Below are 143,455 nucleotides of genomic sequence, written 5' to 3' on the forward strand. Positions count from 1 at the left end.
TCTAGAGAAACGGAGGGAATGCTTCCAGGAGGGAGAGCAGTTATGCTTCATGAACAAGGGTGAGGAGTGCGAGAGGGGTCTCTCTGGGTTGGCGGACAGAGATTTCCATCAGCTTTCAGCATTTCCTGGGGATGGGTCAAGGCAAGAGAGTAGTTTGAAAAGGTATATTCAAGAGTATAACATATTTTGTTCTTAAACACAAAAACAAGTTTATGTCATTTTCATAAGGCAAACTGTGGAAATTAAAATCCAACAACATGCTTCTGGTGGCTGGACACAGGCATGAAACCGCATGGTGGTTCTGTGCCAGGTGGGATGACAGCCCCGTGTGGGAGCAGCACAGGAGACCAGGGGAAACAGTGGGATTTTCAGGCTCATCGTTGGACCTGGGTTTTCAGGACCTGGGTTCTGACCCTGTAACAGGACCTTCACAGGGACAGTCTCATCTGATCAGGTCCTTTTAGACAAGAATGGGCTCAAGCACTTTCTCGAACTTCCCCTCACAGGTTAACTTAAAGACACACACTCCCGGGGTCTAGTACATACACAGACCTGAGATCTGGGTTAATTTCAACACGTAGCCCAAGTGTGATTCTTATGATGAGGCTGGATCAGGGCCTGCAAGTCAGTAAATACTTCTGTATGCTTCCATGTTCTGCACCTAGCTTTCTCCACTGAACAGAATATCGTGGAGATCTCTCCATATTTGTAGGTGGAGAGCTTCCTCTTTCTGCCTTACCATTGCACTTTCCTCTAGGTTGATATACCTGATTTATTCATCCAGCCCCTATTCCAGACACTGGGCTCTGTCCACAAACAACTCCGTAATGACTGACTGTGTGTGCACGACCACACCTGTGCAGGTGTGCCTATAGGACGGGTTTCCAGAGGTGGGCTCACCGATGGAAGGTAAACACCCTTTTTGTTGGCAGACATCACCAGTGTTTCTTCCATGGAATTGTGCCACCTCACAGTCCACCAGCAACGGCGGAGACTGTGTGCTTCCCCACAACTGCGCCAACACTGTGTTTTATCAATATTTTGGATTTCTGCCAAATCTGAGCGGCGAGAACTGATGTCTCTCCGTGTTGTTTTAATTTGCATCTCTCACTAGGAATGGGTTGTGCATCTATTCAAAGGGTCTGGGCCATTTGCATTTTGTGTGTGTGTGTGTGAACCCATGTTCATGTCCCTTGCTCACTTTTCTGTTGTGTTATGGCTCTTCTTGATTTCAGTTTTTTATATTAGAGGAATCGGTTTTGTGATATACATTGTACTTTTTCCCCCAGTTTGTCATTTCCTTTTTGGCTCTGCTTTACGATGGATTGGACATATATGAGCTTTTTTTATTTTACATAGTCAAAGTTATCCATCTTTTCTTTGGCTTCTAGATTTTGAGTTATAGTTAGGAAGGCTGTCCCCAGCCAAGAGGCCCTCATGTTTCCTTACAGCACTTCTATATTTGTGTTTAACATTCAAGTCTTTGCTCCACTAGAGATTTTCACAACACATGGTTTTGTCAACAACCAAAGCTTGTTGGTACCAGTTGAAATGCCAAGAGGGATCACCATTTTGGGGTGTGGTGTAAAAGAAAATGACTTAGTATATACAATTTGATGATGTAGAATGGCTAAAAACAGCACATGCGTGAAGCATCCCCGGGGTAGCCCCCTCTTCAGCTAGGCATCTCAGCTCTGCCCCACTCTGCACCAGCCTACACCAGCCAGCTCCACAGTTCTGCCTACACGGGCCAGCTCCGTGATTCTGCTCCAGTGAGAGAGAAGTCATTGGTGCTTCCGGTCCAGCCCAGAAACAAATGTGTCTTCACTTTTCCCCAGGAAGTACACTCTTGGAACCAGAGGGGAGCTGACTTTTATAGATTGAAGTTCCCCACCTGGGTCCCTGAACAGAATATCCTGGAGATCTCTACCTATTTGTAGGTCAGAAGAGAGCCACTCTGGTTGGTCAGAACTGGGCAGTTCCAAATGGATGCGGAAAGCCTCAGTCCTATCGGCTGAAACAGGACTCCAGAACCTCCTTTGTAAGGGTCGGCTCAAAGGCAGACACACAGGCAGGCCGGCAGCCTAGTGCAGAGCCTTCTCCATGAAGTGCAGTTTCTGTGAGAGGCCCCCATGCAAAAATGGCTGCTGGACTCTGTTTTTTGTTTCTTTGTTTTAGTTTGAGCCCAGTTAGCCACCAGGAGCCCTTCTCAGTGGGTGTCTTTTCTTCTCAGGGTTCACACTCTCCAGAGACCCTCCTCTTTTCCTCTCCTCCCTCCACCCTCTGTTGTCCGGCCAGGGCTGTGGCCTTGGACATCTTCCTCATTGCTGAACCAGCCCAGAGCCTATTTGGGCGACAGGTTTGGGCTCTGGGTGTGGCTCTGGCTGTGCACACAGATGAGCTGTGACCCGGTGAGACCGTGTTCTGTTAGAAACTTAGCTTGGCCCGGATTAGGGATCACATCATTCTCTTCCGGGAACTCCCTCTTTCCTCCTCCCCCTTTCGAACCTTCTCTGGCTGGCTTTCTCCACTGTCACCTTCTGGCACGGGCATTTTGTTCACCGTTTGTGGGCCCTGGAGGAGTAAGATCTTCTTCCTCCAAGTCCCCTGCTTCAGGCCCTGCTCTGCTTCCTCTCAGTGGGGGGGCCTAACTGAGCAGCATCCTGGGTACCTGTAAACCCAAAGTCCCTAAACCAGCTGCCCTCAGGTTCCATTGTTATCATTCCATGTCCACCCTCCCCACAGTCTGGCCTACCCCTTCCAGGGGCCCTGCCCCCGCTACAGGGAGCAGAACTGATAGCAGAAGCCTAGGAGGGGCACATCAGCATGTTAGACAGGCTCGTCCCAATCACGTGGTTGCTCAGGTGTGTGACTCCCCCACAGTATTAGCCTCTTCAGATTTCACTGAGCATTTTCTTGCATCTCTCCATCAATCTAAGGCAAAACTCCTCATTTGAATTAACTAGGAAATCAAGGGAGACTCAGTTAAGTGAATAAAAATGTGAACTGTAGAATCTTCCTTTAAAAGTGTAGTGTAATCTCTTTAAAGTAGGCAGACACCCTTATAATAGCCTGTAAGGCCTTACGGAATCTGGACTGGCTGCCCTTCCCATCTCCTTGCCACTTGCTCTCCAGACCCTGCCCACTCTGCTCTAGCCACACTGGCCAACTTGAGAGGGCCCCCACCTGGTTCCTACCTCAGGGTCTTTTGTAGTGGGTGTTCCACATGTCTAGGAGACTCTTCTAGCCATTATAGCTAAGTCCTTCCCTTCCTTCCAGTCCCTGCTCACATATCAGCTAATTAAAGGGGCCTCTGTCCAGGAACCCCGCCCTGACTTCAGGACTTCCATTCCGTAACACTTTTCCAAAACATTTATTATATTCAGACAGACTATATATATATACATATATGTTCATGGGGAATGGGGTTGTGTTGGGTATTTGTTTATGATCTACCTCCTTTCATCAGAATGTGACTTCCAAGAAAGTAAGAGCATCTCTCCTTGTTTTCACTACTGCATCCTTTGCACCTAGAACAGTGCCTGGCAAAGGGAAGGACTGTTTGTTGATTGACTGAAAGAAAGTAGGTATGGGGTTTCACTGAGTCCCAGGAGAGGGTGCAGGTGGCACACTAAGGGAACACGGAGTAGGGGGAGGAACAGAGAAAATAAAGCAGAAGCCCTGAGAGTCTGACGTGGGACACATTTTCCTTGTTGCTGAGGAAGTCCAGAACCCACCCCTCACCCCAGCCACACGCCCGTCCTCAATGTTATGGAGACACTAGCACCCTAATCCAGTCCTCCTCCTTTCCACCCTGGAAGACATCTCTCTTAGGTAGTTACATACACACCCTGCAGTCTCATTTAAAAGAATTAATTTGCTTAGCGAACTCTGGAGGATAGAACAAGGAAACTTCCAGTGGATTTAGACCTAGTTGGACTGGATGGGGGTGTTTGAAGAGAACCCTGTGTGGAGAATGTCTGGGTGTGAATGGAGACTCGAACATCTGTTCATGCGAGTTCTGTCAGGTTCCTCTGAAGGGAGCATATCTTATAATCAAGCTGACAGTCGTCTGGATTTCTCCATCCTGTTCCTCCAGGTAATGGCTGCCTTGGTTTGCCCAGGCTCACCTCACTAGTTAAAAAAGAAAGTGACGACCCAGCACAAAAAGCCAGGCATCCACAAGTCTTTCTGAATTTGCACCAAGAGCATGTGCTTGCTCCACTGTGCTGAATGTCTGGCAAATAAAACAGGAAGTTAGTGAGAAATATCTACCCAGTGCGTAAACCTGAGCTTGGAGGGGTTGCCCAGGGGCCTGGACAGAGAGGGAGAAGAAGAAGGAGGGGCTTATTTACAAAGCCAGTCGCTGATAGTAATAGGGGACAATCAAGTCTTGCTTGTTCAGGTATGTGATTGAGATAGGCCATTCAGGAGGGACAAAGAGTTTGTTAGAAATCACCAGACCATTATAACCAAGATCAACAGCTGCCTCTCAAAATGGAGAGGAAATAGATACACACTCAGGAGCATGGTAAAATCGAAAGATCCCATTGTGCCCCAGTGCACAGACACAGCTTCGTGGAAAGTCTGTTCAGGTGAGCAGTTTCTTTATGATAATTGTCCCCTACCATCAGTGATGGACAGTGGGGGGCACTGGTTGGGTCAAGGTTGGGGGAAGAGGCAAAGACCCTCCCCCTCTAGTCAAGGGCCCTAAAGCTGCTGTTAGAGCCAAGGGAGAAGGGAGGGACCAGGAACGGCAAGCCCTGGATCTTACACGTCCTAAGTTCACTGACAATCTTCTCCTTTAAAAAATGTTACAGAACCCCTGGGTTGCTCCAATTGAAAACAGACCCACGGGCTCTTTAGTTAGCGGTCCGATTGCCCGCCGCCAAAAATTACAACTCTGAATATTATATTTGAGTGGAAAGAAAAATTGTTTATTTAACAGTTACACATATCCTTGCCTCCCCTCTACCAAACCTAACCAGTTTTAGGGGGGTCAGAAACACTGTTTCCCTACTTCCTAGGCACAGTTCAGCTTTACCAGCAGCTGCCAATTACTCAATCTGATTGGTGAGGTCCTTTCTGTGCTGTGGTGCCCTCCAGCTCTCAATATGCAGGACCGCCTGGATTCTCAGCCTCCTTGCGAACTGTCTTCTTTCTGTAAACCGCGTGGATCTCCTCTCCTTCTCCAGAGCACCTCTGTGAACACTCACCAGCGAGAGAGACAGCCCCAGAGCATGCCCCACCCCCCAAGTGTTCGCAGCTGCCTATATATCCCTGACTGCGTCCTCTGACGCAGTGGGTGTTGCCAATAGTTCTGACCATTGCCAGAACCCCATGTAGGCTCTGTGTGCTTTCCATACCATCACCTGGTTCAAGACTCCTCCCATCCACCTGAGGCTTTGGATGCATTAAAACAATTTACATAATGAAAGACATCAGCCATCAGCCTCAGTCATGTGGAGGCATTCTGAAAGCCGCTTCCTTCTCCCCATCCCCCAGCCACAAACTCCGGGGATTTTTGGACTCCCCTGTTTCTATAACAAAAATGCCAGTTGGTTGGAGCATCATCCCATGTACCAAAATGTTGTGGGTTTGATCCCCAGTCAGGATACATACCTAGGCTGCGGATTCCATCCCTGGTCATGGCGTGTACAGGAGGCAACCAATTTATGCCTCTCTCTCTCTGTCTGTCTCTCTGTCTCTCTGTCTCTCTTTCTCACTCTCCCTCCCTCTCTCTCAATCAATCAATCAATAAACATCCTCGGATGAAGATTTTATTTTAAGTGTTTAGTGTGCACGGGACACTGCTCTCCTCTCTGGGGAGGACACATCTAAGAGGCCTGCACGTGGCACTGTCTGCTGGAGTGCTACAGATCAGGCCAGCTGGTGTCAGGACTGAGGGCCACATGTATTTCCCCTCCCTGCCCCCCCACCCCCATTGAGGGGTGATGGGGTGCGAGCGTACTGGTGGGTCTATATACATGAGCACGTGCAGAAGTTTCTGGTTCGCAGAGGGGATGGAATTGTTTCCTCTTTCACAGTTCTCTCAACCAAACCCTGGGTTCCTTTGTGGGAAACTGACTGAATAACAAATCAAAGGGAAGCAGACTGAGAAATGACCACAGAAACGGCCTTCTTGGCCCTGCCCTGCATCCACCCAGCTCTTGTGGTCTCAGGTGACCACGGGACCACAGTTGGGTCTGGCAGTGGGTGGGGGGGCCCTCTTTGCAGGTGGGTCCTGCTGCCTGTCTGTCTGCCTGTCCCAGAGTCTGTCTGAGAGTCTGTCAGTCCAGGGCCATGTCCTTCCATGGTCCCAGGATGGCTCTCTCTTTGTGATCATTTGTAACTAGTGAAGATTTTTATTTGCCTTCATTTATCTTTTAAAAATGTCATTAACTGTTTGCACACAAGCTCCAAGAAATCAAAGGCAGAGTGAGTGGACAGAAAGAGAAGTATCCACAGAGGAGTGTGGAGGAAGGATTTCCCCGCTCACTTTCTTGGGCTTCCCTGTGCACAGTGGAGGAGGCCGTATAATGAAAGGGGGATGGGATTCAGACACTGCATCCCTGTGGATGAGGCCCAGGATGTGTGCCCCTTTGGGGAATTCTGTGTGTGGCCCTCAGGGCGGTATGTAGTGGCCTGTCCTTAAGGAGGTCTAACAAGCTCCCCAGCACTGAGAAGTGGTCAGTCGAGGGGCTCTAAGCTGGCTGCTCCCCCAGGATGCACAAGGCCTTCCGCTGGGCCTGGAGAAATGCATGCGAGGGAGAAGGTGCCCATCTGCCTGGGAGGCAGGAAAGCAAGGCTGTGGTCCCTGTCCTGGTCTTGGTCGCTTGCCTCATGCCTGCCTCAGTTTCTTCTTTCATCAAATGAGTGGTTGGGCCAGGCAATCAGGCAATCTGGAACGAGTGGAATGGGTGAGAGCTGTAGGTGACCAGCTTGAACAGATGGACTGCCTCAGTGTGGACCAGCTCAGTTTCTAGAACTTTTGACAATAAGCTCCAGCTGTGTGACCTTGGGAAGCCACTTAACCTGTGTTGGTCTCAATTTGTTACCTGTAAAGGGGATTAAGGGATGCTTTGAAGAGATGGGGGTACGGAATGAACTAATGTGTATGGAGTGCCTAGTGCAGAGCCTGGGACATGGTAGGCTCATAATAAAATAGGTTTCCTTCTCATGTCCTTATTTCCTCATTGCCCACACCCACATTCTTCTTGCTCAATGGCTGCGCCAGGTCTGAGAATTGGAAAGCCACACAGGGGGCTGCATTACTGTGATCTCCTGTGTAAGTGTGTGCACGGGAAACATCCTAGCAGCTACCCTCGGCTCTCTCAGGGGATTGCTAGGAGTCACAGGCACGTGGTGAAGGTTTGTCATCTGCACACCCATTCTGACAGACATTGCCTGTTATAGACAACGCCCTTGAGCCATGGGTGTATCTGATATGAGGTTTTAGGGTGGGAAACACGAAGCCTTCTGGTTGGTAGACCACCAAGGAAGAAATCATAGTCCCCTATTTGCCTGGCTTGCCAGGAGCTATAACATCTAAAATATGGCATTACTCCACCTTTCCCTCACATCCTTCAAGGGGACCTCTGACTCTCCAAGTCTGGAAAATGGGCCTACGTCAATGTTCCTGGCATTCATGCTCTCCTCCCACAGAGCACTGTCTCATTTCCCTCTCTCAACAAACACACACTATCACACACATGTACACGCACACACATGCACACACACAACTGTGAGTTCCTTGAGCCCAGGGAGTGTGATCGGCTCAGTAGATCCCACACAGCATACCCAGTGTCTGAAACTTATGAGATACTCAATAAATGCTCATGAATGGAGAAATTAATGAATGAACAAATGGTTAATAAAGCACTTCGTTCAGGCATCAGATATAATTATCTTCCCCTTCTACTCTATGGGTTTTAATCTTTCACATTTTGATCTTTTACAGTTTTGCATACCTTTTATTATAAACACAATCTTAACACTTTCTGAAATTATGTGGGTGGGGGCATAAAATAGATAAATAACTAAACATCTCTTCCCCAAAGCTTTCTTTGCCAGCTCCAGACAGTGAGCACCTTGTACGCAGGAACATAGACTTGGGAATAAAGCCAGACACATGTTTTCCTGGCTCTGCCACTTGACAGCTCTGTGAACTTGGGCACATTGCTGACCTTCTGCTGCCTTATTTATAAAAACGGAGGTACTGCCAAAGAATATGTCTGAATGACCCATGGACATGGACAACAGAGAGGGGGCTAACTATGGGAGAGAGAGGTGGGCTGGGTGGAAGGAGATAAAAGGGGAAAAAATTGGGACAACTGAAATAGAATAAACAATAAAAAACATCAAAAAAAAAACAGAGGTAATACAATTTCCCTCATAGGACAGTGGAAAATTAAACAAGACCTTGGCCCATAGAAGTACTCAGTGAACATTTATGACTCGAGAAAGTCCCCGACAGAGTGATGTGTCCGATGCATTCTACTATCCTAACTTCATGTGAAGCCCCTTGAGGCTGGCACCTTGCCTGATGCTCCTCTTGTTTAAAACTGGCCACCTGGCTCATTGCTGGGCCCAGTGGCTCTGCAATCTCTAAATAAACTTCCAAACCTCAGTGGAGGCACATATCAGTCTGGTTCATGAACCAGACATGGAAGGGGCCTTTGAGGTGAGGTGGTCTGACCCCTGTTTTCCAGTGGGAGATATCAGGGTGGCCAGGCTGGCCAGGACACCGGACTCCTGACATCAGGCAGGCACACCATCCCCCTGGTCATGTTGCTCTTCCTGCCTGTTGGTGGAGGTGCTCACAGGGACAGGCAGCCTGGCCCAAGATGTCAGCCCTCTGAACACCTCCCTTTGGGTGCTGTCTTGAAGATGCAGTAATTTGCTGTGGTTTCTAAGTGCTCTTCACAGCCATGATCTTATTGCATCCTCATAGGGCCTATGTGAAGCAGATGGCAGGTGTTTTCATCTGGACACTCTGTGAGAAGCCTGAGGGCCAGACAGATTAAGAACTGGGTGGAGCTCCCTGTTCCCTTCCTTGCCTTTTAAACTTAGAAGCTTTGGGACTCCTGACTGGAAGCGTGGAACTTTTGCCTTTGCCCCTGGCCTTGGCCAACCAGTGCCCCTCACTCTCCATCATGATGGCCCAGCTGTAATCCGAACAGCGTTGCTTGCCCTGATAGGAATGTCGTCTAGGCCGTGTCTAGCAGTTGGCACCGTCTCTCAAGTTTGCTCTGGAGAAGGTCAGAGCCTGAATTCCACTGAACCCAGTCCACGGGAGCTGAGAGGGCCTGGCCTTTGGGTGAGGCCACCTTTACCTGTGGCTTCCATGGGCTGATGGAATTGGGGAAGACTGGGGGCTAACTTTGAAGGCCTTGAATTGTCTCCTGGGCTGCACTCAAAGTTAAAAGCTCAGACAGGCAGGGGTGGGGGAGGGCCACGTGTGGAGAGCCAAGGTTGTGGCATTTGCCTCTGGACCTGTGTCATGTACATACACATGCCTCCATTCGGAGTGGCCACTGTACACACAGATGATTGACATTTAGCAACTTTGCGAATACAAATCACAATATAAAATTAATTTCACATTTAAGGGCTTTTCATGCATAGCCTATTTATTTCGTAGCTCTTTATGCAGCCCTCATTGATTTATCATCTATGTGGCAACTTGGCAACTCGCTCCACATTGCTGAGAGTTGGTATTAACCCTTAGCTGGAAGAAGCCCATCTCTCCCCAGACAGAGCCGGGCTCAGCTCCCAGGGCCCGTAGGACAAAGGAAGCCCAAGGGTGCTGCTGACTCAAGGACACAGGTGGACACCTGGGAGGGAGAGAGGATCTGCCTGCCACCCTCACCTCCACCCTGATAACCTACTTCTTCTGATCCTCTGGGAATCCCTGCGGATTCACAGCCTGAGATACAGGACAGATGAATCCATTCAACACCATTTATCCAGAGCCTGCTATGTGCTGACCACAGGAGAGCCCAGCCAGCAGTGTGGGCTTTCCCTCACCATGTGCAGGAGACTGGTGCCCATAAACTGTTTTTCTCCCTGGCCTCCTCCCCACCCCTTCCTAGGAAATGAAGAAAGACTTGGCAGCCCCCCAGGAAGATCCCCAGACAGGCTTGTTTGAAGGTTTTCAGTGAAGTCTGGTCTCGGGAGGAAAAGCCTTTCCCTGTACTTGGGCTGCAGCCCGCAGCGCTCTCTGCGGTCTCCTCCTGGATAATGATTCAGGCCTTACAAGGTGTCCCCTCCATTGCTGTTGGGGAGCATGTATGCTAATTATTCGCTGTCTCATTTACATAACCAGGCCTTTGCCGTGCTTTTCTGATGGGACCTTACATAAAGTTGGAGTTTGGTGTTCACTAAGCATGTCTAATGAATTCTCTGGAAAGCCCATGGGGCTATAACTGTGCTCCTGCCCTGCTAACCCTGACTGCCGAGCCTTTGTAGTGTGCTTATAATGTCTGTCACTGAGGCAGCAGCTCCAAAGACACTCAGTTGGGACATTCTGTGAGTCCATGGGCAGGCCCAGCACACTGCGCGCTGACTTCAGCCGGAGCAGGACCACCTATTGCAGTGGTTCTCAACCTGTGGGTCGCGACCCCTTTGGGGATCAAACGACCCTTTCACAGGGGTTGCCTAAGACCATCAGAAAACACATATATAATTACATATTGTTTTTGTGATTAATCACTAAGCTTTAATTATGTTCCATTTGTAACAATGAAAATATATCCTGCATATCAGATATTTACATTATGATTCATAACAGTAGCAAAATTACAGTTATGAAGTAGCAACAAAAATAATTTTATGGTTGGGGGTCACCACAACATGAGGAACTGTATTAAAGGCTGTATTAAAGGGTCGCAGCATTAGGAGGGTTGAGAACCACTAATCTATTGGAATGGGCAGAGTGTGGTAGAAATAGCTCTCCTATTAAAAAAAAAAAAAAAAAAAACATGTGAACCCCAGCCCAACCCTCGATCCTCTTGTTAAATGTATAGCTCAAGTTTCAAACCTCGTTAACTAAAATCTCATTAGTGGCCATGAGAGTAACTAACGTTAATTGAGTGCCTTGTAGGCATTTTATCTGTGGTGTTTTATTTAATCCTATTAACAGTCCTGTGAGGAGGTGTTACTACTCTCTCCATTTTACAAGGATGGACACAGAGGCTAACAGAGGTGTAATACCTTGCCTAAGTTCACTTAGTTGTGCTAAGTGGCGGTGCTGGGGGACTGGGATTTGAACCTGGGCCTCCTGCTTATTGCTTTGTTAAACTGTCCATTTTTACAGACACAGATTGGATGTTTTCTATGCATGAAGCACTGAACCTCAAATCAAGTCCTTGCCCAGGAAAAGCTCAGAGTCTAACGGGGAAGCCTTTGACGCTCGCCCTACGAGAGTGGCCCGGGGAAGGAAGTACCTGGGGAGAGGACCCAAAGCCCACAGCACTGGAGCATCCCCAGGAGGGTCCGGAAAGTTCAAGATGAGCTTCATGGTGATGATGTGTGCTGGAGCTGAGTCTCAAAGAATGAGCAAGAGGTGCCAGGCAGCCAGCTTTGAAAAGGGCATCCCAGCTGAAGGAAGAGCATGTGCCAGAGCACAGACAGCAGAGAGCCATTGCCACCCCTGATTATTGTGAGTTGTTTGGTGTGGCTGGACTATGCCAGGTCCAGTGCCAATAGGAGGCTGATCTGGATGAGGGAAGGGCCTACATGGAAAGACAAGGAGAAATGTCGTGGATCTCAGTGTCTTACCAAGGCCCATCTCTGCTATCCGCAGGTGACTCTCTCTCTAACCTTGAAGACTGAGAGCCCCTTTTGCATGCGCTCTTTGGGTCAGTATCAAAGGATTCCACCTCTGCATTAAGCGGTGGCAAGCTGCTGAACCCAGCAACATGCTCTGGGGCATCTGGAAATCTGTACCTCCTTGTAAAACCCCTCCCCAGTCTTAGCACATAGCAAGCACCCAAAAACGTGTAACTTGTCTCCCTTTGTTTCTCCCTTCACAGTGTCATTGAGCAATCCTAATCCTAAAAGGATGTTCAAGATATTATGAAATGAGGTCACATGTTTAGTGCATCTTGCTAAATAAACTTCCTCAGTGCCCCTATGTCCTTTCATAAAATCTGAAATAACAGGAGTGAACTAGAACAACTGGGGAATGGCTGGGGAAGATGGTGACTTCAGACTCAATACTGAGACTCGCCATGCTGTCACCCATTAAGCATCTGCCTCAGGAACCTGAAGCTGGAGCACCTTCTCTCTCTCCGCACCCCCAGTCCCACCTGTGTTCTTGGATGAGGAGATTCAGTATCATAAAAAGGTCAACACTCCTTAGGTTACTTTATACATCGAATACAATCCCAATCATATACCAATGGGTTTTGTTTTTCACCCGGTCCTTGAAAATGTATATGAAAAAATAAACAAGCAAATAAAACATAAGAAATTTTTTGTTTCAAAAGAAGAGCAATGAGGGGAGACAAGCCCTAACAGACTATTGGAAAACAGTATAAAGCCTCAGCAGTTAAAACCGTGTGTCACTGGAACAGATTAGTGGACCGATGGAACAGGGCAGTCCCAAGAACATATGTAAGAAACTAGCAAATGAAACAGGTGGCACCTCAAATATCAATGTGGTAAAGATGACTTTTAAAGGAAGGATTTTGGAACAACAGAATAGTCATTTTGGAAAAAGATGAATTTGGCTCTATACTTCATACTGTGAACCCTGAAGAAAAAGAAGACACCTACTAAGAAGAGCTCCTAGTGGCTCACTGGACTCAAATTTAAAAAAAAAAAAAAAAAAAAAAAAAAACAGAGCCTAGCAGCCATTTCTGCACAGGAGCCTCTCACACAAACTACACTTTAGAGAACAGCCTCTGTGAAGCTAAACTGCTGGCCTGCACTGTGTGTCTGCCATTGAGCCGGCTCTTATAAAGGAGGTCCTAGAGTCCTGTTTCAGCCAATAAGACTGAAGCTTTCCCCATCCAATCGGAGCTGCACAGCTGTGACCAATCAGAGCAGCTCTATTCTGACTGATCAGGAGAGTGCCTTTGGACCAATCAAACTGTGAGGATTTGGCATCCTCATTTGCATGAGGATGGGCCAATCAGGGACTTTGGATGGGGACTTCTGTGTATATAGGCCAGTTCCCCTCAGGCTTGGGCATCATGCTTTCCATAAAGACCAAAGTAGTGTGGGGTGAGCAAACCTTAGGGGTGCACAAAGGAGACCAGTACAGAGGGGTCCATCGCAGAGCAAACCACTGCAGAGCTATCCATTTAACAGGGGACTGGGCTGGGGGCCATCTCACGGCTGTGCCGTTCTCACAGCCTCGCTCTGCACAGCTGAGGTGCTCCAAGGCTGCACTGCGGCACTGTTAAGCTGTTGACACTACATTTTCTTCACAGCACCCTGAAGTGGGGACATCTGTTGGTGTTTGAGTTGGCACTGACAATTACCAGTTGACAAAAGGAATCTCCAGGGATGAACATCAGAGTTCCTGCAGAGGATAGACAGGATCCAAGGGGATCCTACTCTCGATCAACATGGAGATGCTTGGGTTGAACTGTACCCACCCCCCCCCACCCCCCATGCACAGGGAAGGCAGCCCCAGCTGGGCCTGCTCTCTGAGTGGGTCCTTTACCCAGGCAGGCTGAGGTCAGGTGTTGGGTGGTTGTGAGCAAGTCCTGCCAAAGAGTAATGTAGCCCTCAATCCCGTTCCCAAGCAAGGACCCAGTCGTGTGGCTGCTTATGCAAACATTCCTCACACTGCCCAGGGCCTGTCCTCTGTACAGCTGCCCTGGTCCAGAGAGTGAGACACATGGTGTGGGCAAGTGTGTGGGTCTGGCAAGGGACCATCCCTACCACCCAGAATTTACAGCATTTCTGGACCATTTCCAACCATCAATACGGTAAGTCTTCTCCTTTCAAAAGGAAAGGTTTATGTCCACAGGCCCCAGGTAGAAATCTATAAACACCCTTCCTGGAATATTAGTATCAATCCTTTGGTTCACTGTGGCCTCACACTCACCCAGCTTTACAACACAGAAGAGTGATTTCAGGTTGCTGGGGCCCCTGGGAAAAAGGCCTTTCATCTTCTACCAAGGATAAAAGTGAAGAACAGCCTGGGCCAGCAGTGTCACCCCACCAGGATTTGTTTGGCTAGGTTGGACTCTGGTTCTTAAATGGAGTAGGGTGAGAGCTGTGGCCTTTACTTAAAATTGTCAACCTCGTGTGTGGGGTGTAGGGGATGGAGGGGAGGAGCAGTCTACTGTGCAGGCCAAGGTAAAGTCAAGAGAGCGGTTTTCCCGGAAGCCTGGCTCATGATGGCTATGGCAGTTGTACAAACTTCTGCACAAAAGTTACTGTACATGAGAATTAGTCACTCCTGGTCTGGGTGGTCCAAGTTTTGGAGGTACTATAAGCAGCTACCAGGTAGAGGGTGTAACTGGAGAGAGGCCTACTCAGGGAGGGAGGTCGGGACTCAGTCAGTCATTGTTCTATGTGGCCCGGCAGGTGCTGACTTTCCAAGGAAACACTGTCTTGCCAGGAATGGGCATGGGCAGAGAATGAGGGGTACCACCACCAACCATACGCAGAATGAACCCACAGCTGCAGTCTACAGCTCTGCACAAGACACTTGCTAAAAAACTGGAACAACCAAGTGGGGTAGCAGTGTTTATTGAGAGAAATGAATTCCATCTCCTTCCAAGTTATTCTGTGCCGAGCTGGTGAGTTCAGAAATAGCTGGCAGTCATAGCATCACAGAATTCCACTGTGCGGAGACACCTGGGAGAGCAGCACCTCTGCCCCTCCCCTCTGTAGATGAGGGAAGTGAGGCCCAGCCAGGTTAAATGACCTGCCGACAGCAGTTCAGGGGCTCTCAGCAGCTGTAGTGCCACACCTCAGCCTTCTCTGCACATAGTGGTCCTTCTCCCCTCCCACCCCATGCTCTCAGCAGCAGGTCCTGCTCCAACACGTGCAGACGCCTTCGTGCAGACCAGGGAACCATGGCCCCTCCTCAGGGTGGAGGCCCTGAGTGAGTGCAGTTGAATTTCAGCCCCATTTGCCCTCCTAGCCTGAAGTCCCTGCCTATGTAGAACACAACTTCACAATATACATGCAGCCCCCTCACTCCAGGCCATATTATGTGTGTGTGGCCCACGGGCTGCCTGGTTTTCTCCGGATATAAGGCCTTTCCTCCCAGCTCTCTCTCCCATCAACTCATCTGCAAGGTCACCTCACCCATAAGAGTGGCAACCTGCTCTCTCTTCCTCCAGCCTAAGGATAACTTCAGCCCCATCATCCATTGTCACCACCAAAGCTCTGTGGTCAGACTCCCTAAGGTTGAGAGCTTGGTCTCAGAGATCACTTAGAGCAGGGATGGCAAACTGATCTAAAGCAACCTTTCTGAGGCTCAGAGAAGTTAGATGACCTAGCCAGTGTCATTTGCTGATGGACGGCCAAGCCAGAGTTTGAACCTGAGTGCCGACATTCTCTCCAGTATACCCCAGACTTCTTGCAAAAGAAAATGGACTTGGACATATCATCAGATGCTCAGCTTATTGCACACCTTTTTCTGTAAGGAAATCACAGGAGAGAGATGGTTCTGTTCAGAAAGTATCAAGATGACTCTGAACTCATTCCCAAAACCTGGTTTTAGGGGCCTGAGACTCCCTCCCTGGAGAAAGTTCCTGAGGCCCTGCAGGTGTTAAGCCGTTCTGGTCTGGCCTCGGCCCCACAGGGACCTACACCAGCCTGCCTCCCGACAGTGCTAACCTTGCTCTCACCCCGAGGGCCAACTGATGCTTCCTGTTCTGGGTTTTGAACTGGTGCACATACTGTTTTCATGAGTGGAGAGAGGGTGGCCAATCAAAGGGACTTCAGAAAACATGACATCTGGAGTTCCGTAGCCACTGTCCCCAGGAACTGGCAGATCAAATGAACTGTGATTTACAAATATGAGGAGGTCCCCTTTTTCTTTCTCCTCGCCTCTCCTGCCCTCTCAGCTCTACTTGGCAATGCTTCCAAGAGCGCAGTCCTGGACCTGGTGACAGTCACTTTCTTGTGTCTGCCACGGGGAACCCATGAAAGCTTCTCAGGCACAGAAGGAGGAGGAAGAGAGAAGCTCCGAGTATGGAACCCTGTACAGCTCCTCCCCCTGCCAAGAGTGGGCACCCTGGCCAGCCAGGCAGGTGCCGGGAATCCATGGAGGCCCAGGATAGCACGCCAGAGGGCTAAGGGAAGGGCATGGCAGGCTGGACACTTCAGGTGTCCCATGTCATCTCAACAGCAGTCCTAGGAGACAGCAACTGCTATCCTCATTTACAGATGAGAAACCCAAAGCCCAGGCTGCAGGTGGTCACCCAGGTGGTCAATGGAAGATTTGGAATTCAAACCCAGGTCTGCCTGGGGCCCCCAAGCGTATCCTCTTTCCTCATCACCGTGGTGTCCCCACAGCAAGAGCAATCCAGAGTCCAGTGAGCAGGTTCCCAGGAGGTCAGCCTCCTTCCTGGAGACGCCGTCTTCCAGGCAGTCATTTCCCGTGTGGTCATTATCTATCCCAGGAAAATCAGGACAGCAAACACCAAGGTGGAATGCTCACTCCCATCCCCCACTGTCCCAGCAGCACAGCCTGGGGCAGGGGCTGTGTCTGGGGCAGCATCTTCCTGACACTTCTCCCCCTTCTTGAGCCCACACCACACTTCATTTAATGAACTAGTTTACCGAACTCCCTCACCATTTGCCCCATAGGCTGGGGAGGGAAAGGAGAGCAAAGTAATGAAGCCCAGATGAACTGGAGCCCCCTCCCCCACACCCAGGGGGCAGCCACAGGGCAGGGCACCATGTGGTGGCTTAGTTATGGTGGGCAGCCTGGCATGTGGTGAAAGCACAGGCCTGCAGGCCAGGCCACCTGGGCTTGCATCTGAGCGCTGCCACCTTGGACAACATGGGGACTTCTCTGTGCCTCAGTCTGCTCTTGTACAGAGCCAACCTGACCACAACCCAGTGGGAAGAAAGCAGTTAACGTGCGTACAATTCGGAACAGTGCCTGAGACAGGGTGAGGGCTAGGGAGGCGTTAGTTAAATCTTAAATCTACCTATTTGAAAATATCTACATCTGGTTTTGGTTTCCCGTAATGCTATGAAAACTCTTCTAACATGTTCACTCCCCTTTTTCTGCTCTGGAAAGTACAGCACAAAAAATAAATAAGTAATTTATTCTGGAAGTGGAGCGTGGCAAGTAACGTTCTGGTTAATGGACAAGTATGTGCAGCCATGATTTTATAAACAACATTGTGGTAAAGATTCCAACGCCCTTTCTATTTAGTCGTTTTAACGTAGGTGTGTAACAAAGCGACGCAGCTAGGTTTTTAGGCAACACATCAGAACTTAGAAACTCCAAGTGGTCAGCTGGGCAGGCCAGGGCCCATTATTCAGACAGGAGGCGGCATTGGGCAGGAAACCACTCAGCGTCGCCTCTGCCGTCTGTCTCTTCCCTTCCCTCCCTTCTCCTTCCTTCTGCAGCTTGTTTAGAGTTTAGAAGGACCTTAATTATCATCTAATATAACTTTGTAGGCAAGCTAACCAAGGTGGGACGGGTGACTAGAAACCAGCCCCTGCACCACTTAAACCAACCACTAAGAATGTTACCAAACCTATTTTCCACTTTTGTCTCCAAATAACTGGCTTTTACTAAAAATTAAAAAAATAAATTAAAAAATAAAAATTAGTCCACTTTTAAAAGAAAAATATCTACCCCCAGTGAGACTTAAAAGAATGGGCAACAGGCTCTGAACACGTTTACGTGTATTATCACAGGTTGGCATCCGAGGGAGAAAGGCCCAATTTAAATTCACATCACAGGTTAGAAAAGGCTGGCAAAGAATTTCTCTAGCCAGCACTGGAATTTCTCAATCCAGGGGCTTTGCCCTTCGTGAGTAAAGGAAAGTCTCTCTTACATAGGCATTTGGCGGTCAGTGGGACCAGGCTGGGAACTAAGGACAGGAGTGTGGGCGTGTGCACACATGCAGCCTGTTGGCACGAAGTTAAACCATTGCAGGTGGACCATCTGACCCTGGGAGCCTAAGGATCAGCAGTTAAGCAGCACTGGGGCTCCGGGGTAGGCATCTCAGTGAGCAGGTGAGCCATGAGCAGGAGCTGGATAGCAGGCAAAAGGCAGCCACTGGACAGGCCTGAAACCTGGTGGAGAGAGCAGGGCCTAGCTAGGGCCTGAGGATCAAATCAGGGAGGGGCGGGGCTGTCTTGAGAAACCTGTGTTGCCAAGCAGATGATAAAGGCAGAGGCAGGGGTACAGGAAACTGAGAACATGACCCTGTGTCTGGTTTGGAACAAGGCCATTTGTACAGCCTTCCACCAGTCAGCACAGAACCAGGGCATGGCTCGCCCAATGCCAAATACCCTGAGCTCCTTGGATCCACAGCCACTGGGGAGCTCAGCGCATTAAAGGGCAGGTGGCAGGGGCGAAAGCGAGGTGGCAAGCTCATGTTCTTGGCTAAGCAGACTCATTCTAGGCTGGAAGCTGTCCCAGCGAGGGGAGAAACATTCCTACATGGTTCTGAGTTGACAGGGTCTGGGAGCCCAGAAAACGCAGGGTGGCACAGCCTTACAGACAATGCATGTCCCAGATCACGGGTCCCAGGGGTGTGGCAGCAAAGTTCACTTCACGGACGGCTGATTCTGGGGTAAAGGCATGCAGTGACTCTTCCAGAAGAACTCCAAAGATAATTTAAGCACTATCTCTGGTAGACCCCACCAATTTCCTGGTTTCCCTCCTGTTTCTCTCCCCTTACCTGTCCCCCAAGCCCAATCCCAATGTCTAGGCCCAAATGTCTTCGTGTTACTAAGACTTATTAAAACTATTTAAGCTAATTAACATTAAAATAGTAACATTTAATTCTTCCCAGTTTTATTGACACATTTTGAGAGGATCACAAACAGGAGTCATCTCAACCAAAGGAATGAATATTTAATGGTAAAATTTCAGCTACATGATGCCTTGGAAATGCTTTAAGGTGGAGCAAACCTGCGCAGAATCCATTCCTCCCTTCATCATGGCACCTCCATTTCTTCTTGGGAAATTTCCTCTTTCCCATTACACAATCCAAGGGCTTATTTCCCATTAGGGATGCCAGCCATGATCTATCACCCCACCCAAAAATGGCGGGAGGTAGGCACAGGGTCCCAAAGTAGCCAGCTGGGTAACAGTTGGTGGCAGTTCATCACAGAGGAGGCAGCATGCTGACCTTATAGATCCTGCCATCGAGCCCTTCAGATGTTCCGTGGCACATGTCCTAGCCTCCCTGGTCTCTCACCTCCCACTAACGCTGTGAGCCACCTCCCCCTAAGCCTTTAAGTTAACCCGACTTTGCTGTTGGCAAAAAAACATGGATCCCAAGTGGCTCCTATGGCTGCCTCAACACATAGGCCAGTGATGATGGCAAAGAGGGCTGGCTGGCTCACTGGCCCTCTATGCAGGGGCCAACACAATACATCACAGTGAACACCACGTGGACATAGTGCTTGTGACCAGAAACAAGAGTCATTTGCAAGGACCCAGGGCTAGGAGAGTGGAAAACGGTATCCCATCTCCTGATGGTGCCAGCAGCACTGTCCCCTCACCTGGCTACCTTGCCCCTCCCTCCTGCATGTGCACTGGCACACACATGCACATGTGTGCACACATTCAGCTAACAGCATTCTCCTGGTCCTCTCCTGGGAGGCTCCAGGAGAACACGGAAGGCCTGTGTCTGGTGGAGGCAGGTGGTAAGTGGAGAAACCAACAAGAAGGAGTGGACCACAGTTGTCTTCCTCCCCTGGTGGGAACCAAGAGGCCAGATCCCCACCTTCACAATCAGGAATCCCAGTGGGGAGACACCAGCCCTCTCTACATAAGACTAACAATCACCTGCAGGGCCGCCCAGGCATCCTTGAGACAAAAACATACCCAAAGTGTAACACCGAGTTGTGCCTCCACCTCCATCCTCACAGCCACTTCTGTTCCCTTCCAGATTGGGACCAACCACCAAAGGGCACCGGCACTGATCGGGAAGGGGACAGACAGGTGAGTGGCCCAGCAGACTCAGCACCCTCAGACCCACCCAGTACATCACCATCTCTGGACGGGAGCTTCATCACCCACACCGAGCACACAGGATGGACGGCCCACCAGGAGTCGCAGGCAAGCAGCCGCGGTGCGACACAGGGCCAGGAACCGAGCAGGGGAGAAGGCACACAGGAGCGAGGCCGAGAACAAGCTGCTTCCGAGGACATTTATTGGAACCTGGGCCAGCGCGAGTAGGATCAGGAGCCCCCTTCCACGGCCCAGCAGCCGACAGGCCAGGACACAGGGAGCCCATCTCCTTTGATCCCATTATAGACAATGTTATAAAAAAAATAAATTTTACAATAATACATTTTGCTCATCTGCTGGGGTATTATTTTGATAGGTTTGTTTCTTTAAAAAAGGAAAGAAAGGGAAAACCACACAACATATGTATATGATGTGTATATACATATATGTTGAGAAGGGAAACATGTGTACATACAGTTGGTGTACATCTCAGAAATGAGTGAAGACAAGGTAGAGGAGGGGCAGAGAGGACTGCAGAGACCAGAGCGCAGGGTGGTGGAAGTCCCACCATGGCCTTTTCTGCCCCTCTAAGCAGCCCCTCTCTCCAAAGAGACCACCAAAAGAATCATTCCTCTTTGATTTCAAACTTCCTGCCACCAAGGAGAAAGAAGCAGCCTTGAAATGGTGCCCAAGTTTTGCTCCCTCCACCCCGGGGGGTCTCCTGAGCCCCTGGAGCTGCCCAGCTGCCCAAGCTACCACTGGGGGAGGGGGACCTCCATGTCACAGCCCTCCACAAGTCAGAAGCGGACCTGCCCAGTCCACAGAGGGAAGGCAAAATAAACTCTACCCTTGTAACCAAGTGGAGGTGTTACAGGTGCCCAGCTGGACCCCAGGGACCAGCCTCGATGCTCTGCCACCTGACACCCCCTACCAGCCCCTGGCAAGTCCCCAGAGTGTGCAACTTGAGAAGAGCAGTGGCCCCTGCCCTGCCCCAGAGCACAACAGGCAGGGCCACAAGTCCCTTGGGCCGCAGGGTCCCGTCTTCATTTTTTCCAGCAACAGCGTCCAGAAAGGAAAACACTGGGAGAAAGTGCAGGGCATGGCTAGACCCTCATGCCCTCCCCGGTGCTGGAGTGCCCCTGCCAGGGCACCTCTGGGCGGCTCTCAGGCTGCCCGCCTGCTGTCCGTTTGGTTTAGAAAAACTTCTCCAGAGAGGAGACCTGGGAGTAGACAGGTTCAGAGATAAGGTGGGAAAAAAATTTTTTTTGCAAGGTGTGTGTATATGCGTGTGTGTATGTGTGTGTTTCCATGTCATCAGGCGGGTGCTCTCATCCACAAAGCTTCAGAAGTTCCCAGATGCGGTGCCTGAAGCCTACAAGGCCAGCTTCAACATCAGGAAGGAGGCAGCAGTCAAGGCGGCCGATGGGCTGGCTCTGCAGGGGCCTGAGTTAAGTCTGATCACCTTGTTACTCCCTGGGACAATGTCGGTGGTGAGCTGAAGCTGGGGCAGAAAGGGAAACAGAAAGAAGCAGAGAACAGGAGAGACAAACCAACCAAATGAGACAGCAGGGCTGGGAGCACACAAAGGAAAGGACTCCCCACGCCCCTGCCCTCCCGGCCTGCCCACAGGGACCCACCTTGGCGCTCTTGCTTGGAGGCAGAGCCAGGCTTCCAGGGAGCTGGGCTGAGCCCCCACGCTGGGGAAGGCAGGGCCATAGTCCCCAGAACAACCTCACTGACACAACCCAGTGAGGAAAAGGCCTGCAGATGCAGGCCAGGGAGGAAGGAGTGCTATAAAGATCTCAAGAAGACGCTCCCAGGACCTACAAGGACCTTCTTGAGAGGAGAGGAGCCAGAAGCTGTTTTTCCTGTTTCTAAATGTGGTCGACTCCCTCCTCCTCCAGGAAGCATCCCCTGCCTATCTTTGACTGCGCTCTCCTCTTCCTGGAGAAGTTTACGTGGCCTTTCTTCTCATCTAACTTTCAGAGAGACTACGTATGTCTGTCTTCAAGAGCCAGGAAGGCTTGGAGGGCCCCTGCTCAGAGGAGCCCCTCGTGCCTCTCCCAGAGAGACAGCCGCGGACCCTGGCTGCAGCCTCTGCGCCAGCCCCCCAGCTGAGTGCACATACACTGAGGTCCAGGGCAGACCAGGAGCTCAGCTGGCCCCGCCCGCAATGGGATCTGAGGACTCTGGGTCTGAGGCTCAGCCAGAAACAGCCTCCTGTGGCCAGTGCCCTGCGCCACCGCACTCTGCCCCACTCACCTCTGGGAGACACAGGTTTAGCTCCTTGGAGCTGTTGGCCTTCAGCCCCTGCTCCTGTGGGAGAGAAGGCGCTAGTAAGGGCAGGCTGCGTCTCCAGCCGAGCTCTGTCCTGTCGCTCCGATGAGGCCCCACATTCCACAGCCCTGCCACCCACTGTTGGGGTCATGAAGCACAGGGCACATGTGCAGAGCACTGACTCTCCCACAGCACAAGACCCTGCCCCACTGATACCCTCGGCAAATAGGTCCTGTCTTCTCTGCACTCCTGAAGGAGAGAGTTCTGACTCTGCTCTCCAACCTACAGCATCTTAGAGTGATAAGCCACTCACAGGTCTCTCTGCCATACCCAGCGCTCCTCTCAACAAGGCAAAGACCAGGTCTTCCTCTCCTCACACTGAGCAGTGTCTGGCCCATAACAGCAGCTGAGTAAATGTCTTTCTAGATGCACGGAAGAATGAATGCATGAGTGCATGCATACATGCCACAGATCAGAACTGGCATCTGATGCCAGCTCCAGGAAGACCACAAGTCCTCATTTGGGTTCATTGGGAAGAGATCTGTGATTGATTAGTGATGTCGGCTACTGGTACATGTTAGGTGGACATCTGGCCACAGGGCTGAGTGTTAGCCTTTCCATCTAAACAGACATGTGGCACCTGGAGCTCTGTGATCAAGATGAGGAGTGAGAAAGGAAAGCTGGCGTGGTGACCACTCAGGGTTCTGTACCCCTGGCATGTGCACTTGGATGCAGGACCGGAGGGTGTGCATGAAGGACAGGCCTTTGTTACCATTATCGTAAGTAATCCATGGGAACCAGCTGGAGGATGTGCTGTTTCTATCCTGGCTTCAAATGGCTTGGTTCTCAAGGCACCTGTGGGGAATCTCTGGCCACCAGAAGCAACCAGGAAGCCCAAGAAATGATGCTTCAATCACTGCTCTTGGCCAGAAGTATCACTAACCCCTCGGACAGCACAGGCAATCTACCACCCGGGGCATCTGGTCAGCTCCACAAGCCCCAGCTGTCACACTGAGGTCCAGCCAAGAGCAGAGTCACTGCCGATGGCAACATGACCACGGTGACGAGGAGCACAGAGGGAGTGGAACTAGGGACCAGACCCAGAGGACCCTGCTCAAGACCACATCACCAGCGATCCCAGGTGCCAAGACTCAGCCCATCCAAACCACCACCCCATATCCCTGGGAAAGGGTATGTGCTCCAAGGCCCTCTGGCCCCAAGGACTAGATTCTACTGCCCAGGACCAAGTGCAGCTCCAGCCAGAGCTGTGGGAGGCCGCTGCCAGAAGCACCCACACGCCCCGACCCAGAGACTGTGCTGTCACCACTGTCTTCTATGTGGCTGCCCCCAACCTTCACCTTCACTTGGCTGCTTCCCTGAGCAGCTCCCAGCCCTGCTTTTCCTGGCCTCCTTTCCCGCTCTGCTGGTCCAGGTGTGGCAGCTACGTCTCCCCCTGCGGGCCCTCCCCACTGCACTCACTAAATCAGAACCTTGTGCCATCAGCCACCGGATCAACGTCCTTACCCCCTGTTCACCGACACAGCTCCATTTTGTTTTATATATTGAAGTGATGCACAAAATTGTTTTTAACAAAGTCTACTGCATAAAAATAAACAAGGTCTGAGAAAACAACTCAATTAGATGGTCTCCAGGTCTGGCCATACCACCTTCTATGACACGGTCACAGAGGAAGGATGGTGGCAAAGGCAAGGTTTATCCTTCTAGAAATCTCTCTCAGAGAAAGTTGGAAGGAAATTAACATCTTCTTCTGCTTCCTTGCCCACATCTGTCTGCACTCCCAAGCCGGGTGTGGCATCCCAGAGGCTTGCTGGTCTGGCCCAGGTGCTGGGACCAAGTCCACAGTGGGTCATTATCTATGGGAAAACTGGCTGGAGCTGGCCAGCTCTGTCCTGCGTCCCAGCCGCTATTCCTGGCCCCATCCCCAAATCTCCGTGCTCTTAGTCACCTCCCTCCTACACATACCCATCCCCAATAATGCACAACTCCTCCCCTCTTCACTCCCCTACTTCAACCCCTCCTTTCTCATCCACTACCCTGATCTAACAGGCCGCCCAGTCTCTCCCCTGCCAACCAATCTCCAGCAGCTGTCAGATACCTTCCCGAATCCCAGTTCCCATCCTCTCATCATGATACTCCCTGTTCAGAGGCTTTCAGCGGCCTCTCAGCACTCACCACTTGAAGCTGCTCATCAGGCTTCACTCCCACCCCACACCCACCTTCCATATCAGTACTCTGCGCTGGCCCCAACCCACCCCTGCTGTCCCTCAGACCTGGAGCAGCAGCGAGTTCTGCTCGGCAGAGGGCCAGGCGCTCTATGCCACTCTGCCTGTGCACACAGACAATGTGTAAACAACTGGGTGTGGTGTTATTCCAATAAAACACCATTTATCCAAAAGGCAGCCACCCCGATTAGGCCAGCCCGCCCCCTACTCAACCTGCTCTTGCTGTCCTGACTCCCTGCCTTTGCTCCACTTGCCCCTCTGCCTGGGGCGCTCCCACATCTCCACGTGGCCAACTATCCCCTCTGCCAGGCCTAGCAGTAGGGTGTACCTTTGCTCCCACAGCCAGCCCAGAGCAGCCCTCCCTCCTCTGCATCTCACAGCACGTGACCAGTTCTCTTTGTGCACCATTCACTTCCTCCCCATGATTAGCTGAGGATGTCCACCCCACCGGTATGGAACCAAGGTATGGGCCTAGTGAGTTTGTCAGCCTCAGTGCTAGAATACAGTGACACACAGAAGGAATTTATGTTGAGTAAATGCATGAGTGCACAGCTGTAGGAATAAATGAATGACTATGAGGGAGAGCTGGAGGGAGGGAAGGAAAGAAGGAACGCACAGTCTTTCGAAGCTTTGAAACAAGCCTTTTATAAATCAGAAACATGTGCCTAATAGACATACAGACACAGGACAGAGGTCCCATCCTGACATCCACAGGCCTGTGCAGTAGGTAAGAGGCCCATCAGGGAACAATCAGGGTGAGGAGGAAATGGGGTGGGTGGCTGCTGAGTCCATGCAGTGTGTGGTGAGGGGGCAGTCAACAACCCCTCCAAACACATTTTAACTTCCCCAGATGTGTGGGCAGTATTAAGGGCAAAAGCACAAACTGACTGATGGAGACATGCAAAACAAAGATTATGTTGCTGCTGCCCTTTAGCACAGGGAAGGGTGAGACTCTTGTTGATCTGATGGGCCTGTAACTGGGCCAGAGCAATCCACAGGGAGTGCCAGGGCCACTGGGAACAAACCAGGGCCAGGGAAGGCGCTTAGCATTGCCAGTCTTCCCCCACCCACAATGCACCACCCTGGACCAGGCCCACCAGATGACTAGAGGGCCATCTAACCAACCTTCCTGCATTCTCAGTAGAAAGACTTCACCTATTGTACACTCACGACACACAGAGGGCATCAGTGAGGGAGGAAAGCAGAATAAAGAGCTGCTTGCAAGCAATAGAACAGACCGTTTTCTAGACTGGAAAGCAGGAAGTTCCAGTAGAGCAAATGAAATGGGGACTCTGGGTTCTTTCCCTCCTTGTACGGAGCACTGCTCCATGCCAAGCATCATGCACTTGGCTATCCAGGGCTACACAGGGGGTGAGATGCCACCAGCCTTCCAGGAATGCTCGCCTGGGAGCCACAAGCAGAGTGCACGGTGACGGGGCCCAGATGACACAAAGCAGGAGGCAGCTTTCCCTGAGCAGATCGAGGAGACCACCCCATGAGGTGACATCCAGGCAAAGAGATGTGGAAGAGAAGGGAAGGAGAGGCACTTGGCTCAGAGGGACTGACCAGTGCACACTTGGCCAGGCTTTGGGCATTGGGATGGCCTCTCAGGGCTTCAGAAACCAAGGACCTTGGATGAGGGTACAAGACTGGCCGTCTCCTACAGATTCCCTGCTGTAGGGGAAATTCACATGGTGGGTGGGTGGGTGGATGGGGGTGGTGGTGGTGGTGTGTGTGTGTGTGTGTGTGTGTGCATGTGTAGAGAAGAGAAAGAGGCCATTCTGCAGATTCTGTCATGATGTCCCCCAAGTTCCAGAGAGTCCTGTTTGAGCAGGGTTACACAGTTACTCCGCCAGGAGTGGAGGCACCAGTGAGCAGGACTGGAGTCAGCACCAGGATGCCCCAGGACAGGGCCAACTCAGGGGCCCAGCTCCTGGCTCTTCTATGGAGACCCACCCAGTCTGCTCAGCAGCTCCCTCAGGAGGATCAGAATTCTTTCAGCCCCAGAAAACTCCCACTGCGGGGAGTACCTAGAGAGGGGGGCAGGCGTAGGGAAGCAGGCAGCATAGTGCTGCCAGAAGGAAACTGTCCCACAAGTGGGGACTGGGGACAAGTTACTGTCTTCACCGGGCTCCTGTCCTTTGGGGTTTAAGAAGGAGATCTCAGAGCACTGTGTGGTCCTGACACCCACTCACTTAAGTGGGGTCCCCAGCCGGCTGCCATCTCTGGGTCAGTAAAGGGTCCCTAAGGCTTCTCCAAGGGTCCAGGTCTATGGATGGGAAGGAGGACTGGGGTGTCTGCAGGGCACATCCTCCCCAACTCCCTGCCACTCTGAACTCAGCTTCCTGTCCCTACCTTCCCTCAGGGAGTCCCTCTGGAGCCATGGATGTCAGCCCTCCCAAGGGCCCCACAATGGCCACCATGGAGCCCTTCCAAGCCAAGAAGCTGAAGGAGGGGGTGTGGGCTGGGGAAGGGCCAAACCACCCACACAGCCTCCCACCAAGGTGAGGGCACTATTCACTGGCACCCCCACACCTGACGGGCAGCAGGAGGTGCTCATTATAAAGGCTGTCACTGATGCCCTTGCCAGGTGGCTCAGTTGGTTGGAGCATCACCCCATGCACCAAAACGTTGCAGGTTCAATTCCAGGTCAGGGCACATACCTAGGTTGTGGGTTTGATCCCTGGTTGGGGTTCGAATGGGAGCAAATGATGGACGTTTCTCTCTCACATCCATGTTTCTCTCCTCCTCTCCCTCTAAAATCAGTCAATACTCATATATCATCAGGTAAGGATAAAAAATAAAAAAGATTGTCATTTAAACCTCTGACGATCTGCTTCTCTCCCTTTCCTCCTGGGATGCTGTCTCTAGTTGTCCTTCCCAGAGGCATGGGATCAAGAAACCCCACGTGGAGGCTCACAGGGCCAGGCCTTGGGGAGCCCCCAGAATTCATAGCACCAACAATCATGTTCCTCAGTTTACCAGGCACTGTCCTGTCCATCACCTTGCATATGGACCGGGCATTAACTCCACTGGAATCCAACCACAGGTGAGACAAGCCCCCAGACGGGGAGGCTGTGGAAATGCAGGCTGGGGTGAAAAGAAACCAGGCAACAACTTAGCAAACTTCTAAGGTAAAATGGGGGGAAAGGAGTTGCAGTCCTCAGGCACCGAGGGGGCTGCAGTGGGGCAGGAGGCCATGGCTCTGAACTCTCCACACCCTCGGTGGGTCACAGTGGGATCCACCTGCTGAGTCAGCATCTCCATGGGTGAGCTGTCCGCTGGGCTCGGGGGTAGGGCGACACAGAGAGGTTGATGGTGCCAGAGGGACAGGTGGACCACGCCAGTGCATGGTCTCCCGACAGGTGGCCCAGCCCCAACTGGCCAAGCTGCCCACCACTCTAGCATGAAACTGAGCTGACGACTGTCTGTGCGGTAGGCCCCTGAGTACCTGCCAGACCCCACTCAAGCACGCTCAATGTAATAAGGAGCTTCCCAAGGGGGACATGGGCACCTCAGCCCAAATCAGGAAGGACAACAACCTGATGGCGGATGGGCCCCCACTGAGCCAGACGTGCACGCACACGGAAGTCAGCCGTGACCACGCAGGGGAGCCCACCGGGCAGGAAGGGGTAGGCTCCACAACCAGGGCAGCGCCAGCACCAGCCCTGTGGTGCAGTGGGTGTCCGGGGAACCAAGTGCTTCCGTCGGGCCCTGTCCCTGCTCAGTCCTCATCCTGACACGGGTCTTTCCAGTTTGCCTGAGGTTATAATTGACCATCAAAAGTTGCCTAGGACTTCCGGCCAAGATAGAGGCATAGACAGACATGCTGCATCTCCCTCCACAACTAAGAAGGAATACAACTACCTCAAAACTAGAAACAACCAGAAGTTCCAGAAAATCAAACTGCATGGAAGTCCAACAAACAAAGATATAAAGAAGAAATACTCATCCAGACAGGTAGGAGGGGCGGAACCGGGGCAGAGAGGACACGGTGTGGTGGCGGCAGCAGCAGTGGCTGCAGCAGGCTGGCGGAAAGCGCAGCTACACGTTTTAAAAAGTCAGGAGGGACACCTGGGGAGTGTTCCCAACTCCTCACCAGAGCAGCTCACTGTCCCAGCTCCGGGGAAAATCAAGCCTCATTGCTTCTGATTGTGCAAACCAGCGGGGGTTGGGACGGAGGCAGAAACTACCAGTCTCTCATCAGAGTCTGCTTGTCTAAAGGGCCCCCACAGACCTAGAACATCCGCAGACCCACCCACTCTGGGAATGACAGCAGGACAGCAGCTAGAGGGGCACCAGTCCGGTGCAGAAGTGGAAGAAGTGCCTGGAAAAGGGGCGCGTGCTGGGCAAGCAGCATTGTTCCTTCTCAGACCCCTCCCCCACACACAGCGCCACAACATGGCAAAACAGGTCGCCTGTTACTGACGAATTCCTAAGGCTCCGCCCCTTACAACGTAGTAGGAGTGACAGCTCTCCCTGGGACACGGAAGCAAACAAACACAGGAGACTTCTGGCCAAGATGGAGGCCTAGACTGACACGCTCCATCTCCCTCCACAACTAAGAAGAAATACAACTACCGCAAAACCAGAAATAACCAGAAGTTCCAGAAAATAAATGGAAGTCCAACGTATGAAGTTATAAAGAAGTGGTGCTCATCTGGACAGGCAGGAGGGGCAAAGCCGGGGAGGAGAGGTCAAGCTGTGCTGTCCACGGCAGCAACAGCGATGGAGGAAGGACAGCGGCAAGCACAGACACCCGTGTTTAGGGGGAGGCGAGAAGCACCTGGGGAGCACCCTCAGCTGCAGACCACACCCATCAGCTTGGGATTCCAAAGCTGGGGAAGGCACAACCTCTACTGCTTTGGACTGTGAGGCCCGGAACGGGTGGGGACAGAGGAGGAGGCTCCCTGTCTCTCAGTGGAGAGTGAACGGCAGGAATCCATCTTGGACCCCCAGCCCCGCAGAAAACACCACAGTGTGGTGAGATGGGCCACCTGGTTGTGACGAGTGCATGGGGCTCCGCCCCCTATAGTGTGGGAGGTGTGACAGCCCTGCCCAGGAAGCAAGGTAAACACAAAATGGTTAGGATGGCACAGATCATGATAGAGATCCCAGTGACACAGCTGACCAGACAGCAAATATCTAATCTAACAAAGCAGCAGATAGAAAATCTTTCTGATGATCAGTTCAGAACTTTGGTTATAAAAATACTACAATAATTAATAAATGTTACAAGAGTGAATTGTTGTGCGTACTCACAACTATAAGCCTCCTTTTGCCCACCCCTGTGTATTTTAGTTTTACAGCTGTGAAATACCACAAGCCAATCAACATATCCAACACATCACACCTTTACCATCTTTACCGTGTGTGTGTGTGTGTGTGTGTGTGTGTGTGTGTGTGTGTGTGGTGAGAACACCTAAAGTCCAAGGTCTACTCTCTTAAGCAAATTCCAAGTACACAATAGAATACTGGCAACTACAGCCACATGCTGTACACCAGCTCTCCAGAACTCATTCCTCTTGCGTGACTGAAACTCCATAGAAAACGCTTGCCCAAAGCTGATCCCACAGGCCCATGTGCCATTCAGACTGGTATCATCACTGCCTGACACACAGCCAGGCCTTGCTCCCTTACCTCCCACACCTACGCTCAGGCTGTGCTCCCAACCCCCTGCACCTGTTTGGATATTCCCATCTCTAATGCTGCCTGAAACACCCCCCTAGGACACCCCACCGCCACCTCCTGTCCCTCCCTCCTCTGCTCTCCCTGGAAGTCTGCATTCAGTCCCATGTTAGACTCTGTTCCAGGTATGTGTGTGTGTGTGTGAGTGGGTGTGATGTATGTGAGTGTGTCACTGAGTGTGTGTCACTGAAGGTGAGTGTGTCTGACTAGCACCAGCCTCCTAAGCCAAGAATGCACGGCAGCTCCTGTGTGAGGCATGAGAGCATGTCGGCAGAGGGAGAGACTGAGTGGGGAGCCCTGCCATGTGCCCCCAGAGTGCCGCCTGTGTCCCCTGCCGTGGCACAGACCGCAGTCCATGCCTCCCACTTGTTAAGTCATCTGGCCTTGGATGACACTACAAGGACCACAGAACCCAGGCCCTAGCATCCCCCATAAGAACTGGCACACACTGGGCAAATAACACATGTCAGAGGGATGGACAGAGAAATGATCATCACAGTCTCAGAGTCAGATGAAGGTGAAATCTGATGCCACATCTAACTAGCCGGGACCTCTGGGGCATGTTGCCTGAGCCTTCTGGGTCAGTCCTCTGTGTAAAGTAAGAACGCCAGCACCTCACTGGAAGAGAATTCAATGGAGTAGGCAGAGTCCACTGGCACATACTTGGGAAGCAGCAGGTGGCTCACGCACAGTGGCCATGCCACTCCTCCTGTACCCCATGCCACCTAGTACCAGCCTGTCATAGAGCAGGACCCGGACACTTGCCCGCTGAAAGCCTCAGAATGAAGACGTGGGAAACCAGTCCCCATCAGCTGCCCCCTGCCTCTTGGGTCCTGACTAAGGGAGGACCCTGCGCACCCCCATTTGCTAACTTCCCAATCCCCGTCTGACATCACGGTGCTCCCCTGGGCCCTCAGCCTGCCGTAGCTCATTCCCCAGCTGCAGAGCCACATCCCCTCACCTGGACTGACGTGCAGGTGGTGATGATGCTGGTTCCCAGGCTGGTGCTATCGCTGAGATCTTCCGGCAAAGAAGGTGTTTTCTCCACCCTCAGGGCCGGCGTGGCTGGGAATGAGGGATTTTTAGGGGACAGGTTCACATCTGTGCCATTGCCGAAGGCCTGGATGGCGTTCCCTGTGGAGAGAGAGAGCAGGTAGATGCGGAGAAATCAGGGCCCACCTCCACCCCTCCTGCACCTTGCCATCTCAGCCCTGTGTTCCCTGTGAGGACAGAGTGTAGCGTGTCCAGACTTCTCTGTGCTGAGTCCCCTTCAGATACAGGGCCTCACATGTCAAGAAGAAAATGACAAGAGGGAGGCTGAAAGGACAAGACATGGGAATACAGGGAAATGTGGGTGATGAGGACGACAGGGTGCTGCCAGCATGGGAAGCCTGGCAGGAGGACTGGGCCGTGCCCAGGGCAGCAAGCATCCCCTTCTTAGTGGCCTTCAGGGCTGCAGACCACCCCCTTCAGAAGCTCCCCACCCCCAGCCCCTAGGCACAAGTTCTCCTAGTTCCTTCACCACCTCAGCTGCTTTGGGTCCCCATCACTGGCACCCCACAGGCCCCAGGCTCAGCACACCTCCCTGGTGGTCTCACCAGCACCTACACCATCAGTTGGCACTAGTTCACTGAGGACTAAGTTAATGGAGCCTCCTGGACAAAACTCGGGCTCTAAGACTTGACCCTGTCACCAAATGCCTAAAGAAATGTCTACCTCCGTGTTCTCAAATTCATCACGTCCGCTCCTGAACTGGGCATCACTCCCATCCATTTCCACACTGTCTTTTCCAGGTCTCCCGTCTGGAAGTGTCACCTCTTCTTGCCCAGGCACCCCCAGGATGCCTCCCTAAGTATCCTCCTGCCGTCATGTGAGCCCACCTCCTGAAGATCTCTCCACTTCATCTCTCCCTCCGCCCTCCCTGACACTGTCCTGGTTCATAGTTGTCATTGTCCTCTCCCATGACAGCCACTACTCTCTCCGAGTGGACCCGCTGTGGGTCACTGGTCATAATGGCATCCCTACCCCCACTCCCTCCACACCAGCCCAGAGAGAGGCCATCTGACATGCAGATCTGACCCCAGCACCTGGTGGTGACCCTCTGCAGTGGTCCACACCACCATCCCAACACCAGTGGGGACCATAGGACCCCCTTCAGGGGGAGGACTCTCCTCCTGTCCAGACACTTATAGGCATTCTCATGCTCTGAAGCAAGGATCAGTGGTCTGCACTTCTCCCAACTCCCTCTGCCCTCCTGCCCCTTCAGCTGACCAATGCCACCATCCCTCAAAGGGCCAGCCTCTGAGAAGCCTCCAGGGGCTTAGTTGGGCATCCCTCCCTGGGCTCCTGAAGAGCCCTGTGCAGAACCCTATGCCAGCAGGGTCACCCCAGACTGCGACCACAAAAACCCGGGTCAGGCTACAAGCTGTCCATGACAGACACTGTGACCTGTATCTCTGAATGCCCAGTGCCACAGAGAAAGGCAGCGCGGACCGGCGGCCAGGAGGAAGAATGGGGAGAAGGGAAGCGGGAGGAGACCTGTAGGTGGGTGGGTGTGGCAAAGGGTCAGCCTGAAGAGATGAAGGCAGACACAGCCTGTGGCTCACCTTGCTCTCTAGCATTTGGATCAGGAGTTTGGTGACTTAGAAAAACGAGTCACTGATTCCAACAGGGCCCTTAAAAGCAATCCCTACAGAGACAGACAGTAAGGCCTTCACCACAGAGCTGTACCCAAAGCAGCCTGCTGAAGTTGTCAGCATAACAAACCCAAAACCTTCAGTCTTGACATGACACAGGCGCGAAGCCTCCCACAGTAAACTGAGGACGGCCCACCAACAGCTCTGGAGTGACTCTCCAAGAGCCCAGCCAAGGCTTCCACAGGGAACACCCAGATCACTGGCTGTCCCCGGGAGGAAGAAGGAAACGGCCCAGGCAGCCCTCCAGGGCCCCTCTGGGGCAAAGGGCTGGGAGGGGGTTCTGGGGCGGGGCTGACACTGCAGGACTCACGAAGGCAGGGGTTCTCGGTGAAGTCCCTGAGGAACTTCTCACACTCCTCCTCCATGTTCCCACTCCCACGACAGCTGCACCAGGGGGACACCACGATGCCAGTGGGGCTGGAGTCCACATAGTTGGGCGTCATGTCGAACCCTGAGAGGGAGAAAGGGGGGCAAAGAAGAGGGGAGCAGTGAGATCTTCTCATTGGGCTCCCAGACCCCAGGCACCACAGACAAGAGCTTTGGGGACTCTCCCTCCCTCACATCTGCCCCAAACGCACATACATTCCAACTCGCAATCCAAACTCTGAGTGTTATTGTTCTAGGGAGTCATGGGGGTCAGCAGGAGGCAGAAGGCATCAGCACAGAGGAAAGACCTGAGTGGCGAGGAGACACCAGCAGCCCCACCCCCACCCCCCGGAGCACGGGCCTTGCTTTCTCCTGGGCCACCAAGCAGAGTGTGTTCTGGAGTGAATGTGACGAGGCTCACATCCTGGACTTGGATCCCAATGCCAACATTTATGAGCTGGGCAAATCTGTGCCAGTTACTTCCCTTCTCTAAGCCTCAGCTTCCCTGTCTATAAAATGGGCAATCCCAGCACCTCCCTAGCAAGTGCTGTTATAACAATTACATGGTTGTGTGAACCGCTTAGCATGGTACTTAGACAGTCCAACACGAAGTCAATGTTCCTTGTTCTTCTTATTTCGAAAGCCTTATGAGGTTCCTGGGACCCCTCTTACCTGCTGAAGAGCCACACTCGCCTCTGGTTTCCCATGGCAGCATTCTGAATCTGCCCCAGGGAAAGGCGAGCTCAGGCTGTCCACCCATGGGCCCGCAGCTGGGCACTGGGAGTCACTGTGCACCCAGTCACCCAGGGGTGGCTTACCAATCATGCCAGCATAGGCACCCAGACACGCCTGGTAATTGTCGGCTGGGCAGCTGGTGAGCATCTGGTAGGAGGCGCGACAGTTGGCATGGAAGTCCGCCAGCCGGGACCTAGGGTTGGGAGAAGACCCGTGGAGAAAAGAGATTACCGTGGCTCCCTTCCCACCTCCTCTGCAACAGGGGGATTCCTCCCCCAGCTTCCTGGGGTGGAGGAAGCAAGGGAGAAGGGAGAAGGAAGATGGGACGCCAAGCCGTGGGGCTCAGCTGGGCGCTCCTAGGGGACAGGACTCCAGAGAGCCAGGGACCCAGTTCAGCATGGTCTACTCTGCATTTTCAGTCAGGGGAACAGAGAACCCATGATGGGTTTGCCAGGAGCACCCAGGACCGAGGCAGGAAAGCTGGGTACCTCTTTCAGTGTGGCCGCACTCCTGCTGCCCTGCACAGGCCTCTCCAAATATCTCTCCTTCCATGCAGAACAGATGCATCTAAGGCCCAAGGAGCCTGCCCCTGGAGGTACGCGATTCCCACTGGGGTGAGACACCCTGAGAGTGCTCCTGACCGATCTGTTCTTCATCAAACCAGAGCAGTTACCGAATGGGGTGAGCCATGCCTGCCTCCCTCCTTCAACAGGTACACAAGAGGAGTAGGCACAGAGAAGTGGCATCCGTCACCCCTATCTTCCCTCTCTACCTACACATCTTGTCCCCAGCACTGTGCCTGCCATTGGCAAGTACAAATGAGACAGCTGTCCCTGTGTCTGAGAGAAGAAAAAAATACCTGCCCACCCTGCCAAGGTGGATCTGGGTCCCATTCAAGGCAGCGTGAACACATCAGGGACAGAACTCCCTCACTGCTCCCTCACCACCAGATTCCAGGGCCACCCTGCTGGACCCCAGGGCATCATGACCTTCCTGCCCCAACATCACTTTCCATGCCATGCTGAGGACACAGGAGGAGGGGCACAGGCCTCCTTCCCCAGACCCTGGGTGACCAACAGGGAAGGGCCGGCTTGCTCCTCCAAGGCTGTGACCTACTTCCTTGAGAGCATGCACATAGCTCTATTCAGAGCACCAACGGAGGGGGATGCAGGCCCAAGACCAGCAGACGGCCGAGGGGAAGCTGCTCGGCCTTCTGTTCCTCCATTCCTCCACTCTCAGTGTCAAGGCAGCCTTGGCAGGTGAGAGTGACAAATGGAGCCATTTAGGAGGATGTCCCATCCAAGTCACCAGGGGGCCTTTGATGCGCAGGTTCTCTCCAGCCCTCAAGGCACACTGACGTCCACTGCAGCCAGAGACCTCTGTCTACATCAAGCCCGTGACACGCTCAATTCCAACCATGACATCTACCAGCCGTGTGACTGCTCCCAGACCAGCCCTGGCAGGTGCAGTCCCCAAAGCCAATGTTAACCTTTACACAGCACACAGTGAGCCGGCTGGGGATTTTATGCCACCTCTCGGCCAGGTGCCACTCTTCCCTGCAGATTCCCTAAGGCCACCTGCTTCTTGGGTTCTGCTCTCACTGCCAAGACAGACTTTCCTGAATCAGACCCATCACTTTGCAGATTTCTTCCTTCAAAAGCCCCCAAATGAGAGATGGCATAGAAGAAAGCACAAGAAACGGAGAGATGAAAAGAGACCAAAAAAGAGAAAAACAGAGCCAGCAAGAGAACCAATATGAACACAAGCCAAGTCCATCTCGCTGGGATCAAGTGAAGATGGCCAATGAGCTCAGGGCAACAGGTGGATCTGTCCAAAAACACAAGCCCTCTTTGGGCTTCTTTCATCAGCAGTGTAGCCTATTCAACCACAGGAAAGCAGCAGGAGGGGCGGACCGAGACACACCTGACACCCATTTTGGCTAAATAGTTGCCAGATTAAATACAGGACATCCATTTAATTTAAATTTCAGATAAGCACTAATACACCTTTTTAGTATACGTGTGTCCTATGCCATATCTGGAACACATTCACATTAACCAGTTTTCCTTTGTTTACCTGTAACTCAAATTTAACTGTGTATCCTGTATTCTTACTTGTTAGATCCAGCGACCCTGTTTGAAGGGCAGATGGGCTCCTGCGAAGGCAAGTGCATGTGTGAAAACCAACCCCCACAAGCACAAATCATTCAGACTGGGTGGGGGATACATGGACTTCCTATAGGTCAGTGGTTCTCAAAGTGTGGCCCAAAGACTAAAGCCTCAGCTTCATTTGGAACCTTGGTAGAGATGCAAATTCTGGGGCCCCAGCCCATACCTAGTAGATCTGACATTCCAGAGCAGGGCCCAGCAATCTGTGCTTAACCAGCCCTCCAGGTGACTAGAGACAATGAGACGATGCTTCAGGCCATCGCTCATGGTTACATGGCAAAGAGTACTCATGTTTACACCCCCCCACAAACACACGCACACACACACCTATCCCACAAAGACACAGTACCACTTGGACACACGCCTCTCAGTTCCACACTTTGGTCTTAGTCAAGGGAGAGTACAGGTACCAGTTATCAATGAGGTGTTCCCTTGATCCTGATTATAAAACCTTCCCAAACATACATACTTTCTCACATCTGTCTGGCTTCATATAAAATTGGGGTGAACTGCTCCCACAGGACCCCAAACATTCCAGTGCTGGCTAGTGCATAGCTTTTCGGTCTGAAGTTATTGTCAACTTCCAAAAGTTCCCATTTTTTAGGAAACCAATAGGTTTCTACTGGTTGGAGAAGTGGAGAAAGAGGAGAGAGAGCTAATGTTTGCTGAGGACCCACTATGTGCCAGACACTGTTCTCTAATTTAATTCTCTGAACAACCCATAAACCAGACAGGTCCCATGGTATGGACAGGGTAGCTCCAAGAGGCAGGACACACCTGGAACAGGCACCTGCCAGTGAGAACAGGGTCCTGTCTCTGGCTCCGCTGCCATGAGCCACCATGGCTAACAATGCTTCCAGGTAGCCACCAGGACTGCTTCTCACAAACCAATATTTCATAGAGACAAAAAAGAAGAGCAAATTACTCAAAACAGGTTTCACAGACCATTTATGGGAACGCAGAGAAAATGGCTTCCAGAAGCCCATGTGCCTCTGGAATGGCTTTCTGGGGTCCCCTCCTGCAGCACAGGGCCTCGTGACGCGGATTCAATGTTATGTGACACTGAGGAAGGGAACAGTGGATTTCACCCACATGGCTGCTGTGGGACGCCTACTGAGCTCACCATGGGCAGTCTGCTCCTCCATCCTCTCCTGCCTCCTCCAGGACACTGCCACCACCTGCTTCCTCACATCAGGCACCCACTGGGCCTCCTTCCCTCCTGTGCAATCTGAAGTTGCACACTGGGCACTTACTTGTTCTGCCCAGAAAGGCTGCTCCCATGGGGGTGGGTTGGGGACATCCTGCTCCAGCCAGGCTGTCAACCACAGCACCCCACCCTCCTGGGCCACAGGAGGACACACAACCCAGGCACAGACAACCACGCAGTTCCTTTCCTGGCCACTGTGACTGGGCCAGGGACAAGAAAGTAACACAAGCTGGGCCAAACGGGGCCTTTCCCTGAGGTCTTGCTAACAGCAGGCGTGGAGAACATTCTTCTTCTCTCTGGTTATGAGACACCACCGACGTGAGCCCAGATGAACTGGGACCACAGTCCCAGCCTCACAGTACAATAAAAATAAGTAGCTACACTGAAGAGAGAAGCAGAAATAAGAGGCATGCATGACAGAGAGCTAGACAGACCTCTTTGGATTTCAGTCCTGGAATACTCTCCTGCTCCTTCCTATATTTTATGGGGAACCAATAAATTCCTTTTATTTGTATTTTTTTTATTTAATCTTTATTGTATTTTTTCCATTACCATTTAGTGCCCTTGTACCCCTGCCCCCCAGCAATCACCACACTGTTGTCCGTGTCCATGAGTCCTTTGTCCTTTTTGCTCAGTCCCTCCACCCCCTCCCCTCCCCCACCACCCCTAAGCTGTCATCCTGCTCTCCACCTTTGGGTCTGTCCTCATTTTCCTTGTTAGTTCAGTTTGTTCATTACTTTCCACAGAAGTGAAATCATATGGTATTTGTCTTTCTGACTGACTTACTTCACTTAGCAAAATGTTCTCCAGGTTCATCCACACTGGAATACTCTCCTGCCCCTTTCTATATTTTACTGCGAACCAATAAATTCCTTTTTAATTTTTATTAAGCTAAGTGGGTCTCTGTCACTTAAACCAGGAAAAAATGACTACTATTTAGCCTCATTCTCTGATCTGATATGATCTTCTCTGTCCAAGTTCAAAGCAATCAGGAAAGGTGTACACTGGAAAGGACACAGACAACCAAAGCCGAGGCCCACAAAGAGACTGATGAATGCATGCAAAGAGCCAAAAGGACGGGAGCACTTCAGTGGGGGCAACATGAAAAATGAATGATGGGAACTTCCGGCCAAGATGGAGGCCTAGACAGACACACTGCATCTCCCTCCACAACTAAGAAGGAATACAACTATCTCAAAACTAGAGATGACCAGAAGTTCCAGGATATCAAACTGCATGGAAGTCCAACAAACAAAGATATAAAGAAGAAATACTCATCCAAACAGGTAGAAGGGGCAGAGCTGGAGCGGAGAGGACATGGTGTGGTGGTGGCAGCAGCAGTGGCAGCGGCAGGCCAGTGGAAGTGCCGTTACACATTTTAAAAAGTCAGGAGGGACACCTGGGGAGCATTCCCAGCTCCTGACCAGACCCCTCAAATCACAGTCCCAGCACCAGGGAAAATCAAGCCTCATTGCTTCTGACTGTGCAAACCTGTGGGGGTTGGGGCAAAGGAAGAAACTGCCAATCTCTCAGCAGAGTCCGCTTGTTTAAAGGGCCCACACAGTCCTAGATCGTCCGCAGACGCACCCACTCTGGGAACGAGAGGCAGGGCAACAGCTTGAGTGGCATCAGTAAAGTGCGAGAAGTGCCTGGAAAAGGGGCAAGTGCTGAGCAAGCGGCATTGTTCCCGCTCTGACCCCTCCACCACACACAGCACCACAATGAGGTGAAACAGGTTGCCCTGTACTGACAAATACCTAAGGCTCCGCCCCCTATAACATAAGAGGTGCAACAGCCCTTGCCCAAATCACAGAGGCAAACACAGAAAGATGAGGAGACAGAGAAGTACGACCCAGAAGCAGGGGCAGATCAAGGTCCCAGTGGCACAACGAAGCAATGCGCAGAGAGCACACCTAATGGATCAGGTGATAGATAACTTAACAGATGCACAGTTTAAGGCATTGGTGATTAGGATGCTCACAACTCTAACAACAAAGATTAAACAGGACGGGGAAAGGATGAAGGCTATCATGGCTGAAATGAAGGAAAATCCATATGAAACAAGTGGTGAAGGAAAGGAAACCAGGGTTCAAATCAACAAACTGGAACATAATGAAGAAACAAACAGAGCCAGTACAGAAGAAGGGAATAAGAATTAGAAAAAATGAGGAGAGGATTAGGAACCTCTGGGACAGCTATAAACGTGCCAACATCAGAATCATAGGGTTGCCAGAAGGTGAAGAGGGAGAGCAAGAAATTGAAAAATTATGTGAAAATATAATGAAGGAAAACTTCCCTCATTTGGGGAAGGAAATGGACATACGGGTCCAGGAAGCACAGAGAGTCCCAAACAAACTAGACCCAGGGAGGGCTACATCAAGACATATCATGATCAAAATGCCAAAGGTTAAGGATAAAGAGAGAATCTTAAAAGCAGCAAGAGAGAAGAGGAGAATTACTTACAAAGGCGTACTCATAAGACTGTCAGCTTATTTCTCAAAAGAAACTTTGCAGGCAAGAAGGGACTGGCAGGAATATTCAAAGTGATGAAAAGCAAGGACCTACAACCATGATTACTCTATCCAGCAAAGCTATCATTCAGAATAGAAGAGCAGATAAAGTGCTTCCCAGACAAGGTAAAGCTGAAGGAGTTCATCATCACCAAGCCATTATTATATGAAATGTTAAAGGGACTTATTTAAGAAAAACGATATCAAAACTATGAACATTAAAATGAAAACAGTATCACAACTATCAACAACGGAAGCTAGGGAATGGAACAAAGGTAAACTAAGCAGACCATTAGAGTGGAAACAAAATCATAGGTAAGGGGAGCATGTGGGGGGAGGGCAGCTGGGAGAGGGAAGGCGGAAGAGGAAGAGGAGGAAGGGGGAGAGGGGGGGAAATGGTGCAGGAATTAAGAAACAAGGTAGGAGGGTGGGGAATAGACAGGGAGGTGTTGAAAAGAGCTTTATGCACAACCCATAGACATGAACTAAGGGTGGGGGACTACTGTAGGGAGGGGGGTTGCTGGGTGGAGGGGAGCAAAGGGAAGAGAAATTGGGACAACTATAACAGCATAATCAATAAAACATAAAGAAAAAAAAAGAACTCAAAAAGGAGTGTAATGTGGTACCTAGAACAGGCAAATTTAGAGACAGGAAGTATAATAGAAGTTACCAGAGATCGGAAGAAGGAAAATGAGGAGTTACTGTTTGATGAATACTGTTTCAGTTAGGGATGATTAAAAAGTTCTGGAAATAAAATTTTTTTAAAAAGAAAATGAATGATGGTAAAATTCGGGAAGGAAGACGCGCCCGGCCTTGGGTTCCTCCCCCAGCTCAACTAGAGAGAAATGGCTCAGATAATCCACAGAAACTTACGTCGCTATGAAAAAAAGACAAGTATGGACACTGCACCAAAATATAAAAATTCAAACGAGAAATCATGTTGAGAGATAAGAAGCAGGAGACAGTACCATTTCTGCACCCTGGCTACAAACAGGGGAGAATGGTGAGCACAGCAACTGACAAGATCCAGAAGTAAGTTTCAAAAGATGCTAATACAAAGCTGCTTCAAGACTGTAGTTTTTTTCCTTAAGTGAAATTGAACAGGGCCTATTATAAACAATGATGTTTCTAAGCCTTCAGTTAGAGAAAAATGTTACTGGTTCCGAAAGCATTAGCAAATTCAATGGCCCCTCTGTCCAAGACAAAGAGGCTGCGAGAGAAAAGCTACCAGCTCAGAGAATGGGTTGCTCATTCTGGGGCAGCTCCGCTTACTAGGATTTGGCAGGCTGGAGGCAGAGCTTGACACCACGCTGGGAAATGCAGACTGAACCATTCTGGACTTAACCAAGACCTACCTCAGGGCAGGCTGCTTGCTGCCTGTAGAAATGTTTGACCTCCACTCACAGAAGACCCTGAATTCTTCAAGAACCCTTCCCCTCCGCCCCTCCACAGAAGCACTCCCAGTCTTGAGGTGCAATCTCTGACATCATGTCACGCTGACTGGGTCAGTAAGCCTCCCCAGCCCTTGTTGCCTCATCTGCAAAATGAAGGCAGTAGCAGTACTGAGCTCAGGCAGTCGTGGCGAGGACTGAATGAGCCATCCAATAAGCAAGTGAGCATGAGCACCTGGGCTGTGGCGGTGCACGTCAACGCTCGCTGCCTCTGCTCCTGAGGTGAGGGGCACCGCTCAGCCCTCCCAAGCGTGGGACACTATGGAGAAGGCACAAGCGCTTGCTCTTCATGACAAGGGGACATGCTACGTCTGATCTACGGACAAGCACTTCCTGCATGTGTACAGCGTCACGCAAGTGCTTCCACTGACACCACCGCATTCTACTTCGACAGCGAGCCTCTGAGGTCGGCATCCCTGCCCTGTTCTACAGACAAGGAAAAGAGGCCCAGAGAGGTTAATAATCTCACTGACCACCACAGCAGCAAGGCCAGAACTTAGCTCCAGATCTCAGCTCCAGAGCCAGTGGTCTTCCCGGCCATTGTGCTGCGCCTGCCTGGCCCTTTCCCCACCACATCTTTCCAGGGGGGTGCCACCTTCCACTTTGTCCCCCTCTTTCCCATCCAGTCAAGAGCTCACCCAGTACCCGCTCTCTGCTATGGGGGCCACGACAGCACCCATAGGAAATGCCCTGCAGGAGTGTGGTTTGAGCCAGTGGACCCCAGCTGACCAGAGCAATCCATTAGACCCAGGCCCCCATCAAGTCTGACACACCAGCCACAGTGGCCAACCCAAGCCTGCTTTGGGGAAGGATCAGGAGGGTCTGGATGGCGCAGAAGTCAACCTAAACCCCCTGGATCACCCACCAAGGCCCATGGAAGGCAGCCAAGACCACTTTCTCCTCCTGGACACCACCACTGGGTACTCCTTCATGTCCTCTGAAAACCCAGACATGGGAGCAGGGACCCTTTTCTCCATTTCTCCCCCATCCCTTCATCTCTGTTCTGAACCTATTATTACCTGGCAAGAGGAGAAAAGAATTAAATGTATGCATCATTTGATTTTAATTGAAGGACTGTTCTATTTCATTGAACTGCTAAGTAAGCCGAACAAGAGATTGTGTTTACATAAGCAAACCCCAAGTCACTATAGACTTGCTGTCACATTAAGTCAATACTTATGAGGGCTCTCTATTTAATTATTCAGTAAGGATTGACTTATTATTGTGTTAAGAGTGTGGTTAGCCTTGAGCTAGGTAGCCAGCCAGCCGAAAGATTTCTTTCAACTTTCTCTGAATGCTGATACGGTTCTTGCTGGTGGTGTGGCATTAGGTTTCTCCCCTCCTTCCCTGCTGCTGCAGATCAAGAGCTCCAGGTCCACCACCTCAAGTCAGGTGGTCCTTTGGGGTCCCAGGGGTGGCAAGGTCCCAGCTGCCAGTGGTCGGCCTCTCCCGTGGTCTTCCTAACCCCGATAATTAGTCCCGAAACTCTGACACCTGGGCTCTCATTAGCTCAGTTTTCCCGTTCTTAGGTCTAGCTGTTCTGACCTCATGGTTCCTGTTCCGATCTCCCACTCAAAAACCCATCCCCTCTCCACCTTTGTTATTCCCAGCACTTCCCCTCCCTTCAGCCCCCAGGGAATAATGTTTCTCAGCCTTCCAAATCCTTCCAAACCCTATTATTCTAAGACAAATGGTTACAGATATTCAGATACAATCTTACATCAAATCACATTTCCTAAACATTGGGGGGCGGGACACAGAGGTGGGCGCTTAGCCTAAACGGCAGACCTACAAGAGGCCCAGTAATGACAGGCCAAGTCCCAGCTGCCAGACCACCCCATTCGAACCCCAGCCCAGCGATTACAGGGCTACAGTCCTGGGCCCGTTACTTGCCCTCTGGGAGCTTCCCATCCACAACAGTGGTCTGGTCGTCTCTGGCAAGGGCAACCAAGAGCCCGCACAGCACCTCGGACCGTGCCCACACGCTACTCTGGTGACTACAGCCCACTGACACCCCAGAGCAAGACCCCCTGGGCCTCAACGGCCCATCCTGTGCCACCCTGAGCCCACCTGCCAATGGCTCCCTGCTGATCTCTATCCAGCACTCGTCCTCACACTCCTCCCCCTCTCTCTCACCCCAAACCCTGCCGAAGTATCAAACCACACACGTTCCTTATCCCTCGGGGCTACTGCCAGGAATTTCTGCCCCCAACCATGTCCTCTTTAAAACCTCTTCCAGTTCTCCCTTCCAACCCCACTTCTGGTGCCAACCCTTCCAGAAAACCTTCTCTGAAGCCACGTCCCAACTCCGAACATACTTCACAAAGTCCAGTTATTGCACTTGCACCACTATCCATAGCATAACTTATATTTTTCATCTCTGTTTCTCGCAACTGGGAGAAGCCATTGTTCAGAACAAAAGCCATTTTATTTACGTTGAGTCTTCAGTGCCAAGAGTAGTGCTTTGACACCAAACAGAACTCAGTAGCCATTGGAAGGAAGGAGAAAGGAAGAGTTGGAAGAAAGAATGGATGGGTGGGTGAGTGGGTGGCTGGATGGACGGACAGACATATGGACAGTCAGATGAACAGATGAATGGATAAATGGGTGGATGGGTGAGGACCACATATGAAGGCACAGAAGAGTTTCCTCTAAGCAGGAGGAGAGTCAAGAACTGTCCTAACACAGCCCCTTGAAAAAGAAAATTACAATCAGGTTTCCAGCTGGAAGACAGCAAAATACATCAATGTTGCATTAACCTGGCACTAAGATCGCCCAGCCCCCACAAGGCCCTCTGCAGGTCTGTCTTCCTCCCCTCCTCAGATCTGCCTGGTGGTTGGGAACTTGGAAAAGTATCTCTGCTATCTCTGGTAATAGCCATTCACTAAAGGAGGCCCCAGGGGCCTGCAAGAATTAACACACATCCTTAAGCACCACACTTAGGATGAAGGCATGCCTTGAGGACTACAGAGGAGATTCAGTGGCCCCTGTGGAGCAGGCTGGGTAAACTGTCCATTCTCAAACAGGCCAAGAGCAGAGAGAACCAAGGGCAGGTGGTCAAAACTCCCACTGCTTGCCAGCCATGAACGCTGGAAATGTGCACTTTTCAGTGCCTGACTCTGGCTCTGACACCTGCACAGAGGAGTGTTTAGAAGGAACCCACATGTGCAGAATGACCAGTGAACCCCCATGCGCAAAGTGACAATTGAGCCCACATGCACAGGGTGACCGGTGAGCCCACGTGCATGTGCAGGTGTGGTAGAGCAGAGGAGGGAGGAGCCTGCTCACTCCACCCCAGACCCCCCAGGAAGCAGGAAGGACCAGGTGCGGCTGGGGTCTGCCCTCAGAGCACTGAGCAAACACACCCTCAGGCCCCTCTGCCTCTATTCCAGGCCTCCTGGAACGGAGAGGTCGAGTAGACAAATATTCCTCCTATCAAATATCTGGGCAGCTATGCCACCGCTAGGAGTCTTTCTCATTATATAGACTAATGAGAACACTGTGCTTCTCTGCAGCAATTCATCAAGGCAACATCCATTATAGATGACATTTTCCCTGAACTAACAAAGGCTGGGAGGCTGAGGAAAGTGGTTAAAAGGAAATATTTAGCTGATTCCAGAGACCGTTCCAAAATTAATGACCCACCCCTGCTGACCAGTGCTCCCTCTGTGCTTCCACCTCCCATGTGGACCCTGCCACTAGGGTGGCAGGCTGGGGAAGGGGAGCAGTGTTGGCTCCCAGGGACACGCTCCCTTAGCAGGAGAGCAAAGTTGTAAGCAGCAGCAGCATCGAAGCACATAAGACCAGATTATTTGTGGGCCCAACTTGCTGAGGCAAGATGAAAAATACAGCAAACTGCAGCTGCTGAACTCAGCTTTTTTTCTCTTTCTTCCTTCTTTCTCCTTCGCTGAGGTTAGTGTTTCACAAAAAGGGCTTTAAGAAAGTAAAATCTATAAACTGGGGGGTTTCAACCTGTCAGCATAGGTTAAGCGCACAGAAGCGGTGTCCAGGGAGCAAAGAACACAGCCTACTGTCTCACTTACGAGGAAGACGCCCGTTCACGCGAGTTCCCAGGTATATGCCCATGTGAGGGCCCTGCCACCCTGATAGGCACAGTGCCACACAGCTGCTGAGATAAAGGGTCCACAGTCCCTTCAAGCACAGGCCCATCCCCATGAATCTTGCATGGGTTCTTCCTGTTTCTACTCTCCAACTCCGAAGCAAACAACAACTTTAGGTATCCCTTTAAAATCAGAGGGCCGGGAGCCATGTCCGGTGGGTGCCGCACCAGCACTGAGCACAAGAAGGTACAATCCTGCCTAGGCCCAGCTTCCACCAGTGCTTTCCATGGGTAGTGAGCTGGATAGAACTCAGAGGGGACATGGCAACCCACTCAGGGACAGCAGCTGGTCACTGGGTCCTACTGGATCAGTTGTTAGCCCTCTGAAAACCTCTGCTATGAAGCAATGAAACATCAGAACCTGGAGCTTCTGAGGAGTTGAACTGGAGCCTCTGGCTTCAACTGAGAAGAAGATAACATGTGCAAGCAGACCATTCCCCTGAGGCAGGAACAGGACGGTGACTCTCATACAACATGCTGCCAGGAATGAGAAGACTCTTAGCTGATCAAGCATTTGAATGCATTTATCTTAGAACGAGCAGATTCTGAGGCTTGGTAAAGTTCCTTGCTGTTTCTATTGAGTCTCTCACACATGCCCTGCAGCGCTCTGCCAAGAAGTACAAGGTGCAGAGGGAAGGAATGCCTGGGTGGAAACTGAGACACAAGAGTGGGCAGACCCAGGGAGAGAGGGAAAACCATTGTGTCCGGCGGTGTGACAGAGAGCAGGAAGGGGATCCAGCCATGGGAAAGTATCAATGAGTGGGTTCCTGAGGCAGAATCCAGAGTCCGATGCAAAGGACAGAAGACTTTCCAGGGCCCCCGGGCTCCAGCTTGAGCAGAAGGAAGCCCCCGAGGGATCTGCTGTGTACTGTTTGTCCCCCAAAAATTCCTATGTCGAAACTTGATCCCCAACGTGTAGGTATTAAGAGGTAAGGCCTTCGGGAACTGACTAGGTCATGTGAGTGGAGCTCTCGTGATGGGATGAGGGCCCTTAGAAAAGAGACCCCCAAGTGTCGCTGGTTTGATTCCCAGTCAGGGTACATGACTAGGTTGCACGTCAGTTCCCCAGTTGGGGGCTCGTGAGAGGCAACCACACAGTGATGAAAAAAAAAAAAAAAAAAAAAAGAGACCCCTCAGAGCTCCCTTCCCCTTCCCACCATGAGACAGCCATCCATGAACCAGGAAGGTAACAAATGTGCTGGCGCCTTCATCTTGGACTTCCAGCCACCAAACTGTAAGAAATGCATTTCTGCTGTGTATAAGCCTCCCAGTCTATGGTCTTCCATCATGGCAGACCCAATGGACTGAGACACAGCCTCCCACCAGCCTCCATTGCCTCCAGTTGGGGTAAGGGCTCCCCAGGGCCACTGGGAAAGCTTTAAGCTCCCCAAGGGAATTTGAAGGTCCCCTTCCCAGTAGGCTAGAAAGCAAGTTGGCCATCACACCACTGGGTGCCCAGCACTTCCTGTACAACAAACTCCTGTTCCTTAGCCCTGCCCCTATGGTATTATTTCTGGGCACATGGCAGGAGGCAGCATGTCAGCCAAGGCGGAACCACTCAGTAGCTGACAAGGCCCAGTGGAGGAAGTCAGATGGGGCAGAAGAAAGGAAGGCTGGTAGGGCACCGCAGGTGGAAAGCCGGAAACCATGGCCCAGGCCCACCAGGAAACAAGAGGGCCCGTGGACATCAGGGCCTACTAGAAGAGATCCGCAAGAGGACTACAGCCCGATAGGCACTCAGCTGGAAGGGGGAAAGCTGATCAGACTGCTGACATCTGACCCCAGCACCCAAGGAGCAGTCCTACTGCCCAGGAAGATAACCCAGTGGACGGGAGGTCTTTCACAGGGGCCAGGTATTTCATGCATTCCTTCTTGCTGCCCCTTGGCCTACTGGATGTGTACTGGTGTCCTTATTGGCCACCTGAATTTCACCTGGATTCTGCTAGTGGTGGACATGTTGGTGTGCAAAGGAACGAGAGTATAATCTACCGTTGCACTGCAATGGGGTACACCAACGGAGCTTTGATATATGTGAACCTGTGGCAACGAGGAAGGTAGGCCAGTTGTATCGCTGATGGGAGAGCTGTCCTTTGAATACCCAGCTGTATAGTCCTCTGAAGTGGCAGCTCTGGAAATCATGCAGGTCAACATGCTGTCAGAAGGCCTTAAAACACAGCCCTCCCAACCAGGAAGCAAACTGGGAATGACAAGTGAAGATCTGGCGGCTGGTGCCCTGCAACAAAGGGCCCGCAAGGTGTGAGGGCTGACATCCTAATGAGGGTGTCCAGGACCCCAAGACAAGTCCATGCACACAGAACTGAGCATCAATGAAATAAAAAATTATTATATCCCAGAGGGCATTCAGGACTCAGCATAAGATGCAACAGTCTATTTGGCCCCCTGATGCACCCTGGGCTCAAATACAGGTAGCACATGGAATGTGATCTCATGGAGTGAGGCACAGTCGAGGCCCAGACTAGGCTGCAATGGCTCAAGTCACGGCCATGCACACTCTCTGAACAACACCAGCCTTCCGAGCTAAGACTCACTCCCGCTCAGCCCCATAGAGCAGGACTTCTCTAAACCCATCCCCTTTGACCGCTCTTGCTCTGAAAGGGAGCAGAGGGGACAGCAACAGGCACGAGAGAGAACAGAATGCCACCCCAGCTTCCACCTTCAGAGCAGAGCCAGCCAGCTTGGAGAGGGTGAGAAGTCAAGAACTGATCATCCCAAAGGATGATCAGTTTCTCCCAGAATGGAGACCTCAGAGCTGAGAGCTGTGCTCACACTATGAGGAAATGAGGGGCTACTGCCAGCAATGGGAGATAGGAAAGGCTAAGACTCGCAGGGCACAGACTAGGGTGGGATCCTTTCGCAGCAGCCCACAGCCCAGCCCAGGGTGAGGAAAGCTGCTTGGGGGCTGAGTTTTCCCAGACCCTCGGAATCTGAAAACTGTACTGTGGACACCTGTACTGTATGCTGTTCATGTTTCCATAATCATTTCCTTTCAGTCCTGACTTTGCATGTACTGAGCTACCAAACCAATACTAAGTAATAAGACCTAACGATAATGAGAGTTTACTGCGTGTCCGCCCAGCACGTCTGAAAGCTTGAATGCGTTTAATCCTCAGAAACACCCTGAGACAGGTACCACAAAGTCCCCCACTTTCTAGGAAAGGAAACCGGGGCATGGAGGGAAGATATGATTGTGGCCTGGCTGGCAGGGCTGGGGCTGGGACTTGAGCCCAGGCCTGTGTGTGGTGCAGGCTCAAGGCCACCAGTTCTCAAAGTGTGGACAGGTTTGGGTCACTGTTCCAATGTGAGGTGCACATCACCCTCTGAGGTCTGATGGTGGCTGTGGCATCCAAAAGAGGCCCAAGGTGCGGTGACAGTCACGAGGGCACAGCCAATGCTGTCTGACCTTGAACACGCTCTGTCCACTTTCCCCTTAGGAATGACAACCAGGCTCCACCCAGATCAGAGGACAATGGGCTTTCCTGACATGAGGAAGGCTGGCCCCTTTCAAGCCTACTGTCCAGCTTGATCTCTGCCCTTGGAATTGTGGTCTTTCTCCTGCTCTTCTCTCTGCCTGGGAAACCATAGCACTCCCTGACCAGACCCCAGCCCATCCTTTCCCAACCAAGCTGTGGCACTCACCTCTCTCTCTCTCCCTTTTCTCAGAAAGCCCCCCAGCCTCTCCCAGCCTTTCCTGGGCAGTACCTGCACACCTGAGCCCCCTCCTACCCGCCTCTCCTGGGATATTACCCGCCCTAAACTTTGTAGAGCCCGCCAGCCTTGGGGCAACAGTGACAGCAGCAAGACCACCTTTCTCTGGCTGCCCCCTGGGAAGTGTGGGGACCCTCCTCAGGGCTTAGTGCCCTAGTGCTGCTATAATAAGAAAACAACGGAAATTCATTCTCTCACATTCTGAAGGGTAAAAGGCTGAGCCCAAGGTGTCATCTGGGCCACGCTCCCTCTGAAGGTGCCAGTGGGAGACTTCCTGGCCTCTCCCCAGCCACTGGTTCCCAGAGTCCTTGGCAGCCCTGGGCTTGCAGCTACATCACGGCAATCTCTGCCTCTGTCTTCACACAGCCTTCTCCCGGTGTCTCTGTGTTTGTTCTCCCCTTGTTATAAGGACACTGGTCACTGGATTCAGGATCCACCCTACTCTAACATGACCTTGTCTCAACTAACTGTATCTGTAAAGACCCAATTCAAATAAGGCCACATTCTGAGGTTCCCGGTGGGACACACTGTTCTGCCCACTCACACTCATCCATAGCCTTCCCCTTGCAGCAGGCACATACTCCCACCCCACCCCCCACCCCAGCTGGGTTCAGATACAGGCTGAGACCCTCTGTGTGACCAGCTGGGGCAGCCACTCCACCAAAAACAGGCTCTCACTCTCCAAGGTCTCCATCTCTGCTGCCCACCTGGTGCTGGGGCTAGCTCCCCATGGGAGACAGGCAAGACCTCCTCTGAGTAGGTCCTCCAGGCTGCCCTGGCGGAGAGAATTAGTACCCCTCCAGCATCACGTCCCCAGGACCTACACAACACAGTGACAGACCTGGGAGAACAATTCCTACTGTTTTCTCCCCATCCCCATGACCAATCAGGCCAGGACAGCTATGGGGCCTTTTCCTCACTTCCTCAGGGCCCCAGACTCCTCCTTGGTCCACCAGGGACAGGTGTGCCCCCAGAAGGGAGTCAGAGAGGCCAGCCAGGATGCTGCATTTCACAGGGTGCTATCACGGGGCCAGCCAGGCCTGCACAGGAGTGCTGCCCCTCCCTGCCTAGCTGCAGCTGCTTTTAGCTCAGTCTTCAGGGGCCAGGCCCATTCGTCTGCTCTGCACATGCCACTGGGGTCTCTCCATGCTGACATCCCATTTCTGATGACTCTCTGGATTCACAGCAAATACTTTATTTCCAGAGGATAAATAAGGAAGGGTCATTTGCCAGCTGGATATTAAAACAAGTGTTCGGATGTTCCACACAAGTGAACGGCAGGTAAATCTGGGCCCTCTCCAGTTCTGCACGCTCCATCTCTGATTAGAAAGATATCAAAGAATATAGGGAAGGTGAAGACACAGCAAACAAAGTCTTCCTTGCACGTGGATCTCGGAAACAGCCTAGTTTGTCAGGCTGCATGTTCCAGGACCTCCTCCACGGGTCCCTGTTCCACACCGACTCCCAGCACAGGCACCAGTGCCAGGCGGGGTGCTGCCTGCCTCCGTTTTCAACCCTCACTGTGATCACCCAGGTGGCTGGGGGAAATGTCTACCTGGTGCTCACAGCGCCCCCGCTGAGGGCCGGCACCACTGTGCCGTCACCATCCAGTGCTCAGTGTCACATGGTGATGAGTGGCAGCTCCAGGACGAGATAACCCACCCCCAAGACCAAGACCACCCTCATCTCAATTCCTGGGCCCATAGTGAGTAAAACTGTGTTGTGACCCAAAGCCATCAGGGAAACTGAGGACCATGAAGATTTGATCATATTTTTTTTGCAGAGAAAATCAAGTTCCGCTGCCCTTATCCATCTCAACAGACAACTCTAATTTCAAAAGGCCTTATACACTCTCTTGTCCCTTTTCCAAAGTCATTTCAAAATATATTTTTTTAATCTAAAGGGGCTGCCACAGAAGAGCACTTCTGCAGGACACATACCTGGCAGCCTGCCAAGAGTGCGGAAGCCGCCTACACAGAGCATCAAGTTTGTACACTAAACCAGGTATTTCACTCCAAAGAAAATCCTTCATCTCCTCGCTGAACGTCTGGTCTCCAGGAGCATGCCTGGTCCTAACACGTGGGGCTCTGCTCCTCTTCATGGAAAACCAGCAACAGAGAAAGGGAGACGAGACAGGAGGCAGCTGCCAGGGCAGATGGAACCTTCCGCAAGAATCAACAGCAAACACAGTGAAGGAGCCGGAAACATTAAAAGAGCAAAACACAATGGCCCCGAATTCCTGGCCTCTGCTCAGGTATGTATTAGTTATAATTAGGGGCTGATCAGTGGGGCAAGCAGTTAGTTCTCTGTGAGCCGGTGACACCGGAAGCTTGGCCGGCGCCATCTGTGAGGCTTGAATGGCCCTGTGTCATCCAGGGAAGGTTATGGTACCTTCTACAAGCCCCATTTAGGAAGACAGAACACTCCAGAACCCCACAAGTATTGATCATTCCCCACACTGTGCCAGGCCTGGCCTTGGGGCAGGGTGCGTGAACAAAACGCAGCATAAGGGAAAAAATGCACAAGGCAGGCTGCGGGTGGGGTAAGCTGGTCGAGAAGGCCGCTGCAGCTCGCCTTCCTCAAGAAGGAATTACAATAGTGAGAGGGCCTTTCCCTTCCCCTCCCTTGCCCACCCACATGTCCTTTCCAGAACACTAGTATGACTTTAAGGCCAAGAGGCCTGGGTGGCCCTGCCGCTAAGAAAAGGCTTTATTTTCAGCCTTGGCCAGGTAGCTCAGTTGGTTAGAGCATCTTTGGTTAGAGCTCCTTTGGTTGGAGCAAGGTTGCAGATTCGATCCCCAGGGAACATACAAGAACCAACCAATGAAAGCATAAATAAGCGTAACAACAAATCATCTCTCTCAAAAAAAAAAAAAAAATCAATACATAAGTTTGGGGGGTTTTTTTAGGCCTTATTTTCAGAAGCCTTGTGAAGGCCAGACAGGAGCTGGGAATGCCTACGGCCTGGAGAAGAGGGCAGAGAAGGCCACCAGACAGTGAGAAAGCTGCTTCCCCACCCAGAGGAAACCTGGGCCCCAGAATCTGCTGAACAGGGAGCCCCACCGCCTGTGGGCTCTCACTGCGCAAGTCTGGGGTCAGTGGGGTTTACAACTGCAGGGGCACCAGTGTCCAGGTGATGCTGAAGACCTGGGCCCCAGGGTGAGTCCGTCAGAGGAGCGCCCCCGCTGGTCCCTCTGCTGACAGCCTGGACTACCCTGCAGGCCACACACAGGGGAGGCACTTCCTGCTGGCAAGGAAGAAGGAGCGAACCAGTAACTGGTTTAGAAAACTCAGGAAATGTGACCTGACCCCAGAGTGCAGTCATTCTAAGAACAGCTCTGACAGGGGCTGACACAGTGGCGCTGGGGAGCAGGGCACAGAGCACAGCTTCCCGGAAGACAGAGAGGCTTTGGAGAGGAGCTAGTCTCAAAGCGTCTTCTCTGATGAATGGGCCCTTTCCATTCCAGGCAGGGGACCTGTCCCTGATAATCCCATGAGCAGGAGAAGCAGAGGCAAGGGACATACCCAGAGGCTTGGGCTCAGGCACAAGGAAGGAGTGCCAGGCAGGGGGCTGCAGACAGAGATCCAGGCAGGGGACTCAGACCCCAGATCCCCCTGGAACCAGACGCAGGAGGGTCCTGGGTATGAGCACTTGGACACATTCATTCTGAAGACTTAATCTGACGGCTACTCACTGTAGGCTGATTGCAAAATCCATTTCTAAAAGGCCTGTTTGTCTGTGAGAAGCTACAGGGACTATATATTGGGAGCGGCCACCCTCCCTATGTTCCACACCCACCTCCCAGCTCTCAGGATGCAGCAGCAGAAGCCCTGACACCCCTCGAGTCTCCAGGCACCTGCCCCGGGCCCAGACCCTGGCCTGCCCGCAGCCTGAAACCAGGGAGGAGGGTCCTTTCCTATTAGAATGAGCAAATTACTAAGCTGGCACTTATCCATAGTATCTGGTTAGAATGAAGGGTCAAAGCCCACAGTCCCATTAGCAGCCTGCACGCAGTACCCCACTCTTGACGATGTGCCCTTCCAACGCTCTATAGGGAAAGGAGGCAAAGAGGGAGAAAGCCTGGCCCTCCTCCATTGTAACCACCTGGCAGGTGACCGCAGACCCAGCAGAGCCCACAGCTGAGCTGGGCCCCTGGAAACCCTGATCTAGTTAAAATACATCTATCTGCAGCATTCAGAAAATAGCTATCTACAGTATTGCTTTCAGCTATAATGGAAAACTGATGGCTTTTATCTCCCCAACTTTATGACTATTGATGGGATAGAGGCTGAGGTTTGATGACCATTTAATAGCCGACCCTGTGCAGTTAGCAGAGCCTCAGAAAGCAGTGAAAGCGCCGAGATGATTGTCTGGCAGAGAATTCTCCGCCGAGGTCCAGGAAGCAAAACAACCACCCTCCCCAGGCTCCGGCAGAAGAAAAAAATCAGTCATCATCATTTCTGTTTCTCCCCCTCCTTTCCACCATTGACCTTTGGGAGGTTGATCCAAAGGGAAGCAGGGAGGGAGGTGGGACCACACAGCAAGGCATGCATGAGCCCTTATGGAGAAAGGGGGTGAGGGAGGGGACCCTGGACTGGGGAGCCTGTGATGGACACCCCCTGCCCCCCACACTTTCCTGCCCATGGACCGGCAGGCTCCTGGCAGGACACAGGGAGCTTGGGACTGTCAGGCTGCAGGGGAAGAGCTGGAAGGAAAGAGAAGGAAGCAGAGACCTGGTCTAGCCTGTGATCCACCCGGGCTTAGACCTGTCCACGGCCAGAAGCTGGAAGCCAGAAGCCATCCCTGGGCTCTATGCACCACTCAAGCACTAAGCCTTCCCTGACCTTCTGCCCGCCCGCCTCCCACCTACCCACCTCAGATCCACAGGCCAGCACTTGGCAGGGGAGACATTACACTTTTAAATGCAGGAAGGAGGGGTGGAGGGGGCGAAGGTTTCGCAGCATTCACGGATCTTCTTGCATTTCCTACCACAGCACCATAAGGTAGACAGTGCAGCTTTGATTCTGCCATTTTCCTAAACTTAAAAAAATAAAAATAAAATAAAAAACTGAGGTTCAGAGATGTTCCATGTTCCAAGCCTGAGACCCTGGTTTTGACTCCCTGCCCATCACCTCCACCATGCCAAGCTGCCTCTCAGGAGAGGACTCAGCCCAGGGCGTCAAGGCCTGGCCTTCTGCTTGGTTCTGGCCACTCGCTAACTGCGTGGCTTTAGGCAGAGAACCTCAGCTCTCTGGGCCTCAGCTTCTTCATCTATAAAATGGAGTGGTGTTGGGATGAGCTTCCAGATCTGCTCCAGCTCTGTTTCGAAGTGAAACCATGGGTCCTTGGGGCTCTACTTGGCACATTCTCAGACATGGTGACACCCAGCGCTGCCCATAGCCACCCCCTCTCCAGACAGCATATCTTCCTCCACCCTCAGGCTGAGGCACCATAGAGACATAGGGTCGGGGCCCATCGCACCAGGGACTCTTCTTCAGGCAGCGCAGGGAAAGGGGGGTGTCCAGGCAAGTGGGCAGGGACCTCAAAGGCCATTCCTTCCCCACCTTCAGGCCTCAGGCAGATGCTCTGGTTGGTTCTTTCTTAGCCCCCTCTACTGGGTCCCCAGACCTGTTCACCTGCCTAGCTTTCTTCCTGCCCAGCCTACTTTCAGAGATAAGAGCCCACCTATCCTCCAAGCACAGCTCTGCACCCCACAAATGAGCAGCTGATTAACTCAGGGCACAGCTCCCAGGTCTTCTGAGCTCACTGGCTACCACTTGGTAGCTACTAGCTGATTTTGCGGGGATTTCCACCCACCCCTGCTGGAACTGGAGGGGGATCAGCAAGCAGCAGGCCATGATCCTTGTTTGATCTGCCTAAAACTCCTCCAGAGAAACAAAAACACTCAGGACAACCCAGTGGAGAGAACGTGCCACTGCCCCCGACCTTCCGGGCTCAGCCCCCACTCTCTGCAACATGCCCGCGGCCCGCTCCCAGCATCGGCACCAGCCTCCATTTCACTGACACCAACACACATTCCAATCCCTGGAACTTCCTCTCTGGGTGTCATCTTCCTTAGCCCAGCGGCTCCCAGGCAGTCCTGGCCCTGCACTGCTGCGGACATCGGAGGAGACAGACCACACTCTCCGAGTGACCCAGCCCAGCCAAGAACAGCCCAAAGCCACAAGTGGAGACCACCGAGAAACACTGTTGCCCACTGTGAAGACACTGGCTGCCGCCCAGCCCCCGCTTCACCTCCAGAAGTCAGAGGGAGGAGCCAAAGGCTCTCTGAGGGTCTTGCTGCCTGAGGGCCTAGAATGCGCTGTCCCCACCATGGTCAGGCTCCGGTCCGGATACGAGCTGCTCACGTGATAAAAGTGAGTGAACCTGTATGAGGACACGCTGTGCATGCCACCTACAGGGGCGCAAACCCACAGGAAAAACTGGACGGCCGTGAAATCCCAGGAAACCTGTACAGATGGAGATGCTAACAAAGACTGAAATAATAACAATGTATTTGGAGAAAAAAAAGTAGCTTGCAAAACAGCATGTACTGCACAACATCATTTTTGTTAAAATCTGTGCACATGTATTTTAAAAGTCTGGAAGTACACATACATTCTCCAAAATGTTAATCCTGGCTTGTTTCAGGGTGTTAGGATGGCAGGTGATTTCTATTTCCTTTAGTATACTGTCCGGCCTTGTCTGAGCTGTTTTACAGTGAGCACACACAGTTTTATAAGAGGTCGGGTGAATTTCATTTTGACAATTAGGATGAAAGGACAAAGAAAAAGGGAGAAGGGATTAGGAGGGTGTCAGGGAGGGGAGGGAGGAGGGGAGAGAAAAGGGGCATGGAGAGGAAGGAACGGAAGCACCCCTCCTAGATCACTAATCCATTCCCTTCACCATAAGACAGGAGGTCCACACTGCATCTGCTCAAAAGAGATCTAAAGATCCCTAACCTGACACTCACCTGAGGCCTGGCAAGGGGCCTTCAGGCCCTGCTCGGTACCTCTGAGGATGGAGAACTCACCACCTACCAAGGTAACTCATTCCAGTTTCCAACAAGATCAGAGGCAGTTACAGGTAGAGGCAGCAGAAGTGTGAGGAGTTAGTGTAACTTCTGATCCAAGACTCTCTCCACCTGACTCCACTTCTTCCTCTTACTAAGCAACAAGTTTAGAGACCCCGAGCCTGCTGGGGTTGGGGACCAACAGATGGGAGGCTGGCAGGGTGGGGGATGCCCTATCTGCTCAGTGTCTCCCCAGAGCATCTCAATCCCAATCCCTCCCTCCCTCTGTCTCTCTCCCCCTGCTCCCTCTGCTTCAAGCAGGACATCCCTCGCTGCCTGGGACAAGCTACTCCCAGTCCTGCTGCCCCTCCTGTCCCCTCTCCTGGAAAGCGCTGCCCATAGGGTGCTGACCCCGTCCCCCCAGCACCCTCTGTGGCGCCTCCAGCCACACACTCCCCTTCCCTGAATGCCCACAGCAAGCAGGTTAATCCTTACGACACTTAATTAAGGAGGGCCTCCTCTTCGTGTTTAATGCTCCCACACGGGTGAGCCTCATCTCCTCAAATGAGCTTAGAAGTACTTTGAAGGAAGCAATGTTTTCCCTGTGCCTGTGTGCCAGGCCCTATGCTCGCTGCTCTCCTACATTATTTTACTTAATCCTATAATCTCCACCTCAAGCCCAGGCCTCTCTCCTGAACTCCCACATATACAAATACCTCGCTGGCATTTCCCCTTACATGTTCCAAAGACTTTCAAACAACAGGTTCAAAACCCAAACATCTTCCCTCTGAGCTCAGACCTCCTTCTCCTCCTCCCACCTTTCAAGTCAAGACTTCACCAGCCAGACGACCAGGGGACCAGGCGACCAGGCCGGAGACCCCAGCGTCAGCCTGGACTCCTCTCCTCCCCCACAGAACCTACCCAGTAAGTCCCAGGAGCTTACCACTCTCTGCAGTGTGTCTCAGGCCAGGGCCCTCCCTACTCACCCCCTGCCTCAGCCAAGTCACAGCGGGTCCCCAGCAGGAGCCCCGACTCCAGCCTTGCTCTCCTCTGTCTTCCATGCACACAGCAGCCAAAGGGGACTTCCTAGAACACCCACTGGATCAAGTCATCCTCTTGCTTAAAATACTTCATGGGGGAGACTTCCAGCCAAGATAGAGGCCTAGACTGACACCCTCCATCTCCCTCCACAACTAAGAAGGAATACAACTACCACAAAACCAGAAATAACTAGAAGTTCCAGAAAATAAATGGAAGTCCAACGTATGAAGTTATAAAGAAGTGGTGCTCATCCAGACGGGTAGGAGGGGTGAAGCTGGGGCAGAGAGGTCAAGCTGTGCTGTCCGCAGCAGCAGCAGCAATGGAGGAAGGACAGCGGTAAGCACAGACACCCCTATTTAGGGGGAGGTGAGAAGTGCCTGGGAGCACCCTCAGCTGCAGACCAGATCCATCAGCTTGCAATTCCAAAGCCGGGGAAGGGACACCTCTATTGCCTTGGACTGTGAGGGCCGGAATGGGTGGAGATGGAGGAGGAGGCTCCCGGTCTCTCAGTGGAGAGTGAACGGCAGGAATCCATCTTGGACCCCCACCCCCACAGAAAACACCACAGTGTGGTGAGACGGGCCACCTGGTTGTGACAAGTGCATGGGGCTCCACCCCCTATGGCGTAGGAGGTGTGACAGCCCCGCCGAGGAAACAAAGGTAAACACAAAATGGTCAGGATGGCACAGATCATGATAGAGATCCCAGTGACACAGCTGACCAGACAGCAAATATCTAATCTAACAAAGCAGCAGATAGGAAATCTTTCTGATGATCAGTTCAGAGCTTTGGTTATAAAAATGCTTACAGACCTAACAGCAGATCTTAAACAAGACGCGGAAGGGATGAAGGCTAGTCCTACTAAAATGAACAAAAACATATATGAAACTAGTGGTGAGGGCAAAAAAACCAGGGATCAAATCAACAAATTAGAACATAGGGAAGGAACAAACAGTCAACCAGTGCGGAAAGAGGAAACTAGAAGTGAGGAAAATGAGGAAAGGCTCAGAAACTTATCGGACAGCTATAAGCGAGCCAACATCCAAATCATAGGGCTTCCAGAAGGTGAAGAAGAACTAGAAATTGAAAAATTATGTGAAAAAATAATGAAGCAGAACTTCCCTAACTTGGGGAAGGAAATAGACTTACAGGTCCAGGAAGCACAGAGAGTTCCAAAAAAACTGGACCCAGGGAGAACCACTCCAAGACACATTATAATCAAAATGTCAAAAATTAAGGATAAAGAGAGAATCTTAAAAGCAGCAAGAGAGAAGAAGAGAATTACATACAAAGGGGTCCCAATAAGACTATCAGCTGATTTCTCAAAAGAAACTCTGCAGGCAACAAGGGACTGGCAAGAAATATTCAAAATAATGAAAAGCAAAAACCTACAACCATGATTACTCTATCCAGTGAAGCTGTCATTCAAAATAGAAGGGCAGAGAAAGTGCTTCCAGGACAAAGTAAAATTGAAGGAGTTCATCAGATCCAAACCACTGTTATATGAGATGTTAAAGGGACTTGTTTAGGAGAAGGAGGATCAAAACTATGAACATTAAAATGAAAACTGTATCACAACAACCAACAACAGAAGCTAGGGAATTGAAACAAAGGCAGACTAAGTAGGCAACAAGAGTGGGAAAAGAATTATAGGTATAGGGAACATTATGGGGTGAGGTCAGCGGGGAGGAGGAAGGGGGGAAAGGGAGGGAATTCGTACAGGAATTAAGAAGCATAGTGGGAGGGAGTGGAGTAGACAGGAAGATGTTGAGAAGAACTACATGCACAACCAATGGACATGGACAAAGGGGGTGACAACTGGAGGGTGGGGGGTCACTGGGTGGAGGGGAACAAAGGGAAAAGAAATTGGGACAACTGTAATAGCATAAGCAATAAAGCATATTAAAAAAATAATAAGTACAAGGGGAAAAAAATACTTCATGGGTCCCCACTGTCTTTCTGAGATAGCCAAACCCTTCCACAATCTGCACAAGGGTTTTGTGAGCTCATCTCCCTGCCTCCCTCGAGCCTCCTCTTTCAACACACACACCCCCTCTGCAAGGGTGGGCTCCTAGTTCAAGTCCAGCCCTCCCCCAAGCTGAGCCCCCTGCCTCAGGGCTGGCCTCCAACTCCTGGCTGACACCAGCTGTGGGCCACTCAGGGCAGGCCTGTGCAAGCGGGGCTCCATGACACTCCTGGAACACAGGGTACCAGGCTTCTGTCCTTATTTTGACACGGTGGGCAGAGGCTCTGCCACGTAGCAGAACCTGCCCAAGTTCACGCAGCTGCAGCAGTGAGGACCTGAAGCTGGGACTGGGACACCAGCTTCTTCACACACCTTCTGGAGAAGATATCTGGGGTGTCTCTCCTTGGGCAGGTCACAGTGCTCTGAGAGCACCCCAGTGGGTCCAGGGAGGGAGGCACTGCACAGTCAGGGGGACACCTGCCACACTGAAGCAATGACCTTGGTCTAGGAAGGGTGTGGGCAGCCCTTCCAAAATTTCCCTCCTGCTGGGCATGAGGAGCAAATACCTCACTGCACCTCTGTGTGTAAGTCCACGTCCTGAACTCCCCTGGGGCGAGGGTGCCAGTGCTGGCCTGGTATGCTTGCCCACCTCAGACCTGGGAGAACAGAGCTACCTGCATGCCTCCTAGCCTCCCAGGCAGCCCCAAAAGGGCCCTGTGCGGGGCAGCCAGCTCTGGGACGCGAGGCTCGGCCACACAAGGGGAGGGGAGGGAGCAGGGCTGCCCCACCGCTGTGGGCACAGCAGGAAGGCAGAGAGCACTTGCTGACCGGCTGGCTGGCCCCCACATCCCACCCAGACGCCAGGGAGAGGAGGCTCAGTGCAGGTCTCAGGCCTCTCAAGCACTCCTCACTCAGCTTCCCAATGGAGAGGGTGGAACAGCAAGGCTGCTCTGGGCAGCCCACGCGGCCTCCTCTGGCAGGAGGCCTTCTAGGTTACTCAGAAGAGCATGGGGATTAGAGAAGGGTCCCTTCCCCCAGTTCAAGGCTTTTCCAGCTGTGCCTGGAGAAGCTCATCAGTGGCAACTATACAACAGCTCCCAGTACCCAGGGATGTGGGAGGTGGGGGTGTCTGGGACCTTACTCCCATGGAAGTGTATGGGTCACCATGGAGGACCATCAGGCGCATGTGGCCCACAGCAGGGACTGCTCCCAAGGCTGGGGCCACAGGGCTGCAGACTGACCCTGGCCAAGTATGATCAAGGAGCCACAGAGCGCCATGGTGGAGCACCTGGGGTCGTCCACAGGGCAGTGACCCCCACCCTACGTTTCCCAAAGCCAAGCCAGTGCTGGGTTCTCCTCGGCCTTTTTTCCACGGAAGGGACAGGAGAGCAACTTCACCACATGGGAAAGACCCCTCTCCATGAGAATTTTCCCAGGAGCTCTGACCAACTCACACACATTCCTCGAGCTCCGATAAGGTCTCTGTGAGCACCACGTCCCCATCTGAACTGCTGCAGAGGAGGCCCCGTGCTACCGCCCTCCCAAACCCAGTGGTCAGCCTCATCCCTCAGCTGGCTCGGCAGCTTCTGGCACAGCTGTCCCTTCCTTCTTCTGCAAAGATCTTCCGACTCCTGAGGCCCATAATAACAACAGCAAACACTTACCGGGCACTTCCAGGGGCCGGGCGCATCCTCGGACCGCCACTCCCTAGGAGGTCCTCCCATTCCCCAAGCCTCCAACACCAGGAGCCCACCAACAACCCCGAGAACATGCAACTCCAGTCAAGCCCAGACAGGAATCTCGCAAAGGCACCTCCACCCCAACATGCCGAGAGCGGAATTCCTAACTTACCTTCCCCCCACTCAGCTGCTCAAGCCAGAGCCTGTGAGTTATCCTTGAGCTCCCCCATCTCCCTCACTCCCTCATCAAGCTGGGTCATTTCCATCTCTAAAATACCTCAAATTTGCCCACTTCTCTCTCCATATGGCCATCCCCCAGCCCGAGCTGCCATCAGCTCTGATCAAGGGACACAAAAGTAGCCTTCTCCCCGTCTGTCTGAGGTCATGCTTGCCCCACCACTGTAGCCAGAGTAGTATTTTTATATCACAATTTTAATCATGTCACTACTTGGCTGCAGAGGCTTCCTTCTAACTGAACTTAGAATAAACCCAAACTCCTTGCTGTGGTCTGCAAGGCCCTGGGTGGCCTGGTCCTGCCTCCCCCGCAGCCGCCCTCTGCACCCCTGTCCCAAGTGCCCTCTGCTCTAGTCACTTCCCCGCAACACCAAGTCCCTTCCCCCCTCCAAATTTCTGCTCGTTCTGCTTCCTCCGTGTGAAATGTTCTTTGTCCTCTCTGTCTTTCTTCTGGCTCCTCATTCTTCAGGTCTGTGTAAATGTCATCTCCTCAGATTAAACTTTCCTGACCACCCTTTTCTAAGTGGGTCTCCCCTCCTTCCCCCCTTATTCTCTATTTCTACATCCTGCTCAATTTGAAAATGGTAATCATAGGCTTATCTCCCCACTTGATTATTGTCTATCTCCTCCATAAGACTCTAAGCTCTAAGGTGGCAGGGAGCAGCTCTCTTGAGTTCCCCAGTGAATCCCTGGTGTCTAGCACAGTGCCTGAAACATAATAAAATTAGTTAAATAAGTAAATTGACATGCCAGTAACATAACATAAAGATATTACAAGTCAGAGAGCTACCTGGGAAGATAAACAAAGAATTAGAGGAAAGTCCCGTGATCAATGCCACAAGGACACAGGCAAGTTGGAGAAAGTGTGAATGGAAGGTGTGGCAAACCCAACTTTGAATGAAGTGTAAGTCTAGGTTCTATCGACTCAGTGGCTATATCTCCCCATGTTCACATGTTGAAGTCCTAATCCCCAATGTGATCGATGATGTTTGGAGGTGGAGCCTCAGAGAGGCAAGGGTGGACCCCTGTGATGGAATCAGATCCCTTAGAAAAGCGGAAGAGATGCCCGATCTCCCTTCCTGCAGGTGTCCACCCAGAAAGGCCACATGAGGAGGGCCCTCACCAAGACCCCAACCATGCTGGCACCCAAATCTTGGGCTTCCAGCCTCCAGGACCATGAGAAGGGAACATCTGTTGTTTAAGCCCATAGTCTGGGGGATTTTGTTACAGCAGCTGAGCAGACTACAATACTTAAGAGAGGGCCTGTGGCAACAAGTGGAAGCAGAAATGGCCAAGGAGCCTGGGAACAGCAAGATCAGGGCAGCTTTAAGTGCGCCCCGCTCCCGTACAAGCAAACACCACACACAGCACCTGCAGGAGACGCACAACCTGCCTCAGGGCAGAACAGGCCTCTCGGACTTGGATTCTGATTGTTTCTGCATAAAGTTACGTCTCTCCGCACAACCCAGTCCTCCTCCTCCTCCTGCCACTCACCCCGTGGAGTGGGTTCTCACACAGAACTCCCAAAGTGGGTGCACCTCGTCTTTGTGGGGTGTGAGCTCTATGAAGCCGGGATGCCCAGAGAGCAGCCTGGATGGTCAAGGTTAAAGGCTTCCTCTGCCTGGCAATGCTGATATCCCACAGTGGCCAGAGCAGGAAGAGGCAGGAACCAGACCTTGTAAACTAGATTCCTAGGCTGCAGCTTCTCTGGGTTTATTTTCCAGGGCCTTTAGTGAAGAAATGTTCAACATTCCAGCCTTATCTCAACTTGCTGCCAGAAATTCTAAGAGTCCTTTGAGCACCCTTGGCCCAGAGTTCAAGGGTAAGTGGGGCCCCTACTGAGGGAGGCCGGCAGCAGGAGGCAGCACAGGATCCCCAAGGGGAAGACGGGTCTCAGGTTCTCTGGCAGGGTCGAGGATCCCACGCCCCCGACTCACACCCCACGCATACAGAGCATCCCTCCACTGGCAGCCTCGATGCTTAGGACCTCCTCAGGAAGCTGGTGGCTTCTCTACCCGGTGGCACTCCTGGACACAGCCCTGGCCTGAGGGTACATGGGGCTACTCTCCTACACCACCACCGTGACCCAGGGGAAGACCTAGTAGGTAGCAAAGCAGAACTGGGATTTCAAGAAAACCCGAGTGGAAATACTATCATCTAGTTCATTGTGGAGCTCTATTCCCACTGCAGAGGCAATAAACAGTGTCCTGTCAGCAGAATGCAAAGGCCCTATGGGCCAGGACCTCCACCTACTTCATTAACTCCCCAATCCCAAAAGAAGGTGTGGCCCAGGGTGGCTGATCAATAAATGCTTGACAAATGAGTAGAAGAATGGCCCCAACACCCTCATTCTTCCTGCAGCAGGTAACTGACCAGCACCAGGGACAACTGGCTGGATTCCAGCAGGGCAAGACACTCTTTTTCAAAGAAGTGAAGGCTTGGAAGTCCCATAGCCCACCTACCACTATGCAAATAATTCTTTGCTGCTATTTTGAGATAGCCTGCTGAAAACATCAGCCAACAAATTCTGTAGAGAGTTCAAAAGAAGCTGAGGGGCAGCCCCAAGGAGCCAGGAATCCAACCCAGACCTGTCCGCCACCGTGCTGCCTACAGACACCAGACACACCCCAAGCTTGGCTAGAGGGGCCTTGCTGAAGGGATTCAGTCCTGCTCCCTGTGGACAGCCCCAGGGGCCAGGACCCCCAGCCCTGCGCCTTCTCCACAATCCTCTGGGACAAGGACAGTGTCCACTGCAGGAAGGGGTCCAACAGCCAGGGGAGCCCCAGGCTAGAATCTATTAATACACATGCTCAGCACCCAGAGGTTAAATTGCAGCCCAGGATGTGGCACAAGGCCAAAGCTGAGTTATTTATATCCTCTTGGCAGACCACGAGGAACAGGGCTTTCAGAGGGCCTCTTCCAAGCGAGGCCTAGAAGGGACAGAGTTTACAAGACAACAGAATCCTCTTTCCCACAGCCCCACCACACCACACACACACACACACACACACAAATCTGGACCTCCACACTCATCCTTGCAATGAGTGTAAGCTGAGACAGTAGAAACCAAGGAAAAAATTAACAAAAAGTAGGTTCTAGCCCATTGCGGGGCTGGGAAGAGAGAATTCAGCCAAATCCCATGGATTCATTCCAAGAGATCCTCAGAGCTTTCCAGACTCCACATCAGAACTTTTTAAAGAAAGAGCCTCTCCCAGTCTCATGTCCACAGTCCTGCAAACCCATGGGCCAGGAAGCAGATGCATGAAAGGCAGAGCTCAGGCTCCCAGGCTGCACCTACAAGACCAGCTGGAACCACGGCTCGAGCAGGAAGCTTCCACTCTCACCCCAAACTGCCGCTGGTCCAAAGCAGGGGTTCGGAGTGCTTCCAATAACTCTGGAGCCCCTGCAAAGGGACACCCTTGCGTAGCGAAAGACTTCTTCAAACACCAACACTCTGTCGTCAGTGACATCTCCTGAGACAGCACAAAGGGGTCTGTCTGGGGGTGTCCAAGGCCACCCTGGGGGTGCTGAAAGCATCCCCACGAACTTGCTCTCATATAGTGCCAGCTGAGGGGGACTCTCGCCAAGCTGCTCTCTGGGAATCCAGGGCCAAGATTCACTCAGAAAGAAGCCTGGGCATAGCAGGCTCAACACCCCGAGCAGAAGGTGAGGGGCACTGAGCGGGGCTGGGCACTGCAGCACTGGAGCATGGGGTGCAGCCTGGGAGAGGCCAGAGGATGAGGGCCTCATCCCCAAAGAGTCGGCCCAGAGAGGCTCTCCCACCACCCCGGTCAGGGCCAGCTTTGTCCTTTCAAGCACACAGGAAAGGAAGGGTTGGGGGAGGGGTCCCTAATTCTTGCTCCAAACACCATGGTACTGGGCTCTCCCATTTCCACAGTAAAGGTTTCCACCTGTGGTGCTCACCTGGGATAGGAAGCCAGGAAGGAAAGGGAAAGCACTCCTTCCCAGGCATAGCAGACAACAGCCTGTTCTCCAGGTGCCCCTCTCCAGCCACCCATCACCTCCCGGACTTGTCCGTGGATCCCCCTGCATCCATGGGTCAATAAGCCAGGCCCGCAAGCGCATGGAAAGAAGTCAGCTCCTCTCCTCCAAACCCGTGCTCCCACGCCGTCTCATTTCCTATGCCAAGGACTCATCTCTCCGGGTACATGACCTCCGGTGGAGGCACAGGGGCAGAAGGTGGAGTAGAAAGCTGCTTCAGCAGACTCAGAGCCACAGGCCCGGAAGGGTCCTTACAGACGCATGAGCATCCTTGTGTGATCAGTGAAGAAACCGAGGCCACGAGGTCCATCCAGGACTACTTGAGAGATGGGCAGAGTGAGCACAGAAGACAGGTGTCCTGGCCCCAGGGCCACCATGGCAACTGCCTCCACCCAACCACTCACCAGCCTCTGCTTCTCCACAGAGCACCTCTCCCACTCCACCTCAGGCCTCCACTCCTCGTCACAGGCAGAGCTCCCTGAAGTACACTTAGCTGGGCTGTCACAACCCCCAGGTCCTATCAGCCTCGTCCTAAATGCAGGCTCTGCCCTCATCCCTGCCTCGCCATAGGACATAAGAGACGGGTGAGAGGAACACCCTGGTCCTAGAACCAGGGGCTCACATGGCCACAGCCGGAGCACCTGGAACTGCTGCCACAGGCCCAATTCAAAACTCGGGTCCTGCAGTGGCTGTTTAAACTTACATCCCAATGCACATGCCTGGTCCGCACGACTTGGCACCTCCCAAGACCGCCCACCCTTACTTAGCCCTCGTGAGGCCTCTGCCCTGCCTCTCCCAGTACTGAGTCCCATCTAAACACCTTTTCTCATGCTACAGTGTGAAGTTTATCCCCCAGTTCTCCTGTTTCTGGCTCCCCAACCTCCAGAAAAAAAAATAAACAAACAAAAACCCTCTGGCTCTTTAAACAGACACAGATGTTTTACAATCCACCCCATTCAGCCTGCTCTGAGCTCTCCCACTCCCACAGACACCTTAGGAGCCACACATACTGTCCCTCCTTGAAGCACCAGTCACAAAGGGGGTGTTGGTGTTCACTCCGTTCCTCCGCTCAGGCTGATGTCTGGTGGGCTTGGCTCCGGCCCAGCAGCCCACTGGCCCTGCAGGAGCACCGGGCCCACAGGTGCGCAATGGGTCCTGAAGGCACCACTTGTCATCGCAGGCTTAGCCTCCGGCTGGCCCTCCAGCTCCCTGTCATTCCACATACGCTGCGTGTGAGGCGGCCTCACAACACCGTGTCAGCACTGAAGCAAGGAGAGAATGTGCCTGATCCGAGAGTTGGCGTGCTCCCCCCATCAAGTGTGGGAGTCCAGCTGCCCCTCCAGTCCCTGCTCTCTCCCAGCCTCTAGGATGCTCAGAGCTCCTGCGGCCCATGCTCCCCCTGCCTTTGTAGGCTCTGGGTCTCTCCTAACTGCCCTATTGCTGATGCATGGTTTGATTTTAAATGGCCTCAATCCATTGGGGGGAAGGCGGCAGGGTTTGCAATAAGGTTTATTTTTTTAAGTAAGCTAAAGAAAAGACTCCCCCTTCTTCCCAGCTTTCCCGAGGCCTACAGCCAGCAATGGGGATCACCCTTCTCTCAACAACAGCAGCACCCGTTCCAAAACAAGGTAGTGCATCCCCTTCCGTGTGCACATGGCCCAGCGCTCCCCAGGGACAAAGAAGTTCTCCCCTTCCTCCTGCAGCCCCTGCCTCTGCCTGCCTGCCTGGTCCTTCTCAACAAGGTGGTTGGCACCCACTGCTTCCACTCTGCCTCCCTGCCAGGCCTCCCACTGCAGCAGGCTTCCACCCTCCACACTCTCACATGCTCACATCACTCACACTCACCCTCACAGTCGCACACACACACAGCCACATTCACACCCTCTCGCTCACACATGCATACAAAAACATACTGGCACATTCCACACAGTCACACACTCTGTCCCTCGGGATCCCCTTCCCTTCTGGGTTCTGGCTCACTCCCCTCAGGCTGTCCTCAAGCCCCCTGAGCCTCCCTGTTGCAGGCTCCTCTTCCTCTGCCCCTCCCCTAAGGCCTGGTGCTTCCCTCTTAGCACCTAAACACAGCAGGTGCCCTGGTGGGCAGGTGTCTCCTGCCTAGAATCCCTCGTGGGCTTGACCAGCCCTCCTACACCAGCTCATGCATCACCAGCGAGGGCCCCGCAAGTCCCAGCCCACTGCTCCCCTCTGGTCCCTTCCCAGGGCTTCAAGCCCACAAGTCCAGGTGCCCCAGACACTGCCATGGGACGAACGACATGGGCCCACAGCACCTCCAACACCCCCCCACACACACTGAACTGCTTCATCACCCTTGTTGAAGGAAAACGTGGTGGTCCCCAGCCTCTTATCCATTCAAGAGATGCTTGTGGCGTGCTCCCCACATGCCAGGCTCCATGTGCGGGACAAGGGGTGGAGAAACGAAACAGAAATGGCTTTGCCTCCAAGGACTTAGACCAGGCACCCTGTCCTGTCAGGTCTACTTACCAGTCATCTCTGAAACGACACACTTCTCTCCATCTTCACAGTGCTACCTAGCCCAGGACAGCAAGCTGCCCTGGGACAAGGCGGCATGGACCAGACCCCAGCTCTGAAGTGCAGGAGCCGTGGGACCTCAGGCAGCTCACTGTCTATGTCTCTGCTTCCTCACTTGGCACATAGAAATGGTAACAGTACCTACCTCACATGCAGTCTCATTGCGAGGATTAAATGAGGCACGCCCCCCAATAGACCAGTGTCTGGTGCATAGTAAGCACTCTCTCCACTCCACTGTGAGCCATTTCCCCAGCAGCCTCACCTCTGGTCTCCACAGCTCATGGCCCACACTCTCTCTGTGCCCACCACCTGTCCAGTTCCTGTCCACCCTCCGGCCTTTGCATGTGCTCTCCCAGCTGACTTATTCCCTGCCTTTCTCCCTCTCATTTTCTGAGATTCAGCTCAAGCCCTACGCTCTGGACCCCCAGGCTTGAGGCACATGCCCATCCCCATGCTCCTCCTTCAGCCCTTGTCCCTCGGCACTGGGATCAAGGCTTTTGTGTCTTCCTTTCTCGCCCAGATGCTCCTCCGAAAGCATCATGTTCATCAGCTCTGCATGTCCGGGCCTTAGACCCCAGCCCTGGATGTGAGAGGGGCTCCAGAAATGCTCAGCAACAAACAGGAAATGCAAGACAATTATAAAGAGGCAAACTTCAACTCACTGTAAAACACACACAAAAAAACCTTCCTAATAATCAGGCTCTAGTTTTAAAATATATGCTGTTTGCCAGGCTCTGTGCTAAGCTCTGGACACACATTATGTAATCACAGTAACTCTGGGATATGGGTCTTTTATTCTTGTTCCACAGGTAAAGGGATGGAACACTTAAAAAACTTGCTCCGAGTGACACAGACAGTGGTGGGAAAGTCTGGATTCAAGCCTAGGAGTGTCTGACTCCAGACCTGCGTCCCACCCCAGCACTTGATCTGGAACAACCTGCCTCTGTGCCTTATAAGAGCCCCTTCCCAGGCCACAGGACCTCATGGGGACACTGGGGGAAGGGGCTTCCTTTAGAGGTGGAGCTGAATTCACTGAAGACCACTTCCTCTTCCTGGCTCTAGTAGCCCATGATTTAAATTATAAGCTCCTGCCCTGGCCAGGTGGCTCAGTTGCTTGGAACATGGTCCCATGCACCAAACGTGCAGATTTGATTCCCAGTCAGGACACATACCTAGGTTGTGGGTTCGATTCCTGGTCTGGGCATGTACAGGAGGCAACCAACTGATGTCTCTCTCTCTCCCCCGCACCCCCTTCCTCCTTCTCTAAAATCAATAAACATATCCTCAGGTAAGGATTACAAATAAATAAATAGATAGCTCCTTAGGTTTTCATCTTGGTTTCCCCCTGGTGCTTAGTGTGAGGCTGGGCACAGAGAAGGCAAACAATTAACCTGCACTGAGGGAGGGAGGGCAGGCAGTTCACTCTGCACACGTCCAAGTCACCCTCTTCACTGTCACTGGGCCCAGGACCATCACTCAGCAGCCCCAGGGGATGCCAGGAAGGGAGGGCTTCCGCCCGTGACACCCTGCAGCACCCGGCAGCCGACACTCTTACCGGCACAAGTGGTCCGTCCGGCACAGGCTGCGCAGCTCCAGGCAGTTGGGCTTCTCCTTGTCCTCGTAGGAGCAGCTGGGCAGGATGGTCTGCCGGCGGCGCTCGGCACACGCCTGGTCCTGGCAGGAGCAGAAAAGCATGCGGTAGGTGTACTCGCTGGGCACCCGGTCGAAGAACTGGCGCAGGGCTTTGTGGCACTTGCGGCGGTTGCAGCGCTCCGTGGGCGAGATCTCGCGATTGCAGATGGAGATGTACGAGGAGCGCAGCTTCTTGCAATTCTCGTTCAGGTTGCAGGCCTTGGCAGCATCCAGGCAGTGGTTGCTCTTGGCACTGACCGCCGGGTCCACCCCGGTCCCTGCACGGGGAGGGCGAGAGAGGTCAGAGGTCCACACAGGCATGGGGACGGCATGCCACCCGCTCGCTGGGACACCTCCCAGCACTCACTCTGCTCTGCCTCAGCTTCCTTGTCTGAGCAATGGGGTCACTTCACAGGCCCTCCCTCCTCAGGTTGTGAAAAGGGTTAAATGAGTGTGTCCCCAGGCCCATGAAGCGTCAGGACAGCGCCTGGCGCAGAGTATGTATGTCCAGTGAGCTCTTACCATGACACCTGTTACTCCAAAGCCTCACTTAAGACTTAACACAAGCAGAAAACGCGAGCAACTGGGTGTTCACGGCTCTGTTCACACTTGTGGGAAAGGGGGAAATAATGACTGGCTCAAGACCACACAGCTGGGTGGCAGCTAAGCCCAGATGGGCCCAGGCAGCGCATGTGAGCTTCTGGCAGGGACACTGTGGGCATTCAGGGAGGGACAATTCTCATAGGGGAGCTTCGGCAGCCAAGGCACAAACAGCACCACCACTACCCTCCCCCACCCCCACCACGCCCCCAGAACTGTCCACACACAGCTCAAAATGCTCCATGGCGGGTCAGCTAACAGAAAGCTCTGGGAGGGCGGCCTGGCAGTGTGCGGTGCAGGCTGAAGGCAAGCCCTGGACTCCACAGGGTGAGGGAATGGGCAGACGTGCTGGATGCCGGAATCTGGAAGCAGAGCCACGGCTTTGAGTTTCATGCCTCTGCCCCTGGGCACACAGGAGGGTTCTCGGGATCGGCAGGTTCCCCCGGGCTGGCTGCCCCCCTACACACATGTCTTAGCTGTTCCAGGGGGAACACACAGCACAGGGACTGCCCAGCCCCCCACTGCCAGCCAGCTCCCACCTCCAGAGTGCCTCTTGTCCATCCAGATGACAGGTGGACGAGGGGGGCAGGAGCCCAGTCTGCACATGTCCCCTCTAGAAGTTAGGTGAGAGTGGATGGGCAATCATCTCACCCACAGGTGAGGACACTGAGGCACTGAGAGCATGGTCACCCAGCCCGCAGGCAGCAACCCAGAGGAGGAGCTCAATCCCGCCAGCGCCATGCATGCCTGAGAGAGCCATCGGCTCAGGTGGTAGGATGAGGCCTATCCTCATTCGCTCCTTATCCATCAGCAAATGCTTTTCAGTATTGACCAAGCACCCGCGAGGCCCCGCGGGGAGGTGGGAAGGACTCAGCTGTGGCACACTGACCCCATGCCTCCCTCCCGTGGCCAGCCCAGGCGCCTGAGACCTGCCAGCACAGGTCCCAGTGTTCTGATCTCTCTCTCGGTCATCGACAACAGCCGCGTCCCACCTCGGCACAGCCCTCTCCCGGCCCTGTGCTGTGCTGGATGCAGAATTGAAAGAGGAGCTCTCATTCTTGAGAACTCCTAAGTCCAGCCAGGGAACCAGGAGGCAGAACGGCAGAATGGTGCAAACCAGGAGTTCCAGAGCTGAGCCACCTCCGTTCCCTCCTGGCCCTGCTACTATCAGCCATGTGGCCTTGGGCAGGTGACTGAACCTTCCTTTGCCTCGGTTTCCCTGTGTTCAAAATAGTTACTGCCTCACAGCATTCTGTGAGCATGAATGAGATCTCCCATTGTCCCTCTCCTTGTCTGCTAGAACCTCCCCATCAGCTACAGCATCACCCGTCTTTAAGGAAAAAAACACGACCTCGTGGCTAAGCTGCCACCCTGTTTTTCTGCTCCTCTTTAAAACAAAGCCCCTGAAATGAGTCATTGACACCAATGGTCTCGTTCTCCCTCCCTGTTCTCTCCTAGACCCACTGCAGCCTGCCGTTTGCCCTCAACCATGTCAGTGGTCAGGGACCCGGCGGCACACGGGACACAGCCAGTCGCTCCCCCGCCCCCTCCTCGGGGCTGCTGATCCTTCTGCTGCCCCCCTGCTCCCCTCCCCGCCTGATGTGCCAGGGCCCAACCCCCTTCTCTGCATGCACCCACTCCCCAAGGCCCTCAGGTCACATCATGGCATTAACTGCCAGCAATGACACCCAAATTTACATCCCCAGCCAGACCTCCCCACTGAACCCCGACACATATGTCCACCCGCCTGCTTGCTAGCTGAACCTCAAAGCATGACTCCGCATCCCAAAGCCAACACGCCCCAAACCAAACCCCGCATGTACCCCCAGGGCTGCGCCCACTCTTGATCTCCCTCATCCCTCTCAAACAGCCGCACCCTTCCAGAGCTCAGGCTGAAAAGCTCGGTGCTTCCTTGACTCCTCTCTCATTCACACACCCATCAGAAAAATCTGGCAGCTCTGCCTTCAAAATACATCCAGAATCCAACCACTGTTACCATCTTGGTCGAAGCTACCATCCTCGTGTGCTGGTCGGGGCCCCCTGCCCAGGCTCACTTACTCTGTCCCTGAACCCACCCCTCGCCTCAGAACAAGTCTCTCCTCCCAGGTAAGCAAACCTTCTAGAACTGAGGCAGAAACTCTGGTAAGGATCCTGGGCCCCGAAGCTCCCAGTGGTCTCCCGTCTCAGTCATGGGCCTGTGGGCCTACACACCCGTGCCATCCACCACCAGCCAAACGCACCACTGAGCTTGACATGGGCCAGCCTAAAATGAGACGTCCACAGCAGAGTTTGAAAACACACATCTGATTTTGAGTACTTAATAAGGAAACAATGTAAGGCATTTCAATAATAATATTTTACTTTGATAATATTTTGGATATACTGTGTTAAACAAATGTATTATTAAAATTAATTTCACTTGTGCCCTGGCCAGGTGGCTCAGTCCAGATGGAGCGTCATCCCATACACCAAAAGGTTGCAGGTTCAATCCCCAGTCAGGACAGACATGGGAGGCAACAGATGAATATTTCTCTCTCACATCAGTGTTTCTCTTTCTTTCTCCCCCACTCCCTTCCTCTCTCTCTAAAATCAAAAAACATATCCTCGGGTTAGGATTAAAAGAGTCAATGTCACTTGCTTCTTTTTACTTTTATAATGTGACTACCAGAAAGTGTAGAATTACATATGTGACATATTATATAGGGTGTGGCAAAAGTAGGTTTACAGTACAGTTGTTTGTATGGAAAATAATACAGTAATTAATAAATAATAACACAAGAATAAACTCTTTCGCATACTCACAACTCTAAACCTACTTTGCCCCACCCTGTATTTCTATTAGCCGAGAGTGCTAATACCTCATCTCCGACTGCTGTTCACTTACTCCATTCCAGCCACATTGGTCTCCTGGTCTTCCTGAAACATGCCCTGACCTCAGGGTCTTTGCACTTGCTGCTTCCTCTGCCTGGAAAGCTCTCCACCACCCCCATGACCACACCTCTCCATTCCTCACTTCTTGAAGGTCTCTGCTCAAATGTCACTTTATCTGGGAGAACTTCCTGACTATCTATACATAGTAACAAAGGTTGCTCCCTGTCCCCCTACTCCGACCTGTCTTGCCACAGCACTGATCACCACCTGCCATAGTGTATACTTACTTACTCATCTGTCTGTGTCAAATATAAGCCCCAGGAAGGCAGCAGCTTTGTCTATTGTGCTCCCTGTGCTGCATCCCTATTTCCCAGGGCCTGATGCATGCTGGGTGCTGACTAAGCATTTGATGAGTAAAAGAATAAATATAGTTAGAACAGTATCTGGTTCATAATACTGCCCAAGAAATGTGGGTTAACATCACGAAGGAAGGCAAGCTGACAGAGGCCGGTGTCAGTGGTTCATACAAGACCATGTCTGATCAAGTATCAATGTGCAGCCCAGCCCAGAGCGCTCAGATGTGAAAGTCGGGGTCAATCGATGAAGACCGAGCCATCCCCCCGACACCCTGCCTCATCGACAACAGCCTTACAAAGATAGGAAGAGCAAACTCCCTCCCTTCTTGTAAAAACAAAAGGAGAAATAAAGCAGAAAGGGAATCAAGGCTTGTTTTCCTACTCACTCAGTTAACAAATTTTTATTGAGGGCCTACTATGTGCAGGCATTCCTGCAGAAACACAGCTGGGGACAAAGGAACAGGCCACGCACAGAAGAAGTCAGGGCGCTGGGGAGCAGAGACGAGAGCATCCTGCCCAGACTGGGGTCAGGGAAGCAGAGGGAGGAAAGGGAGTGGAAAGGGGGTCCCAGACAGAGGGGACTAACAGCAGGGGAGGAGCTGACAGCAGACAGCAGTGTGCCTGGAGGTGACTGAAAGAGGGACCCAGCAGAGGTGACTCTGGAGGCTGAGTGACAGCTTGCTGGACACAGTGCAGGGTGGGGCATGTGCACCCCACCCCAGCAGTTTCCTGAGCTGCTGCCAAACCACTCTGCCCTGGCCTGTCTACACAAAGGCCATTCTGGAAGCATGGTCTCTAGGGGGGCTTCCGTGACCAGCCAGGTGGTTCTTTCACGGTCAGTGCACCTGTCAGGACGCTGGCAGAAGGGAAGGCGCAGCAGCCTGGGCTGAGGTGGAAGAGAACAAGGACGGAAAGGGACCCCAGAGAGGGCATGGTGACGACCATGAACAGAACAGCAGCTAATTTCAGCCGACGGCTGCTTTTAGGTTCCCCAGGTGCCGTGTTCCGGCTCCTCTCAGCGTGTTTCTGAGCTAATGCCGGTGTAATTATAGCCTCAGTGCCTTCCATTTGGAGCTTGAATAGTGAAAGCTTTTGCTAGGGGGTGGCAGATGTAAACCCCTGGGCCAAAACTTGGTAAATTTCCTAGAAAAAAAAAAAAAAAAAAACAAGAAAAAAAATGTGGCAATAGTAACCATAATTGCCTAGTTACCAGGAAGATGTCCTTTTTGATCCTCCCCATGGGGGTCCAGGGGTAAGTGGGCCCTGTAACGGGGCCCCCACTCCACCGTGGGGAAAGGACCTGGGAGCCAGCCTTGCTTCAGGCTGTCTTGTAAGTGAGGAGGCGCAGGCAGGCCAGCTGGACAGCCCATCCCTACCTCTGTCCACATGCAGGCTCCCTCCCTCAGGTCCAGAAAGCTTTGTTTTCCTCTTTAAGAGGCCCCACTGTGGAGCAAGGAGGAGATGCTGGATTCCAGACACCAGCCTCGTCCAGTGTGGGCCCCAGCCCCTAAACTAGGATGTCCAAAAGGCAGGATGGAGGCCCCTGCCAGCGCCCCGCCCCCGCCCCCCCCCCCCACACACACTCCCATAGCCCACCCTGTCCCCAAACAGAGAGATGAGACTACACAGGAAATTGCCAGGGACTCGGGAGCTACAAAGGCGTCCCAGGCCTGGGCAGACCCACCCTCCAGACTCCTATGCTCCTGCCCACATGGGTCTCCCAGGCATACGGGCAGGAGCCAGGCAGGCAGACTCTGACAAGGAGCAAATGGTAACAGCTCCCCCAAGAGAGTAAGGCTGGGTTCAACCACACCTGGCACTTTTCAAAACCTACCAGCTCCAGAGCCTGGGGACACATTCTGGCTTCTTCATCCCCCTCCCTCGCCCTTCCCTTGGTGAGGGCAGGGTGGGGGAGGGGGGGCGGACACCTACAGAGGGGCTGCCCTGCCCCAGCCAAGCTTCACCCACTCCCCTCTTCCCCCCTGGGGTGCTGCCCTGAGCCAATAACCATCTACCCCCTCGAACTTCAAACTGAACACCTTTGAGATATGTTTGACACATATCGAATTTCAGTCCCAGGTACCACCTCCATCATTTTGGCCATATTTCCAGTACCACCACTCCTTACATTTGTCCTGAATTTTTCTAGTAAGTGTTTAAATGCACTGCTATTAAAACACAAATACTCCTTCTCATGCTCACAGGCTCTTCCAGAAGCCGTGTGCACACACCCGAAGGGGAGTAACTAAGGGAAAGTCGAGGCTCTTAAATTTCCGTGCATTGTGATGCACCAGAACTGCCACTTACACACAGATGCCGAGGCCCCACGCCAGGCCCACTATGTCGGGAGCTCCCTGGCCGGCACTCCAGAATCTGGACTTCCCTAGCTCCCCCAATGTCAAAGCTGCCCTCCGAAGTTGGAGAACCAGTGACCTGGCTGAGAGGCTGAGCTGCCCGTGGCCCGCTCACCCAACACACACAGACTCCGCCCAGCGCACAATTTTTCAAAGCCACTCTCTGAAGAAGGCAGTTTGTGGCTGGAGTTGTCACCAGCGATCCCCTCACCCAACCGAGGGGGTCACCAAGGACAACTTCCCAGCCACAGGCAGGCCTCTCCCTATAGGAGCAGAAATAACATCTGTGACGCTTCCAAGCCAACGGCGTCCGGGTGTCCCAGCTCGCCTGCTGGCCTTCCAGGAACCTAGCAGCCTGGTCGCCTGCCCCTAAGCCTGTTTCCAGCTGCTGTGCCCACCGCAAGCCCACCCTGGGCTCCTGGGCCACCCTTTGCAGCTCCTCCACAGAAGTGGACCTGGGCCCAAATCCTGTCTCTGCCTCTCCCAGCTGTGTGAAAGCCCAGACAAAGCCAGACCCACTCTGGGTCTTATTTCCTCACCTGAAACCATATGTTCTCCTACTTTTTGTGACTCTCCTGCATACCCACCTCCCCCTACACACACACACACACACACACACACACACGCAAAACTCTGCCCATTGCATGGAGAAAGCCCATGTCCCACCCTAAGCCTGTGCGCACACAGCCAATGTCCACACAGCAGCACACACACACACACACACACACACACACAGCTCACGGCACACCTGCCTCCTCCCTACACGGCACCCATATCCATGTCGATCCACAGCCGATCAAACAGCTGTCACTCAGCAAAAATTTTTATGTCCTGACTACATGCTCCAGAAATCCAGCTGTGAACTAGGAGAGTACCTGTTCTCCCAGAACTTTTGTTCCCAGGAGAAGAAGACTGGGAATAAACACATAAATAAATAAGGCAATTTAAGGTGTGATAAGTGCCATGAAGAAACTAAACAGGGGAATTCAGAAGAGAATGACTGGGGGTGATGAGGAAGGGCCTATCTCAGGGAGTGACATCCAAGTTGAGACAGAATGATTATCAGGAGTGAAAGATGGAAAACATCCAAGGTAGGAAACCCTAAGCAACAGGAAGAGCAGGGGCCAAGGTCCTGAGACAGCCAGAAGGCTGGCACGTTCACAGGCAGAAGGAAGGGTAAGGTGGCTGGAGCTTCCTGAATGAAGCAAAAGTAGGGGGAGGGACAGTCAGGGGAGATCACATGGAACCTTGCAGGGCGGGTGAGAACTTCAAATTTTATTCTAAGATGCAAAGTTCCTGGAGGGTTTTAAGGAGAGGAGTCTGCTGACCTCGTTTACTTTGGCCCACGAATGGAAGATGCAGGACACGTGGAGGCGGGGGGTTGGGCTACAGAGGAAACCAGCTATGGACGATTGCAGTAGCCGGGGGAAGACGGAGGTAGCTTGGTGGAGTGGTGATCGCAGAGAGGGAGAAAAATGAGCCCACGCTGCCCATACAGGGTGGGGCACAAGTGTGTTTACAGTTGGGAGTCATTCTTGTATTATTACTTAATAACGACTGTGTTGTTTTCCAAACAAACAACTGTAAACCCACCTTTGCCCCACGCTGTATTTAAAGATAAAGCCAACAGGATGGGTTAGATGCTGAGTGAGGAGAGAGAACTCAAGGAAAAGTCCCAGGTTTTTGTTCGACCTGAGCAGCAGGGTGATGCAACAGTCTTGCGAAACAGGAAGAGCTGGGAAGCAGGAGGGGCAGGCTCAGTGGACATGTTGAAGAGGCAGAAGGACAAATGAGTATGGAGGTCAGGAGAGAGGTCTGCGCTAGTGAGAGAAACTAAGCCTAACTGATTGGAGGCTCTTTAAAGCCACCTAACTACATGAGGAGGCCGAGGATGAGGAAGAGGGAGCAGTTGAGACAGAACTCCAGATGCCACCACTAGTGGGGACGGGAAGGAGTGGACCATGAGACAGTGGAAATCGGGAGACTCCATATCATGAAAGCCAAGACAAGAGCTTTAAAAAGGAGGACAGCCCACTGAGTGCCAATAATGAGGAGCCATCCACAATGAGGTGTACAGACTGAGCAAACTCTTAATGAGGCTGGACAGAGGCAAGAGGCTGGGGAGGGAGAGCGAGGGGCCCGCCTTCCCTGTTGGGCTGTGATGGCCCCACCAACACCTCCACACCCCCTGCCCTCAGGGGGCCACCCGTGCCCAGCTCTCCCTCAGGATCCACTGTCACAGCTGTCGTGTCCCAAGCACCCTCTACACGCGAAGCCGTGCTAGAGAAGTGAACGGACCTGCCCACACTCCCGCTCTCCTGGAGCTCACATTCTAGCGCAGGTGACAGGAGAATCAAGTAACAAATGCAAACTCGCGCTCTGGCTGGAGGCTCACTGGCCTGGCTTCCCAAGCATCCCTACAGCCCTGCTCCGGGCTGGGCTTATGGTTACAGCAGGGACTCCTACCCAGCAGAGGTTTGGGAGGCGTAGAACCTGCGTGGGCCACCGACGCACAGAGCAAACATGCACAGGTATGCAATCTCTTGGAGTCTCGTTTTCCTCGCCTGCAAGACAGAGCTACACCGCCTGCCCTGCTGACACACAGGACGGACATGCTAAAGATCACGCTGGAACAGGTCGGCAAAAAGCTTCATGCGGTTTCCAGCCCACAGCACGGGCGCTACAAATGCTCATTGAAGAGAGTGTTTCCTGGCTGGAAGGTCCTCTCCTCCATCTCTTGGTTTGCACAGGGCCCTGCTAGCAGAGACCTGTCCCCATCAGTGAGTAAGAGGCGGCCTTCAGAGCTCCCTCTGCTCACCCAGGAAGCCTAAGAGAGCAGGCCTTTTGGGTCTTTCTTACCTTGGATGGCCAGGACCACTGGCACCAAGCAGTGCCTCAGTTTCCTCAAGAGGTGACCAGCCAGGCACGGCATGTCTCGCCTGCCAGACCTCTGTCTCAAGACACAGGGGTCCCTTGGGACCCCAGATTTCATTCCCTGCTGCTCTGTTTGACCAGCTGTGGTCCAGGCTCCTTTATACCTGCCACTTCTCTGGAAATTCCACCGCACCCCCCGCCCCATATGCACCAGCCACCTGGCCCTCTCCAGAGCACCTGCAATTTGGAAGCAAGCCAACCCACCAAAAGTCAATCTGCTGAATGGCAAATTCATTAAAAATCAATTCAAAAAACAAATCAATTACTTTTGAATATCATTTTCTATTTTGTCACATTTTAACCACTGTTAGGCTTCCTTCTCTAATTCTTCAAAAAGCCTGTTTGTCTTCAGTTTGTGTGTTTACCAAATAAAACTTCATTTTTCCACATCTGAAGGGATTTCTTCAGCCACTTTTGAGGGCTCTGTGTCCTTTTAAATATAGTTTGGGTGGGTTACTTTTTTAATGTTTAAGATTTTCCCACCAACCCCCAAAATGGTACATCAGCTTTAATTCTGCATTTATAACAATTCAGAATCAAAATCGAGGCATTTCACATTGATGTGACACCAAGTCCTTCATCGCATTTTTATTTGTGTGAATGGACGTAACATTGGAGGTATCAATCATAAATTAAATCCTGTTTATTGATAATGAACATACTTTTCTTGCCATAAGAAGTCTACGTCAATCATGACCCTCAGACCCCAAAACTCAATATACCTTAAAATACAGCTATAAAAACTATTTGCAAAAATCTTCAGAAGCCATGAAAACCAATTCCATGTAAATTTCTAAAAGCTTTAAAAATAACAAAAACAAAAAAGACGGTTTTGGTAAATCAACCTGCGTCACTTCTCCTGCCATCAGCCCACCACCTTGCTGCTCCTCAGGACGGTCACCGCTGACCTCATCATCCCCACCACCTGCCCGGGAATGACCTCACACCTGGCCAGCCGTCCTCCTTTCCTGCCCTCCCTACTCTGTCCTGCTTCCTCTGTTCCTAAGGAGGAAGGGCTCCTGCCCCAGAGGCTCTGGGTCCCATCCTGCCTCCTCCTCAAGGACATCAGTCCTGAAACCACCCCGTTCTCTCTGCCCCTTCACTGCCTCCCCCTCCAATGGGTCATCCCCAGCAGCACTGCGTCAGCCACATCATCACTGCCCACCAAAAAAAGCAAAGCCTTCCCATGACCCCCATCCCCTTATTTCACTGTCTCCTTCACAGACAAATTCCAAAGAGCCATCCACAGTGCTATGTTGGCCTTCTCGCCTCACCTTCTCTCCTCCATCCCTCACAGATCAAGCTTCCAACCCGCCACCTTCGAGGAGCTACTCCCGTCAAGGTCGTCCGCAGCCTGCATGGTGCCGAACCCAGCGGTCACTTCTCTGCACCTCTACTTGACCTCTGGGACTACACTGGTACAACTGGCCACCTGGGCTTCTCCCGCCCTGCCCCCAGCACCCTTGACATGGCCTCCCCTTCCTCACTAGCCCTGGCCTTGGCGTCCTTTGTGCGGAGAGCCCCAGCCTCCCTCTCTGTCTGCACACTCTCTAGGTGACCTCATGGTTCCAGGGTCTAAACACCATCTATATGTTAACAACTCACTCCATACATCAACCCTGACCTCTCCTCAGAGCTCCAGGCTTACAGCCAGCTGCCTGCTCGGCATTCCCAGGTGGAAGTCTAACTCGCATCTCAACCCTGACGGAGCCAATAAAGAACGCTGGGTTTCCGCCCCCATGTGACCTGTTCCTTCTCGCACCTTCTCCATCCTAGTACCCAGCAGTGTCATTGTTCAAGCCTAAATTATCAGTGAGCTGTCACTCCAGCCACCTCCTCCCAATTCTGCCCCACAGTAGACCCAGGCCAGAGCATCATCTCTGTCCCTTCTGCTGTCCTGGGATGTGGCCACGGCGACACCTCTAACTGCCCTCCCACATCCAATCTCGCCATGGTCCTCCCGCCCCGTGACCCACTCCCGACCGTGCAAGCGTAACCTTCCCAAATGCATAATTGTGCTGTGCTACTCCAGTGTCCGAGTCTTCAAAGGTTCTTAAGAATGGAATCCAAACTCCATCCCTTGTCTGCAGCACCTAGGCTACCATCCCTAATCTGGCCCCTCCTGCCTCTGAGCCCACCGCCCAAACCAAGGCCTCCGCCTCCTTCCCTGTGCCCCAACCACACAGTCCGCCTTATGTCCCGCCCTCTGCCCACGGGTCCCCACCTGCAGGCCTTTCCCCGCAGTTCCCTCTGCTGCACTGCCAGTCCCCGGGCCTTCCCTGGCTGGGTCCTCCCCGGGAGCCCTGTTTGGGCATTCCCAGTCTACAGGAGCGCCAGGTGTCACTGGTGCATCCTGCTGTTGTTCCTTCGTTTGTCGGCCTATTTTCTGTTGGTCTCCAGTAGAGCAACAGACTCCTCTGCCTCGTTCCTGACGTATCTTCAGCACCTAGATCATCTCACAGCAGGCGAGGGACACTCAGGGAATATGTGGGAACACCGTCACACACGCACTGCTCCTACAGAGAGGAAACCTAAGGTTCAGAGCTCAGCCGCATAAGCTCAGACTGCAGGAAGTCCCTAAATACACAGAGAGCAGTTCGGAGCACTCACTGTCTCTGTGGATGAGGCACAGACGGCCTTCTGACCCTCTCATGCCCCTCTGGACTCATCCCTGACCACTGCTCCCAGGGTGTCCCTCAGAGGTGAGAAAGGGGCCGAGGGCAGCAGCTGTCCCCTTGAGGGAAGGGCCCCCCTCAACCCTATCCCACTCAGTTCTTCTCTGACCTGCCCCCCTTCCTTCCCTATCCTCACACAGGGGCGGCCACCACCAAACACCCTTAACAACACATGCACATACACACACATGCAAACCACACACACCCTACACCCACACCAACACCCCACACCCACACACCCTACACCCACACACAAGAACCCAAACACACCACCCCCCACATAAACACCACCCAACACTTACAAAACCCCAGACATACCCACACACACACATACCACTCCACACACACAAAACCACACACACTACCACACAAACCCCTCCACACACATCACCCCCAAACACAAACCACCACACCCACACAACACACACACCACCCCACACACACACACTCCCCACATCAACCCCATACACGCACACGACACACACTACCACACACACACCACCCCGACACACACACACTCCCCACATCAACCCCATACACGCACACGACACACACTACCACACACACACACCACCCCGACACACACACTACCGTAGCATATGCCAAGCATTCACACTCCCCACCCACACAGCGCACACACAGCACACACTGCACACACTCTGCACACACAGCACACACTGCACACACAGCACACACAGCACACATAGCACACACTGCACACACTGCACACACAGCACACACTGCACACACTGCACACACTGCACCTCTCTTAGATGCATTTCTTGCTGCACCCACCCCTGGGGTTACATTGACAGATAGGGTGGGAGGGGCACTCCCAGGGCTGGAATTTAAACCCTGTCTGGATAAATACGGTGAGTGCAGGCCATGGCTAAGCCAGGAGCATGCTCCAGGGGACAGACCTGCAGAGCCACATCAGGAGCTACTGAGAGCAGGAAGACCCAGCTCAGCACAACCCACACCGCTGGCTGGCCCAGCCTGCCTGACATACCCACAGGGAAGCATGTAAGCAGGTGCCCCTAGAAGATGTCATTTGAAGGGCACCAAAAATACCTTCACCCAAAAAAACTCACCCCAGCCATGACACCTGAAATCCTGCCGTTACACTGTGTTAGGGGTTCAGTGTCGTGCTCTCCCTTTTTCTTCACAGCACTTTTCACCTTATACACAAAGGCAACCAGACATGAACTCACCAGCACACTGCTTACACACTGTGGTGGGAAGACACTCTCCCACCCACTGACGGGGAGCCTGAGGCCCCTGCCACTGATGGGAGACAGGAAATGACATGAAACAGGGGGAGTGGCAGGAAGCAGGGGACACACAGACTTCCCCATTCTCCCCCAGATGCGTCGCCCCCACCCCCCCACCCCCATGATGGGGAAGCTGGCCTCCTCCCGGTCGGTCCCAACTGCTGATGAGCTGGGCGAGAGTCACTGGTGCCCTGGCCCCATCCACGCAGACACCTCACCTCTCCCTGTCCCCAGAGACCTCTCCCCACCCCACACCCTCTCCTTGGCCATCAGATGAATTCTCTGAAAGGGGAGGTAGAAGAGGTGACAGAGCTGCAGCTAAAGCCCAATTTGCGTTGACACTCCAGTTCCTGACAGCTGTTAGAAGAATGAGATTTTGAAATTTAAATGACACGCTTCTGCATGCGGCTCAGGGAGACAACCTGAGGACAAGCAGTTTATCTCCGTGTCCCCTCCCCTCCCCTCCCCTCTGGAGCCACTGAGCAAGCAGGGGGCCGGGAGAGAGGCAGCCTGTTCCTCGTTTGCTCCTCGCCTTCCATCCCCACCCCCTACCCCTCTTCAGGGGGCTGCCTCAGAAGGGGGTCACCCGCCACCCCACTGAACTTCACGGGGCTGCTCAGCAACCCAAGGGGAGGAGGGGCTGGGGCTCCAAGGCTCAGACACCCCCTCAGAGCAGCAGGGAAGGCAGGGGGCCCCTATGCACCCAGCAGAGCTGAGCCAGACCCACTCCTTCCCCACCCACCCCACCAGGGCCACTGAGGCAGCCTTCATGAGGCACTGAGGCCCTCCCCCACCAAGGGCAGCTGGCCCCCTCTTCCCCCAGGACTCTGGCGCTCCAGTGGCACAGTCACCCTGAGCTCTGTCCTCTGAGTGAGTCCTGGGCAGCAGTCCCCAGGAAGGAGACCCCCGAGGGTCCACGTCTCACCCGCCACAAGGTTCTCCAGTCCGTGTCCTCAGAGCCCACGAGATTCAGAATACATGTGGTCTCTTCGACACCTTGAGCTTGGCCAGGCCTCCCAGCCCTGAGGCCGCCAGGACGCCATGCCCAGACCCCACTCTGGCCTCTCCCAGGACCTTCCTCTTTCCCCCGGAGCCGCCAAGTGCAGCCTGCCTGGACCGTCACCAACAACCACCCACCCAGTGGGTGTCCAAGCAGGTGTCTGCCAGCCCCACTAGACAGCAAGGACATGGGTCTGGTTCAGTTTGCAGCAGGCCCTTACGTGCAATACCCTGAGCGCCCCCTCCACGCCTACTGGACAGAACGCGCACTCCAGAGACGGCCCAGGCCCACCTCTACCACAGGCTCTGTGAGCGCCCGGCCAGGGTGCCCCCTGCAAACCTCGGGCACTGCTGTGCTGTAGTGCACACAGAGCACCTCAGACTTGCCTGGGCCTCCTCATCACCTTTCCTGTGAAGGTCTGACACCTCACACTAAACCACTGACCCCTCCAGCCACCTGCAAAGCCACCGCGGCCACCATCCCATGGTCCTGTGTCCGGCACTGTGTGAGGAGCTATGCTGAACTGCTCCACCATTTGGGTGAGAAGCATGAAACGCAGAGGGGTCAAGTGACCCACCCATGACACCCGGCTGGTTGGGCAAGCCAGAAGTCAAAACCAGGACCAGCAGGTCTCAAGTTCCCCCTCCCCCACACTCCTCCAGGATCCTCCAGGGAGCTGTAGCGGGGGCACAGTACTGACACAGAGGCCAACCGCCACCATCGCACGTCCTCGTCAGGTGACAGCAGGTACCGTGGTAAAGGACAGATGCAACCACACCAAGGGGCAGGGTGCCATTCACCTCTCAGGGGACACCTGCAGGGCTTCGTGGCAGAGGTAGGGCTCCCTCCTGTCCTGAGTCCCCAAAAGGAGTCCCCCAGAGCCTCCAAGAAGAACATGCCTAGCCCTGGCTGCTGTGGCTCAGTGGATTTGAGTGTCAGCCTGTGAACCAAGTGTCACTGGTTCGATTCCCAGTCAGGGCACATGACTAGGTTGCATGCCAGGTCCCTAGTTGGGGGTGCGTGAGAGGCAACCGCACATCAATGTTTCTCTCCCTCCTTTCCGCTCTCGCTAAAAACAGATAAATAAAATAAAATAAAATAACCTTGTAAAAAAAAAAAAAGATCATGCCTGAGCCTCTCCCAGCTCCATCCAGGCAAGATGGCCCAGTCCAGAGACCTGCTGGCCAACTGAGTGGATACAGCCCATCTCTTCCTCCTGTATCCCAGCAAGTGCCTGGGCCCAGCCTCTCGACAGCCCTCAGATGTCCCCCCGCAGCCACCATGGAGGGACGGAGTCCCCAGAGGTGAGACACCTGGGGAGATGCACACTGGCCAAAGGCAGGACCAGGATGTGCACCTCAGTCTACGTCTGCCCCGCCTCTCTGGGCCTCAGTTTCCCTTTCTGCCAGGGGAAAGGGTGGGCCTAGACGGTCTCTCAGTTCCCTCCCAGCAACAGAAAAGACATGTTTGCATGCACACACAGCACACCCCTGCATCCGGAAATGCTTGCCTGGGATGCCAAGGCCCTGGAGACTCCCACCCTGCACCAGCAACTGCCAGGCCATCTGCCTGTTGCTTCTACCTGTCCCTTAGGCCTGGCCCGTGGCTGTGAGGACAACCTGCGCCCTTCATTCTCACTTGGAAGACCTCCCTGTGGGTGGACCCCTCACTCTCCGCATCACCCGTCTGGGACCTCTCTCTGCCTGGACTCTCTTCTTTCCCTAAGAAGCCTTTTGCTCTTCCCTCCACCTTAGTCCCTCCTCTTCTGCCTCCCTGGACAAAACCAGCTGAGATCCAGTATTCACAAGGTCACAGAGACTTGGGGACGGAGGGACTCAGCTGGAGCTCCTCCGTCTCAGCATCCCCTCCAGAAGGCCCCCTGCCTCAACTGAACATCCTAGGGAGAGAAAGATAGTTCATGGTCTCTCTCCGTGCATCCATTCTCATCGAATCCTCTTCATCGAGCATATTAGCAGGGATCGCACACCCACTGGACAAACCTTGGCACTCCAGCTTCCAAAGCCCACAATGAGGCCCGAAGTCACACAGCTCTACGTGGGCGAGTCGGGATTCAAACCCAGCACTGGGTGGCTCCAGGCCCATACTCTTACCACGCACCAGGTGCGAATGGCGTACTCAAAGCTCCGTTTCATGTTTCCAAGGGTAGCTTGAATAAATAGAAATAGGACAAACCTCATTTCTCTTCCATGAAATCTCCTCCAACATCACTGTCATCCTGGTTCAAGGTGGAGCCAGACAGCTCTCCTCCTGGCCTTGGACTTAGGACTCACTGGACATCAGAAATCCCAGACCCAGTCATGGAGCCCAGGGCCTCTGTGTGAGCTAGGCAGAGAGGCGGGGACGGCTCACCCTTACCCCAGGGCCTCTGGCGTCAAGAGTGCTGGGGAATCCTGGCAGGTTTCTTTGCCAAAAGAATCCCAGGAAGACTTTCCAGGAACCCCGCACCGACAGAAGGCAAGAGATTAAGAGAACGTGCGTTCCAGGACACCCTGCCCAGGGCCCCGAATTCTCAGACAGTCAAGAGAAAATAGCAATGGAGCCCCACATGCAGCAGCACCCTTCTCGGGGTCCCTGAAGCCCCAGCTGAAGGCCACCAAGGCGGAGGGGCAGCATATCGGCGGCTGTGGGTGTGTGGAAGTGGGAGGAGCTCCAACAGCCCCACAGGGCAGCAGCCTCATCACCCCACAGCGTGAGTCTGAGATCTTGGGTCACCCAGGCCAGGCCTTCACACCAGTGAGCCACCGGCAGGAGACACGTGGGCTCAGAAACCAAGCCCTCAGCTGGCAGCACAGACTGAGCTCCCATGCCTGCTCCTCCTAGCATGCCAGACAATACTGCCACTACTGGGCGCCCTGATGGGGAAAGGCTGGGGGGCGCTGCTCCAAGTTCACGTCTCCCTTCTTCAGAAAGAAAATGTAAGGTCTGGAGCAGGAAATGACCGGCCCAAGCCCTTCAGCTGACCTGTGGCCAAGAAGACACTGCAACTGGGCCGCCCAGCGCCCCACCCAGCCACCTCTCCGCTGAGCCAACCCTGGCCCCATTGGTTTCTTGGTGGCCAGGCCAGGGCCTCCTCAGCCAGCTGTGTACCCAAGTTTCCCAGACAGAGTCAGCACCCACACACCAACTCAAGGGCTGCTGTGGGTGCAACAGGGGCAACAGGGGTGACAAGGAGGGAACCATCACAGACCCCAAAGCCTTGCCTGAACTGCAGGGAGCAGACCCCAGAGCTCAGGCGTCCAGGGTCATGCGAGCCCAGGTACCGCTGGGCAGCAGGTGAAGGAAGCTGATTCAGTGAGCTGCAGACCTAGTAATTTCCTCATTTGTCTTGTCAACATCCTTGTCCCACAGAGTGTCAAGTTCATTACGTAAAGATTTTCTGCTAAGAAGATGCTTAATGTGAGCCTGGGGAAGCAGCAGGGGCCCGACTGAAATGAGGAGTCCTGACCTTTCACCTTCAGGGAGTTAAGCCAAAGCTCCTCCTTCACCGGAGCGAATCCCGGAGGCTCCCGCCAGTGCAGCAGCGCTCTGGGCTGGTGCCTGAGCTGCTGGAAGGGCAGGAAATGGGTACATCTCAACCCGGGGGACAGTGTTGCCCTCAAGGGAGCGAAAACTGGGTCTTGGTTTGGCAAAAAAATAGTAGACATTACAATGCTTTGTGGCCCCCAAAAATCAATCCTGACAACATCTTACTGCTTGCTCTTGCTGTGGACTAACTTGTGCCCCTCAAAGAGCCATGACCCCCAGTGTGCCTATATTTGGCGAGAGGGCTTTTAGGAGGTAATTAAGGTTAAATAAGGTGATTAAGGGTGGGGTTCTGACATGATAGGACTGTGGCATTATAAGAAGAGTGTTCTCTCGCTCTCTCCCCCCTTCTCCCCCAACCCTCACCAGCTCTCCTGTCCCACCCACCCTGTGAGGACACAGTGAGAGGGAGGCCATCTGCAAGTCAGAGAGAGCTCACACCAAAAACCAAGCCCTGCTGGACCTTGAACTTGAGCTTCCGGCCTCCAGAACTGTATGATAGTAAATTTCTGTTGTTTAAGCCACTCAGTCTGTGCTATTTTGTTATGGCAGCCCTAGAAGACTAGGGTAGTATTTCTCTACTTAGAATTAATTTTCCTTCTTAGGGGGTAATAATGGGGGAAAAAGTCTGAGCAACACTGTGCTGGAGAGCTCCTCATTTGAAAGGGCCTAGAGGCTCTTAGAGTCTCTCAGTCCCAGTTTAGGGCGTTGCTTCTTCTCTGGCAGCAAGGGTGCCCCCAGGTGATGTCTGGAGACATCTGAGGTTGTCACAACTTGGGGAGGGAGCACTGCTGGCATTTAGTGGGCAGAGGCCAGGGACACTCTAAGCACCCTACAACACACAGGGTGGGCAACAGTAGTGCGGTTGAGGAACCCTCATTTAAAGCAAAAGAAACTTCAAAAGGATTCAAATACTGCCACGCACCACCTGGACAGTTGGGGCCCTGTACCCAGGGATCCCACAGAACTAGCCACCCTGCCACCTTTGAGTGCCAACGGTGACCCCAGGGAAAGCTCACCCCCAGCCAGGACTGGAGGTCTCCCCCACAGCGACCAGGCAGGAGTGGACTGCCCTGGGCCCACGGGTCCCCCAAATGGCAGAGAGAATAAGGCCAAGAAGAAGGAACCAAAAAATCCATCGGGCTCCTATATGTGGACCAGGACAAGCAAAGCTGGAGCTCAGCCTTGGCCTTCTTCCTCCCTGGGGCAGGAAGAGTGGCAGTGGCAAGGGCTCAGAGTCCCCCCCAGTGGGGAGCAAGGAGCAGAGGCCTCAGGGGAGGGAGAAAGCCAGAGAAGAATAGGGAGCAGTGGCCCGAATGCCAATGACCATAGCTAACGCTCTCTGGACACTCACCACAGCACACTGAGCTCTTACCCACCGCTGGCTCATTCAGACCTCACAACAATCCATGAGGTATGTGTGCCCCCTGTTGCACAACTAAGGAAACTGAGGCACAAAGAGCTTGAACAGTTGAAACGGAAAAGCTGTGGACCCGCTGGGGCAAGAAAGGTGACAAGATAGGAGAGTGACCTCAGGTTTCAGATTCAAGGCCTGCTGCCTGGCAGGCTCATCGCAGGCAGGGCCCATAAATGTTTTACTCCAAACACAGATGAGGATCTGATACTCAGTAACGTCAAGGGGCCTGCTGGTGCTGAAGGCCAGGACACCCGAGCCCAGCCCAGGGCTCTACCCACCACGCCGGGACCAGAGGAGAGCCCGTGAGGCCAGCCCAAGCCCACTTACCTGAGAAGATTGAAGCAAGCCTGAAGATGTCCGAGAGGCGCGAGGTGACCGGCTCGTAGGGCGAGGCCTCGTAAAACTCCTCACCTGGAAGACAGAGTGTCGTCAGGCACAGGGGCCCCTTCAGGATGTGAGGGGCAGGTTATGAGTGAAATGTTAGACATGTCACATGGGTGAGTTACTCCCTCCAGCCAGAGTAGACAGCCCCCTAGAGAAGGTCAAATGGCCGAAGGACTCTCCTGTGACCGCCTGACCTGACCTGCGCTCTTCTAAGGAATGTTTCTGGAAAGAAGGTACAGGGGAGGTGGCACCCTGACAGCCTGAGGAAGGCCAGGTCCCATCACTCAGTGCAAAGTCCTCATTTCACAGTTCAGGGCTTGCAGGTGGCCCAGAGAACTAAAGCAACCTGCCTGAGGTGACACAGCTGCTCATGCCAGTGCTACAGCTGGACTTGGTGCCCTGGCCCTCATCCCAGTGCTCTCTCCCCTCCCATGAGGCTGACTCTGCCCAGGCCCCTTGAGGGGACAGAGGCCCTCTTTGCTTCCCAACACGACACCAGAAGAATCTGGCTGGAGAGCCAAAGGTCCTGTCAGCCTGACCCACTCCTATACTCCCTGCCTATCTGCGCCACCACCTGCTGGCTTCTCAGACATTGGGTGCAGCAGAGGCTCAGCAGAAGGAAAAGCAAAGCAGTGACAGGAGATAAATGGCAGAGGGCTGCCCTGGAAACCCCCTACCACCTCATCAGGCGCCCGCCTCCTCTGCCGACGCCTTGCAGGAAGGGAGTGTCTTCCTGAGATGTTACTGTGAAAAGTGAACGAAGAATCACTCAAGCTGTTCATGTGTGTTGAGGGGTGGAGAGACAAGGATCACAGCCTCACACAGTGATTTCCTACATATGCAGAGCCCACGCTATGGGCAGGCACCTCCTGCCTAAGGGGACCCCGTGTGGGTGGCATCCACCGGGGCCACCTGCTGGAAGGCTCCAGCCATCCAGACACGGGACCTGGGAATCCCTGTGAGAGCTCCGTCAGCTGGCCCATGAGGTCACCCAGAGGTTAGGACTAGAGATGTAAGCAGCCCCCTGCTGGTGCACAGGGCAAGGCCTCCTGTCTGCTAAACTGGCAGACCCCCAGAAAAGGGTCCAGATCCCAGATGACAGGGGAAGTGCATGCACCCTAGAGAAACAGCCCCGCCCTTCACTTTACCTCCTAGGAGTGGCCTCATGCCCTGCCACACCCAGTCCCCAGCCTTGTGCACAGCGGGTGCCACCTGGTATTTGCCATCTGACCTGGGCTGAATGTTTCTCGCCCTGTCAGGCCAGTATCCAACCCCACCTTCCTGTGATCTGTGTCTTCCACACTAGCCACCATCCCTGGAGAAACTCCCTGGGATGGGGTTGCCAGCCAGTGCTAGTGGTTGAAGCTAAATAGTGTAAGAGTTTAGGAGTATTTTTGAAATAAAAATGATGTTATACTGTGCTTGTCACATACCAGCCCTACTTAAAGTGCTTTAGATATACTAACTCACGTAACCCTCTTCATTTACCTATGAGGTTGGCACCATTAGTCTCTCTGTTTTACTGATAAGGAACTGGGGCACAGAGAGGCTGAGTAACTTGCCCAAGGCCACACAGCTGGTAAGTGGCAGAGCCAGGCTTCAAACCCCAGCAGCTGGTGACAGGGTCCAAGTATTCAATCATTATGAATGTGGCCTCCAAAAATAAAGTTATTGAAGACAGACTTCTCTTAAACAAGTACTGCTGTGGTTTAAGTCTTCACAGGATCTGTCTCTGCCAGCTGGACGGCTGGCCCAGAGCAGGGCCTGTCCTTCACGCCTGCAGCTGGTGCAGCTCCACACCTCGGTACGACCAGCCAGTATGATTGGCTAGGGGGTCTCCGGGGGAAATAGCTCCTCCCAGGACTGGCTGGGAGGGCTCCATCCAAGTTGGGTCATCAGAATTCACCAGTAGAAGCCTGAGGCTCCTGGCTACTCTGGCATACCAGGCCACCGGACTGAAGTCAAATCAGGATATCAGGTGGCTGGGCCATGACCTGGGAGAGGAGTCACGGGAGACGCCTTTGCTTTTTACATCTGAAGGACCAGGGTAACCCTGAATTTCACTGTCATCTTTGAGAAAGCAAGAAGCCTGGTCTCAAGTCCCCCGTGCGGCCAACAGCAACAGCCCCACCCTGTAAATACCAGTGGTGATGGTGGAGGAGATGCCGGAAGGGGAAGCCAGGCCCAAGCCCACAGGACCTCCCCAGGGCGGGGAAGGGGCTGGCTGAGGAGTCAGGGGCCTGTGCCACCAGCTTGCTGTGTGGCCTGGGATGCCACCCCTCCTCCCTGCACAGCAGCTTCCCCACCAAAATGTGCGCGCGACTGAATACCTCTAGGACCTTGCAGTCAGGACTGTCTAGGAGCTCAGTCAAGGCCACATCCTTGCCACCACCAGCTCTTTCTGAGGGCTTCAGCCTCAAGCCGAGGGAGAAAGTGGGACCAAGTCCCCAGGGTAGTCTTGCCCACCAGGGCCCAAGGTTATTAATGTTGTTAGGAGCAGGGAGGAAGTGCTGGGGAAACGCTGCCCCCGCACCGTGAACCCTTAACTCTCAGGTACATCCTCTTACTCAGGTGAACATTACCTGCTGTTCAGAGGCCTCCAGGCTTCCCTGGGTCAGCCCTCAGCAGAAGCTACCTCTGGCCCCAAGACCCAGCGGGAGGGGGCTGTGGCATCCTGGGGTGGGTTGCAGGGGCAGAGTTCTGAGGAAGAAGAAAACTATGGGGTCTGCTTTTCTAGAGTGGGCCCAGGGAAAGGGTCTCCCGGCTTGTACACTGGCTGGCACAGAGGCCAACACTGGTTTCTTAATGCTGTCACCCTCTGCAGCACACAGTGGGTGGTTAACAGAAGTTTGTTGAGTAAATGAACTAACAAATCAGCTCAAGACCTGGAACAGAGCCATCTCTGGGCAAGCATTCACAGGCCCAATGGACCTGGAAACCACAGGGCCGTTGGTGACGTGAACAAGTGTGCGTCACGCTTATTGTTATCCTCCAAACACCTCGTTGCCCCGCTCCAACCAGAAGGCCCTGGATCCTCAGCGACATCAGAGGGGGTCCCCAATGAGGGAAGGCTCCCAGGCAGCGCACTGGTTTTTTTGGCTGGCAGTTCTGTCCCCTACCCTGTGCACTCAGCAGCACGCCCACCCCAACCTACTGCCCAATCTCCTCTTGGGTTGAGATGGAAGGCTGCCAGCAAGAAAGCCAGAAACTAAACAACCCAGCTCCCTGAACCAGGAACCTTAAACTTCAAGCACTGCAGAGTCAGCCTGGGGCTCTCACAGAGAGCAAAGTGCCTGGGCACCTCTCCTTGCTCACTTCTAGGTCTGGAACTTCTGATTCATGAGGAATCACCTTAAGTTACTAACGGTGGTAATGCTATTAATAATTATATGCAGAGCTTATACCTATACTTGGGGCCGAGTTGAACCACCTTGGCCACCGGTCAGGAACCCCTCGCTATCCTATGCAGCCTCCACACCTGATCCATTTCCTCCTTCCTTCCAGCACCTGGAGGGGGATTGCTCTTCTGACCTAAGGCTAATCCTTCCCTGGGCCCTGGGCCCACCCACCCCTCTCCCAGGCACTGACCACGGAGCCCCGCTCTCTCCTTCACCTCAGCATCTGCATCACTACTATCCTGCCTTCGAATTTAAGATGCTCAGCCTTCTTGCATCTTAAAAACATTTTTAAAGTCATCCTTTGCTCTTCTCCCCTCTTCCCACCAAAATTCTAGAAGTTGCTGTCCACATTCACCGCCCCCCGTTCCCCAGCTCCCACTCACCCGCTTCCCAGGCTTCTGCTCCAGCAGCCACCTAAGAAGCTCACCCAGGGCATCAAGGACTCTTTTCCACCCTCTTCCACTGGACCTACAGCGCTGGAGGCTGGGACACTCCTTCCTCCCGAGCGTGAGCTCTGGCCCTGGTTTCCTGTTGCCCTGAGCCTCTCACCAAGCCTCCTCAGTCGCCCTTGTAGGCCCCCTTCCTCCTTGGCACATCTTTACATGTCTGTGGTCCTGGGGCTCTGTCCCTGCCCTCCTCCCAAGGTGATGACACCCACTCCCTTGTAGGTTCCCACCTAAAGCTGATGGCGACTCCTAAATCTGTCACTTTCGCTGCAGCCCTGCACACTCAGCTATCTCTGCAAGGCACGGCCAGTGAGCAGAACATGCCCCCAAATAAATTCACCATCTCCCTGCCCTCCCCAACTCAAAACCTTTGCTGCCTGTGACCCAGCCTACCACCCAGCCAGTCTCCCAAGACAAAAACTGGGTGCCCCCCTTGACTCTCCACTCTCTTTACCAAGACCTATGGGTTCCACCTCCTGAAGAGCTCTTAGGTCCTCCTCCTTTCTTGCCCCTGTCCTTGTTCAGCCACCTGGTCCTGGCCTGGGTCACTGGGCCTTCCAGTTTCTCCATCTGCTCTCCTCATGAAACCACACACACATTGTCCTGAAGCACAGCTCAAGGGTGGTGTCACTGAAAATGTTCAGGCACCCTGCTGCCACCAGCACACGTACCCCCTCCACCTTTCCTCACCCCACCCTGCTTCCAACTCCCCCCTCTACGTACTGAGTTACCTGCAGGTCCATAAGCTATTTCAGCTCTCTCCCACGCAGGCCTTTACCTAGCCCTCCCTGCATCTCACACACTCTTCCCATAGCCCTTCACCATGTAACTGCAGCTCACTCTTTAGTCTCAGCTGGGAGGCTGCCTCTTCCAAGAAGGCTCTCAGGATTTTGTAGCAAGGGGTTAGATGTCCCTCAGTGCTACCATAGCACCCAGTGCTTCCCATAGCACTCACACCCCCAAATGACAGAAAGCCTTCACTTATCTGCACCCCAAGACATGAGCTCCATGAAAGCAGAGGCTACCCCAGCTTGTTCTCGACTGTTCCCACAATGCCTAACAGGCAGTATGCTCTTGATACACAGTTGTTGAATTCATAAATAAATGTCTGACCCAGGTGGCCAACCCTCCTACAACATATGCAAATCCTCCACACTCCACTCTGCAGGGGGAGGAAATGGAGGAGGTAATATCTTGGGCAGGGAGGGGGGTGTGTGACAAGTTCTGCCTTGGGGCTCGGGGGCAGGCCTATCGAGGGATGAGGACCTGCTGCCCTCACACTGCTCTGAGCCCTGAAGCAGGTGCCAGGCAGCAGGAGTGGCACGACTCGTGTGCTCGAAGCTGGGCTCTGCACACACACAGCCGGTCCTTCTCTCTCCTATGCTCACTTCCCCATCTGTCTGGGACTCTTGCCTCACCTTCTCCGGTGACCACGATGCACATCATAGGTCCTTCTGTCCCTGGTTCAATTCCTGTCCCTTCACCCCCCTCCAGCCTTCCCTTCCTCCCACCACCCAGCCTTCTGTCCTCCTTAGCTACCCTCCTAAGTCAGGAGGCTACTTTGTCTGGGTTCCTGTTTCCCTCAGCAGGGAGGGATAGAGAGCAGGCCAGTTCACTCCACTTTTGAGTCCTCCCTTGAACCTGGGCCCCCCTACAAACCTCACCACCACCACCACGATCCCCCCAGGCTTACCCTCAGTCAACCCCAGGTGGATGCTCCAATAGATCTGCAGGCACTGCAGCTCCTTCTTCATGCCCCGCTTGCAGCGACAGTCATACAATGGGCTCTCCTGCAGGACCTCCAGGGCTGCCTGGCATTCCTTGTTGGCAAGCATGGTGTTGCGGTCCCGGCCCGCCAGGCACTGCCGCAGCGTGCGGTAGCGAGAGCTGCAGTTGGATTCCGCGGCACACAGCTCATTGGCCCGGACACAGTCCACTGGGGGGCGCCAGCTGTGCAGCTCGGGGCCCTGCAGGGAGGAAGGGCTGGCCAAAGAGCGGAGGGTCTCGTCTGGGTGGTGAGGAGGGAAGACAAGCATGAGTGAGGGCCTCCAGTGTCTCCCACACAGATGCAGGGCTGAGACTCAGGCCCTTCTGGAACATCACACCCATTTACTCCAAAGCACATCAGTCCCACTCAATGCCACCCCCCCCCCCCAGCAGAGCAGGTCAGAGGAAGGGCTGCTGGTCCCAAGACACCGACATCCCTCCTCACACCCAAGGCGAACTCCAGTTGCCACTCTGCCCTGGCTCTGCCAGGTTCTCTCTGGTTCCACCTTGTTGCCCCTCAGCACTGGGCCCCTCCAGGATGCCCTCGAGCTAGACTACAGGCTGTCAGAGATGCCAGGGGGCCACAGAAGAACGTGATGGTGTCAGCAGAGAGCTGGGGGCTGCATGGGCTGTTGGAGTGTGCAGGGGGGATCACATTCATAACACCCCCACCACCCCAGCCTCCTATCAGCATCAGTTCCAGCCAGAGGTCCACCCAAGCACTGGTTAAGCCCTGAAAGCATCAGGAAGTCATTTAACTTTCACAGCCTGTTCAGACCTTAGACACCACAAAGTCCAGCCCCCAAGATTCTGCCCTGGGGAAACTGAGGCCCAAAGAAGGGAGATGACAACTCAAGGTCACAGACAGGCTGAAAAGGCTCCTCAGACTCCTAGCTTATTCATTCTGAGTTCTGTCATTGAAAAAAAAAAAATTAAAAACATTTTTAAAGAGAGAGAGCTCGCAAGAAGACTGGGAGGCCAGCCTGACGCTATGGCCTGGGGTGTTCCTGGCCCCAGCACACACCCAGTTCAACCTCACAGCAGCCAAGACCTGAGACAGAGCCTTCCAGGGAGAATCCCACCCCAGCTCCACAGAGGAAAACGCACTAAGCAAACCATTTCCTCTTTCTTTTTTTGTCTGTTTGTCTGTCTATCTTTCTCTCGCCCTTTCTCCTATTTCTTTTTCTCTTTCTTTCCTCTCCTGCCACCCTCTCCCCCTCTGTCTCTCCTTTCTTTTCTTCTTTCTAGAAGCCAAATAAGTCAATTACAAAAGAGAGAAAGCATCCCTCCTAGGCCCTCATCCTTCCCAGGGTAAGTGAATAAGCAGGAATCGAATGCCCCCCTCCCTCTTATCCATTGCCCCAGAGGCTCCAAACCCCCAGTCCTTGGAAGGGAGGGCATCAGGGAAGAAGATCCAGAGGTGAAGAAAAGGGCAGGTCCCACTTGATCCTTTCAGAATCAAGCTGCCAAAATGGTTTCCTCCATCACAGACCCCTTCCTGGTCTCCCTGGCCTCTCCAAGCTTCTCACTCCAGACCCTGCTCCAGAAAAAGCCCGTTCATGGCCCAGTGCCAAAACTGCCTGTTCCAAGACCCAAGGAATGACCTAGAAGTCTTCCTCCACTCTATCCCGCCCCAAAACATAACGTGATCCTAAGCCAGAAGTCCCCTCCTCAAAATCCCGAAGAATTCCCCCACTTCTCCCCAGAACGGCCAGGTCTCCCTGCATCCCCCCAGGAGGCCCTGGGCAGGTGGGAGCTACCGCAGGGACACAGCGACACCTAGAGGCAAAGCGCTGCACTGAGAGCCGGTCCACCCCGATGAGCCGCGGAGGAGAAAAGGACTCTGCTCCTAGAGAGACCAGGCCTACCCACGAGCCAGGAAAAGGAGCAGGGGGTGAGCCTCGAGTGGAGAAGGCCTCCAGGGCAAAAGCGATAGACATTTCCTTCGCCCGCTGACAGTACTTCTGCCTCAGCACAGGAAGAGCTGAAGGCTGTGGACAGGCTGAGACTGACCAGAGAAGAAACCAGCATAGAGTGTCTGAGTGGACAGCGGGACATCTGCTTATTTTCCAGCTTCAGCAAAATTCCTAGGTCCCTGAGCAGGACTCAGGGCATCTGGGCCACCCTGAAGCAGCTGAGCTGACCTGGCCTCACTTGCATCTGCTGCCCCCACCTAGTCAGCCAGCCAACCAGCTGGAGCCTTAAGACCAAGCCAGCCCTTGGCCTTCCACTGACTTTGATCACCCCAGCATCCCGGCAGGTTCCTCCCCTCCCACCTAGACTGTATATGAGGTGGACTGAGAAAGGGGCACCCTCGCAGGCTGGACAATCAGGACATTGACCCAGAGGATTGGGGCAATAAGGACTCTCATCCTGCCTGCCCTACAGGTGGGGTCCAGAGCCCCAGGGATGATCCTCAGAAAATCCTGGCTCCTGTGCCAAAAACAAGGGCTTCCCCTGTCCTGCCAGCTAGCACGTAACGAGACGGGAGATGCTCCACAAAATACGGGTGTGTCCTCTCACCAAACTGCCCACCTGCCACCTGTCCCTGGCTCTTCTAGTTAACATCACGAGCCCCAGAAGCAATCAAGTCCAGCCAGAGAAATGAATCATGGCAACTCAGGGCCAAGAATTCTAGGAGAATAAAGGTCAGAAAGCATCCTGGCAGCATTTCCAAGTTCTAGATCGGGAGGAAACTCAGATCCATCAATGAAGGACGTGTGGAACAGCTTCTAGAGACACTGGGGACTGAGCGACTAACTACACAGAGCTACAGCCACTCTCTAGCATCCAGTGTCCCGCCAGAGCTGAGATGACAATGTGAGGTTGGCCCTATGACCAGACACCCCCACACCCCCCACAGTGGCTTTCCCCACCTCACTGTCTCCCTGGGCATGTCCACACTGGAGGGCCAGGTACTGGGCCAGTAAGGCCTCCCACCTCCAGCCCTCCCTCGGAGCCTTGGGAGAGGCCTTCTGAGGGCCCTGCTCCAGGAACATGCTTCACCACGCCACCAACCAAAGCTCCAAGAGAACCTATCCTCCAAGTGAATTTCCAACCAACTCCCCATTGTGGGCTCCTTGCCAGGAAAGGGGCCCTGGGGCTGAAATTTCCTTAACACCAACCCACCCCTTCCTTCTTGGTTGGCCTACCCCAGAGCTGTTCCATGTTCTGTGGTCACTCATTTAACCTCTCACCCAGCTTTGCAAAGGGGCTTCTCAGGGGAAGGGAACAGCAGGGCTCCGACCATGAGGCTGCTGGTCCTGCTTCTGACTGCTCTCAGCCCTTCCTCTCACTGCTCAGTCCCCAGGGTAGCAGACGCCAGGGTGGGCACCTCTGACCAGCACATCAAGTCATACTGGCACGCCCACACATGCACCATGAGAACATAGGCAACTCCTCAGCCCTCTCATCTGGGAAAGGTCTGTCTGCAGTATGGGGGTCTGTGCCCAGAGGTGACTGACCTAGTGGCCCCTATTGCTCTCCTCCACTCCAGGACCTCAAAGAGTGCCCACACCTGGGAGTCCCGTAGGCCTACAGTGTATGCAGCTCAGCAGTGTGCAACCTGACAGCTTTTCCACAAAATAGTTTTCTTTTCTTCTTGGCCCCAGAAGGTTGAGTTTTCAAACCAGTTGCAGGGAAGGTCAGGTTTTATAACAGCCCCTTCAGAACAAGAGTCCACTGCAGAGGGTGGCCAGGAAGGACCGCAAGACCTCTGTAGGCCCAGAGCACCTACTTCAGCCCCTCCTACCCTGCAGAGAAGCTGCCTCTGGCTTTGGGGAGCAGGACAATGAAGGCCACACCTTAAGCAGGGTCAGACTCCTGGGGAACTCATGCTGGGGGAGGGGGAAGAAGAGGGGTGGACAAAGGGCTCAGGGACAACAGTAACTGAAATCCGGTCCTAGTCAGGAGGCACTTATTAGACCACCCACATCTTTCTGAGACCAGCACCTACCTCCCCAGGCCTTCCCCTCTCCCCTCCTTCAAGAGGAACAGGGTGCACTCATGACCCCGCTGGGCAGCCTGGCTCACCACCAGCTACACAGCAGGCCAGGGTGGCAGGAATAACGCCCACACAGAATCAGCTGTGTCTCTCTCAGACACACACACACATGCATGCATGTCACCAACTTCCTCTCTGGAGTACCTGCTCCGGGACAGCAAGCCTTGCCTGGGAGTCCCAATCAGCACAGTCTTGCAAACACCCTCTTTTCCTCCCCTCCACTCCCAGAATGCTCTCTCCATACCCACTTCCCAAGCAGCTGAGATGTCACGTAGCATAAAAGGGGGTGAGGGTGCAAAGTCTGGGTGCAAAAGAGCCAGCCAGACTAGGGTCAGGGGCACCAGGCGACCCCTCCTCCCTACCCTTGGGGGCGGGGGCTTACAGAAGGAGTAGCAGTCTTTGTTCAAACCTGGTTTTTTCATCACCCCTCTCTCCTCCCTCACCCAAAGAAGCAAACTTTGTTCTCCTTCCCTTCTCTTCACACCAGCCAGCTACAAGGTCCCGGCCCCCAGAGGTGCAGAGGGAAAAGCAGTGGAACTGTTCACAACCCTTCACTCCCTACCACCCATCTGACTGGGCCTGGGCAGCAGGAAAGGCAAAGGGTGGGGAGAAACTTGAAAAGTATTCCAGGTAGTGGAACTGTGGGAAGGGGTTCAGGGAGTTGGAAACAGGATGCATTTTCCAGAGCTTGACTGGCAGGTGAGAGATGGCCGCCAGCGCTCCCAAAAAAAATTGTTCAACAACAACGAGCTTCTGGAGAAACCCATGCCCTGTACCACAATCGACTCGGGGAGCCAGGGAAGGTGGCACGGGTATTTCTCTCTTAACACGGAGCCCTTCTCCTCGCGCCCCTCTTCCAGATTTGAGTTGGTGGTGGTGGTTGTTTTTCCTTAAGTTGCCGCAGTTTGAACCCATTATTTTTAGGGAAAGGAGTGCTATTATTGTGTATGACTGACGAGTGTACGTGTGCGCGCGCGTGTGCTGGGATGGCTTGGGTGTTCTAATGTCTCCTTCCCAATCCTCGCTGGTAACCAGACAGCTGCGGCCACGATCCGCTGGCAGCGCCTGGGCTGGCTCGCTGCGCGGCGCGCTTTCGCCGCTCGCCCCGCGGGTCTCCGCGGCACCCCGCTCGCCCCCCGCGTCCCCGGCTGCTCCCAGGCACCCGAACGCGCCGCCCGAGCAGCCCACCCCCCTCCCTGGCTCGGATGGACCCGCTGCCCTCGCCGCCTGCAGGTACTCACCTAGAAAGAAGAAGAGGCAGAAGGCGTTTGCCAAGATCATGTTAAATAAATCCCACAGTTTTGCTTTTTTGTCTTTCTCCTTTGGGTAATAATAATAATAATAATAATAATAATAATAATAATAATAATAGCAGTCAAGCAGTGATAATCAACCCCAAATCCAATACGGAGATCCCAGCTAGTCCACCCGATGAAGATCCTGAGTCCAGCGATTCTAGCCCCTGGCTGGAGGGGGCTGAGGGAAGGAGGCGGTGGGCGCCTCTCGACGCCCCCTTGCCCACTATAATCAAATACACGGATATATCTGTGGATGTCTGCTTCCCAGCCGATAGCGGTCCTGAGCTTCGCTGTCCCTCCGCTGGTCCAGGAGGCGCGGGTCCGCGCGGGTCTGGTCCCCTGCGCTCCTCTGGAGGGGTCTGGGGAGGTGGGGGAAGAGGCGACGGGAGGGTGGAGTGTTGGAAGGAAGCGGTGAGGGTCGGGGTCAGAAAAAAACGCAAACAGGAAAGCAATCCACCGACGTGGGGGAGCGCCAGGAAACAATCCAGCGGGAGCTTGGAGGGCGAAAGACCGGAGTCGCTCCTTTCGCTCCAAGACGAAGGAAATTTTTTTTAAAAACCTTCTCCTGCTACCCCTTGGCCGGCTCACTTCTTTCTAATGGAATTCCGGTGCCCCGGTCTCGGCGTGCGTCTGTCTTCCTCCCTCTCCCTCTCGCTTCTCTCCTGGCTCTCGCTCTTTGCTCGCTCTCCCCAGCTCTCCCTCGCTCGCCTCTCTCCCTCCCCTCTCCCTCTCTCCCGCTCCTCCCTCCGCCCGCCCCTTTCCCCCTTCGCGGCTCCCTTGCCGCGGCTCTCGCGCCCGCGCCCCTCTCCTCCGCCCCGGGCTCCGCGCTCGGGCTCCCAGGCGGCTCGCGGCGCGGAGCGCGGGCGAGCGGGGGAGCAGCGACACTCTGCAGCGGCGGCGGTGGTGGCAGCGGCGCGGCGGCGGCGCCGGGGAACGCTGGCAGAGAAAAGAGCTCGGCCGCCGGCCCTTCCTCAGACTGACCTGCTGCTTGGGCCGGAAACTGACCGGCTCCCCTGGTTGCGGCGCAAACCTCAAGAAGCCTTCTCTCCCACCTCCTCCCCCAGCCGTGGGCAGGCTGCGCCCTCCAACCCGCACTGCCCCTGCCCCGCCCCCTCGGCCACCCGGATTCAGGAACCCGAGGAGGCTGAGCGCAGGCCGGAGGGCGTGGAGTCAACGACACCCGAACCATCCCAGGGGCTGGAAGAGGGGCGCTATAAAAACCCCATCTAGGTGGTCCGAGTCTCGGGAAAGGGATGCATCCTCCGTGGGCGGATGCGTCCTTGGCCGAGGAATCGAAGCTCAGCCTCTCCCCGAAGGCGCCGTGGAAAAGAAAGACCCCCCCTCGGACGCCGGCTGCCAGAGTCCCCGAACAGCCAGCCAGCTCGGGTCTAGCCCTTAGCACGCAGACACGTGTGATCTCCACGCGGAGCTCGAGAACTTTCCCCGCACACCCGCGGCGCGCTCGTCCTTAGCACACCCATCATTGCAACCCTTTGAGGCCCCTTCCCCACTCTCTCCCCTCCCCTGCGCAGGCAGAAATCTGCCGAGCCCGGCCGCCCTAGCCGCCACCTCAGAGGCCGGCAAACCCGCCCGAATTGCGCCGAAGAGGTTAAGCGGAGACTGGCACCCCACCCCAGCGGAAGCGCCCCGAGACCTCCCAGGCCAGGACTCAGCGCCAGGCTCGAGAGTCCTGGGGTAGCTCTCCCGAGGCAGCTGGCAGCTCCCCGCTTCGGAGGCTCCGGCTGGGGATCCCCTTCCTCCAGCCGGGAAGGGGACTATTGATCCATCTGTCGATGGGCCGGGCTTACCGGAGTGTTTTAATCACGGAATTTACAATAAACGCGCAGAAACACCAAAAAGGAAGCGTCTGGCTTGGAAAGGGCTGAAGGAGAGGTGAGGTTTTGGACACGTTCTGGCAGTGGGGCTGTGGACACACGGATACACACACCCACACACGCCGGGCACCCCAGTTTCACGCTCCCTCCTGACACATCCTTAGCTACGTTAGCGCTGCCTGCATCCCTCAGCTCTGGCGCACACGTTCCTGCATGCAGCTCCGCGCGCACCCTGTATGCTGTGGTGGGGTAAGCGCAGTGCCTCGTAAACTTTCCGCCCTACCCAAAACGGATCCGGTGCGTTTTTAATGAACTAGACTCTGGCAAAGAGTAAATGCTAGACATCGACCTGGGCGTGAAGGGAGGCGTCACTCACGAAATCAGCAGACTTCGCTAGTGTAAAAGCTAGAGGGAGCAACTTCCATCTTGCGGATTTAGGCGGGAACGCGGCTTCTCCAGGCTTGGATGCGCAGAATCCGGGCTTCCTCCGAATGCCTCTTCTCATTTGGCGCATCCTGGGGCGTTGCTCTACTCTATCCCAGGCCATTGAATGATGTCCGCTGAAAGGGCGACCGGAGCCCATCAGTGATGAAACTAGGCCAAGAAGGCTTGGGGTTGGAGCTGGGGAGAGCCCCCTTACGGCTGCCGTCCTTCTACCATTCCTCTCCGGTTCTAGGAAATGAGTTCACATCTAACAAAGTCTCCTGGCTTCTTTCCAGTCATAAGGTGACTTAAGAAACCGACTTTAGAAGGTTCAGAAAAGTGTAGGTTAAAGGATTGCAACCTGACAAGAATTACACTGCTGAGCACTCTCTGCCCAGAGGCTGGGAACCTGTCCTATATACACTTTCTCCCTCCCCTCCCCTACTTCTGGCACCTTCTGGTGGCCCAGCTGTCCTCCATGTCCCCTACATTTTGTATCCCAGGCAGTTCTTTCCTCTTCCAAGGACTCTACTCCAGGGTCCAAAATTACTGCTCAGCACATCCCTCTTCCTCCTCCAAAAATGTCTTAAAATGTCTTTTAACCCTTGCAGGGCATAAGGAGGAAAAAAACCCTCTGAAACATGGGACCTTTGCCCGGTCCCCACCACTTTCCAGTGAAGGGGCTGAGAAAGCAGCAGGGGATACCCAGGAATGGTTCCTGCTAATTTGTCCTGGTTGAGGAGGGCGAGAATCTGGTAGCAGGAAGTGATTGCCTGAGACCCTTGGGGGACTTGGGGTCACCCAGCCTTCACAAGGACACTGGGCAACCAACATACATCTTGTGTAGCTCTGGGGCACTCGGACCTTGGGCCTTCTCTTTCCTCCTGTCTATGGAAAGCCTCTCCTACTATACATCATTCTCTACTAGCCCCAACTCTCAACCTGAGCTGCCCTTACACATTGCAGGGTCCAAGTGTCACACCAATATTTTCTGAGCATCTGCCCTGTGTAAGCCCCCACCCCTGCCCATGCCAGGATCTGCAGAGGAAACACAAATGAACACCTACTAGTCAAAGGCAATTTAATTTCACTGAACTTCAGTTGTTTCGTCTATAAAATGGAAATTTTAGCAAAACCCAACCTTGTAGAGATCAGATGAGATATTGTACTTAGAGTAGCTAGTCAAATACCTGGTTCATAGATAGTTGCTCATAAAACGTCACCTCTTTACCCTAAATCCAGAAGCATTGGGAACCCATGACAAGGCATAAATCCTAAGTGATAACCAGGAAGCAGAGAGGAAAAACTATGGGGTTTCAAGGAACACAGAGACCACTTGGTAGAGGATCAAGACTAAGAGGGAGTCACTGGAGAAAGTAGGGTCAGTGGATGTGAACAAAAGAATCTAGTAGCAGGAAGTAATCAGCTGAGGCCCTTTAACCTTTCACAGGCTCTCGGGTAATGCAACCTTTAAATACTCTTCAAGGACCCGTCCTGGCTGCTGCTGAGCTCACCAGCAGAGGAGCCTCCTGCCCACCAAGATGGACCTTCCCCATCACACACCCAGGAGTTGTCAGGTTCAGGAGCAGGAAAGAGGACACTCAGACCTTTGGCTCCTTTCTTTTCCCTCCTCTCTCTAGGCCTGCCTACCTGTCTTGTGGGGTGGATTCTCTGGAGGGCAAGAGCAGTAGAGAGGCAGAGAGAGGGAAGAGGACTGGTCAAAGCAGGGAGGGCTGCAGCCTTACCCCAGTAGAAACGCGCACATGCATTAGCTTCCCAGCTCACTGGCCAGACTTGGTACTCCTAGCAAAATCTCATCCCTTCCCCTCCTCCAGTGCACGGAGGACGGCTGAGGATTCCCTTCCCCTCCTCCAGTGCACGGAGGACGGCTGAGGATTCCCTTGCCCCAGAGACTTAAAAAAAAAAAAGAAGGTGCCAACTAAGACATGTCAGGAACCATGAACCTGCAAGTGGAGGTGTTATGAGACAACAGCTGACCCAAGGCCTCCCACAATCAATCAACCAGCACAAACTTACCGGATCCCTTCTCTGCCCTCAGCAGGCCTGCCCCTGCCCTGGAAGCATGTATAGATAGAATTAGGTCAGATGCCCGTGAAGAAAGTGAGACACTGCAGGGCAGACTGGGGCCGAATGAAAGGAAGAGTTAGCACCACTGAGTTTCAGGAGGACTTGCAGGGGAGGCAGGACCCAAGCTGGACCTGGGAGGATGGTAGAAAGTGGCCGAGCACAGAGGAGAGCAGTCTGGGAAGGAGGCAGTATAGACAAATGCACAGCGGTAAGAAAGGCTTGAGGAACAGTCAACAGTTGGGAGGAACCAAGCACACCAGTGGGAGGGACTTGGGGGGAGAAAGTCTGGAAGATCCAATTGGGAGGACAGGCATTGAAGGCTTCGGACTTGCTCCCCTGGGAGCCACTGAAGGTTTTTGAGCAGGCGAGCAACATGATGCGAATGGTGTTCTGGGAAGATTGATCTGACAACTCTGTGAAAGATAGAGACAAGGGACCTGTTAGGAGGCGATTGTAACAGTCTCAGCCGGAGGCAATGAGGGCCCAAAACGGGAGACGGTGGGCATGGACGAAGGAGGTGGCTGTCAGAGGCACTGTAAAGATGGATCAGCAAGGTGTGGGTGACAGATGCCACATAGAGGACAAGGAGGGGGGAAATTGCCAGGATAAAGAGACCAGCCCAGACCTCTCAGGTTTTTTCATTGGAAAAAATAAAACAGCCAACTTTATAGCAAGATACATGCTGGTGTTCCTTTAATTATTACAATAACTCCATGGGGTTGGTACTATTAATAGCCCTACTTACAAATGAGAAAACTGAAGCAAGAAAAATGATTTAAGTTGCCTGAGGTCATATTTTAACTGGCTGAATCAGGATTTGAACTCTGGTAGTTGGGATCCAGGGTCCCATCCTGGTAACCTCTGTGGACTAAATAAGTAAGCAAAGTGACAGCTCTTGATCTGTAAATTTTCACGTCCCAATTCCGAATGCCTTAAATACTTTTTCTCCCTCCCCTGTAAAGCACCAGTGTCAAGAAATCAAGAGAATTGAAATTTCTTTTTATCTGTCCTATGGGCCTTGTTTGGCCTAAGCCTTGTAGTTCAAGTCTACAGCCTAGAAAGGATCTTGTCTAGCCTGGCACAGCTCCATAGGGCCCAGCTCATTCCTGGTCTTTCCCAGCCCAGTGTCAGCTCCTGTCTCCCTCCCAGTGGCAGGTTGACCCCCTCACCAACATTCCTTCTCCTCATGGGCACTCCAGATCCCTGAGGCCCAGCCTGGCTGGAACGGAGACCAGCAGGGATTTAGCTAAACCATCTGATTCCCAGAGTGAGCAGGGCTGCCAGGCAGGGAAGGTGGGACTGGGTGAGAAGGGAAGAAATGCACAGCACTGCACTGAGGGGCATTGATTTCTCTAATTGATTTCAGTCAGTGTTCTCCCGCTTCATCATTCTCTTCAGAGGTAGGCACTGCAGGAGGTGGGAACCTGGCTTTACTTAGCCTCTCCCCTGGCCTCCAAGATCTGTCTCTGCAGTCCCTCCCATGCCAAGGAACCCCCAGCCTCAGGGTGCCCACCAGAGCGGGAGGAGGCAGGAATGCAGATGGAAGCTGCTATCAGCCCCACCTTATGGATGTAGCACCTTCCAGTTTCGCAACTTGCTCCTCAAGGTCTGGAGCCCTCACAACACCCCTGGGAGGAAGGCGGGGCATAATCACCTTCCTTCGCAAGTGAGCAAACTGGAGCTGGAAGCCAGCCACCACCACAGCGCAGCCAGCAAGTGGCAGAGCAGGTCCTCCCACAACCTGGTCTCATGACTTTTCCTCTCAACACAGAGACCCAGCATCCATCTGCCACAGCTGCCTTCTCCCTCCCAGGAGATCAGGGGGGAGAGGGCACCGCACCCAACAGCTCAGGGCATTGTCTTTGTTTCATCCAGGACGGGCCTGGGAAGTGCTGTTTCTCTCAACTCCTCTTGCCCCAGGAGTCGCAGATGTCCCTAAAAATTGTGAAGTCCCACTCCTCCCCCTGATCGGTCACAACTCCCCAGTGGCAGCAGTAGCTGGGCTGGTAATTGTCCTTTTGGTGAGCTTCTGTCAGCTTAAAATCCCAGCTCATGGTCAAGCCTCCTTTCCATTGTGTTCCGCCTGCGTTAGCACCATCCCAGCCACGCCCCGGCGCTGTCCTGGTGCCAGCACTGTGCTTGGCAGACCCCAGCTGCCTGGAACAACCCCATGGCCTCTTTGCTGAGCACCCACACCCGCCCCAGCTCTCAGGCTCTGGCCATTTGCCAGGTTACCCACTGTCAGAGGCAGAATCCAGGGACAGAGGCAGTCATTGCTTCTGCCCAGCTGTGGGGAGCCAGCTCCTGCTGCCTGGACCCCCCACCCCCGGGGAGCTCTCAGCCCCAGCAACTCCCCACAGGGACTGTGTCTTTATTTAGCCAAGCCTGGCAAGGTGGGTGGAGCACCAGAAGTAGGTCCGAGATGGACTGTCACTTCAAGGGCCCATCTCCATCGACTGAAAGGTAGCTCCCAAGGGGGCTCTGGACAGAAAATGAGGACCAGAGTACCCCTCTCCGAGCAGACCTGCCTTCCCTGAGCCCAAGCTATAGTTTGGCCAAAGAGCACATTTACCTGCATGCCCACTTCCCTCACCCCATCAGCCACAACCTTCTCTCCTTACCCACACTGTCCCCGTGTCCTGGTGCTTTCCTGCTGTCCTAGCTCTTCTGCCAGAGTGGGAAACGAGGCTGCTCCCAGCGGGAGGGCCGATGTCTAACCCAAAGGAATAAATGTTAATGTGAGCGTTCCAGTCATGGGCCCTCAGGCTCTTAGGGCTGGAAGCAAACTCCCAGGACAACAGTAACAAACAGCCACTGAAGGCACAGCACTCAGCAGCTCGCACAACCTCTGAGGTGGGCATGTTTTAGGTGACAAAACTTCAAGTCCAGGCCCAAGGGACTTGCCCACAGTCACAGACTCAGTGGGCTGCTGACTTAGGACTTGAACCCAGTTGTCCTGATTTCACATTCCCTATTTGCGAGGTGGCCTTTGCTTAGACACTGCAGAAAAATAAAATACTTTTTAGTTGTAAAAAGTGAAATCTAAGACAACTTCACAGAAACACTGCCCATGACAGGGGGCTTGTTTCTCCTCCGGGCTCCCATTCCATGGTCTCAGACAGCTGGGAAAATTGAGGTCTTCCTTATGCCTACCGTGACTCCCCTGCCCACAAGGACGGGAAGTATGGGGAGTCTTCCGGGAGCCCCTTGGACTACACACACCCATGGACAGCCAGCTGCCATCAACCTCTTTGGCCAAAGGCCTGCTCTGGACGCTGTTTGGTTATAACAGAGCAGGCAGAAGCCACTCCCATCAATGCCACGAGGTGCACCGCCCACCTGCTACTCTCCAGCCCCAGTCACTGGAACAAACACAGCATCACACCTGCAACGCATACTCCAGGAGGGGCCATGCTCAGGGGTCCCAGCACCTGCTGCCTCCCTACTCCAAAATGGGTAAGTCCCTGCTCCCTGGAGGGGAGGGTCTGCGCAAGGGGTCTACACTGCTGAGAGTAGTGAGAGCTTCAGGATTCTGCAATCTTCCCAGCCCTGGGGTGGTCCCATCTCTCCCACCTGGGTCCCAGGCAACACACCAACTGTGGCATTGTGGAAAGAAGCCCAGATAGGGCTCAAGTTCCAGCTCTGACCTCGGCTTGCTGGCAGGTCAGAAAGAGGTCAATACTGCTTGGAGTAGCACAGTGCACATAGTCGACCTTGAGTACGTACTTCCTCCTTGAAAGGAAGAACAAACCAAAGAAGGGAGGAAGGAAAGGAGGGAGGGAGGAAGGGAGGAAGGGAGGGAGGGAGAAAATAAGGAAGGAAGGAAGGAAGGAAGGAAGGAAGGAAGGAAAGAAGAAAGGAAGGGAAAGGGAGGGAGGGAAGAAGGAAGGGAGGGAGGGAGGGAAGGAGGAAAGGAGGGAGGGAGGGAAGGAGGAAAAGAAGGAAGGAAGAAGGAATGAGGGAAGGAAAGAAGGAAGGGGAAGCGAAGGAGGAAAGAAGGAAAGAGGGAAAGATGTTTGAACTATTGGAATCTGTCCTCTCCTTGTCTCCATGACCCATCCTAACTCTGCAGTTCATCTTCTACCCAATTCACTCCATGGAACGAGCAGACTGGGTTCTAGTGCCCAGTTCTGCCCTCAGCCATTTGCGTCACCTTAGCTCCTTGGGAACAGTAATCCCCACATTCTAAGCCACCCTCCCACCTGCCTCAGGAATGGGCAGCCCCCGCCCAGTGTCCCCGGCTTGGGACAGCTCTTGCTGCTCCAGTGACTGGAGGTCCATGATAATGAGGGACATTGCCTCTCCACACATGGGAGAATCAAGGCCTCCAGAGCTCAGCACGTATCATACTCCACTGAAAATGCTCATGTTCTTATGTGTACACCTCACTTGGCTCAAAGCTCTATGTGCACAGGGCCCACGTCATCCTCACCCGTGTCATCAGAGGCTGGCACATCATAAGTGCTCAGTATGTGCGTGTTGAATGAATGAATGAGTGAATGAGTGAGTGAGTGAGTAAATGAATGAATGAACGGTGCCTCTTACTTGACACAACCTTAACACAGGGATTCCAACTGGATCGCTGACTTGATTCAAAACACGTACCCCTGTTACCGGCCTCAGGAGGGTGTCACTGACCCATGTATAAATGCTTCTCTTTCCTACCATTCTGTTCTCCTTAGGAAAAATTAATAAATCTGACCAGAGGATTTTTTTTTTTTTTTTTGCCATTTAAGTTCTTTTAATTCAAACTAGATTGGCTTATGCTCTTCCCTTTAAAGTCTAATTCTATAAAGAGTACTATGGCAGGACTAGGATTCATTAGAATTCTTGATCAACACAATGAACTGTCTCGCTCCTACTTGTTAACATATAACTCCCCTCACTCTATACTCTGGCCCAGTGACCCTCAAAAAAGTTTTTAGTCTGAAGAAACAAAGCAGCTCCAACCTCAGTTCTCCCCCAGCCTGCCCCATCCCCCTGAAGTGGGTGACAGAGACACAGCCCTCTGTGGGTGTCACTACCAGGAACACCGGCTCCCCAAGAAAGATTTGCTGAACAGAGGAAGGAGAAGAGCTGGTCTCATGCCTCCCACAGGTGCTCAGCACCTCCTACCTCCGGCCCCCTCTGGCCCAAATGCAGGGTGCACCCTGAGGTGAGGGACCTGTAGTTTCCAAACCTGCCTCCCACCAAACTGACCTGCTCTCCCATTTCTTTTCAGTCTCCTGCCATTCTGGAAGGCAGTCAGATAAACCAATCCTAAGCCAAGTGATATCCTATGGATTTTAAGAGTTGCCAATGCATTGCATTTTCCAGAACTAGCGAAACTGATAATGGTCTTTTTGCCTGCAATCAACGCAATCCATCAATCACTGAATTCTTCAATATCTTCTTGGTACGCCTCTCCAACACACATGCATTTTAAAGAAATGTGAACAGAGAGAAGGCCTTAATGCAAGGTAATGGCTCTCTAATCGTAGAAATCAGGCACCAGGAGAGAGGGATTCAGATGGGATCCTAGATGGTGAGTCTGCGGCATTCATGCGCCACTCCCCTCTCCTAAGTATGGCGGTTTCTGTTAATTGATGGCAGCTAAGCTTTGCAATGCAATGCTCCAGGAGGCCACAACCAGTCACTGTGGTGGGCACACAGGTCCATCTCATCCATTTGCGGTGCAGGCTAGATGCCTTCTGAGTGCCCTCCAGTTCTAAGATCTGGGGTCCTGGGAGGTGACAGGAATGCTTCCCTCTCACCCTTGAAGGAACAGTGTGCTGACCTCAAGCTACCCATCCATGCTGGGAGTGTCTAGTGGGGGCGTCCAGAAGGCTCTTCAAAAGAAAGAGGCCTTCCCACTCCCTGAAGGAGGATTGGAAAGAGGTCTGTTGGAGGAGACCTACTGTGCCAAGAAAAAGGATCAGACCCTGTTGGAATCTGATGACCAATTAGAACAGATGTCTCTGCTGCAGAAGGGCTTCTACCTCCAGTCAGCCCAAGATGCCGCTCACAGCCCCTGCTGGACCGCCACTCGGGATGCTCCATCCATCTGCTCCTGGATAGGACCCAGGATGTCAGAGGACCAGAAGGGGCCTCCCCTCAGACCCACCCACCCAATGAGGAGTCAGGAGTGTGGAAGGGCTCCGCTGATGTTGTGTTTGCTAATGAATACTTGGGAGTGCTTAAACAGCTGCACAGGTGTGACAATGAATGAACCAGCTACGCACAGGATCACAATGGCAGCCAACACAGACCCTGTGTTTCCACAGGGGCAGGAGACAGTCACCATGTGGGCCCAGGGAATGCAGCCAGAGGGCAAGCAGGAAGGGAGCTTGCACAGGGTCCCCACCCCACAGGCCCCCATCCTAGACCCACACCTTTAGAATTGAAGTTAGAGCCTCCTTTCCTGCCTCCTTCCCCTGCTGCCTCCTTCCCATTTGCTCAAGGGGCACTGTCATGAGATAACTCTGCTCCAGGCCCTGTGCTGCTGCTGAGGGTGGGGCAGACCAGGCCCTCTGTCCAGCCAGGCCCTTCCCTACTATGGCACCACCACGAGGGACTTTGTATTAGCTTTGGAAGGAGGAGGTGCAAAGAGAGACTGAAGGCCTTGCACAGTGCCCTGGCGATACGATCTCATTTGATACTCAAACTGCTCATGCAGCAACAGGCCAGGATTATGGGTGACGAAGATGGGCTCACTCCTGGCCCTGCCACTTACTAGCTGTGCGACCATGGGCTAGTCCTTTAACCTCAGAATATGCCTCCAAAGGGTGGCAGTAGGCCTGCCCTGCCCACTTCACACGACTGGTTTTGTTTAGCCATCATTAAGGCAACAAATATTGCCTCTGTCTGGAATAAGACATATGGAGAAACTCCAGCCTGGTGGGGGAGAGAGACGAATAAGCAAATGAGTGCAACAAAATGAGAAGCTGCAGTGGAGGATTAGGGTAGGGGGCAGGGAGAGAGTATTGACTGAAAAACAGCCCTGGCTGGTGTGGCTCAGGGGATTGAGCTCTGGCCTGTGAACCAAAGGGTCCCCAGTTCAATTCCCAATCAGGGCACATGTCTGGGTTGCAGGCCAGGTCCTCAGTTGGAGGTGCGCAAGAGGCAACCACACATTGATGTTTCTCTCTCCCTTTCTCTTTTTCCCTCCCTTCCCCTCTTTCTAAAAATAAATAAATAAAATTTTTTAAAAAGAACACAGGTGTGTGTAGACATGGGGATTTTAGAGAAGTCATTACGTAAAGAAATAACAGTGAGTCCTTAGCAGCAGGACTTCCCATACAGGTAATTGTTCTGAGGATCAAAAGGGATGATAGGTGTGAAGCTGCTCTATTATAAACTGTGGAAAGCTGCACAGTGCTAGGTATGAGCTTCACTGTTAATCTAACATGTCAGCTCTCAGTCAACCAAAATGTGTTGTATTCATTAGCTAGGCTCTGTAACAGCAAGAAATGTCTGCAGAGTCTCTGAGGCTTACCCCGCAGAGGTGTATTACTCCTTTAGGCAATAAGCTGTGTGGAGGTTCACAGCCCCACATAGCCGCCACGCAGAACCCAGCTGACGAATGCCCTGTCACCCTCCACCACCCGGAACCCAGAGCCTCCTCTGTCCCCAAGGCCAGAGGAGAGGGAGCTGGCCAGAGTGAGACATGTTACTTTAACTCACAGCCCATTAGCCTGAACCCACTACATGGTCTTCTAACGGCACTGGGGCTGGCAGGTGTAGGGAAAGCGATGGGATGTCTGATGGACATCAATATCTTTTTCACAGAAGCCAAGGAAGAACTTTCTATGTCCTGCAAAACCCAGTGTTTGGCCAATCAAAGAGTTCTGGAGGGAACTCTGCATCTGGCCCCTCAGGGTCAAACAGTCTGTGAGGCACAGGACTGAACCCGCATTCTTCCTAACCCCAAAGTGACTGTTCATGGCAGAGAACTAAGGAACAGCCACATGATTCAGCTATTTCTATGACTCAGATGAACCCAGAGGGAAAGCCATATTAATCATAGCTAACATTTATTGAGCATTTACTATGTGCTAAGTCTGCATCACTGTGTTGCTTCATTTAAGCCTTGCCAGGACCCCAAGCGGTAAATGGTATTGATAGCTCCAGCTGATCTATGCAGATAAGTCCAAAGTTCTTCATACTCTTCAGTGAGGAAAATAACAGAACATAAAATTGAATACAGAACTATTCTATTGCCGAAAGCCATTCATTTTACCACCAAGGTGTACTACCTCTCATAGCAGCAGAGCTAATTACACACACACACCCAAGATCTGGATTCTCAGCCTCCTTCCACCACTGCCTATGTGGCCTTGGCCAAGTCACTTCACCTCTGAACCTCCACTCCTTTACACTATAGAACAGGATGAGCAGAAATACCTATCTTATGGGATGGTTGAACGAATCAAAAGATTATCTTTGTAATTATCTTACAGAGAAGAGTTTTTGTCAACTATAAACTTTTCTGCTGTTCCAAGACAAAAAAAGGGGGGGTGATTAGACATCCCCTGGGGACAAAATGTAGCTCTGAAATTAGGACCTGCTGGTTGGTGGACAAGCAGGACAGGTCCCTCCTCCCTGAGGAGGCTGCTGATACCCAAAAAAACAGCCCGGTCAACCCCAACTAGAGGGAGGTCTCCTGGCCTCTTCCTCTGGTCCCACACTGCCTTTGGCGACTCTGCCATAGCTCTGTAGTCCTTCATCTTTCCTGCAGAGGTTTTGCAGTATTTCTCCTAAGTGGGACAGCTGTATCAATAAATTCCAATGCATCACGTGTGTGATCAAAGAGCAAAGTGTCTGGCTTACTGGCTGGGGCTTCTGGTCCAATGCACAAGGCACTGTCACTCACACACGCGCACACACACACACACACACACACTCTCTGCTCTACCACGGCAGTCTGGCCCCTTCTGCCTCCTCCAGCCTCCAATTCCATTCTGCTGCGCCCACCTAGTCCACACTCCCACCCCCAAGGGACCCACCACAGGTCCTACCCTTCCCCTACCCAGAGATTTCACCCAAGACATTTCTTCCTGCCATCTCTGCCTCTCAAAATCTTCACCAGCTATACACAAAAATGTCAACAGCAGTTATCTCTGGCTGAGATTGCAGATAATCTCCTTCTTTCCAATTTCCTCTATCTGGAGATTTGGGAGGATCAGCACATGTTATTTTCATAATCAGAAAAGCACAATGAAGTCATGCCTCAAGTCCCTGCCCTGTGGCAAGGCCCCCCACACCACAGCTTATAGTTATCTTTCTCTGAAACGCTAGAGCTCTCGGTCTATCACACACTGCTTTGTACTCTATGGTTAGTTCACTGTGTGTGAGCGTCTGATAGCCACAGCCAAAATGTAAGCTCCATGAGAGCGGGTTCACATTACATGCATCTCCTTACCACGCCTGGTCCTTTGTGTACATCCATGCTCCAGGCACACACTGAGTTGTCACTGACCTGACCGATTACGGGGTCCCAGAGACGGGCCTGGTATATACACCTTACGTGTGCCTGGAGAGGTGGAATCAGAGGAAGTTGGAATGAAGGGGCCTTGGAGTTTACACAACCCAGTACCTTGCATTTATACACACTGTCTCTGACATTTAATTTGTCCACTAACAAGGTTTTATCACTCCCACCCCATGAGCAGCCAAACTAAGGCCTAGAAAGGTACAGTGATTTGGCCCAAGAGTCCAGAAGCCACGTCTTCTGTTGCCCAGCCCATGCCTTAACCACTAAAGCACAGCTGCCACTCCAAGACCTTATTAATAGCCATTTCTCCCCCCAGTCAGAGGCTGGACACAGCCTGCCAGGTTAATAATTTGTTCATTAGGCATCTAATGAATTCCTTGTTAATTGCTAACTTGATGAGCAGCCAGCAGTCCCCATATGCCTGGAGAAATGGCAACAAATAACCGCAGAAGGGCAGGCCAAGCCCCAGCTGCTGGGGAGCAGTAGCTTCCGGCCCAGAGGGTGGTGGCAGTGGTTCCCAGGGGAGAAGCTTGTCTTGGCCAGTCACAGAGAAGTCCCCAGGGAGTGACACCTTCCAAGTGAGTCAGCATTGACGGGCCACCCCCTGCTGGACCTATAACTTCTTCACAAATGTCCACAACAGCTAGATCATCATTGCCCCACCCCCATCACTCAAGCCTCCTCACCGCAAAACCTCCCCTATGGACTTTCTTTTAGTTTTATTTTCACTGACCCACCACTTGGTCAACACAACTCAATTTAAACTTTACATATATACATATAAATATGTGCTGTCATCTTCACCCTGAGTGCTGGTCTTGCCTCCCCCACCCTAAAGGCAACTGCAGTATCCCTATTGGACTCTATGCTGCCTGAGAGCAGAAACACACCTGAGTAAGTATGTGTTAAGGGAGTGAACACGTCATACTTTCTATAGTAGTCTGCTCGGACTGCCAGAACAAAATACCACAGGCTAGGGGACGTCAAGAAAAGAAACTTATTAGAACTCACAGTTCTAGAGGTTGGAAGTTCAAGATCAAGGTGTCAGCAGGGTTGGTTCCTCCTGAAGCCTCTCTCCTTGGCCTGCAGACAGCAGCCATCTCTGCGTCCTCACATGGCCTTTCCTTTGCGTGTGCAAGTCTGGCATCTCTCTGTGTGTCCAAATTTTCTCCTTTTCTTTTTTAAGACTTTATTTACTTATTTATTTTAGAGAGAGGGGAAGGAAGGGAGAAAGAGAGGGAGAGAAACATTGATGTGTGGTTGCCTTTCACACCCCCCCAACTGGGGACCTGACCCACAACCCAGGCACGTGCCCTGATTGGGAATCAAACTGGAGACTCTGGTTCACAGACCAGCACTCAATCCACTGAGCCCCATCAGTCAGGGCCAAATTTCCTCTTCTTATAAAGATACTCTTATAAGATTGGATCAGGACCCATGCTGATGACCTCATTTTAACTTAATCACCTCTTTAAAGACCTTAAATTCAAGCAGTCACATTCTGAGGCTCTGGGGTTAGGACTTCAACATAAGAATTTGTGGGGTAAGGGGACACAATCTGGCCCATGACAACTTCTCACCCCATAATACCTCCCTTAGTGCTGAACATGTATTAGATATCGCGCATGCTCCAGAGGGGACAGGCACTTTGTTTCCTCCAAGGGAAGGGCTCGCCTGTGTGGCATGGGCTCCCGTCCTGCACAGATCCCTAAAAACTTCCAGGGTGAAGTGTTTAAGGCAAACCCTCTTAGTCATGTTGGCTCCAAAATACTAATAGCTCGGTTATTTTTGAAGTCACTTTAGAGCAGCATTGAATAGAGATGATGACTTTTTGCCTTTGCACAGCAATTTTTCTTATCAGAGCACATTCTCGGTTTAGACTTCCAGCATTGCTGTCAGGGAGGAAGAGGAGGGTTACGATGTCCATCTTATGGAAGAATTGAAATAAGGAATTAATCAAGCTAAGCCTTGTGTTGGCTCCCAGGTCCCTCCCCTGCGCATGGCTATAAGCTATAGGACAGGACCGAGTCATTTCCTTCTCTGTGTCTGAATACCCAGCCCAGGGTCGCGCATGGAAGGGATGCTCGGGGTGGCTTGGCATTAACAATAATGGAGCTGGCAATAGAGCCTTGACTCAAAGCAGCAAGAGTCTAAAGAGTCAGAACTGACCTCTACCAGCCCCCAATCCTCAGGCAAAACCCGCCCAAGCGCCAAGCTCCATGGCCAGCTTCAGCACCCAATGTCTTCATGTTAGCCTGCTCTCCTGTTAAAGCCCTGAAGGACAGGGTTCAATTGAAAATGAGTCTGGGACATAAAATATCTACTATCACTTCCTCACTGCTCCCAGTGATGATAAGGGAAATGTATGTACAGTACAATTGCCAAATGATTTCACATATTATTTATTTTTATCCCTTTATACGCAGATATTTTTAGAAGCTACCTCAATCCATTGTGGATTCGAGCAGGGTATGAGTTTTTAAAATTTCACCCTCAGAACAATGCCTCATTGGATAAGGTGGACAGTGATATTATACCCATTAGACAGATAAGTACAGTAAGAGAGGTCACGTATTTGCCCCAAGTCATACAAGGAAGGGGTCAATGACCTGGCCTTGATGCAAACTTGTGCCTTTCCTTGGAGTCACTGGACTGGTGTGGGAGGGCCCCTGAGGAGCTGCTCTGGAAACAGTCCCTTCTGAGGGCAAGCAGGAAAGAGCAAGGTCCATTGTGCACCCAGCAGCCACCAAGCCCTGTCTGCAGTACTTCTTCTCTGGCAAAGGTAGACTTTTTGAACAGTTTGTATCTAAGTGATTTCAGCTGAGGTGCAGAGCCACCACCCCTGGGCTCCGCCACACCCTTCTGCTTCAGTCCTCCACTGACCCTCTTTATATGGCCACCTAAGTGCTAAAGGCTCTTGAGCCTGAACACCACAGGGTCTGTGAACAACAGGCTACCAGATGTCAGGGACGGGAGAGACCTTTGAGTATGAGGCAGGGCTCAGGAAGGAGAGTGGGGGGAACACCAAATACAAACTTCACCCCCCTCCCAGCCCAGCAACATGATTCTGCCAAGGTCAGGCTGACCCTGTAGCCGATGAGGGGGTCTGGTGCCTTGAACTCCAGAAGCTGCTTCTCCTACCGTGCTGGGCATAAGTGGACCACATTTTTACCCTCTCTGATCATCCTCCAACACATGGTGCGAAACAGGCACAGAATTAACAAGCATGGTCTCTCCCCAGCTCCACTCAACAACACAACTTGTGAGCAGCCCCACTGGTTCCATCAAGGCTAAATACAGAGGCGTGCAGCAGACAGCATCACCCTTCTGGCCAGCTCCATTGTCCCCTCCCTGCTGGCTCTCCCCACTGCTGTCTCTGAACCCGAAACCTCCAGTCCTTCTCCACCCTCCTTTCCAGGTGTGTCTGTCTCCAGCAGGGGTGAGGTCAGCCTCCCTCCCTCCCCTAATTGCTCGGAGCCTGATAATTGCTTTTTTGTCCCATGCTGGCGTTTCCAATCTCTCCAAGTCCTTCCACTCCCAATTTGCTGCAGAGTCCTTCCTGGGCAGTTGCTACAGGCATAGATCAAAATCTGCCACCACATGTTGCCAGCTACTTGGCATGCTACGGATGCAGAGGAATGGGCTCCAGGGCAGCAGGAGCATGGCAGGCCCCATAGGCTGTCCTAACCACCAGTGTCTCCAGAAGTGGGTGGAGATCTGCCCCTCCACCCCACTCCTACGTCACTCATTGCGAAGTCTGGCTTAGTTTTGTTTTGTCTTGTTTTCTTAAACTTAAAAATAATTACAGATTCATAGGAAGTTGTAAAAAATAATCTGAGTTGGTCTGATAGCCCCTTCATGCAGTGCCCCCCCAGTGGTTACGATTTACATCATTATACTACAAGATCAAAACCAAGAAACTGACAAGGTACAAATGCATGTGTATAGTTCTGTGCCATTTTCTCACAGTTATAATTTTCATAACTATACTAGAAGATCAAAACCAGAAAATTGACAAGGCACAATGTGCATCTATACGTAGTGCCCTGCCATTTTCTCACAGGTGTAACTGCTACTGCAATCAAGACAAAGGACTGCTCCGTCACCCAAAACACCCTCTGGTCCCACTCCTCTGCCTCCTCGAACACCTCAACCCTCCCTCTCTCCACCCCCACCTCAAACTACCATTCATCTGTTTTCCATCTCTATTAGTGTATCATTTCCAGTCTTTTCTCCCACTGAGCTGTTGGCCACTTACAAGCATCTCAGAGACTGGGCGGACCCCAGCTGGGAAGGCAGGCCTGGGACAGAAGTGGCCCAAGGCATAAGGGGCCCGGCCTCACCTGGATTCAGACAACCCGCATACCTGGAGCCTGTGTGTCACAAACCAGTCCACACCTGCCCGACTTGGGCCTGCCTGATCACTCCTGTCTCAAGCGTCTCCATTCCTCTTGCTGCTCTGGCTGCCTGGGTCCCTCACCTGGGGGGCTCACTGTCCTGGCCAGCTCCAGGCAGCATCTGCTCTCTGCTGCCCCCCTCAGGCAGTTCGCTGCTCCAAGTGCAAGGGCCGCGGGGTTTTACAGTAATTTAAAATTCTCCCAAGTCATGCTTCCTGTACTGGACGTACATAATTCATTTTTATTACCTAAATATAGGGCTCAATATTCTTCCCTGTTAAATCTCATCTTGTTTGTTTTAGGCATCATTTCAGCTTATCAGGATGTTTTCAAACCCTCAGCTCTCTCCCTGGACCTCAATTATCCCTTCTAACTGTCATCTAAAAATCTAATAATCTTGCTCTCTGTGTCTTCACTCACGTCATAGATGAAATCGTTGAATATGATTTAGTACCAAACCCTATGGTGTGATACTAGGATTCCCCTCCTTCTGGACTGAAAGTTGAGACTTAAGCAATCCCCTTTGGGACGATTGTTCAGCAGCCGTAAGTCCACCCAAGTGAGCTATCCATTGGGCTTCATTTTTTTCATTTATTCAAAGACTGCTAGTTCAAGAACTGACCAACCCAAGGAGCTAGGCCTCAACAACCTCTAAGAATAAAAGGCGGTCTCATTTCCTTTCATACCCAAGTTAAAATAGTTTTGAGTGCCCAGCCACTTAACCAAGGATCTAATTTCCAAATAGTTTCAAGAATAACCAGGGTTGTATGCACTTATCTAAAAGTCAGCCCTTCTCGAGAGTACCTGGCTGCCATCTACACAGAAAACAGAACTCAGAAGCCAGCTCTGCTCACTGGCCTGGCCATAGACCCCTGCAGGATTCGCTGGGCCATGATGGCTCTCTGAGGTGGCAGGAAGCACACAACACCTGCCCAGGACCCACTTGGTGCATGTATAATTGGAATTATGCAGGTTTTCCCCAGGGTTCTCAGTTAGCCCTGGGCCACTTGAGAGCTCTCCCCAACCTCCTACGTTGCACTGAGGGTCCTAAAGACTTCTACTGGTGAGTTTCCACCTGTGGAGCCATGCTGTTCTTTCCTGCCTGCTCACCTTGACTGCAGCCATCAGTACATCACTATGGACACAGGAGTCCATTCCCAGTCTCTGGGTAGCCTTCTGTTCTTGTGTACATCCAGGACAAAATACAGAAATAAAAGAAGGACAGGCCACAAGGCCACCCCATAACACCTCAATTCCATGTGCACATGAGCAATATTGGGAGAAGGGCAACTCCTCACCCACCAACACCCACCCCCTGGCTGAGCAGAGAAAACCCCTCTTACACTGAGTGTCAGTCTAACACCTGTCAAAAAGGGAACAGAAGGTGGGTTGATAGAGTTGGTTCAAAGTGAACTCATGCTGGCTTCTAGCAGTCACCGTTCTTTTCTAAGAATTCACAAATCATCAGTTTCAGTCACCTGTTTTGGAATTTTGCCAAGAGTCAACATTGAAATTACTGAATAATTATTTCCAGCATCAGTAAGTTTCCAGGCTAGCTGATAAATGAGTAAGATTCTTACATGGAAGCCACATTTCTCCAAGCCCTGACACCTGTTTCTTCCTCTCTCCTGCTCTGCCATGATCACACACATGCATGTTTGTATGCACAAATGCACAGTGCATATGCACATGTGTCGTGTGTGCATGCTCACACACACGCATGTGTGCACGCATGCACACACCCACACACATAGAGTGCCCCCAGACTACACTCAGAAGACCCTGCAGTGTCTCTAATGTGGACATGTCATCCAGCAAAAAGACACCTGGGACCATCATCTCTGATTCTTCCCAACCTTTTCTTTTCACCTCATCCAGTATTGCTGTGTCCTCTTTCTCTACCACGCTGCCCCTCTCCTGGAGGTAAGAGTAATCTTCCTATCTCTGTAACTGTGACTGTGGTTGAGTCGCCATGTGATCCCAGGAAAAAAGAGATCCCAGAAAATAACAGGAAGGTGCTGGTGTGCTGTGACCCATGCCACAAACACACCTCCATCTGTCAACATGGCCCTCCCTGTGTGGGGAGTTGATGGAGAGTTGACTGCCAGTTTGCTCATGTCCCTGTCTGCGGGTGCTGCCAAGACAGTTTTCTGCAGACGAATTCTAAGGCTTAGACTTAAGTTTTCTCAGAATTGTAGTAATCAACATTGAGAAGAGCAGCAGGCCAGAGCCCCCCTTCACCTGTCACTTCTGGGCTAACAACAGGGATTTCACTCCAAGTTCACTGTGTCCCCTCCCATTTCTTCCTGCCCCTTCTGTCCTCTCCAAGCCAGGCCCCAGACAGCCACAGGCCCAACTTCCCTCAGTCGCAAGTATAGGCTGGCTGGGTCCCCAGGTAAAGCAGGCACCTTCAAACACAGCTCTTGGGAGCCAGCGGAGTCCTGCTGAGCTGCTTCGTCCAGGCCTTGGGAGTGGCAGGGTCTGGGACTGGGTCAGAGACAATATCAGAACTAGGAGAGACATACAATACCACCCAGACCTGCTAATACCACAAAGGAGAATCCAAGGCTCTGAAGAGAGAAGTTACTTGCTCAAGTTCAGCCAAACAGTCACAGAGCTGGCATAAGGACTCAGTTCTCCTGACTCCTGGTTTATTCCGCTACCCCGGGGCCATTTAGTGAAGCCAGGCACTGTGCAAATGCTTTACATAAATTACATCTATTCTCAGGCATCATTAGCCCCTACCCCACTTGGGGGTTGAGAAAATGGAGCGATCTGCCCAGGGGCGAACAGACTGAACACAGTGGGGGCGGGGGGGCAATATTCAAGCTCACATCACCACTCTTTCTCATCAGCGTCCTTCAAGGGCAGATAGAAGCAAGTCTAAGAGGGTTAGTGAACACATGAGTGTGTCCCATTGGGAGAAGGCCTGAAAGATACCTACTGAAATGTCCCAGTTATGGGTCTCCACTGATAACATCAACTCAACACACCCTTCACAGTTAAACCCCATGTGGCCAAATGTCACAAACATGGCACCAAGAAAGAAAGGTGTACCTGAGTGTAAGAGATGCAGGCAGGGTTCATGGGAAAGGTGTGCCTGGAGGTTGGCCTTCGACGGGGAGGATCTGGAGAGGCAGGGAGGACCCTGTGATCAATGGAATCCCAAGGAGGACCTAGTAAGACCATATGCCTTCCCTGGAAGGAACAAGTGATACGGATTCTCCACCTAGCTTCCCTTTCTCATTCTCCACCACCCCACCCCTGCATTGACAGGAAGATTGACCAGACCTCTGAGAAAGTGACAGAACTGCTTTGTTCCATATACCACACTTCTACCCAAGCTCTTGGGAAGTCAAGAGGCATTGCAGAGAGAAATCAGGAGAGAGAGAGTATGAGGTGGGAGCAGAAATTGGTTGTTGGTCAGGAAGACATAGCCCTACACAACCTGGGAAAGGGGCAGAGGAGCTGACCGACGTGTTCCTTAAAGCCTGGCCTTTGTGGACTTAGGTACAGCACAGCTGAAACATTTGCCAATAGAGGACGCTGCTTTCTTAGCTCTCAGTGAGGTAGAGCGAGTCCCCTGCCATTGTCAGTTGAGTTACATCAACTTTCGTATCATTTTTCTGTGCAAAATGAGGATAATAATAGTATGCACTGCACAGGTTGGTTGTGAGAATTAAATAAGATGGAAAGTACCTGTTGGCACATAATCAGCACACAATAAATGTTAGATTTTTATTATTGTTTTTATTTCTATCTTGATGAAAAATGTATTATTTTTACAGTGTTATAAAACTGAGAGAACCACAAGTTCGGTCTCACAAATTTCATTGCCAAAATCATGTACTTTGGACAGTTCTATTACATTTGTGTTATTTAAACAAAAAATTTTCCTTCTTGTGCAAGTTGGAAAGAAAGTGCTTTCTTAACCTCCCCAAAGTGGTACTTACGCTCATAAAACACGTTTTCATTTCAAGGTGATTTCTAACTGCTCCTCATCATAGGCTCATAGTAGAATTCTGAGGTCAGTGGGGCACACGCTGTTATACTTCCTATTAGATCTGGAAACTCGTGGTAAAGGAAGTTTGTGGGCTAGATCTACAGCCAGGTTTCCAATGCCTCCCTCAGCCCCCAGTCCAGCAACGCTGAGCCCAGACAGCTCTGCAGGCTGCCTGCCTATCTACCCCAGCACACTCAGAGGTTCCTACTTGGGACCTGCCACTGACCTTCACTGAGCCCTGCATCTCTCCCAGGCTTCAGTCAATAGGATCATCACCTGGGAATGAGAGGTTCAGAATCCTGAGTCTGGAATCCTATGCAAAGGTGATAAGACTGCTCTTTTAAAAGGAGCATGGTGCATAGATACTTTCCCATCCCTCCAGGGCTTCTGGGATCCAGCCCTGACAGCTGGCTCTACCTGCACCCTAGGCTATTCACAACTAACTCCTTTCCTTGCCTATCCTGCTTCCAGAAAAGTACTAAGGCTTACACTGGTGCCAATGCTGGGGCTGGGAGTGGTCAGAGCTGATGTCTGTTCTGATTGGTCACACCCCATGTTCTCCTGGCTGTTCCAGGAATTAGCTACTTTGCATATGACCCTTACCTGTTTCCACATTGCCCATCACCTATGCCTACTCCCCTACAGGTAAGCCCCAATGTTCCCCAAACATCTAGGCTTATCCTCCAAGGCCTCACTCAGTCTCTCCCAGAATGACTTTCCCTTCCTGATCCTTTGGGACCCTGATCAAAGGCCTTTTCTTACAGGAAGCCCTCCTAGACCATCCATAGCCTACAGTGTTCACTACCATTTTCTAGCTCCCCAGTCTCTACTGTGTAGACTGATTTTTTTTTCCAAGCTGCAGATTGTGTATCATTAGAGGTCATGGAAACCAATTCAGTGGATCACAATGAGTATTTTTTAAGAAAATTGAGTAGAATACAAAGTATCAGAATGTATTGCCAGTGGTCATTATGGATCCCTACATACGCACGCACGTATACATATAAGTGTTTCAGACTGATGCATGTAAAATATATTTCTCATTGTGAATATCAGTGAAAACTTTTGTGCAATATTGGCTATTTGCCTTGGCCAGGTGGCTCAGGTGGTTGGAGTGTCATCCCATACACCAAAAGGCTGCAGGTAGATCCCTGGTCAGGGCACATGCTTAGGTTTCGGGAGTGATCCCTGGTAGGGGCGTGTATGGGAGGGAACCAGTCAATGTTTCTCTCTCTCTCCCTTCCTCTCTGTAAAATCAATAATCATATCCTAGGTGAGGACTAAAAAATTTTTTTAAATATTGGATATTAGTGCCTTCCATCCCTAATAGTACCACTACGGTATAATCTATCCAATGTTTCCAACAGAAGAAACTACCAGGAATGAGACTGTGTAGAAGGGCTCGGGGGGGGCCACTCCCACCTGGGACAGAAAGCATGAGCTGGCCAAGGACTGTCAGCCTTGCCCAGCACCTGGCACAAGTGATGAGACGAGAAGCCCTCTCCCCAGCAGCGAGAACCCGAAAGCAGGAGTTCAAGTGTGCTAGTGGATGGACAGCATGGGGGAGGCTGGAGCAGTCTGAGATAACAGTAAAGAACACCTCTGTGGCTCAACATAGCTTATTTCCCACTCACATGAGGTCCACTCTGGGTTAGCTCCACACTGGAGCTCAGAAATCTAGGCTGCTTCCCTCATGCCACGCTGCCTGCTGTGGCAGCACGTGGATTCCAGGCATCTGTGGCAGGAAAGAGGCAGAGGGCTGCACAGAGCGACATGCCACTTCCCCTCCCAGCCACTGGCCAGGCCTTGTCCCATGGCCCCCACCTGACTGCCGGGCGGATGGAAGGTTCAGAGACGCACATAAAATCCTGGGGAGCCATGAATGTCTCCACCACCACACTGCATGAGTCGTTTTGCCTTCTTCCTAGCTGTGCTCGACTCTGTGTGTATGTCTTTCCTTCCTCTCCAGCTACCCAGTTATTCACACCACAGAACACCCGGAGTCTGCTCCAAAGTAAGCCCCGTGCTGATCTCTGGAAACACAGTGGTGACAGACGGTGTCCTAATGGGCATCACTCTGGAATCAGACCCTGAGCCAAGGAACTAAGGGAGTTTTCAACACATTCAATTAGCCAGTCGTGAAACCCTCATCCCCCTCACGGGAGTCTTGGTCTTCCAGCCTCTCTCGTACAGAGCAGCAGTCACGGAGCCCCATTCTGACCAGTGAGGAGGGAAAGGAGTTCTGCTGGGGAAGATTCTAGAGCCACATTTACCTTCTGAGCAAGAGAACAGGTGGGTTTGTTGCTGTGTCTATCTTTCCTCTTGCCCTGAATGCAAATGTGATGCCAGAAGTCCCCCTAGCCAGCCGGTGACCATCAGCGTTGAGCAGGACGAAACACCAAGAGGCTCAAGATGGCCAAGTGCAAATGGTGAAGGAACTTGGAATCGGACATCATCACTGAGCAATGCCTTGCCATGTGAGAAATATGAGAGCCATAGACTTCAGCCCCATGGACATCAATGTCCTCTACTTGCAGCCCAACACCATCCTAACCAGCCAAGTGGGCAATTTCAGGTGGAGGGACCCTTGAGCAGTGAGTCGTGCCTGGGGTCAGGAGAGGTTCGGTGTCTACATTAGACACTGGGTGGAGTGAAGTGTTCGTTAGACACTGGAAGGACAGGGGCTGCCAGGGAAGGTTAGGAACAGAATATAAAAGGCCCTCTTTGTCATGCAAAGGAGGCCCAAAGAAAGTTTTACAGACATTCAAACAAGGGAGGAATGTGATCATATTTGTGTTTTAGGAAATGAAGGCCCGGATCATATAAAGGAAGGCCTAGCCCCCCGTGACAGACGCAGGTGATCCATGAGTTGTGTCCAGTACGATTTTGTGCCATCTACAGCCTCTAGCATAATAGCCATTTAATACTTGTTGAATTGAATTGAAATGGAGTTACCCCAAGTATTTTCACGGGATGCATACAGCTTCAATCTATGGCTAAAGTGATTCACAGAGATCTTGGGTGTGTTTCAGGCTCTGACACCAAGGCTTGTGGCTGCGTCTCTTCCTTGTCTGGGCCTCGGCATCCTCGTCTGCACAAGGACAGTGTATAACTTAGTTTCACTTTCTACAATAATCCTGGGGATGGACTGCAGTCAGCAACCTGGACAGGCGTTAGGGCTTCTTCCTCTTTCCTCCCATAAAATGGGCCAGAAAGTTGGTGGGGTGGCTTTATCAAGGCCCTGGACCACCTAGCACTGAGCAGAGAAGATGGGTCAATAGCTATGTCCTCAAGCCTAGTTTGGGAAAGAAAAAACTGCTGATCAAATAAATATCCATATTTCTATAGATCTCCAATTACCCAGGTCCCAATCTGGTGCTTTCTCTATATACAACACATATGCAAGGGAATTTTCTGTTTTGTTTTGTTTTGTTTTGTTTTACTCTTCCAACTGTTCTTTCAAAACCAAGAACGAGGGGAGAAAAAAAATCTGATATTTTCCCCTGCGGCATTCAAATAAAGCATGATCAGTTGACTCCCCAATTCAGTCCTACCAAGGAGACACATAAAGATGAGGCTTTGGACCTCATGTTCATACACCCATCAGCACTCCCATCCTAAATTATATTTGACGTTTAATTAAAACCCCAAGGCAGTGGAGTCAAGAGCTGAACTGCCACAATTCTAGAGAAAGAGACGCTCCTTAAGATGGACCCATTTCTCTCCTGTCACTGACAGGATCCACAAACACCCCTGGCGCCACCCCCTGCACCCCTGCCCGCTCCACTCACCACCTGGAGAAACACAACAGAGGTCATAACGGGAGGAAGGGCATCTCCCTCTCCTGCCCTCCCTTCACCCCACACACTCTCTCCGACACCATCACTGCCCGAATAAAGCTGGTCCTTCCTAGTTCTATGCCATCTAGTGCCAGTGTCCCCCCTGGCTGCCCACCCCCTCCCTCAATTCCCCACTCATCTCCTTCCCCAGAGACAGCTCTTCTGCCTATCCCAAGATGTGAGGGCTTTGGCACTGAGCATTCTTCCTTCTCCCCCACCCTCCTCTTTCTCCTTCCTTCCCTCCTCCCCTCACTCTTCCTTTTCCCTCTCTCCTTTCCACCCTCCCCTCCTCCCTCCCTCCCTCCTTCTTTCTTTCCTGGCTGCCCCAGAACTCACTGAGCAGCCTCCACATTCCACGCTGCACTAAATGTGGTGAGGATACAGAGACCTGTAAGATTCAACTCCTGCCCTTGGTCTTTTGGTGGAAACAAGGGAACAACGAGATGCTGAGTATGTGCACTAGACATAGTGAGGTGCTACTCAGTCAGTGCCAGCAAGGGCTCCAGAGGACAGGAGCTTTGGAGTCGGAGGAAGGGGAGACACGTGGGCAGGGAGGGCTGTGCTGGGCCTCAAATACTGACATGATCTAGAAAGACAGGATGAAGAGGACATCATTTCAACCAGATGCAAAGGTCTAGAAACAGGACGAGAACAGCAAGTAGTAAGAAAGCTTGCTGCCTAAAGGAGAGGGTCAGTAAAATGGGGTAGAAAAGATGGGTGGGAAGGCCTGTTGATAAGATGTGGTGTCTGGACTTCCTCTGAATCTGGAATCCTGTAGGCCCACAGGGGTTCTGACTGTGCTGGCAAATGCAGAACATACAGCAGACTCAGACCATCTTGCTTTCTGACTTTGCTGAGACTGGCTGCGTAACCCTGGGTAGGCTGCCTCCTCTCTGAACCAGATTTTCTTCCCTCCAACCTACCTTTCAGGACCAGATCAGTACTAAGTGGTGTCACGGGCCAGGCTTGGGCAGGGAGTGTCCCTGGGCCCTGCATCCTGCTCTCTTCTTCTATAGCTTTGCGATATCAGGACAAAGGATGCTTCCCAAACACAGATCACAAACCCAGCACTGGATCAAGCTACATGAGCAATGACTCAAACACACATAATCTCACTCTGCTAAAAACAGATCATTTCATAACCTCTTGAATCACCTTGCTCACAAGTTCATTCTGGAAGGTTTAGAACATAACAAAGGCAGCAGCTTAATTCTGATCCACCAGGAAGAAAATACTGGGCGCTGGAAATGACAGCAACCACGCACAGAATGGACAGGAGCTTAGAAGAAAATGAACATGCTGCCTTGGAGTTCAGAGCAGCCCAGAAAGAGAATCGGGGTGTAGAGGGATGTGTGTAAAGGCTTTGGGAAGCCTAATTTCCAGTCAGAGGAAAGGTGGCTACTGTCCTGCGACCAGAGACTCTGAAGGGGAGACAGTTTGTGAAAGATGGGCAGCAACTCCTGGATACAAGATCCTCGCCATGGGATGGCTAAGTCTCAAGCACACAATAATCCTTCTGGCTGTACCAGCAGCTCTGGCTTCCACAGGAAAACAGAATTAGTAAGCTTCTACCTTCTCCTGCATCAAAGACAACCATCTTTGTTCTGAAAATCAGTTTAAGCCACGTCACTACCCAGGTTTAAAACGTTCCGTGGCTCCCTCCTTCACTGTGCCCAGCCTGCCAGCCTCAGCTCCACCACGCTCCACCCCTGCCATACCCAATGCTGAGCCAGGGCTCGGCCAGCTACAGCCCACAGGCCAATGCAGCTTGCCACCTGTTTTTGTACAACCCACAACTTAAGAATGGTTTTCACATTTACAAATGATGAGGAAAAAAATTAAAAGAATCATATTTTGTGACATGTGACAATAATGCAAAATTCAAATTTCAGTGTTCACAAATAAAACTTTATTGGCACACAGACACATTCATTTGTCTACATGATGCCTATGCCAGTTGACTGGGACCGGCCTAACAAAGTATCACAGACCAGGTGGTGGGGACAGGGGCTGCTTTAGCAGCAAGCATTTACTGTCTCAGTTCTGGAGGCTGGAGTCCAAGATTAAGGTGTCAGCAGGTTTGGTTTCCCCTGAGGCCACTCTCCTTGGCTTGTGGAGGGTGTCTCCTCCCGGTGCCCTCACATGTGTGTCTGTGCCCTAATCTCCTCTTTTTATAAGGACACCAATCATTGGATTAGGCCTGACCTAGCTACCTCACTTTACCTTCATTACGTCTTTTAAGACTCTATGTCCAAATAGTCCCATTCTGCGGTCCTGAGGATTAGGACTTCAATATATGGATTTGGGGCCACAATTCGGCCCATGACATTACCTATGCCTACAGTTGCAACAGAGCCCATATGGTCTGAACAACTATTAAAAATAGACTTTTACTATCTGTAGTAAAGATTTGCCAACCGCTGGCCTGAACAATCAGAACTTGCCACGGATTCCCCAAACACCATGCCCATTTTCTTGTTATTGGATCTGAGCACATAGTGAAATTTAGACACCCTCTCCTTTCACTGATAAAGCCCTTCCCATCCTTCAAGATACCAACACTGGCAATGGCCTCTCGGGTGGCCACTCTCAGGGACATTTGCCTTTAAGCCAAAGAAACATGTCTCTCCTGAGAAGCTGTCAGGTCAGCAGACACACTGATTGGAATTGCCGCAGCCCTTCTCACTTCCACACGTCCCACCCAAGGGCAGGTGTGGGGCCCGGAGGGGATGGAATCAGAGAATCAACACAGGGACACAGGCGATATGGCTGCAACTAGGATATGGATGTAGCTGTCCTCACTCGGGAAGGGGTAAGTCTAAGGATGAGCCTTACAAATGGGGGGGCTAGGGGGGAGTGACAGGAGATTCTAGGCCAGGGAGCTCTAAGAGGCAAGTGTCAGAGAAGAGAAGAGGAGTTGGAGAGAAGCAGCCAGAAGCAGAGGAAGAATGGGTATCAGGGACTAGGAGAGAGCACAGGATCGTTCAACATGTCCTGGAGACAGGAGTCCCTGGGCCACTGGGCATAAGGACAGAGCACTGGGAGGTGGGTTGAGGGCCTGGGCTTTTGTGCCACCAGACCACATTCAGGGGAGGATCATCTGGGTGGGAATCTGTGAAGGACACAAAACATCAGTGGGATAAAAAAGCAAGAGAGTACCCAATAACTTGGGTCTTTAAACACGACTTATTTGGTAATTCGATCCCCACCTCACTTCCACTCAAATGGTCAGGACAGGAATAGGAAACTCACAATGCTCCTCGTGGGCACCAATTCCAACCACCCTAAAAACAGCGGGGCACATTTCAGAAAGCCTGTCAGATACGGACACGTGCCGGCCCGGCTCCAGCTCTGCGAAGCTTTAGCTGTGTGACCTTGGCCAGCTGTGTCCCTTTCAGCCTCAGCATCCTCATCTAAAGGACCTGGGCTGGGCTGGGCCCTTCCAGCAGCGATGTTCTGGGAGGGGCTGCTGTAAGACATTGGGCATCATGTGGGTCTCATGGCGGCCTGACAGATGTGGGTGAGGGCTTGGGGGGCAAGGTAGAGTGCTGGCTGGACACAGCCCAGAAACCCTTGCTAGGGCTTGTTTGCTCTGAAAGCTTGATGAGGGTGAGCTGCAAGTGGAAAGGACAGTAGCCTTGCAAATGGGGCCCACGGGCAGATGGGGTGCACTTAGTATGATGCATGCACACACACACACGCATGCATGTGTGTGACTGGTGTGCACCCACCTTGAATGTGACTTCCCAGCTGACGAGGAAAGAAGGGGCCCCTCAAGAAGATGGAGCTCCAGCCTTGACTGGAGTGGCTCAGTGGGTTGGGTGTCATTCCAAAAGGTGAAAGAAAGGTTGCTGGTTCCATTCCCAGTCAGGGCATATACCTGGGTTATAGGCCTGGTCCCCAGTTTGGGAGCATGCAGGAGGCAACCAATCAATCAATGTTTCTCCTTCACATAGATGTTTTTCTCCCTCTCTCTTTCTCTCTCCCTCACTTCCCCTTTCTCTCTCTCAAAAAAAAAAAAAAAAAAGAAAAGAGATGGAGCGCCAGAGAAGGGAAATGACAGAGGGACCCAGGGAGGCCCTTTCTGCTTCAGTCCTGCACACACCAAGTCATATAACTCTCCCCATTTTAGAAACAGAGAAACTGAGGCAGTCCTCAGGAATCGTATTCTCTTAAAAAGTAAACTAGAAGCAGGTCAGAGATGGCCTGGGTGTGACAGTGGTCTGCGTCTCGCTGTAACTGACTGGCAGCGGGGAGGGAGCAAGGGTGGCAGCGAGGGAGGGAGGGGGCAGGAAGGACTGCATTAAAGGTGTGCTGGAAAACACCTCACTCTTTACAGAGGCGAAAACAAACCACACAGAGAGGCCATCAGCAGGGAAGAAAGAGAGGGACACACTGGGTGCTGAGACCTGGGGTCAAACAAATGGCCCAGCAGCCCCGTCGCCTCGCCCTCCTGGGTGCAGGGTTCCACTTGTCAACCTCTGGAAGTGTTACAGAAACAGGGAAGTCCAAAAACAAAACCCAGAGTTTGCAGCTGGGAGATAAGGAAAAGGAAGCAGCTTTCAGGATGCCCTTGCATGCCTAGAGCTAGTGGCTGGAAACATTGTTGCACAAAGATCTGCTTTACTTCCAAGGCTCAGGAAGATGGGAGGGATCTTGGACTATGGGATGTTACGGAAGCAGCCCACAGAGCCTGCGCAAGGTTCTATGAACGGTCAGAACTGTTTGCAACACCCACTGCGTCAGAGGATGCAGTCAGGGATAGATAAGGAACTGGGGACATTTTGGCTGGCTGGCTCGCTCGCTCTGGCTCTCTGGGGCTCTGGGGCTGGCTCTCTTTTGCTGGCTCTGGCTCTCGCTCTCATGGGCTCCCTCCATGTGGCTTAGAGAAGGGGTCTCCAGGCTGCTTTAAGAAGAGGCTCTTGCCATGCGGTTTTGAGAAGGAGAGGAGATCCATGCGGTTTACAGGAAGAAGGCAGTTTACAAGGAGGCTGAGAATCCAGGCGGTCCTGCATTGAGAGCTGGAGGGCACCACAGCACAGAAAGGACCTCCCCAATCAGAATTGAGTGATTGGCAGCTGCTGGTAAAGCTGAACTGTGCCTAGGAAGTAGGGAAACAGTGTTTCTGACTTTCCTAAGACTGGCCAGGTCTGGGATGGGGAGGCAGAACTATGTGCAAATAAACAATTCTTTTTTTTTTCACCAAACTCTGGTATTGAGAGTTATAATTCTGGCAGCGGGCAATCAGGCCCCTAACTAAACAGCCCGTGGGTTCTGTTTCAGTCGGAGCAGCCCAGGGGTTCTGTTACAGAAGGAGGCACCTCTAGTGGTGGCTCAAGTCCTAGATCTCTGTACCCTTATCTAATATAACTCATATTAAAAAATGGCATTTTAAGATATATTCCCTTAGTTCTCAGACATACTCCAGGCCTGGCTCTCTGCATCGATCCCCATGGCGATGTCTCCGTTCAGCACAAGCTTCTCTGAAAGTGCCCCTGGAGCCCCTCTTGCTGAAAGCTGCCCTTCAAGCTGCATGGAAGGGCGCCCCGGAGCCACTGGGAGAGCAGTTTGGTAGACATGAGTCCCATGCGTCAGTCAGGGCCCACGGGGAGGGAGTGGGGATGGAAAATTTAAAAAAAAAAAAAAAATGTTCCCACAGGCCGACTGTATTGGACTAACTACTGTATCAGGCCCGAGAACTTGCTGTTGGAGGGGAAGCCCCGCTGATCCCACCCAGATGAAAGCTGTTCAGGAATTGCCTTAAGGGATGACTTCTGGTGGGGGGTTGGGATGGGGTGGGCTTTCCCCACACTCTCATCCTGAACATCCTTTATTTTCTTTAACACTGCCTCATGAGCCATCACCCGGAGCCATCACTGCCACGTGAGTGAACTCCCAGTCTATATGCCCAGCAGGGTCTCTGCACCAGGGGCACAGGCCACCATACTCACCACCCATGCCTGCCCGGCTGCAGGAAGTAGGGCCTGCTTCCTGTGTGGCCTAAAACCACCTCCCTAAGGTTCCCTAACTTGGCACATCATCCCAAGCAAAGATAAGAAGCAGGAGACTGAAATCTCTGGTCAGTCCTGCTGCCATGAGCCACGTGTGGGGATGTGGGGGACCCCGCTGATGTTCAGGGGTCAATAGGGGGAGTGTGTAGGGCCCCAGTTGTCCTTGGGGAAGCAGCTCCCCAGCAGGCCTCACTGCCTGTCACTCTCCCTGCAGGACAGATGAACTCCTGCTGTGTTAGTTTCCTGTGGCCACTGTAACAAATTACATCAAGCCAGGTGGAAGAGAACAAAAGAAGTGCATTCTCTCAGGCTCAGGAGGATGGCTCCTAAGGCCCTCAAGGGAGAACCCTTCCTGGCCTCCTGCAGCTTCTGGTGGCTCCTGGCATTCCTCAGCTGGTGGCCACCTCCCTCCAGCCACTGCCTCTGTCCTCACGTGGCCTTCCCTTGGCTCATCTGTGTCTTTTCCCTATGAGAACACCAATCACTGAATTTAGGGCCCATCCTAAATCCAGGATGATCTTATTTCGAATCCTTAACTGCATCTGCAAAGACCCTATTTCCAAACAAGAAATAGGTCACATTCCCAGATATGGGGGAGGGGCTTTAGGACTTGGACATATCACGTGGGGGGGCACAATTCATTCCACTACAATGGTCTACAGGTCATTCCCTTGGAGGTGACCTCCTCTGCCTAACTCTGTTATTCAAGGCCCACATCTTACTCCCCTGACCCCCATTTCCCATGTACCTCGCAGCACCCCCATCGCGGTCCTCTCGCTTCTCCCTCAGTGGCCTCAGTCATGCTACTACACTCTGCTCAAGCTGCCCCCCACCAAAGTGACCTCCCTCTTTCCCTCTGCCTGCTGGGTCCTGCCTCACAGCCTTCCCCAGCCACCCTAGCCCCGGCCCTGAACCAGTGGGAAAGGAAGGATTTGACCCCAAGGCCCCGAGCCCTGGCTCTGTCGCTTACCAGGTGCTAGAGGTCAGACAATCCTCTCAGGGTCTCTGGACCTCGGTTTCCCCACCTGAAAATAGAGAACGCTGCTTCCGTACAGATTGGTGAGAGGTAAATGACACAGCGCACATGAAAGGATCTGCCACCAGGTCAATTCCCAATAAATGTTTGTTCTTGGTTATTTGATCTTCTCTCCTCTAAATCCAATTCTATTTACAGCCGGCACTGCCCTTCATTATTTCATTCTGTTGCCCTCGAGTCCTCAGGTTGAGCGTTGTGTGCAGAGGGACAGGATTTGGGGCTTCTCCCAGCACCCTGTGTCGCCTTAGTCAGTAGAGACCTGATGCCTGGAATAAACACCAGAGCAATGCCCATCTGTCAGAGCAGAGAAGCAGCCTGGCCTGGATCCAGACACTGTGACCCTCTGTCACCTCCCCGGTCTGCTCCCCCCAGGGCCTCACACCTCACCAGCAGGCAAGGCTGGCCTGGCTCCCGCTGGCTGCGTCCAAGTGGAGGGGGAGGGAGGGGGTTGCTGGAAGGGACAATAAAGGAATGAGAGGCACTGAGATCCAATTCCACAACCATTAAGGTGAGAGAAACAAACTCCAGAGGCCAACTGTTGGGTGTAATTAGGGTGAACAGCAAATCACAGCAGGCTGAGAACCCTGAGGCCAGACAGGCCGGGCCCATCACCATTGCAGGAGGACCCTGTGGTCAGCCAGGCGAAGGAGATCTCTGTCCATTAGGCCCTGGCTGGGAAGGGCCAGTGGCCTGCTCTGCATCATCAGGGTGGAGCAGCTGAGTGGATGTGACATAATTGAATGAGGCCTCCGCATCCTCCACCCTGAGCGGGGGAATTAGCAGGCTGGCCCTCGCCTGGGAGACGGTGTTCTGCCCTCTTCTGCCTGCATTGCTCCACTCTGTGTTCCTACCCTACCCCTCATGGGAGTGCCGGGGGCCTGGAAGAGACTCAGAAAGGGCTTCAGGGTTGAGGGGGAGAGGGAGATGGGGTGAGTGATGCTCAGCCAGGGAGGTCCTGGGGTAGGGCTATGGAGAAAAGGGAATAGCAATGGGTGGGAGACACTGAGTGTTTGCCAGACTTCCCAACAGATGGCAAAGAGATAGCCAGATCAGGAGGGAGGATGGGGGTGGAGGGGATGGAGAGGGATGGAGATAGACAGAGATCGGGAGATAAGAACAAGATAGGCCGACATGACAGCAGGCAGAGATAGAGAGATGAGCTGAGCGATGGAGAGAAAGAACAGGGACCGATAAAAAGAAGCTTAGTAGGAAAGATAGGCTGATGGGCAGCAGAGGAATAAGCAGACAGGAACATAGGAACTTCACGCAACCTGGGGCTGGGGTCTCCCCTATGGCTGTGACCAGATTCCCTGTGCTTTTGTGCATTCACAGTGTGGTGGTCACTTTCCTAAATGCCCCGGGTTTTCTCATTTATTCCTCACAACACACCATCCAACTGATGAAGAAACTGGTTGGAGAGGGTAGGTTACCTGGTTCAGGCAACCCAGTTAGGAAGCAAGGAGCCAGTCGAGATGCATGTTGAGCCTTGTTTCACAACCCCTCACACCCACATGAGCAGGGCCTCACCTGGGCTCAGCCCCAGGTTCCAAGTTAGTTGCCTCCCCAAGCTGGCCCAATCCAGGGGACTCCCAGTGGCTGCGGGCATGGAGTGTGGTCAGTAGACAGTCACCTTTCCACCTCTCTGTTCCCTTCTCCTGAGATCTCTCCAACTCTCCACTGGCCATCTGTAAATCTCCTCAAGCTTATGGACTGATGTTGTTTTAAGGTATGGCTTTTGCCAGGAGTCGTTCATTTTAATAGGGGACTCTGGGTATAACAGGAGAGACACTGGGTGGAGGTGGGGTGGGGGGCTGGAAGGATTCCCTGTAACTTCAATAATGCATCATGGACAGATCCCTCCCACCCATACTCCTCCAGCTAGCTCTGGCTATGTGGCCTGCTCTCTCCAGGTGAGGAGAAAAGATACCTGGACACAGGTCACTTGTCTTTGTTTCCATCCCCTGTGCATAGAAGTTATCCAGTTACAGGCACCAGCTTGGAAGACTCTGCCTTCCAGACCAGCTCAACCTTCCCCAGGAGCAGGGGCTTTGCTTCTAACGGGAAACACTGACCAACTGCTCCTACTCATGGAACGAGCTCCTTGCTCCTCCCTGGCTGCCCTCTGCCTGGGTCCAGGGGGTCTTCAGGCCAGTACAGCCCCTCAGCTGCCTAGTTGCTGGGCACTCTCTGACCCAACCAGATGGCTACGGGGGTCTGTGAGGACACCCTGCACTGCCCAGCACCTCTCTAGCCCCCGAGGAGAGAGAGAGGTGGTGTTCATTGCAGCTCATAGACAGTGGCCAAGAGCTGGGTCACCTTCACAGTCAGTAGTTTCCTGACAGCGAGGCTGGGATGCTCAGTGCCAGGGAGGAGGTGTGACCCTTCCGCCCCCTCCACCCCCTCTGCTCTGGTGCAGCAGGGCAAAGAGCAGATCAGTTGGCAGAGAAGGCAGGGAGAGAGGCGGAGGGCAGAAAGGGAAGTCAGAAGACATAGGCAGGAAAGAGACTAAAGAAAAGACGCTAATGAAGGAACTCAAAGCTGGAGGAATGAGTTCACCCAAGGCCCTGCTGTGACCCATAAGGACCAGCTGGGTGAAGGGAGTCACCCAAGGTCACTCAGCCAGTCCCAACGCTGGGTGAGGTCCTCCCATGACAATCTTATCATCAGATCCTGGTTTGTGGCTCCAAGAGGAAGCTCAGAACTTAGTCGCCAAGGGGTGGGGAGCCTAACTCTGCCCTGGGAACTAAGGAGCCATGTCTCCTCTCCTACTTAAAAACCCTCCATGGACTCCAGAGCCAGGGCTCTCTCCTCGGCCTGGCAGTCAACGTTTTCCCCACCTGGCTCCCGCATATGCTGCACTGTCCTCCCATGGTGCTCCCCGCATATCCCTGAGCAAGCTACTCCTTGCAGTGTGGTGACGCCATTTGGGTCACGCGGAGATCCCCTTCACTTTGGTGCCCCTCTCAGATGTCTGTTACTCTGAGAGGTCTTACTTGAGGCTGCTGGGCTTCAGGTAGCTCTCCCTGTTGCTGTGCAACATATTTTTGGGGGGGGGGGTACCTCTTTCATGGAGAGAGAAGAATATCATTTGTTGAGGTTAGTCTCTACCTTCAATATGCCCGGTATTCTTATATCCACTTCACAAATGAAGAACTAGATTCAGAAAAGTTAAACAACTCTCCCAAAATCACACAGCAAACTATTAACTGAGTGGTGGAGGCAGAAATCAAATCTAGGAACTAAATGCAAAATCCTTCTTTGTTTTGTATTATAGTTTCTATATAGTACCCATTCACAGACTGCGGTGCGGTAAGTTCCTGGGTGCAGGGGTTATGCATTCTTCTTTCTATATGAATAGCAACTAGAAAAGCACTTGGTTCATAATGGGCACTCCAAATAATCATTTTTAGGGTGAACGGATAGATGGGTGGATGGGTGAGTGGGTGGATGGGTGAGTGGGTGGATGCGTGGATGCATGGATGGATGGATCATGGAGGAGTATGACATCTCTACCTGAGAGGGTGGAAGTGACTTGGAAAGGCCATACAGAACTGTAGAGTGGGATTTGGGCACAACTCCAGAGGTCATGGTCAGCCACCAGCAACATCTCAGCAGAGCCTTAGGAAAAAGGTGATGGTGGGGTTGCCTTGGGGTCTAGCATGTGGAGAATGGCTACACCCCCAGAGCAGAAGGGGGCACTTCAGCAAGTGGCAAGGATTCTTAGACTTGAAACATGAGCATTGAACTGGGATATCCTTAGAGATAATGAGGTCCCATCTCTCATCGTTCCCACCCTCCCATTTTGCAGATGAATAGATGTAGGCTCAGAAAGAAAAAATGACAGGCAATATCACACAGCTGGGTGGTTCCAGACACTCAGTTTCTACAGAGACAAATGGCTTTGTAGAGGGGTGTAGTCAGTTACACGCCTCAGATGATATTAAATGCTGTGCCCTGAGGCACAGGATGAGGGAGTCTGTGCTTGAAGACACTGTGGGGGGACTGTGGAAAGGTGGACAGCAAGAAACTCACTGGGCCACTAGCGCCACTGACCACCAAGCCCCAGGGCGCTGAAAGGGCCTGCTCCCTCTGTCTGCTGAGGGGGGCTTTGCAGCACTGTCCACCGAGGCTACCCCATGTGGCCCATGTCATGCTCTGCTCAGGAAGACTCCTGATCTAGTCTACCTGCCTCCATTTTCAGAGGCTACTGCAACCCCAGGCTGAGTTGGTTTCTCCACACTGCCCTAGGTCCAAGCTCTGCGCAGCTCCTCCTGGGGTTGGGACACCCCCCTTTTTTGGTTGTAGTTATACTCTGCCCTTTGCTTCAGGGGGTACAGGCAGTAGGTCCAAACACATTTTTTGTGCTCTGTTTGAGCCTCCATGATATGAATACAAATAACAAATTATCCTTCAACACCTTCTTGAGGCAGGAAAGGAAGGTGAGAGCACCACCTTTATTCCAGGTGAGGAAACTAAGGCACTGAGTGGCACTGGCCCATTTGTCCAGGCTAACCCAGGAAACAGAGGCATAACCAGAGCTCCTGGCCCATCAGTCCCAGCTGACCCGACCCTGCCTGCCCTTGGGCTCAGCAAACCCCAGAGGTACAGCTGAGCTCAAAGTCCTCCCTGAGAGACATTTGTCCTTCCTCTTTAGTGGCAGTTGCACATCCTCCTATTTACTTGTTTGCATCCCCAAGTGCTCAAGGGCCCCTGAAGAAGCTTCAGATGGAAATCCCCCAAAATCCTGGAAGAGAGGAGGACAACAGGGAAGGGCCAACACCAGGAGGGAAGGCACAGGGCAGGAAGCAGAGGTGCTCAGCGTGGACAGAGGTTGGGCCCATCAGGCCTATAAGTGCTCACAGGAGCCTGCTGGGAGCTGATGAGAGGAGCCAGAGACAGGTGGCTAAACTCCAGTGGCACTGCGGTCTCAATCAAGGCTGCAAAGGCTCAGGGCTGAGTCTCAGCTCCATGACAGCCTCAGCCATACCCCTCCCTCAATGAGACGAGGCAGCAGTAGTGTGCCCGTCACCTCCCCATCCTAAGCCCAAACCGCATGAGATTCAGGGCCCAGCACTCACCCAGGTGAGCTTCTGCTCTGCTCGGCTCACATACCTTTAAAATGTCAACAGCGACACAAGTGGCAGCCCACCATATCCAAAAGGCCCTCATGGTCAAGGGCACGTGGCAGGAAACACAGACACACTTGCTAAGCTAACCCAGACTTCACCCAAGGGGCACCTCAAAAACTCAGGGTCTAGTAGGCAGGGCCCCACAGGGGCACCGGAAACACGATCTCTAATTCTATTTCTGCTATTATGGAGCTGTGTGACTTTCAGCAAATCCTATCCCTCTCTGGGCCTCAATGTCTTTATCTGTGTAATGAGTGAGCTCAAGGGTTGCTGCTAAGGAGACAGGAGGAGGAGATAGCCATGGGACTTGGGCCTCGAATCCTACACTGAGCAGCCTTGCTTTTGTCTCTCACGTGTGACCCTTCAGGTAAGATTGCACTTGGAAAAAGTTTTGGTCGTTATTAAAAAGAGAGGGAGAGAGAAAAGAAAAGCTTAAATCCACTGGCCTGAAGACGACCTCAGCAATTCCTCTTCTCTCTGTCTCATGCTGTAACTTAATCCACGCACACAGATTTCTTGCTGGCTACCCTAACCAGGACAGTCCCAATTTCACCCATTCTTTCCAGTGGTCCCTACAAGATGGTCGTAGTAACCAGGCCTCAAGCCCTGACTTGATTCAGAAAGTAGGTCTCCCTGCACCTCTGGGTATATAATACATGGCCCCACCCAAAGTTCAGGAACCCAGTGCCCTGAAAAGATGCACAGTCCAGCCAGCACATCTGTGCCAAGTGTGGAGTAAGGGTCTTAGCCCAGCGGAGTGGCAAGGGGTCTAGGAAGCAGAGGTGTCCTGGGCTGGGGCACACCAGGCAGCCTTCCTGGAAGAAGTGGCTTAGACCCAGGTACATAAAGATTCCAAGATGGCATCCACTGGTTGTGGGGTCTCAGCAGATGGACCACTCTGCTTTGGGGCTAAGCAGGGAAGTACGGTGTTAAGATTTCTAGTAGGAATGCCTGGGCTTAACTCGGATTCTCACTTAAGTGCTATTATGACTTTGGCAAGCCATTTACAGTTTTAGCCTTAGTTTCCCCACCTGTTTAAACAGTGCCTAGGATTCCATCCAGCTCCCTGTGAGTCTCCCTCTCATGCTTCTGCCTCAAGTTCTTTCCTAGAGGTGACTGTGGTCAGAGGTGGCCCTGGTCACAGTTTTCACTGAAGAAGAGGAGGACAGGGAGAAATTCAAGGCCCAGACAGGTCAGACCAAAACCCACAAATGGGGACAAGACATAGAGCCCAGGTCCTGGGTCTCTATGGCTCTGGCTCTGCCATACTCCTGGGTCAGAAGGGTCGAGAGGAGGTGAGGGGGCAGAGGGGAGGCAGGCTGGGGAAGGACCACGTCCCACTCTTCACCTGCCAGGCTCATTAGCAAGCCTGGAGGGGTTCCCGGAGCTCAAAAGGGAGAGGTCTTGATGAATATTCATAGTCACCAGAGGACTCATTTGCATCATCCAGAGTCTCCCAAATGCCACAACCAACAGCAGCCTCTGACCTCCCTGGCTGTCCATCTCCCAGGAGGGGATGACCTGCCCATCTGGGGACTGTCACTCCTGCAACCTGACCACCTCCCTGACCTCTCTCACCCTGGTCTCACTATTTGCCAAGACCCCAGGGCCCCAGGTCAGTATCAAGACCCTCCATGACTGAACCCCAGGCTGAGCAAACAGGCGAGCTGCCAGACCCAGGTGAGGGAAGACAGACAGCCCCAAGCTGTGAAAGGAGGAGAGGAGAGTGAGTGGGGTGCGCTGAGGCCCTGTGGTGACGCCTGCTCTGGGCGAGGAGCAGGGGGCAGGCCGGGGGTGGGGTGGGGGGAATGGGCAGTTTTGCCACTTCATGAAGGCAGCACCAGGAGGAAGAGATGGACGAAGGAAGAAAAGCCATCACGCCTGAAATCCTGAAAGCATTATGCCTTCATCAGCAGACCATCAGCCTCACCTTGCAGGCCTCCTTCAAAATGTGATTTCCATTTAGAACAATCAGAGGCCTGTCAGTGGGGTACTGGTAAAATCAGAGGTATCTGCTGCGCACTGCAGAATATTAGATGGCCATTAAAAAGCATGCGGTGCAGAGTCGAGAAAAAGCCACAATGTCCGCAGTGTGTTGCTAGGTGATACAAGGAAGTTGCAGAACTATGCTTGGCAGGGTCCTGCTTTTCTAAACAAAGTTAGTGGGTGAACCAGAAAAAAATCTGCAAGGACATACCCTAGCTCTGTCATAGGGCACAGGGATGCACAGAAGGGATTTTTTTACTTTTCAGGTTAAAGATGTTAAATATTTCCTTCCTGTTTGAAGTTTGAGTGCTTTATAATGATAGATCTTATAATCAGGACCAAAAGATTAAATAGAGGAAAATGCAAATTTCCCATGAAAAAAAGGATGGTGGTATTGCTGCTGCAGGCTGCCCCGTGTGGTGCCGGGGAGCCTGAGCTGAGGGCTGGCAAAGGGGCTGCAGAGGAGAGGGTATCAGCCGGTGTGGCCCCACCCCATCCACTCCACCCCAAACCATCCTGCAGGTGAGGCTCCAGTCTGGCCTTGGCCTTGAAATCAGGTTCTGTTCCCTCATTAGGTATTTGCCCAAGGCTTGCTCTCTGGAGAAGGGTGTTAGGTAAATTTGTAAGTTCTGACTAATTTACAAAGCACTTACACATTTTCATTCATTTATTCATAAACAGTCTTGAGCTTCTCCTGCAAGGCAGGTGCCAGGCGCCAGGGATAAGAGAACAAAAAAGCCCTGGGCCCTGCTCCTGTGGGGCAGCCTCAATGCCGCATGGTGCATCACATCAAGGCCATGTATGGCATAGATGTGCCCAGGGTGGGCCGGCACTCAGGGACCCCAGTCTGGACTTCAGGGAAGCAGAGGCATTAGCCCGACGAAGAAGGGAGGCACTGGTCACGGAAGGGCTTCCATCACCAGGGGCCCACGGAAGACCTGGCCTGTGTCAGGAATGAGATGCCCTTCTCATTTACTCTCCACAAGAGCCCAGCACAATGCAGCCATCACTGTCTCTTTTCCAAGGAAAAGGACAAGGAACTAACAAGCACAGGACAGGGGCAGAAGCTGGGGAGAGGCCTTTAGGGTTCATAGCACCCAGGGGACAGAGGCCCTGCTGGCCCCCAGAGAAGCCTCCACTGTGCCCAGGCCTCCCTCCCACACCTGCTCCCACCTCTGGACTGGACTAGGTAATTCAGAACCATCCCCCATACCCAGGTGGCATAGAGTGATGACATTCACAACCCAGGCTCTCCCGGGCTCCCTGGGTCTGCAAGCAGCCAGTTCTGCCTTGCTTTCACCTCCCGCGGCCAGGCTCTCTGCAGCCTCCTCAAGAGGATGACGAGGCACTCTGCCATCCAGAGAAGGTGGACCTTTTTTGGGGATCCTCCAAGCAAACAAGGCTCATGGGAGTGTCCACCCTTTGTTCAGGCTGCTCCCCTACCTGGAATGCGGGCTCTACCCATCCCCACGCACAAGAGCACAAAATCCAAAGACTACTCCCACCGCCAAACCTTCTTCATTTGTTCCAACTAGACTAAGCTCTCCCCAGAACACCTCAGTTACAGCTACAGAATCCACATGCCTAACTGTTCGTGACTTCATGTACATGTGTATGTCATCACTGTAACAGTATGGGCACGTCTGTGTGCATGTGTGCACTCGCGTGTGTGTATACCACTACATGTGAGTCCCTGAGGGCAGCCCCGTGGCCCTGTTCCTGCTGGGCATCATACCAGTCCATACCAGTTGCAAAACAGGGATTCTCTACCTTTGTTCCCCAGATACACTCCCAACTCCACCCAACCAAAGAACCCCCACTACCTCTACAGCCCCACAAGCACCCCCACACGCTCAGAGCTGGGTGTTTAGGGAGGGTCAGTGAGTCGATGTGGAATAGCCCCTGGACCATGTATCTCTGGCCGCCACCATCATCTCCTCGTCCACCGTCCCCTGTCCCACTCACGGTCACTTACCTAAGGCCCCATGCCCGGCGACTGAGAACGCAGGAGCAGGAGTTCCCATTGTGTCTCAGAAACTGAGCCAGGTCTCCAGATGGCAGGAAGAGAACCAGGGGCACTTGTTCTAGGACCCTAAGCCTCCGGGAGGTGGGGGGGCCTCCACAGTCCAGGGGATGCTGGGTGTCTCCGCCTCTGGCCTCCCAACTGTAAGTAGGAGCAAGGACTGGCTAGGGAGTCTGTCCTTCAAAAAAAATGATTCAGAGAGATGGCCAGAGTGCCTTGGGGCCTCAGCGGCAAAAGTGGGTCACCATAGGGAAAGGTGGTTAAAAAAAAGAATCTGTTTCTGGAACCTGGTCTCAGTGCTGACTGGGAGCTGAGTGTACCCTGAGGGAGCTGCAGAAACCTCCCTGTTTTCTTCCCGGCCTCTTCTCTCCAGAGCTGCCATGCCTGTATCCCCACCCAGCAGCCACATGAGCTCCAGGTAGAAGCCAGGGAGGTCTGGGCCTCTCTCCCAGCCCACCCATGTCACTGCCACCTCCTGGGGGCTCTTCTCTCAAACCAGCAGCCCAGAGCCAGCCCTGGGCCCTGAAGGGGGACTGCAGGGCGGCGTGGACTGCCTGTCTCTGCTTTCTGGGTCGTGTCCAGCTGCCCCACTTCCCCTTAAGTAGGGCACGCTGGGCAGGGATCGCACCGAGCTCTGGGACAGGCAGAGCAGATGCACAGGAATTCCCCAGGCCAAGGAGCGGCTCTCAAGGACCAGCTACAGGCAAAGCTCAGAAGTGGGAGCACTCACCCAAGACCACCCTATTAAAAGGGTGGCAGGGGTTGTGTAGACAACCACGGTTCACAGTACTTCCATTCGTGGGGCAGAAGGAGAGGGCTAGGCTGGGGGCCAGAACACCCAGAGCCGGTAGCAGGCTTCGTCCCTGGCACAGCGACCTCAGACAAGTCACTTCACTGCACTAAGCCTCAGTCTTCCCATCTCTGAAATGGGAATAACATGATCAACTTCGTGGTTGTGGTAAACACTGAATGAAATGCTGTATGGAGAAGATGTTTGTGTGTAGGACTTAATAATACCCTAGACAGATATAAAGTAGTGGTGTTATTCTTATCTATGGTCCCTTCTATCAGTAAATCACCAAATGGTTACATGTTGACAACTGCTGAACCTGGGGAAGGAGGGTTCATTATACCACTCTCCATTTTTCTTTTTTTCTTTTTTATTTTTTTTTTATTTGTTTTTAGAGAAAGGAGAAGGGAGAAAGAGGGGAGAAACATCAATGTGCAAGAGAAACATCGACCGGTTGCCTCTTGCACGCCCCCAACCGAGGCATGTGCCCTGACCAAGAATTGAATGGGGGACCTTTGGCTTTGTAGGGCAACATCCAACCCACGGAGCCACACCAGTCAGGGCACTGTTGGATGCCTTTCATGGGCCAGTCACTTTAGAACATGTGATATGACTGTCATAACTACCTTTATTGTTGTTATTATTATTATTATTCCCATTTTACAGAGATTAAGTGA

The 143,455-nt window shown here is 52.7% G+C and overlaps 1 protein-coding gene across 1 annotated transcript; it reads right to left on the reverse strand.

Moving 5' to 3' along the window:
* Positions 1-20,310: 20,310 nt before the first annotated feature.
* On the reverse strand, positions 20,311-99,801 carry GFRA2 (GDNF family receptor alpha 2). The gene is made up of 9 exons (XM_090290082.1): positions 99,690-99,801; positions 94,372-94,686; positions 88,778-88,861; positions 69,353-69,707; positions 34,214-34,323; positions 33,340-33,480; positions 31,295-31,467; positions 22,388-22,441; positions 20,311-21,626 (listed from the first exon to the last, which is right to left on the reverse strand). The coding sequence occupies exons 1-9, from the start codon at positions 99,727-99,729 to the stop codon at positions 21,498-21,500; spliced, it is 1,401 nt and encodes a 466-aa protein (XP_090146208.1). The 5' UTR covers positions 99,730-99,801; the 3' UTR covers positions 20,311-21,497.
* Between the last annotated feature and the right edge of the window lie 43,654 nt (positions 99,802-143,455).

Source organism: Furipterus horrens, unplaced genomic scaffold (genome assembly GCF_987537825.1).
Source record: "Furipterus horrens unplaced genomic scaffold, mFurHor1.1.pri manual_scaffold_10, whole genome shotgun sequence".
NCBI lineage: Eukaryota > Metazoa > Chordata > Mammalia > Chiroptera > Furipteridae > Furipterus > Furipterus horrens.

Coding starts and splice junctions, on each gene's coding strand:
- GFRA2 (XM_090290082.1), bottom strand. CDS start 99,729: ATGATCTTGGCAAACGCCTTCTGCCTCTTCTTCTTTCTAG. Junction 33,481..34,213: donor TGCCTATGCTGGCATGATTG/GTAAGCCACCCC, acceptor TCTCCCTCTCAG/GGTTCGACATGACGCCCAAC. Junction 31,468..33,339: donor CACCGAGAACCCCTGCCTTC/GTGAGTCCTGCA, acceptor CTCTCTCCACAG/GGAACGCCATCCAGGCCTTC.